This window comes from Leucopleurus acutus, assembly GCF_964270905.1.
Source record: "Leucopleurus acutus genome assembly, chromosome: 1".
In the NCBI taxonomy this organism is placed as follows: domain Eukaryota; kingdom Metazoa; phylum Chordata; class Mammalia; order Artiodactyla; family Delphinidae; genus Leucopleurus; species Leucopleurus acutus.
The window spans coordinates 43265427-43409605 of record NC_139142.1 but is presented as its reverse complement, the minus strand read 5'-3'; the positions used below and the strand labels follow the sequence as shown (position 1 = coordinate 43409605).

General features: G+C 37.0%; 2 protein-coding genes across 2 annotated transcripts; one reads left to right on the top strand and one right to left on the bottom strand.

Annotated features, from left to right (window-relative positions):
- Nucleotides 1–42987: 42987 nt before the first annotated feature.
- Nucleotides 42988–92163, bottom strand: EXOC5 (exocyst complex component 5). The gene is made up of 18 exons (XM_082852270.1): nucleotides 91887–92163; nucleotides 81532–81626; nucleotides 80759–80906; nucleotides 79600–79794; nucleotides 75920–75984; nucleotides 73628–73656; nucleotides 70144–70253; nucleotides 69591–69635; nucleotides 69346–69486; nucleotides 68273–68355; nucleotides 66741–66950; nucleotides 65300–65447; nucleotides 54947–55055; nucleotides 51323–51443; nucleotides 50040–50126; nucleotides 47721–47829; nucleotides 47309–47524; nucleotides 42988–46673 (listed from the first exon to the last, which is right to left on the bottom strand). The coding sequence occupies exons 1-18, from the start codon at nucleotides 91911–91913 to the stop codon at nucleotides 46485–46487; spliced, it is 2127 nt and encodes a 708-aa protein (XP_082708396.1). The 5' UTR covers nucleotides 91914–92163; the 3' UTR covers nucleotides 42988–46484.
- A 153-nt stretch (nucleotides 92164–92316) lies between these two features.
- Nucleotides 92317–114667, top strand: AP5M1 (adaptor related protein complex 5 subunit mu 1). Its single transcript, XM_082849524.1, has 8 exons — nucleotides 92317–92664; nucleotides 99111–99756; nucleotides 104384–104611; nucleotides 105380–105519; nucleotides 106246–106331; nucleotides 106421–106539; nucleotides 109396–109492; nucleotides 111941–114667. The coding sequence occupies exons 1-8, from the start codon at nucleotides 92591–92593 to the stop codon at nucleotides 112021–112023; spliced, it is 1473 nt and encodes a 490-aa protein (XP_082705650.1). The 5' UTR covers nucleotides 92317–92590; the 3' UTR covers nucleotides 112024–114667.
- Nucleotides 114668–144179: the final 29512 nt, after the last annotated feature.

The window sequence follows — 144179 nt, the reverse complement described above, 5'->3', positions numbered from 1 at the left end:
CACCTTTCTTGCCCCATACCCTTAAAACAGAATGCAGTGGTGTTCAGGCACCTGTGTCCAGTACCATGAGGGTGGTCGGCTGTGCAGCTGAGGCCGCCCTCCTAGAGACAGACACTGATTTGGAGCACAGGAGGGCTTCAGCAGCAGGACTGCTTAGATTCAAGAGAAGACAAAAACTTACAAAGCCTTCCTCCCAGCATGAATGCCACAGATTCTTGCATAGAGAAATATCTTTTCCTAGTAGAGTTGAGCATCCATTTTCTTGCTTCTCTTTGTGTCCCAGTTTGTGGTTTCAGAGTCCTCATAAATTAGTGTATATTGAAAACAATTGCACATGGAAGCTGACGAACATTTTGCTATATTCAACAATTCACTTACTCTTAAATTTGAGGATCTAAATACAACATCTTCGTAAAAAAGATCTTTCACTGCTGCTAATAGTTTCATTTTGACAAGCATAGTTAATGAAATTGAATTCATTTTTTAAAATTAAATTTAAAAGGTTAGCTTTATCTAAATAATTTTGCTTTAAAATATGGAAATTCATTACTATTTGTATTTTATCTTTTAAACTTTAATACATAAATTTAAATATTTTAAAAGAAAATAACTTTTTGGAAGACCTATTAAAACAATTCCGATTTTTCAAACTAACTTAAATGTTTCAATGCTTATTTTTACTTTAAGTTATATTTTTGCTGAAAACATATTCAAAGTTTGTACACTTGAATGCATTTTATTTTTCAGTCCTTTAGATCATCCCTGTTCATAGAAAACAAATTACGTGAAAATCTTCATTATAACAACATAATTGGTGATTTTGCTGAAAAGAAGACAAAAATTTTAATAAATATATACATAATAGTTTATGAAATATGTGTATCTTTATTACTCACCTAAACATTGCCAGCCCATCAACAATACACCCAGATATGTGCAATTATAATTAATGCACAAAAGCAATGTCAGTTGCTTTTGACATTTTGCCAACTTTCAGTCACAAATAAACCATAGCTTCACTCACACTTTTCTATTGTGTCGTTAGGAAGGTATTATTTGTCCAGGCAAAAGAGAACATTTTGTTCAATAGTTTGTGAGCTCAATTTTTTTATAACTTTCAAGTATTTAGACACAGGGTACATGGGCCACTATTATTTTACTCTTGCTCTGGGTCCCTCAAATGATAAGAGGTAGTCCTGGATTCCAGAGACATTGAAAAGAAAGATATGGGGGAGCTATAGGATACAGGGTACGGGGAGCAAAGGAAATAAAGACAATAAGAATAAAAAAGATTATGAGGGAGGTGGGGTGGGGGGTGGGATGAGTTGGGAGATTGGGATTGACATATATATACTACTATGTATAAAATAGATAACAACCTGCTGTGTAGCACAGGGAACTCCACTTCACTGTACAGTAGAAACTAACACAACATTGTAAAACAACTATACCTCAACTAAAAAAAAAAAAATCGAAACTCATTCTTTTGGAAACTTCTTTAGAGAGAGTAGCATTTTGAATATATGCATAGTGCCTTTGAATAGTATTATGTAGATTTCATGTAGTTTTCTCCATATCTGTAGGTTAAGAAAATGATTAGTGGGACTTCCCTGGTGGTGCAGTGGTTAAGAATCTGCCTGCCAATGCAGGGGACACGGGTTTGATCCCTGATCTGGGTAGATCCCACATGCTGCGGAGCAGTTAAGCCCGTGTGCCACAACTACTGAGCCTGCGCTCTAGAGCCTGTGAGCCACAGCTACGGAGCCCGCATGCCACAACTACTGAAGCCCGCGTGCCTAGAGCACATGCTCCACAACAACAGAAGCCACCGCAATGAGAAGCCCGCGCAACCACAACAAAGAGTAGCCCCAGCTCGCCACAATTAAAGAAAGCCCGCGCACAGCAACAAAGACCCAACACAGCCAAAAATAAAATAAATTATGTTTTAAAATGATTAGTATATTTGCCATGCCTTGCTACTGTTCAATAATATTAAAAAATTAACTAATCATGTTGACCTTAAAAAAAAAAAAGATTATGAACCTGGTGGTCCCACTGACAAGAAGAGGGAAGTTGAAGAGAATAACCTGAATCTTATCTGTCCTGTCATAAAGCCTGGTGAGTTTGGGTAGTTGCAATCAGTCATCAACTTGAAGTCATAAACTGAGGAGCTACAAAATCAGAATCAGTACCATTAGTCAGGAATAGCAGAAGGATATCCTCGGGCATCAGCCCCATCAGGACACCACTAGTATAGCAGTCCCTGATGGCCAATGACTAGGATGAACAGATGCTCTGTTGGGTGGAATTAGATTTAGGTACTTCTACTATGGATAATTCCAGAGTAGTTCTTTAATAGAAATTTCAGAAACATGGGCATTAACTCAGAATTTCTGAATCACACCAGGGGCTTTTTAGAAGCAAATTTTACTACATAAAACATCTAGATCTTTCTTGTTACTGTACTCTGAAAATCACTTCTTTTTCTCTTAAGTAGCCTATGCATCTGTGCATTGTCTTACATTATGTGGGCTCTGTTGCCCTCATCTTCATGTTTCTACATTTTATATTGAAGATACATTTTTCTCTAAGGTTGTCGAACCCTTTAGAAAAAGGAACTAAGCACCGTCTTTGGCTGTAGGTCTAGGACTTGACTGGTCACTTTTTGTTTCTCATCACATTGGCCCACCACCCAGGTGGTCACAGCCAATGGCTGGGTGGCCGCACACTGACCATTTTACTTTCACGGCCTCTGTCCTGCTGGTCTAATTGATCTCAGTCTCCTCCAGCTTTGCCCTACATGAGGCAGCTCTGGATATGGTCCCTGTAGATTTCAGCAGAGGAAAAAAGAAGATCTCAGCAAAGAACCATGAGGAAGACTACCCCCACCCAAGCATATAACTTAGCCTTTTCCTTCCTTTCACATCCATCTCTCCCCATTCCACCCCTAACTACCACCACCCAAGTCTTCAGGAATCTCCCAGGGTCAAAGCAGTGCTTTTGGCAACTCTGACCCACATCGGGCAGTCTTTCAATACTTTTAACCCTTTAATAGGCTGTCCTACTCATTTTTTGATGTTAAGATGTAGCATCCCTAACCCCTACCCATGTTCAATTTATGTTGTTTTTTAAAAAATTCAGCTCAATGAATCATTTCTGGGATAAGCCTTATTAACATGAGTATTCCCAGTCTCCACCCACACTCTCCCACCCATGCACACACACACACACACACATCACCCCTACCAGCTGAAAGAATGTAGTCCACTTCTCCCCACTCTCTCATCCTCTAAGCATATTCCGGCATTTGCCAAACCAGTATGGGCTCTTTGAGAGACAGAATTTGAGGAATGAGTAGACAGAAAAAGGACCCAAAAGAAAGAGGAAAATGGGGAAGAATCTTGCTAGTAGGGCCACCTCCATTGCTGTCCTTTGTTGTAAAAAATCTAGGGGATGGGAAAAGCAGAAAGGAATTTTTTTTTAAAAAGAAGCATGAACAGTTTAATTGGTCTACACAATAAAGAACAGAGGAAAGGAGGAGGTACACAGAGAGAAAATACCACAGTATGTAGCATCTAGAAATTATTTCTGGGGTAGGGTTGGTAAGTGAGAGTCTTTAGAACTGCTGTGGGGTATGGAAGAAGAGAGAAGGGGAGAAGGGATTTTTGTCACTGTGGGATATGAAATATACCCCCTAAAATGCTCTTTAAGTGATTTAGTTAAGAATTAGAATTCTTTTAATTTCTTGTGGTTGCTGGGCTTCCCAGAATATAACGCCTCACGGAGACTAGGTTAATTGGGCCTTAGTTAATATTTAAGTTACATAATTATAAGCCTCTGGTTAGAAAGGTATTATCAACTCCTTTTTACAGTCCACAGGGTGAAGGCTCTCCACACAAAAGGAAGAGCAGGGGCAAAGGCACAGAAATATGTTCAGGCAACAAGGAAAGTTCTAGCTGGCACAAAGATGAACTCAACATTTCCCACTGACATTCTTTCCTTTTTTTCCCCATTAGAAATCTTTCAAAAACTAGGTTCAAATGTTTCTTACTTTTCCAGGAGGAAAGATAGAATTTCAAAATGATAACCTTTTTCTACCTGAGAAAATTTACTATACGAAGGCTTGCCACATTCTATTCCTTGGCCTGGTGGTGGATCATTGGGCTAAACATTATTTATTTTTGCAGTTTTCTGATGTGTGTGTGTGTGTGTGTGTCTGTGTATTTCACAACAAAAAGGCTAAAAGTTATTAAAAGCATTTCCTACCACTGTGTTGGTCACTAATAATTGAAACAACTCAAAATGCTGGGGCAAATGAAAGGGCACTTTTATTCTCTTTGATAATCTGAGACTTGGGGGAACCACTCTTAAATTTGGAAACACCTAGATTTTCACTTTCACTGTTCCTCTCTCACACAGTTGAGAACACCAGAAAAAGACTGACTCATTTTAAAACTACTCTTTACACATGTAAAATTGAAAAGGACTTCCCCAGCAGTCCGTGGTTAAGACTCTGCGCTTCCACTGCAGGGGGGACGGGTTTGATCCCTGGTCACCCTGGTCGGGGAATTAAGATCCTGCATGCCGCATGACCAAAAAAAAAACTTTTTATTAAAATATAATAAAATTAAATTGAAGAAAATCCTGGAAATCCTTACCAAATACTACCCAGCCCCATTATTGTCACTTCTCTATTGAAATGCATGTATTTTTTTACCTTAATAAGGTGATCTAGATATTTGCTTATAACTCTCCCATGTTTATTATTTCAAGAAGTGTGGATTTCCATCTGTTAGAATTTGAAGTCAGATTCCAAAACAGGCCTAAATGAACAAGAACCCATGGAAATTGTTAAGACCCATTTTTCCATAAGGATATAATCCAGCTCTAGAAGCAGCCACAGTCTAAGTATGCCAGATTTGGGGATAAAATCCCTTTTGGTCTGTGAAGAGGGTTAAAATTTTAATCAACTATTTTCTAGCTCATAGAATCCCATATGGTGTTGGGTCGTTTTGACCTTGGGAATACTTTGACGCTGCATGTCACTTTTGTTTCTCCCCCTACAGGAAAGCCACAACACCCTCCTTTATGTGAGGAGCTGCACTGGGTGGAAGCTACTCCCAAGAGCCCGTTGTTATCTGCTGGCAAAGCCACCTGAGCAAGTCAGGCGTGAGTAGTTTCCTTGCTAATGGTTTGGCTTGTCATGGTTATGCACTGCTAAGTCTTTGTCGGGAACGGACCTGTTGACAGTGTTTGTTGTTCATGGGTGTTGTTATTAATTTTCTTTCTTCCCCTCCCCTACAGCAATCACACTCTGTTGTAAATGGAAACTAACAAGGAAGCTGAAGGTTGCTCTCCTTCCACTGGTTTGCAAGAGCAAAGAGAGATGAGATGCAGGAGAGAGGAGAGACAGGAGTGTATCAAACAACTTCAAGAAAGGAAGTTTCACTGGTACGAATTCCTAAGTCTAAAGCAGTTGTATTCTACCTTCGCTGCACATTGTAATCACTGGGGGAGATTTGAAAAGACTGATGCCTGGACCCCTTCCCCATGATTTCATGTGTCTGGGGATAGACCTAAGTATTAGAAGTTTTTTTAAAGTTCACGAGATGATGCTGATGTGAAGTCAAGATTGAGAATCACTCTTCTAGACTCGGTGAGTCATCACAATGATGATCACTCTTGAATCATTTCTATCTTCCACTCAGACTCATTGAATTGTACCCTCTCATCATCATGGGACCATGTTACATTACAGCCATACAGGACCTACAAGACCAGCTAGTGTTGCCCACTTTTGAGGCAGCTGTGATGTGACAGAAAGAGCACTGGATCTAGGTCCAGGGACTAGACCCTTCTGTTCATAGTTAAATGAACTAGACAAATCTTGAACAAGACACTGCATCTCTCTGTGTTTCCTTTTTCTAAGAAACTGGACTTCAGGAAATTCAGTGACCATTATGAATATACCTAACTCAGTTTCAGGCATATGGTAATGTACAGCTGCTCAGTAAATATTTTTGTCATTGTTTCTGTTTTTATAGAGGAGGGCACTGCACCCCAAAGGGATAAAGTAATTGCCCAGAGCTCTTTCTATTATATCTAAGGCCATCAGCAGTTTTCTTGTTTGGATGTATTTTTTAAATTGGACCAGTTGAAAACGTATCATTTAACTCTTCCCATTGGCCGCCCGTCACCCCCTCCCCCTATCAACATACAAACACATATACTCACAAATGTGGTTCAAGAGGATCTACAGTCCAGGGGCAAACAGATAATTTAAAGCTGCCTCAGGATTTCTAGGGCTTGGACTGCTCACCAAATCCCAGCTCTGAAAACATTCCACTTTGAAGTCCCAGACAATCTATCTATATCTCCTCCATCTACAAAATGGAAAAATTCTACCAGAGATTAATTCTTGCCTGCATAGCACTTTAAAGATTAAAATGCACTTCATAAAAAAGGCAAAGCATTAACCATAGGGCAGAATAGGAAAATTACCAAGGGAAGAGGTAATGGCAAGTGAACCAACCAGAAGGTAAGCCTTTGCTAAGAATGAGCTACACAATTGATATAAACTTAAATTTCCTGTCTTGATCCCTGGAGTATCTGTAGTTTGCCTGATTGAGACTTAACTAAAATCAAATTTCCAGGCAAGGCTGTTGTGTTTATATAACGGGCAAGCCCATTTTTTAAATTAGAAAAATGCAGGGTAACTTAATTCTCAGGTGAACATTAGAGCACTTTTTCTCTTTCTCTCCATCTCTCTCTCTCTCTCATGTGTTGATCTTTACATTCAAACATGTCACGGTTGATGGTGTTTTTTTTTTTTTTAACATCTTTATTGGAGTATAATTGCTTTACAATGGTATGTTAGTTTCAGCTTCACAACAAAATGAATCAGTTATATATATACATATATTCCCATATCTCTTCCCGCTTGCGTCTCCCTCCCTCCCACCCTCCCTATCCCACCCCTCCAGGCGGTCACAAAGCACCGAGCTGATATCCCTGTGCTATGCGGCTGCTTCCCACTAGCTATCTACCTTACGTTTGGTAGTGTATATATGTCCATGCCTCTTTATCGCTTTGTCACCGTTTACCCTTCCCCCTCCCCATAGCCTCAAGTCCATTCTCTAGTAAGTCTGTGTCTTTATTCCTGTTTCACCCCTAGGTTTTTCATGACATTTTTTTTTTAATTCCATATATATGTGTTAGCATACGGTATTTATCTCTCTCTTTCTGCCTTACTTCACTCTGTATGACAGACTCTAGGTCTATCCACCTCATTACAAAAAGCTCAATTTCGTCTCTTTTTATGGCTGAGTAATATTCCATTGTATATATGTGCCAATCTTCTTTATCCATTCATCCGATGATGGACACTTAGGTTGTTTCCATCTCTGGGCTATTGTAAATAGAGCTGCAATGAACATTTTGGTACATGACTCTTTTTGAATTATGGTTTTCTCAGGGTATATGCCCAGTAGTGGGATTGCTGGGTCATATGGTAGTTCTATTTGTAGCTTTTTAAGGAACCTCCATACTGTTCTCCACAGTGGCTGTATCAATTTACATTCCCACCAACAGTGTAAGAGGGTTCCCTTTTCTCCACACCCTCTCCAGCATTTATTGTTTCTAGATTTTTTGATGATGGCCATTCTGACTGGTGTGAGATGATATCTCATTGTAGTTTTGATTTGCATTTCTCTAATGATTAGTGATGTTGAGCATTCTTTCATGTGTTTGTTGGCAGTCTGTATATCTTCTTTGGAGAAATGTCTATTTAGGTCTTCTGCCCATTTTTGGATTGGGTTGTTTGTTTTTCTGTTATTAAGCTGCATGAGCTGCTTATCAATTTTGGAGATTAATCCTTTGTCAGTTGCTTCATTTGCAAATATTTTCTCCCATTCTGAGGGTTGTCTTTTGGTCTTCTTTATGGTTTCCTTTGCTGCACAAAAGCTTTTAAGTTTCATTAACTCCCATTTGTTTACTTTTGTTTTTATTTCCATTTCTCTAGGAGTTGGGTCAAAAAGGACCTTGCTGTGATTTATGTCGTAGAGTGTTCTGCCTATGTTTTCCTCTAAGAGTTTGATAGTTTCTGGCTTTACATTTAGGTCTTTAATCCATTTTGAGCTTATTTTTGTGTATGGTGTTAGGGAGTGATCTAATCTCATACTTTTACATGTAGCTGTCCAGTTTTCCCAGCACCACTTATTGAATAGGCTGTCCTTTCTCCACTGTACATTTCTGCCTCCTTAGTCAAAGATAAGGTGACCATATGTGTGTGGGTTTATCTCTGGGCTTTCTATCCTGTTCCATTGATCTATCTTTCTGTTTTTGTGCCAGTACCATACCGTCTTGATAACTGTAGCTTTGTAGTATAGTCTGAAGTCAGGGAGCCTGATTCCTCCAGTTCCTTCTTTCGTTCTCAAGATTGCTTTGGCTATTCGGGGTCTTTTGTGTTTCCATACAAATTGCAAAATTTTTTGTTCTAGTTCTGTGAAAAATGCCAGTGATAGTTTGATAGGGATTGCATTGAATCTATAGATTGCTTTGGGTAGTAGAGTCATTTTCACAATGTTGATTCTTCCAATCCAAGAACATGGTATATCTCTCCATCTATTTGTATCATCTTTAATTTCTTTCATCAGTGTCTTATAATTTTCTGCATACAGATCTTTTGTCTCCTTAGGTAGGTTTATTCCTAGATATTTTATTCTTTTTGTTGTAATGGTAAATGGGAGTGTTTTCTTGATTTCACTTTCAGATTTTTCATCATTAGTACATAGGAATGCCAGAGATTTCTGTGCATTAATTTTGTATCCTGCTACTTTACCAAATTCATTGATTAGCTCTAGTAGTTTTCTGGTAGCATCTTTAGGGTTCTCTATGTATAGGATCATGTCATCTGCAAACAGTGACAGCTTTACTTCTTCTTTTCCGATTTGGATTCCTTTTGATTCCTTTTCTTCTCTGATTGCTGTGGCTAAAACTTCCAAAACTATGTTGAATAAGAGTGGTGAGAGTGGGCAACGTTGTCTTGTTCCTGATCTTAGTGGAAATGATTTCAGTTTTTCACCATTGAGGATGATGTTTGCTGTGGGCTTGTCATATATGGCCTTTATTATGTTGAGGAAAGTTCCCTCTATGCCTACTTTCTGCAGGGTTTTTATCATAAATGGGTGTTGAATTTTGTCAAAAGCTTTCTCTGCATCTATTGAGATGATCATATGGTTTTTCTCCTTCAGTTTGTTAATATGGTTTATCACATTGATAGATTTGCGTATATTGAAGAATCCTTGCATTCCTGGAATAAACCCCACTTGATCATGGTGTATGATCCTTTTAATGTGCTGTTGGATTCTGTTTGCTAGTATTTTGTTGAGGATTTTTGCATCTATGTTCATCAGTGATATTGGCCTGTAGTTTTCTTTCTTTGTGACATCCTTGTCTGGTTTTGGTATCAAGGTGATGGTGGCCTCGTAGAAGGAGTTTGGGAGTGTTCCTCCCTCTGCTATATTTTGGAAGAGTTTGAGAAGGATAGGTGTTAGCTCTTCTCTAAATGTTTGATAGAATTCGCCTGTGAAGCCATCTGGTCCTGGGCTTTTGTTTGTTGGAAGATTTTTAATCACAGTTTCAATTTCAGTGCTTGTGATTGGTCTGTTCATATTTTCTTTTTCTTCCTGATTCAGTCTTGGCAGGTTGTGCCTTTCTAAGAATTTGTCCATATCTTCCAGATTGTCCATTTTATTGGCATAGAGTTGCTTGTAGTAATCTCTCATGATCTCTTTTATCTCTGCAGTGTCAGTTGTTACCTCTCCTTTTTCATTTCTAATTCTATTGATTTGAGTCTTCTCCCTTTTTTTCTTGATCAGTCTGGCTAGTGGTTTATCTATTTTGTTTATCTTCTCAAAGAACCAGCTTTTAGTTTTATTGATCTTTGCTATTGTTTCCTTCATTTCTTTTTCATTTATTTCTGATCTGATTTTTATGATTTCTTTCCTTCTGCTAGCTTTGGGGTTTTTTTGTTCTTCTTTCTCTAATTGCTTGAGGTGCAAGGTTAGGTTGTTTATTCGAGATGTTTCCTGCTTCTTAAGGTGGGCTTGTATTGCTATAAACTTCCCCCTTAGAACTGCTTTTGCTGCATCCCACAGGTTTTGGGTCGTTGTGTCTCCATTGTCATTTGTTTCTAGGTATTTTTTGATTTCCTCTTTGATTTCTTCAGTGATATCTTCATTATTAAGTAGTGTATTGTTTAGCCTCCATGTGTTTGTATTTTTTACAGATCTTTTCCTGTAATTGATATCTAGTCTCATGGCGTTGTGGTCAGAAAAGATACTTGATACAATTTCAATTTTCTTAAATGTACCAAGGCTTGATTTGTGACCCAAGATATGATCTATCCTGGAGAATGTTCCATGAGCACTTGAGAAAAATGTGTATTCTGTTGTTTTTGGATGGAATGTCCTATAAATATCAATTAACTCCATCTCGTTTAATGTATCATTTAAAGCTTGTGTTTCCTTATTTATTTTCATTTTGGATGATCTGTCCATTGGTGAAAGTGGGGTGTTAAAGTCCCCTACTATGAATGTGTTACTGTCGATTTCCCCTTTTATGGTTGTCAGTATTTGCCTTATGTATTGAGGTGCACCTATGTTGGGTGCATAAATATTTACAATTGTTATATCTTCCTCTTGGATCGATCCCTTGATCATTATGTAGTGTCCTTCTTTGTCTCTTCTAATAGTCTTTGTTTTAAAGTCTATTTTGTCTGATATGAGAATTGCTACTCCAGCTTTCTTTTGGTTTCCATTTGCATGAAATACCTTTTTCCATCCCCTTACTTTCAGTCTGTATGTGTCTCTAGGTCTGAAGTGGGTCTCTTGTAGACAGCAAATATATGGGTCTTGTTTTTGTATCCATTCAGCCAATCTGTGTCTTTTGGTGGGAGCATTTAGTCCACTTACATTTAAGGTAATTATCGATATGTGTGTTCCTATTCCCATTTTCTTCATTGTTTTGGGTTCGTTATTGTAGGTCCTTTCCTTCTTTTGTGTTTCTTGCCTAGAGAAGATCCTTTAGCAGTTGTTGTAGAGCTGGTTTGGTGGTGCTGAACTCTCTCAGCTTTTGCTTGTCTGTAAAGGTTTTAATTTCTCCATCAAATCTGAATGAGATCCTTGCTGGGTAGAGTAATCTTGGTTGCAGGTTTTTCTCCTTCAACACTTTCAATATGTCCTGCCACTCCCTTCTGGCTTGCAGAGTTTCTGCTGAAAGATCAGCTGTTAACCTTATGGGGATTCCCTTGTGTGTTATTTGTTGTTTTTCCCTTGCTGCTTTTAATATGTTTTCTTTGTATTTAATTTTTGACAGTTTGATTAATATGTGTCTTGGCGTATTTCTCCTTGGATTTATCCTGTATGGGACTCTCTGTGCTTCCTGGACTTGATTAACTATTTCCTTTCCCATATTAGGGAAGTTTTCAACTATAATCTCTTCAAATATTTTCTCAGTCCCTTTCTTTTTCTCTTCTTCTTCTGGAACCCCTATAATTCGAATGTTGGTGCGTTTAATGTTGTCCCAGAGGTCTCTGAGACTGTCCTCAGTTCTTTTCATTCTTTTTTCTTTATTCTGCTCTGCAGTAGTTATTTCCACTATTTTATCTTCCAGGTCACTTATCCGTTCTTCTGCCTCAGTTATTCTGCTATTGATCCCATCTAGAGTACTTTTAATTTCATTTATTGTGTTGTTCATCGTTGCTTGTTTCATCTTTAGTTCTTCTAGGTCCTTGTTAACTGATTCTTGCAATTTGTCCATTCTATTGTCCATTCTATCTCCAAGATTTCGGATCAACCTTACTATCATTATTCTGAATTCTTTTTCAGGTAGACTGCCTATTTCCTCTTCATTTGTTAGGTCTGGTGGGTTTTTGTCTTGCTCCTTCATCTGCTGTGTGTTTTTCTGTCTTTTCATTTTGCTTATCTTACTGTGTTTGGGGTCTCCTTTTTTGCAGGCTGAAGGTTCGTAGTTCCTGTTGTTTTTTGTGTCTGTCCCCAGTGGCTAAGTTTGGTTCAGTGGGTTGTGTAGGCTTCCTGGTGGAGGGTACTAGTGCCTGTGTTCTGGTGGATGAGGCTGGATCTTGTCTTTCTGGTGGGCAGGTCCACGTCTGGTGGTGTGTTTTGGGGTGTCTGTAGACTTATTATGATTTTGGGCAGCCTCTCTGCTAATGGGTGGGGTTGTGTTCCTGTCTTGCTAGTTGTTTGGCATAGGATGTCCAGCACTGTAGCTTGCTGGTCGTTGAGTGAAGCTGGGTGCTGGCATTGAGATGGAGATCTCTCGGAGATTTTTGCTGTTTGATATTATGTGCAGCTGGGAGGCCTCTTGTGGACCAGTGTCCTGAAGTTGGCTCTCCCACCTCAGAGGCACAGCACTGACTCCTGGCTGCAGCACCAAGAGCCTTTCATCCACAGGGCTCCTCAATTTGGGATGATTCGTTGTCTATTCAGGTATTCCACAGATGCAGGGTATATCAAGTTGATTGTGGAGCTTTAATCCGCTGCTTCTGAGGCTGCTGGGAGAGATTTCCCTTTCTCTTCTTTGTTCTCACAGTTCCCAGGGGCTCAGCTTTGGATTTGGCCCCGCCTGTGCGTGTAGGTCGCTGGAGGGCGTCTGTTCTTTGCTCAGACAGGACGGGGTTAAAGGAGCTGCTGATTCGGAGGCTCCAGCTCACCCAGGCCGGGGGGTAGGGAGGGTCACGGAGTGCGGGGCGGGATTGCAGCGGCAGAGGCCGGCGTGACGTTGCAGCCTGAGGCGCGCCGTGCGTTCTCCCGGGGGAGCCGTCCCTGGATCCCGGGACCCCGGCAGTGGCGGGCTGCACAGGCTCCCCGGAAGGGCGTGTGGCTAGTGACCTGCGTTCGCACACAGGCCTCCTGGCGGCGGCAGCAGCGGCCTTAGCGTCCCATGTCCGTCTCTGGGCTCCGCACTCTTAGCTGCGGCTCGCGCCCGTCCCTGGAGCTCTCTCAAGCAGCGTTCTTAATCCCCTCTCCTCGTGCACCAGGAAACAAAGAGGGACGTAAAAGTCTCCTGCCTCTTCGGCAGGCCCAGACACCCCCCCCCCCCCCACTCTCTCCCGGCCAGCCGCGGCGCACCAACGCCCTGCAGGCTGTGTTTACGTCGCCAACCTCAGTCCTCTCCCGGCGCTCCGACAAAAGCCGGAGCCTCAGCTCCCAGCCCCGCCCGCCCCAGCGGGCGAGCAGACAAGCCTCTCGGCTGGTGAGTGCTGGTCGGCCCAATCCTCTGCGCTGGAATCTGTCCACTTTGCCCTCCGCACCCCTGTTGCTGTGCTCTCCTCCGCGGCTCCCAAGCTCCCCCACTCCGCCTCCCGAAGTCTCCACCCGCGAAGGGGCTTCCTAGTGTGTGGACACCTTTCCTCCTTCACAACTCTCTCCCGCTGGTGCAGGACCCGTCCCTATCCTTTTGTCTCTGTTTAGTTTTTTCTTTTGCCCTAACCAGGTACGTGGGGGGTTCCTTGCCTTTTGGGAGGTCTGAGGTCTTCTGCCAGCGTTCAGTAGGTGCTCCGTAGGAGTTGTTCCACGCGTAGATGTATTTCTGGTGTATCTGTGGAGAGGAAGGTGATCTCCGCGTCTTACTCTTCCGCCATCTTCCCGGCAGTCTCCGATGGTGTTTTAAGTAATGCATTAGTACAGATAAATATCTATCTGTAAAAAAGGCCTTTTTCTCTAGTGCCAAAAGTGCTTAGGGGCGGGAATTCCCTGGCAGTCCAGTGGTTAGGACTCTGTGCTTCCACTGCAGTGGACATGGGTTCAATCCCTGGTGGGGAACTAAGATCCCACAGGCTGTGCATGTGGCCAAAAAAAAAAAAAAGTGCTTAGGGGTCATCAAATATTTTGAAAACAGCAAGCACCATCAGGTACCAATACAGACTCTTGTCCCTTACCATCACCCAAAAGATCCCAAAGTTCCCAAAATGTACCTTATTTGGTCAAATACATTCTAAATCAGGTACAGGTTTTCCAGAAAACTGCAAAATCAGCTAGGAGAACATTCTTTACTTGATCTTGTAAAGTTTGTCTTTCCTAACTATATTTCACATTTCCACAAAAGGTGCAAGCCTAACGTCTTTCAAGTAACCTTTGCTGCTACAACATACACTGGAATAACTACTCTCCAAGTTTATGAAATAAAAAAATAACAAAAAATTTTTAAAGAACAATAAAAGGTAAATTTGAATATGACAAAAGTAATGATTGGCTGCTGTTGCCTGCCCAGCCCTGTTCTCAAAGATGCTGGAGGGTGGGAAGACAGGCTGCTTGGAAGGAAAAGAGGAACTATGCAGGTAACCCCATCAGGAAGCAGGGAAGCCAAGGTGGTCACCACGTCCCCAATTTCCCTGGATTGAGCTAATGAAACGGATGCCAACTTTCTGGGAGATTCCTGGAATTGCTGCCTCTTTCCTGGAAGTCCCATCAACCACAGGGCCCAGAATCATTCCAGGTATATTTAAACTGGAGTGGACAACTGCCACCAGGTGGCACCAAACTGCGGCCAGGACCAGGGCGGATTTAGATGGCAAAGACCCCTGTAACTCCCAGATGGCTAGTTGGGCAACCTCACTCTGGTCATTTCATTAATCTTGCAATATGACACCAGGTTTTAAGCAAATGAATTTGTTGGAACACGCTTCTCTCATCACGAAGAGAGTTTTACTCTACTTATTATTGTACTCAATTTTATCATCCAGTTATCTTTGAGTTTGTGTATTTGAACCCCCAGCCAAATTGCAAGCTCACTGAGAAAAGGAATCATGTTTTCTATCACTCTTATATACGCCACAAGTTCTAGTGTGGTACAGATGAGGGTTAGATATTGAACAACTGCCAGTTTTATTGCATTGCTGAAGCTTTAGTACAGTATGAACTGTCTCAATATAGATTTCTTACTTGTCTACCATAGATACTCTTCCTGCAAATACATCCTTACATACATAGGAGGCCCTGGCACTTGACTCTATCATTGGCCAGACTTTCCGGATACAAGCAGCTCATTCCTTTATCGAGAAGTAAACAAAGGAATGAAGTATCTTTATTCAAAATATCTTTGGATTCCAGTGTTCAGCTATAAACACAACTTTCTACTTTTTCTGGTTTTGCACATAGCTACTTATCAAATGGCTATTTATTTTTTCCTATTTTTGCTTAGTGATCAAGAAAAATAGAAAACACACAAACACAGACACACATAGTGTCCTTCTCGGAAGGAGTCACCAGCACAAAAGTCTGGAATGTGCTTGGCTTTGCACCCATCACAGCAAGGCATTAGAAATATTGGATTTAGTGTTGTGTATCCACAGATATAAAATTAGGCCGACAGAAGTCTGGATCTGGGCCTTACTCCACACTGCTAACTTGTAGAGCACTGGTAGCCAAAAGGGTTTGGAACGGTTGTCTCTCTACAGATGCTGCCATTCATTTCTGTGGGAACAGGACCATTTACATCTAATTACAGTTTCTGCTTAAATTAACAGGACAGATATGACAGCAAAAACTTCTTCAGACTAACTGGTAGGGAGACCTTTAGCTGACACAGCTTATGAAGTAGTTGGCTTGCAGCAAAGTAATGTCAATTTTAAAAAGTAATTTAGAATTCATATGATTCCATCCAACAATTTGCAGCAGCCTGAGAAAAATACGGGGGGGGGGGGCAGCTGAGGAAGCAGGCAGGAGCTCCCACCATTTCAGAAAGAAAAATAGATTATCTTCCAGAGTCAACAATTTTAGACAGATTAGGTTATTTTACACAGCACCATTATCAGCTAATAAGCAGTGAAGCTGATGTTGAAACCTGACAGTTGAACTTCAGAGCCCTTGTTTTTAACCTTGACTGCCTCCAAGGATATCTAAAGCCCTAACTCATGTTGAAAATGCCACTAACAATGAAAGGGGATTCTGTGTCTAATACCGGTTTGATGACAATCTTACTGGTCTTCTTTCTGACTAGTCAACTTTATGCTGTGGGATCCAAGATGAACTGACCCTTCAGAACTCTACAAATCCCTAGAATGGGTCACTAAGTAGCCTACAGAGTTCATTCACTGTTAAAATTGGCCCCCAGCCAACAAAAGGTGCCAGGCTGCCCTTGAGAAGGGACATCCCAGCAGATGCCCAGGGTTCATAGAATTTGCCTCCGAAGTGCCTTCTTGCCTGTTTTATACCATCTCTTTCAGTGCTCTAAACCTATCCTATCTACCTAACCTGCCAATTCCAACCTTTGTCTTTGCAACCTGGGCTCTGATTACCATCTCTCTTTACCTTGATCAAACAACCTGGCAAACAACGACTTTGGCACAGGGCAGCCCAAGAGCCATACACTGCCCCATGGACAGCTCTCACCTGGAACACACCAACCCTGCAATTACTAACAGACATATGGTGGATTGGGATGCTTGTTTCACTTGGAGTCTAGAGAATGACAAGGAGGGACCCAGTCTTGTTCTTTGTGAAAGTAGCTACTAAAAATAAAGTTTGGGGCTTCCCTGGTGGCGCAGTGGTTGAGAGTCCGCCTGCCGATGCAGGGGACACAGGTTCATGCCCCAGTCTGGAAAGATCCCACATGCCGCGGAGCGGCTGGGCCCGTGAGCCATGGCCGCTGAGGCTGTGCGTCCGGAGCCTGTGCTCCACAAGGGGAGACGCCACAACAGTGAGAGGCCCGCGTAAAAAATAAATAAATAAAGTTTGAAAAAGGTGTTGTAGGGTTTCACAGCATGCTAGATATAAGTATAGATATATCAGATACATAGATGCAATATATGGATATATATGCAAACATACACATATATATTTCCAAGAGGAATATACCTCATTTAAAAGTTGTATTTTAACACGAAGCAATTAAATTAAATTCTCTTAATTGCTCAGCCTAATTCCTGATGTGAGGACAGGAAGTCTCTCATTTAAAGGTATAATTCTGGAGCCTAAATCATAGGAGTCAGAATCATAAAGCTTGTCTACAACTAACTGACCTTTTTATTTTTTATCTGATATAATCTTATACAGTTCAGAATAACAAATTTATTCCAAGAAGCCTCTAGATCAGAGGTCAGCAAACCACAGCCCATGGGCCAAATTCTACCCCACTGCCTGTTTTTGTAAATAAAGTTTTATTGGAACACAGCCACACTTATTTGTTTACATACTGTCTACAGCTACGTTCACTCTACAGTGGCTGAGTTAAGTACTTGTGACAGAAATTACACGACCCGCTAAGGGAAAAACTGTTTCCCTTTTCTACTCATAACACTTCTGACACCACTTCCCCACACCAACCAGTTCTCCAACTCTCCAAACACCAACGGGGTGTACCACAATTCAGTTCTACCACTAACTACCCAGAGTTAGTGCAGACCCCTGGGTTAAGGGCTCGGTCTCAGGAGACTTCCATCTCTTCAGATATCAATCACAAGTCTCAGGTTGTTACCTATGCTTCTGACCAACAGGTTATAAATTGGGGGTTCCTGCAAACCCTTCCTCAGGTTTGACAACTTGCTATAATGGCTCATAGAACTCAGAGAAACACTTAGATCTACTAGTTTATTATATAATAAAGGATGCAGATGAACAGTTAGATAAAGAGGTATATATGGTGAGGTCTGAAAGGTCTCAAGTACAGGAGCTTCTGTCCTCATGAAGTTGAGGTGTAACACCCTCCCAGCTTGTGGGTGTGTTCACCAACACAGAAACTCTCCAAACCCTGTAGTTTAGAGATTTTTATGGAGTTTTCATCGTTTAGGCGTGATAGAGTATTAACTCCATTTCCAGCCCCAGAGGATGGAGGGTGGGGCTGAAAGTTCCAAGCTTCTAATCTTGGCTTGGTCTTTCTGGTGATCAGCCCCCATCCTGAAGCTATCTAGAGGCCCCCAGCCACTGGCCATCTCATTAGCATACAAAAAGACACTCATACCACTCCAGGGATTTCAAGGATCTTAGAAGCTCTTGTATCAGGAACTTGAGTCAAAGACCAAATATTAGAACAAAGGATGCTCCTAGCACCCCTATCATTCAGGAAATTACAAAGGTTGTAGGAGCTCTCTGCCAGGAACTGGTACAAAGACCAAATATATTTCTTATCATACCACACCCACAAGACCTGAGATATATGCTTTATGACCTTCTGACCCTTTACAGAAAGAGTTTGATGACCCCCTGGCCTAGATGAATAACACAGGACAGCTTATATGAATAGTTCTGCAACAACAAAAATGTAGCCTCTTGATAGGTCCACTCTAAGACTAACAATAACACCATATCTGATGTCTGAATTCAGGACAGACGGTTCCAAATGGCTATTTTTTTAATTCATACGCTTCACACTCAAATCATTAAAAACCCAACCTTGAACTTAAATACCAAGACATTTTTGCCAGTTACTTTCTCCAGGGGGTACTCAAGTTATAAAATAAAATCATCATTCTTTATTCACACAATCTCAGACTAGAATGAGAACATATTTGCCTGGTTGACTTAAATAATGAAGAATAACTGAAAAAAGCGCAACTCATAGGGTTAATATAAGATCTCCATTTCTTTGGAGGTAAAGAAAAAAGAGTTGGGGAAACAGTGATAAAGTTTCATTTCTCGTTAGAGGGAAAAAAATATTGCTTCCAACCAATTTAAATAATTATTTAAATAGCATTTGACTGTGTAATAATGAGATAGGTCTGTAAGTTAGTGGTTTCTAAACTCTCTTCTAAACACAAAAAATAATTGTAAAACATGCACAATGAACCAAATAAACACATTTTTACCTGTGAACTTAAGGAGGACGTAAAGGGAGCTTCCCAAGTTCACACTGTACCAGAGGTGAAGAAGCAGAGCATGGGAAGTTAATAAAATATGTGCTGGATTCATGACTATATATAAAACCATCTCCAAAACCTTGGGCACATGTATTAAAACTGTTCTCTTTTGAGGAAAAACCCCCCAAGAAACAGTTGTCCTTTTTGAGTCCGGTTCTCATTTTGTTCACTTTAGTCATTTTTCAAAAGGTGTTTGTTTTATCGATGCTAGACTATTGTTTGGATTACTCTTTTTGTTGAGGGGAAGGAGAACAAAGTTTGCAGCATCTCAGGTATATAACTGCCACACTGACACTCATTGCTTCAAGGGAGGTAGAAAAGGGTTTGGGCTGGACATCGCAAGAACTGAGTTGAGCCTCATCCCCACTTCTGTCAAAGCTGTGTGATTTTAGACCTGCCTGCTCTGTGCCTCAGGTTCCTCATCTGAAAAACGTAGATCATGAAAGAAGTCCCAACCTATCAGAATGCAAAACTGCAGGAATAAAATGAGGTAGAAGATAAAGAATAACTCTTAAAACATTAAAGATTTAATAAAGATTAACTTTTTCTCCCAGGGGTATACTACCTATATTTTCAATTCAAGTCATCAAACAGAAATTGAACATCTTCTTACCTCAAGTGTGCCGGCAATCTTAATACAGAAAGCCCCAATTAGTTTGGATGTATCAAGATTTGCAATTGACTCCTGTTTTCTCCCAGTCCTCGTTCTCAAATGGGGCTGGTTAAAGTTCTAACCTTTTGTGGGGAGAGGCTGAGGCTTCAGGGGAAAACATTGGGAAGCTGGGAAGCAGAGAGTGGGACCTCATAACCGTATATCCTCCCAGCCCAATCTCCCACCATTGGGTCAATGCAAGGAAAGGTAATTATCTGGAAAATTTTTGGAATTGTTATCATAGTCTTGTTAGTCCCAGAGAGCTACAAGACCCAGAATTATCCCCATTGATATATAAGCCAGAGTGAAATATCACCACAGGTGGTGCCAACCAAAGTTGGGAAAGGGATGGATTTGGATGTTTCATTTTTACCCAGAACCCAGCAGCTAGTTGAACAAGCTTGCCCTGGCCATTTCCTTGGAACACTGTGACTCACATCTCAGCCAGTTTATTTTTTCAGCCCTCATTTGTCACCTTATGATGAGTAATGATGACAAAAATTAGCTTAATAAAGTGGGAGTGAAAGTCAAGGTCACTGGCTCTGCCCTGAAGTATTTGGTGAGAAAACGAAAGAATCTAGCATATTGGCTTTAATGGTAAAGCTCTGGTGAAGGGCTCATTGCTACACAGTAGAATCTTGAATTTGTGACCAAATGAAGAGGGGATCTTATTTAATATGGACGTATCTCAGTGAATCCTATAGAGTTGAATAACAGAAACCACCATTAAATTTGTAGGTCCTGAATGGGCCTTTTCAATTAGAACCTTCTGAGAAACAAACTTTTAGGGCTCAAGACCAAAAATAAGATAAGGAAAATATTTTTCCCATGTCCCCCTAATGTTACTACTCAGATATTAAAACCATAGTGGTGATCATATGCAAAACAAGAAAATATATGACACTGGCTAGTGGTAAAAAATTTACTCAGATCTCCAGCACATTTTGAAAGCAGAAACTGACACAAAACGCTACTTAGAGAGTGAGTATGACCAACAGTCCCTCAGATAGCCACTCCGGTAGGTAAAGAAAAAACGATAGAAACGGAAATTTTAGCCTTCAGCTCGCTGGTACTATCCTCCTTCAGGCCACCAATATGTGTTATGATCAAAGGAAAGGCAATTTAAATTTGTTGGGCAGAATTTTTTTCCCCAGCCTATGGGCAAGGCTGTTTTATTTGCTTGACCCTCTCTAGTCCTAAAACTATTTATGGTCAGATATCACCAAATGTGTGAAGAGCCACAGAACAAAATTACATTTCTTTTAACCATGGGTAGGGGAAATAAGTTAATTTCATGCTATTTCTTGAGGTCAGATAACAAAATGCACATTTACCCAGGAAGAGAAATCATACACTTTTCTTCCCAAAATTGTTCGGCCTGAAAGTAAAGGCAGCTGAATCCAGGAAGTTGATGAAGCAAAGCTCTGAGAGAGCAGTTAGCTGGATGGAGAACCCAATGCCAGCCAGTCAGGCTGCTTTCAGAGCACAGGGCCACTGATAATGGCTCCTTCACTGGGTGACTACAATAAGGTACCTAAGAGAAGCACCTGAAGATCTTCATTTCTACTTCCAATGAAGTAGAACCCAGGAGAGAACACAGGTGGTCACAGCTTCCTAGGTAGCTGCCTTCTACATCAGTGGTTCTCAAACTTTAGTGAATCACAATCACCTGGAGGGCTTCTTATAACACAGATTGCTGGGTCTTACCCCCAGAGTTTCTAATTCAGAAGATCTGGGGTGGAGCTGATGATTTATCTGCACTTTTAACAAGTTCCCCTGGTGATGTTGCTGCTGGTGGTCTGGGGATCACACATTGAGAACCACTGTCCTAGATCAAGACAAGGACAGCCTAGAACAGGAAAGGATAAACAAGCCCCAATATTTCCTATTGAATTGTATTTGCATAGCAGATTCCACCATACGACACTGATGAACAACCACAAGTCCTATCAATAAAGTTCTAAGAGAGTGTCTTGGATTGATGTTATAGGAGATTCTCATAACCCCAAGGAATTACAGACCACAAAGGGGCCCTTTAAGGGCTTAGAGATTGGTGGACCCAAAGCTAAAATGATAATCTTCAGAGGAAACTCTGGTCCTGTACCTTCAAAGCCACGTGGCTCACTCTGATTATCACAAACTGAAGAGCCCTACCCGAGGTCAACTCTACCAACCCAACAGTCCATACAAATCTCTCTGATGTCAGATTCTGGGGCAGAGCACCCAATGAGTGATGTGCCCAGAGGCTGGTGATGATGACTCTTGAGCCGTGGCCTCAGGAAGGCCAGAGGATGATCTCAGCACATTTGTTCTGAAATGATCGATAGACCAAGAGCAGATGTCTTAAAAATATCCCCCAATAATCCATCCCCTTTCATCCTATCCTGAAGAGCTTTAACAGGCCCTCCCTGTGAGAGGGCCACGGAAGGGGAAAGAATCCTTTACACAGCATGTTATATAGTTTATAAAGCAATTTTCACATGTATTGTCACTCAATGCTCATAATTCTGCCAGTGTATTAGCATCGTTCCCATTTTACAGATGAGGAAAAGGAAATCAACAAGATGTGCCCAAGGTCAAAGACTTGAGATTCAAACCCAGGATGCACAACTTCAGTGCATGATGCCACACTGCCTCTCAGAGGCTGTGGATTAGAGGTAACGTAGCAGCCCTGGAAAATGTTCTAAACAAAAGTCAGGAGGACAACCAACAAAACTAATTAAAATTCTTCATGCCAAGTAAAGTGACAAGTGAATGGGTCAAGGGGCAAGCTGTTTGGCTGGCAAATGATGGAGAAGCAAACTAAAGCAAGATAAAATTGGATTGGTGTTTTAAAAAAGGACATTTACACAGTGATTTTACAATAACAAAATATGACTTATTTCTCTGAGGGCACACTTCAAGGTTCTTATATAAACTGTCTTGAGGGATCCTTAAGCAAACACCTCACTTACCACTACTCCCATAGATATTTTAATACTCAATTTTGTGCTAGTTTTTATTTTAGGATTTTCCAGGAAGAATCAGTACTACAGGAATTAAAAGTGCTTTGTTAGAGGTGGTCAATTTCCGAAACCCAGTGATGTTGAGAATGCTTGTTAAGACAGTTTTTAAATATGTATTCATGAAGATGCACTTTTCTCATAAACTCACTCTCCTCCTCGGTTCTTATCTCTCTTATGTCCTGGGTCAGAGCCAGCCCTAGGCAAAATTGACAAATAGAAGTTTATTTTCAGTGCCACCTCCTCATTCCTAATCTCCATTGTCCCCATCTTCCTGTAAAAACCCCAGGTACTTCTTCCTACCTCCCTTTGCCCAAGGATTCAGTTTTCTTTCCTTCCCAATCAAAATCTGCCCTCCAGAAATGATATGATCAAATTTTTCACACTCTAGACCAGTGATTGCCAACTTTTACTGCACATTAAAATTACCTTTCATTTTTAAAAAACATATACTAATGCCTAGGCCTTACCCTAGACCAACTGAATCAGAATCTCTGACTATGAAGCCCTGGCTTCAGTATTTAAAAAGCAGAACTAAAAAACCTTCCAAGTGATGCTAACATGTAGCAAGGGTTGAGAATCACTGTATAGACATTAATGGGGAGGCTTATTGCACTTTCTGGAGATAGTTGTATTTTATACCAAATAACAAAGCCTAAATTGTGAGATTTTCAGGCAGGCCACAAGACTGATGCAGGGTAGAGGGAGAATTGGAAAGAGAGAAGAGCCCTGTGTTGAAATTGCCCCCAGCCTCCTATGGTTCTCATCTCCACTAGCGAGTTTCATGGAACTGGACATTGGAGGGTCCTTCGAACATGTGTATTTGGCTTAGGATTGTTCTGTCTCATGGTCTACTTCTCGGAGACACTGCCCTTTGGTGTTCATGCCTGCACTTAGACCCTTCAGTTATCTCTATTTTGTCTCCAAGCTGTTGGATTATTTTTCTTCTTAGACCCAAGTCAACTACCTGCCCGTGATTTCCAGCACTCAGCTAAGGGAGTAAGAGGCCCCAGTGTATTCAACATGGTAAATGCTGTGGGATGTTTCCTGGGTCTTCCTGTAAAGAGACGGACTTAAAATGAAAAAGACATCTCTTTCTGCGCAAGTCTCATGGGGTGGCAATTTGGTAGGATCATCAAGAAAGCTGGGTCTGGTTCTCAGCTTGGTGGGCTCTGCACCAGTCTTATCATTGCACCTGAGAGTGATCAGGCCTTCATGAGGCGGCTCATACACAAACCATAACGCCAACATATTCATTCTTACTGAGATCTTTGATTGCCAGATGGGACTACTCCTGTCGGCTAGCTTATACCTTAGCTTAGGAAATTTAATTAAAGTCAAGAACTTTCTTACTGAGAATAAAGGTAGAGCAAAGGTACATAACAAAAAAGTGCCTCCACAATGTTTCCTGAGACCCTACCTAGAAACTCTAGAAAACCAGAGATTCCTATGTTTTAGCCATACTCACTGTCTCTCCTTCTCCTTTCCTTTGAAACAGAGACCTGCTTTCTGTGCATTAGATTTGGGGAGTGGCAGAAGGATCAATCCAAGAGAATACCCTCGTTGAGGAGATATTGCAGAGAGTCAATTACCTGACATCTGATGTAGTTTCCTCAACTAGACCAGTGGTTCTCAAACACTTCTGCACATTAGAATCACCTGCTAGCTTTAAAAAATCCTAAGACCTAGGTCAAAAACTAGATCAGTGCCTCTAGGGGTGGGAGCCCATGGCATCAATATATTAGTTCTAAAAATACCACAGAAATGTGTTGCCAGTGAACTCAGGTTATTTTTTAAAACTGCCCCGGGGTGAGTGCAAAGAAAAGTCAACTTTGCAAACCACTGAACTGTATCTGTTAATCCAATTAGCACATCCACATCAGAGCCTCTTCCTCCTCAGACCTGGCTGGAAATAAATCCTTATTCCCTTTTTGTCTGCCATCCTGCTTAGGAGGGTTCAGGGTAAGGAAAGTTTATATTTATAGTCAAAGTCTTTACATACTTTGTTTCATCAGTTCTGGACATGGGCTGCACATCCCAATCCACGGTGCTGAGCTTCCTAAAAATACATATGTCAACTACAACTCCTTGGGTCTCCTTAATCAGAAACTCTGAGATTGGGTGCTAGGAATCGGAAGGCTTCTAAAACTCTTCAAATGCGTTGATTCAAAACTAACTAGGGTTGAGAATCGCTGAGCCATGGAGATCAACCTGGAACTTGTGACATCTTTTGGCACATTTCATAATAATATCTCTCTGTATACAGAGTCAGATTATGGAGTGGACCAACCAGACCAATGTCTGTGGTACCAATATATTAGAAGTGCTAAAAATACCACAAAATGTGTTGACAGTGAACTGGGGTCTCTATACATGCCTCCTAACGTAAAGGGCAAAATGTAACATGGTCCCATTTCTACTGAAATACATAAGCTTTTAGAGGAAATTGAAAGGGGGGAAAAGGAAGCATTCTTGCCAGTGTTGACCCCTCCCCACTAAACAAATCTTGAACAAGTATATTTGACATCTACGGTGTTCACATATATCAATCCAGCCCTAATTTCAAGTCAGATTTTCACTGATGGTATTTGGGTTGTTTGCTGCTACATAGAACATATGACAAAATAAAGCCAATGGCACTGCCATTTCTTGAGCACTTACTACACACCTGATGCTAAGTCTCACTTCAACTTCTTACTTGCTTCTCACCCAAACTTCTCACATGTAAGGAGAGTACACGTTCATTGATTCATTCGACATGTATTGACTGCCTGCTGCAGAAAAAGGTAGTATTTGATATTGGTAAGTACACAGGCTTTGGAATGAGACAGCATGAATTTGAGTCCCCTCCCCATGAGATATTGGCTGTCTGCCTTTGGATAAGTGATTTATTCCTTCTAAGCCTCAGAGTTTCCTCCTCTGTAGAATAAGGATAATAATATCACCATAAAAGAGTAATTCATTAAAGGACTGAACACAAAATCTGATAACTATTCAGTAAAAGTCATAGCATCAGAAACTATTATCACTACTATGCATACTAACTGTGCTGCTAGGCTGGGTGCTAGACACCTTTATCTTATGAGTAAATTCATCCATTTGTTTATTCATCTATTTAGTAAGTCAATGCATCAACAAATCATTTTTTAATGCTGTGCTAGGCTGTGGGAGCTCACAGGTAAGGAGGAGACAGATAGTAAATAAATGGTGGAAACCGGAGGTGATGAGAGCTGCAGTGGAGGTTTGTGTGTGTGTGAAGGGCCCTGTCAGTGTGGAGGGAGGTGCCAGGCACCTTGCCAGGGGCTGGAGACAAAGGTTTCATGGCACAGGAGACATCCGAGCAGCATCTCCAAGGAAGAGTGCAGCCAGTAACGTGAGGGTGTGAGGGAGGGAGGGGAATAGCATGCTGGGGAGAGGGAAAACCATGTGACAGGATAGGTTGCTGGGATGATGGCCATCGCTGACTGGAGAGGAAGGTCCTTGACTTTTCCCTAGATTTGGCATTCTGAGGGTTTGGGATTTAATTTTTGAGCCTGTAGACTTAGGTCTACCTATTATACTTCTCAGAAAATCCTCATTAAGATTTGATGAGTTAACCTATGCAATCCTTATGAATAAATTGAGCAAAGCTGTAGGCAAGTAGTGTTTTCATTTTTGCAATCACTCAATCATTTACTGGCAAGAAACTGAAGGTCCAAAGGCAAAAAGGAAATTTGGGTTTAATAATTGTTTGCAATGGATATGCCAATATGATTTTCATACTATTTTTCTATTATTTGGATTTATTTTATTAGCCTTTAAATATCAAACACATGATTCTGCAGCAAAAATGGGCTTTTGAAATGTTAACAGAAAGAAGTATTATCAACATTCACTTATTAGGTTAGAATATATTCTAAACACAAAGGTTCTCATCACTGGGGTTTCTATAGGAAGAAAGCACTGCTAGCGCAGCTACAAAACACAGACCAAACCTGTAGTGCTCTGTGTCACTTACCCCGGATCCAGAAGCTGCAAGGGACCCTTTCTGAACACTTCTGCATGCTCCCAGCAGCCAGAATGTCTCCTGGGAGGTACATTTTATACTTAAATCTGGATTAAACCAAGATAAGGGGAAAAAACTGACTTTACAAGATAGTGATTGTCTCTGAAAATTGGAGTTGAGGGTAATATTTATTTTCTTTTTATACTTTTCTGTATTTTCCAATTTTCTGTAATGAATGTGTTTTACTTCTTAAACATTTCCCCCAAATTACATAATTTAAAACATCATAATGAGAACACAGGTCAAACACTAAATCACTTGGGCTTCACATACAGCTCTCTCTCTTCCCTTAAGCCCATTTTGCTTTGTTTAATTCAATTGTGACAGAGACATTAACATTAGTGATTAAGTGCCTCAATAAAAACCACATTTATTGTTACTGTTGTCAAATTCATCTGTTAAATTTCATTTCTGTTCATTTCCTTTTCTTAGCTGTATCATGTGTTGGAATTTATTACTTAATTATATTTTAGTAATGTGTGTTTTTAAATCAATTTATTGTCACAAATGATAAAACAGTAGGAATACAATGGCTGAACACTGATCTTTTTCTTAGGAAAGCTTCCCCAGAAACCTTGTAATAGGAGCAGTAGACTTGGAGGTAATTCACTAAAATTTCTCCCAAGAACTTATAACAAACCACACAATGCCAGAAATGACAACATTTTAATCATTTGGAAATACCAATGGCTAATATTATACTTTAAGAATCAAATCGGGATTATAATATAATCTTATAGACTGCTTCTTTTCTCAAGAAATTAAATTATAGGGAAAAAACGTCATCTCCTGGTCATAGTCTTACACAGCAAGAAACATTTTAATTGTAAATGTGTCTTTTAGAGCTTTTAAATTTCAAAAAGATGAGGAGGAGGATGGATCCTGTGTACTTACTAATCTGTAAATAGAGTATCAGGCCAGGAATCAATTCTGAAATGCAGCATCAATTGCATAGGCTTCCACTTACTTTTAGTTGAATAAAAGCCCTACTAGATACGCAAATAACATCAAACTTGCCAGATTAAAGAGAGGCCCCTCATACTCTAAATCATGATTGTCAATCATCACCCAGGATTAAGGGATATATTTTAAAAACCTAAAAGCAAGCGCTTCCTTTTAACTTCTGCCTACTGCGCATTTTGGATTATCGCCCAGAAATAGTATTACTTGAAACAAGACTGCCTCCCTCCTACCATCTATGAGAAGTGCATTGTTACCATCTGCTGTTGTCTATTTGGAATAAAACTCAGCAAGGCATGCAGCTTAATGTTCAGAGTCCTTCAGCAGAGTCTGCTTGTGTCTAGAACGCAGCTTCACATTTAAATGGAGCTGATTTTCGGTTTAGTCAGTGTTTTCTCCACATTGCTATCCTCCCCACCAGAAAGAAGCAAATTAGTCTAAGGACTAAGACGACCACAACATATTCACATTGTAAAGTGGAAACTTCCTTTAAACCCTACAGTGACCAGTGAAGCCTTACTTGTAAACTCTCCAGGTTTATTCAGGTGAATAAGTTTTCCCATTTTGTATTTTCTCATTAACATTATCTTCTCCAGACATATTACTTTCATTATTAGAAAATATTTTCTTTTAAAAGGCATGTGTTCTTAGAAAATAATACCCCAAAGATGTGATCATCAAAGGGCCTTGAATATAAATATAATAGGGAACTTTTAAAAAGAGTTATAATAGGTCTAACAAACAACAGATTTTGTGAATTTGTATGAAAGAGATGTGCAAATAATATCTCTAAAGTATACACAAGAAACTAATAACAGGTTTCTTTAGTTAGGGGTAGCAGGGAGACAGAGTCTGAAGTGGGAAAGACATTTACTTGTCTATACTATTTTGTGCTTTTTATTTTTAACATAGAAATTTATTAAATATTTTTATAAATAACCAATAATGCGGTTATTTAAAATTGTGAAAAAGAAAAAATATATACTGGTTCTTTAAATTTAAAACAAAATGACATTCCAGGACTAACCTTATCAAGAAACAACCTTTTAATAAGATTATTAAAACAAAGTGTTAATTTATGAAAAGTTCAACATTCTATTAAATTGCTAACAAAACACTGAATTACAACCCAACAGGTTGCTTCATTGAATTCATTCATCTACTCCTGGCAAAGACATTCCAAATTTGAACTTAATTAATATTCCTTCTTCTGGTTTCCATAGTTTCTTTTTAAACATGAGTACCAGTAGAAACTGGCAGTAACTTCACCCATGTTCTCAATAATAACCCCCTCTGGCTGTCAATATGTATGAAAAGGAAATTTTTTTCCATACCGAGAAGAGCCCGCATTTTCATGTCTATTGTTTAAAAATATGCTGGTAACATTTCTTTCTCCCTCTTTTTTGTGTATGCAGTTTGACATACTTAACTCTTTCCCTGCCTGTGGTTCTCACAATGCTCAGCTGAAAAATGAATGTTCAAGAGTAGTGTTGCCATACTGGATCCTAATAATAGCCTCCCATTCTGCCTTCCAGGAACCTCAAAAGAGCAGTGGTCGATGAAACTGATGCCTGACAATTAACTGTTCTGGTAGAAACCAATATCATGGATTATTGGTTTCTAAATGTAGCTGGGTGCAAAAGACTCTTGTTTCTGTTCTAACACCTAAATGAAGGTCTCTTTTGGCCACTGTAAATGGCCTTTATCCTAAGGCCAGGTATTTTCCTATAGCCCAAAGCAAACAGAAGCTGTCTCAGACCTAGTCTGGTACCTCTTCTCTCTGCCTCATTTCCTCTTGGGTCCATGCTTGTCCTTGCTGGGCTGATTGCCCTCCATGAGTCACAATGTCTCCAGCAGTACGCTGCTGGGTTCTGGCTGCATACCAAAACATCTCTGTGTCCACTTTAGTCTAGAATGTTCACCTCTTTCTGCCATGATACTGTTGCTACTTTTAAGATTTTGCTCTTATTTTTCATCTGGCTGCTCCATCTCTATGCATTTGCACATCCTACACTGCTGGTGAAAATATTTCTGCTGACTAAATGGGTCCGTTGAGGTTTACAATAACATTTACAGCCTTCTTGATCTGGGATGAGCTTCATTTTCCTTGGTTTGCACAAATCAGGCCTGGCCACACATCACATCAGCCCCTGTGGTCCCTGCTTGTGCTGCTCTTTGCATTTAGTCCTCAGTGGCCAGTGGTGTCAAAGGTACATATGTAGACCCCACCCAAGAGGCCATGGGGTCACTGACCTCTCTGTCTACTTCTCTTTGGTCTTGCTGACAGTCATGGTTATCCCAACAAGTAACCACACAGAGCAGTCTGTTCTCATGGCCAGTACAGGCTTTGTCTCATCCACTACTACTCTAACTTTAAGACTCACTGATCCCTGTATTTTCCCCCCAAAAGGATTATTTACCCAATTTCAATGGGTCTGAAGGAGAAGAATAAACTTGCAAGCAAAGGATGGCCAGAAATACAACATGCCAGGAAACAAAAAGACTATTTTGTTCCTAGTTGTGTGTTTCTCCGGAACTTTCTCCCTTCTCCTATGATTTTAAGTCAAAAGACAAAATGCTGATTTTTAATATGAAAAAAATGTGCGTTGCATCGAAACTGCTGTCTCTCCAGAAAAGGTCCAGGAATAAATTAAAATAGAATTTAAATAAAAAAGAAATGTGCTGGCCCTAAATAGAAAATATCTATATAATATCACCAGAGGACATAAAAACAGATAGAAAAGCATACCATCTTCTTGAATGGAAAGAACTTAATAATCTAAAAATGCCAAATTAATACACCAATGTAGTGCAGTTTTCAATTAGAATCTCAACAGACATGGCAGACATGCAAATTATGCATACCTCCTCTGCTTATACACATACTCCATTGTCCCATCAGACTTCACTTAAAAAACATAAGTTTAGGGGCTTTCCTGGTGACACAGTGGTTAGGAATCCGCCTGCCAATGCAGGGGACACGGGTTCGAGCCCTGGACAGGCAAGATCCCACATGCTGCGAAGAAACTAAGCCCATGCACCAGAACTACTGAGCCTGCGCTCTAGAGCCTGTGAGCCACAACTACTGAGCCCGCGTGCCACAACTACTGAAGCCCATGCGCCTAGAGCCCGTGCTCTGCAACAAAGAGAAGCCACCGCAACGAGAAGCCCGCATACCGCAACAAAGAGTAGCCACCTCTCACCGCAAATAGAGAAAGCCCAAAAGCAGCAAGGAAGATCCAATGCAGCCAAAACCAAATAAATAAATTTATTAAAAAAACCCAACACATAAGTTCAAAGACAAAATTATTAAGAATTTCAAGATGATGTCAGCAGAGCACTAAACCAAGTGCAATCCCTTCTGAGTATGGGCCTTGTGTAACTGCACAGACTGCACACATATAAAGCTGATCCTACCATACTGAAGAGAAGCTCTTCCCTGCCAACTCTTTTTCTTTATACCCTGATCTGTTTTTTTTCCCCAAAGCACTTATCGCTTTCTAATGTACTGCAGACTTTACTAATTGTATTGATTTGCTTCTGCTGCTAAAAGGTAAGCTCAACAACATCTGGGACTTTGTTCACTGATGTATCCCATGTGCCTAGACCAAAGCCCAGCACATAGGTGTTCAGTAAATATTGAATTGAGTGAATGATAAACCCCTGAGTGCTGATAGGGCCTTTATCCTAGGCTAATAAGACTCTGAGGTAGAGTTGTGCAGTGATTCATTACTGGAAACATGCCATGTTGACTTCTGAACTTTGGGCACCCTTCCATGAAGAGCAAAGGAGACACTGAGGCTTCTCCACTCACACACTTGTATTGCTGCTCTTTTGCAGGTTTGTAAATTGGATCAGAGTAATCTTAAAATGAGTTCAAGTCGTTGTTATTGCCCATCTTTGAATGTGGATCAGGCTTTGGGTCTGGCCTAGCCCAACACTTAGGCAACATTATTACTAACTGGCCTATGAATTCTCACCCACTGGCTCTAAATAACAAAGGAAAGGCTTACTCCCTAAACTCTTCATGTTGGTTCAGGTATTTTTATCCTCTGCTTGTGCTATGAAGGGTCACATCAATGTTCAACTTGCTGCATATTTAAATGTGAAAGGTATGGATTTCTTTAAGAGTTAAGAACAAGTTTGAGAAGCTACCCAAATCAAAATTCATAACATGTCTACTAACAGAGTTGAGCACTGAGCAGGATTACAGGGATTTTCCACTTTTTAAATGTACTGGTTTGTTTTGTGAAAGGATCTGGCTTTGGGGAGTTGCTGGATAGTTTGGGTTCCTGGTAGTTGATAAATCCATTATATTCTGAGATGTACCCTTTGTTTGGGGAAAATTATTCAGAATAGTCTCAGTCAATCTTGGAGAAGCATGTGAAGTCGTCAGAAGTCCAAAGCCAGATGTTATCATCTGAGCAGCTTATTTTCCAAGAAATGTAACATGGTGGTGGTTAGGAGTACAGGTACCAATTGCTGACTGCCCATGTTCAATCCTGGTTCTAACTTCCCCTACCTGGGTGAACTTGCTTTAGGTTTCTCCACACCTCCATTCTTTTAACCATAAAATAATGACAATATTAGTATCTACCTCATAGAGTTTTTGTGTAGATTGAATATAAAGTCATTAAAATAACATCTGACATAAAGTAAATGTTCCATTGAGTATTAGCTATCATCATGAGGAGTTCTGTTTAGCAACCAGATGTGGTGTTGGCTGTGCTGGGCTCTTGAAGCACTGGAAAAATGCTTTCCTATATGTATATTTAGATAGGACTCTCAGTGTTCCTCTGTGGTGTTATTAAAATGAACTAACTTGGGCTTTGAGAAATCCACTCTACTGTGACTTACCATCTAGTCCCTCTCTCAAATCATTTTAAAGCAGAAAAATGAAAGGGCCTTGGAATCAGGAGTGTGGGCATGGGGCAGACAGAGCCTCTTTGAGTCTGGATTTGGCACATGAAAGTTCTTGGAGAGTTTTGTTGATGGGCGTTAAATTAGCCTCAACATCTGGGAGCCTGATAGAAAGTCCATGGGGTCCCTGATATTGAATTCAGGGCACATGAGCCTGAGAAAAATCACTGCCAATGGCAGAGTAAATCACTTTTGCTGCTGTTCTTTGGTTATCCCCCAAGCATGCAGTAAAGTTTTATTAACCTCTACAACCTTAGGTTTGGGGGAATTCTAGGTGTTGGATTGGAATTCTTAGAATTTTAGTATTTTTAAAAAACTGACCTTTTGTAGACCAAGCCAATAAAGCAGGGGTACCCTACCTAGATATTTCTGGTTATGCTGCATTGTATATTTCTGTAATGTCTGGAGTATTTAGAGCATGTATATATTACTTTAGAATGAGGAAAGAGAAAAAATATTATATATACACACATGGGTTTTAATCCACCTACACAGGAATTACTCTAGTAGGTCTTATCCTCTGAGGTCATATGATATAAATTATTCAACAAACAGCACAAGCCAGGAGGTGTATTATATCCAGAAAGTTCTAGAAAATGTGCCTCTAGATTTTACATTATTTTTAATAGCACCATTAATGGCTATGAATGCAAAACCAAAGTAGTTCTGTTTCAATTACTTAACCGCTTAATTAGAATATAACTTAAATTCAGAAAAGTGCACAAACTGTAAATGTACTTTTCTATGAATTATTACAAAGTGAACACACTCATGTAACTGTCCCCTGATCAAGAAATAAAACAACACCCCAGGACCTAAGCTCTTGAGCCACCTCCTCAGACACTACCTTTCCTTCCCTTCAAAGGAAGGGAGTGGAGTTTCTGGGTATGCATATGCAGTAGAAAATAGCAAAGTTACCCAAATAGCAATATATCTGTTCCTACCAGAATTGTATACAAATTCCACTTGCTTCACATTTGCCAATACATGGAATTGTCAAGGCTTCTTAATTTTTGCCATTCTGTGGAATGTGTAATAGTATCTCATTGTGGTTTTAATTTGCAATTCCCTGATAACCAATGAGGCTGAGAATCTTTATATCTATTGGGTGCTGAATATCCTCTTTTGTGTACTGTGATTCAAATCTTTTGCCAATTTTTCTATTGAAATGTCCTTTTCTTAATGATTTATAGAAGTTATTCATATATTTTGGACACTAATCTTTTGTCAATTATGCATATTGCAAATATTTTCCCTACTCTCTTTGGTCTTTTCAACTTCTTAACTCCCACCAACAAATTTCTTCAAGAATCTTCATGCTTTTAAATCCAGTTCCCCAATCTCTAGCCTCCAGAGATTCAGAGGCTCTTTGTCCTGACCCTCTCACACCTGACTGCAAAGTCTATTCATTTTCTGCCTTAGCATGACTGGGAGTTCCTAATTTATATGTAATTCAAGTTAGAGTTACTTCTGTCACTTGCAAAGATAGTTTTTCCTATTCTATTACAAATATATTTGCCTGTTATTTTTCAGAAGCTTTATTGTTTTATCTTTCACATTTGGGTGCATAAACCACCAAGAATTTGTGTATGGTATTAAGCAGGGAGGAGGGATGGAGACTCATAAATATACTACTCCTCAGCACCAATTTTATCATAAATCAAGTATCCATGTATGTGTCAGTCTATTTCTGGACCCTTTATTCTGCTCTATTGGTCTATTTTTCTATCCTTTTGTCAATATCACACTGTCTTAATTACTGTAACTTTTTAATAAGTGTTGGTATCTAGTGGTGAAAGTTCTCCAAATTTTTTTTCTCTAAGAATATTTGGCTATTGTTGGACCTTTGCATTTCCATATGAATTTCAGAGTCATTCTGTCAATTTCCACAACAAATGAGCTGGGATTTTGATTAGGATTTTATTAAATCTATAGATCACTTTGTGGAGAACTGATTTATAATGTTGAGTTCTGATCAATAAACATGGCCTTTCACTCCCTTAAATTTCTCTCTATAATGTTTTAGAGTCTTATGCATAGAGGTCTTACATGTCTTTCACTAGTTTCATTCTTAGGTATTTGATGTTTTTGTAACAGATAACATTTCAAAATTATCTTCAAATTGTTTACTGGTATAAAGAATAATTTCTATAGTTAATCTGTAGTATACAGATTTTGTAACCTTGCTAAATTCACTTATAACTTATCTGTACTCTTTGACTTTCTATGTACATAATCACAGTATCGGCCAATAATGAGTTTTATTTCTTCCCTTCTGCCTTATACATACATACATATATATATATATATATATACACACATATATATATATAAAATAAGTTTTTTGCATTACTGTATTGGCTAGGATCTCCATTATGATGTTAAACAGAAGTGGTGATAGCAAGCATTTACAGATCTCAGGAAGATAGCTTTCAAAACTTTTACCATTACTAATCAAGGAAGTCATCTAAGCCTGCTTTCTTCACAGGAAAGACTTTAATTAAAGAATAGCTATTTTTAATAGATATAGAATTGTTAATATTTTCTATTTTATCTTGTATCAGTGTTTTTAAAGTTTTTTGAAGAATAACCTTAATCTATTTTTTAAAGTTTATTAGCAAAGAGTTGGTATTATTCTTTTTTTTGTTAAGTTTTTTTGGCTGCGTTGGGTCTTAGTTGCTGCACGCGGGATCTTTGTCACGGTGCGTGGGCTTCTTTCTAGTTGCGGTGTGAGGGTTTTCTCTCTCTAGTTGTGGCATGTGGGCTCCAGGGCGTGTGGGCTCTCTAGTTGTGGCGTGCAAGCTCAGTAGTTGTGGCACGCGGGCTTAGTTGCCCCGCGGCATGTGGGATATTAGTTCCCCGACCAGGGATTGAACCCGCATCCCCTGCATTGGAAGGCGGATTCTTTACCACAGGACCACAGGGGAAGTCCCGCTTCAGTTTTCTTTTTAATGTCTTCAGAATATGTACAGAAGTTTCCCTCGTCTTTCCTGAGATAATATTCGTGCTCTTTTTCTACTTGATCAGTCTTACAGAGGTTTATGTTTCATTAGTCTTTACAATAAAGCCAATTTTTGTTTTTGTTGATCCTCTGTTTTATATTTTATTTTCTGTTATTTTCCTTCCTACTTTCCTATGTGTTTAATTTGATGCTTTATTCTAACTTTTTGAAATAGATTTAAATAGTTGTTTTCTGCTTTTCTTCTTTTAAATACATTCACATTTAAGTCTTTAAGTGTTTCTCTATGCACTGCTTTGGCTGCATCTCACAAGTTTTGATAAGTTGTATTTTTACCAGTCAGTTCAAATATTTTCTAATTTCCAGTGTAATTTTTTTGACTCCTGAGTTATTTAGAAATAGTTTATTTTTCAAGTGTATGAAAATTTAGTAAACTCTTATTTCTAACTTTATTCCACTACAGTCATAAAACATACTCTGAATAATTTCAAATTTTTGAAAATTGTTAGGACATTATAGACCTAGCACATAGCCCATTTTCTAAATTTCCATGTGCACTTGAAATGAATATGTATTCTGTGGTTATGTATGACTATCATTTACTTTTTTATAATCTCCTTTACAGAAAAATCAAAATATTACAATCTATTTTAAAAACACATTTCTCTGTACTGATGAAAGTTAAATGTGTATTAAAATTAAAATATTTACTAAATATAATCACAAAATTTTAATGAAATTTGTATCCACAATTTTCTTAAACAAAAATATTCTGCAAATGATCTCTTTTGATCAAAGCCATTAGTAATCACAATGAAAATAATTTTATTTCATTGTGTTAAAAAATTGCTAAAGCAGAGTAAAAGGCATCTGATAAAAGGATGACAATGTGTGAGTTTTGGGGTTTTTTTAAATCAGATTCAGAAATAAATTACCTCTAAAGGATTTTGCTAATCCTTTGGTTAACTATTACCCTGCTTAAGACAACTCAGTTATGTCATACTTCCAAAAATTTGCCTTCAAAACATGTCTGAAATCCATCAAATACAATTAATTTGTAATTATACTTTACACATACTACTGCCAAGGAGTCATTTGTTAACCTTAATGAGATAAACATGCTTTCTTTGGGATTACAGTTAAATATGATGGCTAAGAACTGTGTTATAGATCTGCAGTGTCTTCCCATAAGAAGATACTTGACATCCTCAAGGTTAAAGGTTAAAATTCTGGTTCAGAATCGGGAAGCATTCCTAGCATATAAACAGTCCAACTATAGGAAGTCATACTTCACAGCTTAAATTTTCTAGAGGACTGGAGTCATTCCATTTGAGTCTACCCATTATATCCATACACTAAAATGCTAGAAAGCTTTCTTTTTTGCTTTAAAAACAAAAACTCAACAACTATACATTATCAAAGTATTATTAAAATTTCAAAATCATTCCTCTGTTTCAAAGCCATAAAGAAGGGATGTTTTTCTTCTCCCACCATTTCTAGTATTTCTGAAAAGATGATGATTAAAAAGTTTAAAAGTTTTACATGACCTTAACCAAGTTCTCTTGGTGAGAAAACAGATGTTCTTCCAGCACTCACTGACATTCCCCCTAAACGTACTTTTGCTAATGTATATAATGTAAGTAAGTAATGTTGGTATTCAACAAGATATGTAAGCTAAGAATCTTGGAATCATATTTGATTCCCTCTCTTCCTTGCCCTCCACATCCAATAACCAACAATAGATAAGTCCCATTGGTTTAATCTTCCAAGTGTTTCCTGAGTCCATCACTTCCTCTTCATTCCTGTGCTACTCCCCCAGTTCAGGCCCTCAGCATCCAGATTAATGCAGTAGCCTAGCTTCTGCTCTCTTCTGCCCTCTCACCCACGGCACACATTCCTATCAGCCACCTTTTTAAAGAGTTGTTCATGTCATTCACCTACTTAATCATTAATGGTTGGTTCTCTATTGTTTTTATGATAAAGCCTAAACAATTAGCATAGCATTTAAAACTCTTAATAAACTAACCCTGACCCAAATATTCCAGGCTTTACTTGCCTTTCTGACAGACCACATACCCTAAGCTCTACTCACATTCAGTGAATACACCAGTGACTCATGCACCACACCTTTGCAAGTGTGAGTCACATCTACCTGGAATGCCCCTCTACCTGTTCTATTTCCTGAAATGCTCCTTGACTTTTAAAAGTCTAGTGTGAAATCTTCTTGGAGGTAACAGAACAAAGTGGTTAAATCACCGGCTCTGGAAGCCTGTGGTTATAGTGTGAATTCTGACTCTATTATTTCTTAGATATTTAACCTCTGATAAGTTATCTAACTTCTCTGTGCCTCAGTTCCCTCATATGTAAAATGGGGATAAAAACAGTACCTACCTCCCACTGTATTAAGCACAATAACAAATGTATTATTAGCAAGGTGTCTGACACATAATAGGTGTTTAATAAAAGGTAACTTTAATAGTTTTAATTATCTACCCTCCCCACCAGCCCACAATTTAGTAACAGCTCCCTGTGGATTCTCACAGTACTTGGTTCCATGCTACTGTTATAGCACTTATAGAATACTATCATTGGTTGCATACATTAACTTTCTCACTAGGCTACACTCTTTAGGGCAGGATCTTATTACTTAATCTTAATATCCCTAACTTCTAATACAGTACCGGACAAAGGACAACATTTCAATAAATGTTGGTCAGATGAAAAATGAGCCAATGAGGTGATCCCACATAGGACTGGAAATACCTTCAAAAAGCTGATAGAAGTGGTAAGGATGAAAACCACAAATGTCTTTTCTCCCCACTTTACAACACTCGCACAAGGTCACATAATTAGCAAGTGACAAAGCCAAGATGCACATCTGCCATTTGTCTGATTCAAGAGCCTTAGCTCTTAATCAAAGTGGTATACGGTCACTGAAAGCTGGCAGCACTGGAGGAGGATCTAGCTCTCAGATACTCTCAGTGGGCTCAGATATGACTTCTTAAGCTAATCCATTTCTGACATCACTATACATTCTCAACAGAATGCCTGCATTTGGAATTACAGAATTTTAGCCTTAGCAGTGATCACAGAGCACTAACAAGGAAACTGAGGATTAAGTACTTTGCTCATATATAGACTCCTATTTCAAACGAAGTTTAAGATGTATTAAATACAGTCTAGATACAGACCCCTTTCTCATATAAAGCTGATCTTACTTAAATATATTTTTATTTGCTGGCCTACAAAACAATTTTATGATCATTTTTTCTTTGAATTTTATTAGCAATAGAGTACCAATATCCTATTGGTATTTAGTCCTTAATGGTCAGATTTCCTTTCTCAGAATCAGTTTCTCTGATGTACTCTATCATTAATTAACAACTACTCATAGTAGCAAGGCCACGTATTATAGAAAAACATATGATATGATTTCAAATTTAATTCCTTAAAATATAAGCCTCGTGTTTTTGGCATAAACACTTTACCCTTCTCAATTCAGCTTTATTAATTTGATCACTACAATAAAAGAAAATACACCAAAAAAAAAGTTGTTTCTGAATGATGAAATTATGAGTAATTTTTATTTAGATTTTTAAAATCTTTACATGTTTTCTGTAATGACTGTTTTCATTCCCCCAACCTGTCCTAAAGCCAAAGCCTCAGACGCTGAGTGGAGTGAGGAAGTCCCCCTCCTGCATGGGGGAAGAGAGAAATACAATGTGGGGTACTGGAGCTCAAATGAGGTGAAAAGGGTGTCACACAGTAAAGTGTATGTGTATGTAAATTTAAAACATTATACACGTATATACACACATAAAGCCCTAGAGCACCATCCACCGAGGAGTGTGGCACCGATATCTCAATTATAAGCACATCTCATGCACAAATTATAGTTTCTAAATACCAATTTCCACTAAAAGGCAGAGAAACAGCTGATTCCAAAGATGGGGCAGGCAAGTACAAGGTAAGTTTGGAGAAACCTGTGTGCCCAAATGTAAGAAAGTACTTAAAAAATGATGGCAACTTGTCAAAGGACAGAGGAGCCAACTTGAAAGGGCTCCCATTGACCAAATGGGGGATGATTTGAGATTCAAAATAAATAACAGATTATAATCCATTGACTAGAAAACCGTGAATTCATAGATATTAACAACCTGAAATTTTGATTAGGAGCAGGATATATACATAGCTTCAAACTACCTCCTCACAAAATACTTACAAAGGGAGGAAGTAACTTTACAGTGAAGAAGCCTGATAGGTAGTACCTTAAGCAAGTGATCAAAATGAGTATCATCAGAAATAGTGCACTGAAATTGTACACTACCTCATAGGATGCAATGAGAACACAGAATTGCTTTTGTAATACCCCTGCCAAAAAAGCAACTGGAATCTATTCATGAGGAAACAGATAAACCAAATTTAGGGACATTTTACATAATAACTGGCTTATAATCTACAAAAGTGCCAAGGGTAGTAAAAGTCAAGGAAAGACTGAGGAACCATTCCAGAGTGAAAGAAACTAGAGACACTACAACCTAAGACAACACATGATTTTGAAGTGGATCCTTATAAAACATTATTGGGACAACTGGTGAAACCTGAATGGGGTCTTAGGATTAGATGGGAGTAATATATCAATGTTAATTTCCTGATTTTGATGGTTGTATTGTGGCTATATAGGAGAATTTCTTCTCTTTGGAAATACAAAAGTATTGCAGGGTGATGGGGCATCATGACAGCAACTTACTCTCAAAGTGGAAAAATTTTATTTGTACCATATTTACAACCTTTCTGTAAGTTAGAGATTGTTTCGAAAATTTTTCTTTAAAAAGCAGAAAGCAAAAAAATGAATCAATAGATTCTTATTATTCTTAAAGAGCTGATAAAGGAATTCAATGATTAAAAAAACAATTTTAATGACGAAGTCTGTCCAGTTCCTGGGTCCACTGTGCACATATATGTTCTTCAAAACTGTTTTAGTTTTGTGTCATTAATTCACCCAGAAATTCTTCTCACACATGACTTTCAGAATCTTAAACACACACACACACTCACACACTCTTCCTGTTAGTTAGGATAGCGACATGTTCATAGGTGCTGTTCAGTAGAGAGAAGCTATGTGAGTTCTATTTTTATCAAACAAAAATCTTTGTAAGTATTACTATAAAAATAACTTCTCCCCCTTGTGGCAAAAATTGAAAATACATTCTGAAGAATCCTAATATAGAGGCACTTAGTATTATTCGTTATAAAGTATTTTCATATAATTTTATGTGAATCCTCTAGCACACAGCATTTGCAAACAATATATTTAAGAGGTAGTTTCACAGTTTGCTTTAGTTCAGCATTGTCCAGATTCTATTTGGATAATATTCTCTATAGCAAAAAGCAGCAGGTTTGATAGACTGCCACAACAAAATGCCAGAGTTCAAAGAAAACAAATTTACCCACAGTATAAAGATTAAAATGACAGGCAGGTAAAAAGGGATGGCCCCATTCCAAGGCACCTGCCTATTTAAGATTATAGGGGCATCAAGAAGGATTCCTACCTCTCAAAGTTTAATCTAAAAAATCTGAAAGTCCACCATTGGAGATTAATTCCTTGGAGTTGGTTCCATCCAATCTTCAAACTTAGTTTATTAATATGAAGATACTCTGGAAGAAAGACATTTTCCTTCATTTAAGATTGCCAATGATGAAAACAAAAGAAGTCACTCATCTGAGTATAAATTAACTCATTCCAGATTCTTATCCCTATTCTTACCCCTCCATACTTCTTCCTATTAAGTGACCAGTCACTGATAATTCTGTTTTATTGACCTTCCAGTGATTATAAAGTAATTTAAGTGGTTTTTGAAAGTAAACTTAATTCCAGTTTCAGACTTTTAAATTAAAAGTGGCTCAGTTGGATACTGTCTCTTCAACACAGTAATATAGTGTCTTGGCTAAAATGAATTATTGACAATTTTAATACATGTTGCACAGTACATATTAATATAGGAAAATACATGTTAGCAGCAGCATAATGTTGACCATGTTCTAATCCATTCCACCTGCTTAAATATTAGTAAAAATAATTACATATTTGTAATGCATCACTGCTGTCTAGTGCAAATCTATGCCTTCTGAATAAATGACTTTCCTTTGAGCTTGTTTGCTGTTTGGAGTATGACTGTTATATATTCATATTTAAATTAGCTTTGCATGGTGAGGCAGACTGCAACCTTCTAAACCACTTAGAAAATGAGCAAGTATAGTTAATTACCTGTCTCTCCACCACAAAAGTGTTATTAATCACAAGAACTGAAGTTTAGTGTTACCTCCCAGATAACAATGTTAAAGTATACAGGGCCTAGTTTAAAAATATCAGTCTTGTTAAGCCCAGGGTTATCAACCCAGCTGCTTCAAATCACCAATTAAAATTCTTACTCTCTAATGTGTCAGGTTTCTCTCCTATATACACTTGAGGATTGTTTCTCCCCTAAATTTGGAAAGAGAAAGATTGATCAGTGGTAAGAATAAAAGTTAAGAGTTAAGGCAATTTTAAAAAGATTAAATATGCAATATTTGATTACATAAAAATGACCCCTATTGCTAATACATTGAGTACATTTTTCTCCATGTTTTCACTCCAGCATTAGCCATTTAAAACTACTAAGGCACTAAATAAACAACAGAATTGGCAAACTTGTGACATTAAAATAGTCTGTTTTTGAAGGTAGAAATACTGATTTCTTCATATCTTTCAAGGTAGAGTTGTCATTCACTCCCATGTTACAAAATATGGTACAAAATACCTGAAGTCTTTCTGTTGCAAAAATTACTCAAACAGCATTATGATTATGCAAAATAACTCACTAAAGAACTTTTTGATGGAAACATTTCTAGTAGGTACACACTTAATATTCAATTAAAATTTCATGACCACTTATAAAATTTTAAAAACCAAATTTTATAAAAGTATGACCACACACCTGACACATTACGAAAAAGTCTAACAGTAAATCAGATATTAGCCCTGTATCTCAACTTCATAATCTAAACACTACAACGAGAACCAAACATTGGATGAAAAGAAAATTAGACTAAGCAAAACTAATGAGCCTATCAAACAATATTTTATGTTGCATAAGGAGAACAGTGTATAGAAGATAAAGTGTGAGAAACATTCAGGTTTCTATCTGAGTCTTTTACTTAGCTGTAGACCTTGAGCAGATCTACTTAAAACTTTCTGTGCACGGGGTCTGTCAAATGGAGATAACAGTACCCTACTCCTAGGGCTCCTTTGAAACCAAATGAGATAATATATGTAAAGGGCTTAGCACAGTGCATGGGACTAAAGTCAATAAATATAGCTATACTTTATTATGCATCAAAAATTTTTAAATGCTATTTTTACTTTATGTAGAATTATTTACAGTAACAATATGGACTGGTCTTTTCCTCCAAAGTACACAACGTATTTCAGGACAGACTTCTTCAAGCAGAGAGAAGTACTACAGGGACTGAATATAGTTAAACTAATTGGATGAAAGCTCAGAATGCTTCATATGTCAAATTCTCCACTAGAAATCACTATGCTTCTAGAAAATATGTCATACTTCTGAGTCAATGGGCAATAAACGGTAATACATAGAATATTTTTGTATTAAAAAAAAATTAAACTCCCAGATCTGAGCTTTTAAAGTCACTAACAAATTATGCACCCAGGGAACCTTACTTACTCTCACGTGCAGTTCAAGCATGCCTTAAGCACTACTTCATAAACATGACCACCTTAATGGGTTTTGTGGCATTTCAAGAACAAAAATCTCTTTATCTAGATAGATGTAAATATTTCACCATCATAGATGAGAAAAAGGCATTTTAAGGAAGCAGTAAATTCTCCACTTTGAGTCGATCTACTGGCTAATTAAATTATTTTATGGTGAGTGAGAAGGCTGATATTCAGAGTGATATATTTAAAGTGAAAGGAAAGGGATGGTCTAAAATATACCATGAATTAACTTACTTAGAAGCTCTTTTTAAAACAAGAAAGGTGCTAGGGACTTGCAAACATGGGTATATTCAAAATGAGGCTACTAATAACTGTCTTGAAATAGTCAGATAACCAACTGTCTAAAGATGCAACCAGCCATTATTTAACAATTCCTCATAAGAAGTATTCAGCTACTTTGGTTAGCTGTCATTTTCAATATCATAACTTATAGAAGTTAGACTTCCTTCTTAAACCTGTGTTCTGTATTTCACTTTCTGTGTTATGAAAACATAATACACTCAAGCTTTTTATTGAGTGTTTCTGCATTTTCTAAAAATGCAGTGTTTAAGAGTCTATTTTCAATTTCAAAACATTATCTAAACATTGCATGTTAGCTCATGTGAAACTACAGAAAATTATAAAGATTTTCCTTATTCAAATGTTGACTAAAGTTACTGATATACAAAGTTCCATTATCACTACCTAAAATTTTACCATGTGCATATGAAAAACATTTTACTTATTGACCATCTCTTTTGAGCCATATATTTTGAGAATTTTGTAGTGTCCATTAATATGAAAAATACTTTCAAAATGAAATACAATGAATGCAAAGAATGCATACTGCTTTATATAACAAATTTTTTCTTAGAGAAAGACAATCTGTTTCTAATTTTGATTATATAGTCAAGTATTTTTCTGCTTAAAAAGGAAGACCTATGCTATGAAAAATAAGAAACATCTTAAAAATTTAAATAAAAAATAATTTATAAAATTCAGTATGTATGTCCTCAAAATGTAAAAATGGAGTGAAATAAAAAAAAACAATTGCAGGGAATTTGTTTATTGAGCATTAATGTTAACACTTCTAAATTAAGTAGTCACTTATGAGTTTTCTTTGTTACTGTCCTGTCAATGGACATAATGGAAAATATTGCACAGAACTCAAACATGGAAATAATAATTAACAAAATATCTAAGCAACAAATATATGTTTTACATTTAAAAAATTAATCCAAACAAAATAATTTGAAGCACTTTTCTGATTTGGAAGTCTTAAAGTGTTCTCTCATGTTTTATTTGATATTTTTTTCCCTTTTTTATTTTTTTACAAATTGACACTGTGTACAAAGAGTTCAAGTGGCCAGTAAAACTACTGCTTTAAAATTGTTGGCTTTAAGTAACAGAGGTATAATTTGAATTCACATCAGAGCTTTCTAAAATGGCAATAGTACAAGCATATGACTTTCTCTAGTATCCAAAACCTGTTCTGGCTTTCCTTTGGCTAAGGAATAGAAAATTAGACAGCCTTCTAAAGCTGCCACAATTTCCTAAAATGCTTTGACAAAAGTTGGCATACTTCATTTCTCTTGCTTACCCTGATAACACTGGGCTAAATAGAAAATGAAGAAAATTCAGTCAATAGTAACTTAAACAGTAGCTAGCTCGCTCTGGACCTGGAAGTTTGGGTAAAGCTGATGAACATTCAGAAACATATTTTTCTTTTTTTTTTTTTTTTGCGGTACGCGGGCCTCTCACTGTTGTGGTCTCTCCCGTTGCGGAGCACAGGCTCCGGACGCGCAGGCTCAGCGGCCATGGCTCACGGGCCCAGCCGCTCCGTGGCATGTGGGATCTTCCCAGACTGGGGCACGAACCCGTGTCCCCTGCATCGGCAGGCGGACTCTCAACCACTGCGCCACCAGGGAAGCCCCAGAAACATATTCTTAAAATTAGTTTTCCAAAATTAGGCCAAAAAGCCTACATTAAAGGAAAAAGAAAAGTCAAGAATGAGTTGAACATTAAAGTTTATCTGTTCCTGAAGACTATGGAAAACACAATGAAAGCTGAAACACTACATATAGCTAAGAATGCATTCTCACAGAGCAAGTTTATAGTTTTTAGAGTAAAGATATTTCTAAATTTCTGCTTGATGTTTAAAATTTTATAAGTGATTTATTATGCCACCATATTAAGCCAATTCAATTAACTACATTCAGTAGGAATCGCTTCAGAAATGCCCTGAAAAAGGTAATGACAGAAACTATAGATTTAAAAAGCAACTAGTCCTTGCAAAGTTTATCTCGAGACTTAGAATATAATGCTAACTATCAATTCCCAATTCCTCTTAAAATAGAAGACTACCTGCATGTTTAGCCATTCCATCTTATTCCAGTTTTGCATAAAGGTAGAAATCTTAAAGGACTGCATTGTTGCTAAACACTGTCAATACTTCTCATATGCACCATTTAGACCACACCTCATTTTTTTACTTCCCTTGTAATATTAAAATAATGAATAAATATGGTCCTTTAATTAAGATCCTCCACCTTATCTTAAGCAAAATATAAAATAAGGTAATTTTATTAATTTCTTGCTAGTATTGGCTTAAAAATCTGTTTACCAAATAAGAAATTGTAAACATTTAAGTTTTTTTTTTTTACCCAGAAAGCAGATGTATTCTGATCCACTGCTAATACCTACATAAAACATTTCATCATTTTAGTTTTGTTTATAACATTTTTCTTGGAATAGTATTATTGTTGTACCTCAGAAAAATCCAATCAACCAACTACAAAAATTATGCCCAATTGTTAATTAACCTTCTGAAAGAAGCAAAAAGTTCTCTAGGAAAACCTAAAATAACCTGATTCACAATTACCAGTGCTGAAAAGGTCATTGAAAATTGATAAATAATAAATGTAGTTTTGCTGGATTTTACCCATCTTTAGTGCAAAACAGGATGGTGAAATTTCCCAATGGACTATGTTAAAGAACATGAACCAGAACACTGGTAACATCTCATTTGCCTTCTGACACTAACATTTTCCAGGATGAAAACAATGACATATAGCTTTACAGAGTTTGAAATTTATAAGTTCAAAAACGGAATTAAAATCCAACTTAAGGGAAAAGAGCAAAATATGCTTAGTAGTGTCCAAATTTCAAATAAAATCTCAAGAGTAAGTATGGCTGCTGTTTTTCTAAACAGTCATTTATCAATAAAATGTTGGCTGTGTCATAAGAAACCGCCTGTGCTTTCTATCAACCAAGGCCTGCTGAAGTACAACACACTGCCCTTGTAAATTCAACCTCAGCTGAAATGTCGAGCAAGGCGGGCAGATCTATAGTCAGCACGAAGTTGTACGAAGGAGTGAAGAATGTTCTTGTCCAGATTAGCAAGTTGTTCTCCTGAGCAGACTTGCTTTAAATTATCTGGGTTTACTACCAGAAGATTGCAAAGTGCATGCAGAGTATCAAAAAGCTGTAATACCAGAGGAATCTGAATTGAGATAAGGGAAGGAAAAAAATAACATTGAAACAAGATAATGTTTAGTTTTACAATCAGTTTGTAAATTCTCCTCACTTACGTACTGTTATTCAGTTCAATGTTAGAATTTTTTAAAGTTCCTGAAGCGTTAAAACTCAAATATTTCAGACATTATAAAACTCACTATAATCTTTTTGAAAAGATTCATATTATGCCAATTTTCTTAAATAGTAATAATCACTTATACTTTTGTAAACTAGAATTAGTTATCATTGATTTAGCAGGTTTCTTAAATAATTTAAACATTAAGGGAAACTGATTTCAGAGAGATGTACATGAAGAAAGAACATATTTTCCTGATATCTGATATATGCAGCATTAGTCATGGGCGTTATTTAATAAGGTCATTCGGACTATGGAACTGAAATATGGCCTTGTCTAAAATAAAGCTCAAAGCAAAAATGTGTTAATATTGAAAATATGACTGCAACAATACTTTTTCAGTTAGGAAATGTTAGATCTGTTTCACTACAATGTCAACAAAAGTTATAAATTTTTCACTGATGATTATAAGTCAGTACACATTTTTTATGATCTGACTTATGTTCTTGAACCTATTTACAAGTTTGATATTTGTGAATACATACCTTGAAGTCTTTGGCACACTTCCTATATTCAGCAACATCACAAATTGCTAACATGCCACCCATACAACTATAGGAATATTGTTGAAGATGCTCATAAATAAGTCGATGAAAACGTACTCCAAGTTCCATCAAAACTGTATCCACATTCTTCCCATCCATGGAATTTTTAATCTTCTCCACTTGTTTTCTTACATAAGCACAGACTTTAACACAGGCCTGTAAAAATTTTTTCTATACTTATTACATAGAAATGTGTATCAGCTTAGCTAAGGAGAAAATACATATAGTTTCTCATTAATCTCTAAGTATAAAATAAAAAAACGTGGAGCATAATAAGATACATCAATGAAATGTTAACAAAAGTACAAACAAAGCAGATATTCTTAGTAGCATACTGAATCATTTTACTCACATTAGTATACTGAATCAAAACATTGTTTTCATCTTCTGGCTTAAAATCTGTTTTCTTTTGTTCTGCAGCCAAGATATGCTTCATTTGTCCAATCATACAATTTAATGTCCTAGAGAATTGAGAACACCATGTATTTGATCCATTTAATTTACTTTATATTTACTTTTATTTATATTATTTATAATAAATTAAATTTAAATTACTTCATTTCATGTCACCATGAGACTATTTTACTATGGGTATACTTCAGATTTTAAAAAAGTAAATTCTAGGTCTTGACATCAAAGACCTCTTAGTTTTATTAGCTTCCTGCTCAAAAAACAGGGCAAAGATTCATTTGCCCATTACTCTATTTAAGGAAATCTTAAAGATCTTAGAAGACTGTCACTAATTTGTTCCTTAACAACTATATTTGGAGAATGCTTAGGAAGGCAGTATGATAGAGGGGCTTATGAGGAATGGCCGAAGTTTAGAAGAACAGGTGAGAAGAACCCGAGTTTCACAGTCTAAGGACAAGCAGGAGGCTGAACAAGTGGTACTGAAGACCCAGTTGAGAAATGAGAGTATGTGTTTGTAATGGCACAAATAATGTTTGAGTTATGTGGCACTCTCCAACAGCAATCAGCCATCCGGTTATGGGAATAAAAGAGTCTGCATTAATCCAGATTTTAGGATCTGTAAGATAATTATGGTTAAAGGAAATAAATTTTAGGGTAATTACGAGGGAGTAATTAAAGAGATGGACCAAGCAATCTAAGCACAACAATGAATAAAATAAAGCTGGGAAAGGATAATAGATAGGCAAAAGACAAAGATATTAAGGGCTAGAGTTCCTGTAACTAACTTATATTCAAATATGTTTTTTTGAATAGAAGAGAAAGGAGGAGAATTACAATAAATAAAAATATGCCCAAACCCTAGTAGCATGGGCTTTAGAATTTGAGTCCCAAATATCCAGCATTATGATCTTGAGCAAACTACCTCATTTCTTTATGCTTTCATTTCCTCACCTGTAAAATGGGAATAGTATTTCCTACTTAATAAATGAAATTATACAGGTAAAGATCCTTGTACTGTGCCCGGCACATAGCAAATTCTTTTTTTTTAAAATAAATTTATTTATTTATCTATTCATTTATTTATTTTTGGCTGCATTGGGTCTTCATTGCTGTGCATGGGCTTTCTTTAGTTGCAGTGAGCAGGGGCTACTCTTCATTGTGGTGCATGGGCTTCTCATTGCGGTGGCTTCTCTTGTTGCGGAGCACGGGATCTAGGCATGCAGGCTTCAGTAGTTGTGGCTCGCAGGCTCAGTAGTTGTGGCACACAAGCTTCATTGCTCCACGGCATGTGGGATCTTCCCGGACCAGGGCTCAAACCTGTGTCCCCTGAGTTGGCAGGCAGATTCTTAACCACTGTGCCACCAGGGAAGTTCGCAAATTCTTGATAAATATTGAGTTGGCCAAAAAGTTCGTTCGGGTTTTTCATGTTACAAAAACCCGAACAAACTTTCTGGCCAAACCAAACAGTAGCTATTATGATCATCAATAAATAAATGCCCACTATCATCTCAAAAGACAGAGATTCACTGCTCCATATTATGAACAGGTAATTAACTACAATAAACATTACAAAAATTTTTTTGAATATAGAGTCTGCATTCACTTAATGGAAGTTACTTTTAGAAAATCAGTAAATTTATTTAAAGCATTTCAGATATTAGCCTGACAGTTCTAACTGAAAATAAAATCTTCTATGTTACATACCATTTTTAAGGAGTTTGGAGAGAGGGAGAGAGAGAGGGTGTGTGTGTGTATGTGTAGGAGGGGGCATCTACAAAAAAATATATTAAATAGAATCTGCTTTAAAAGTAAGTCTAAACATACTGACTTCCATAAATAATAAACCTGGAAGGCAATAAAAACAACATTCTAATAAAGATGAAAGCAATATGTAAAAATAAAATCAAACATTATAGCAGGATGGTGGAATTAAAATAGACTTTCTTCTTCTCTGAAAATCATTTTCATGGTGTTTTTACAATTTTAAAAAAATGCAAGAGATAGCACAGGGAGATCAGCTCGGTGCTTTTTGTGACCACCTAGAGGGGTGGGATAGGGAGGGAGGGTGGAAGGGAGGTACAAGAGGGAGAGGATATTGGGATATACGTATACATGTAACTGATTTACTCTGTTATACAGTAGAAACTAACACAACATTGTAAAGCAATTATACTCGAATAAAGAGGTTAAAAATTTTTTTAAATAAAAAAATAAACACAACAACAAAAATGCAAGAGAAATAGTAAAACTAACAACTTGCCTGTCAATGCCAGTATCTAATTTCATCTCCATCTGTTCAATTATTTCTTTTTTCTTCTGAAGGCATTCAGATAACTTAGGAGAAGAGCTATTGAATGTTTAAAGGGGGAAAAAGATCACATTAGTAGCCTTACAATTCTAACAGTTTTTCATAGGCATATGTGTATAGCTATATACCTACACACACACACACACACACACACACACACACACACACACACACACATTATAATTTGCTCCCCAATCCAAGAAGCATATAAATAGTAATTATTTAGTATTCACTATGCCCAATTCATTACAATAGTCATGCTAGGAAAAATTAACCCGTTAAAAGAGAAGGAAGAGGAGGATTTAGATTTATTACTTTCATCTGTGAGGAGACAGCCCTTTAGAATATAAATATGTGATTTTGAAATTCTGAAATTATTTGGTTTCCTTTTTAATTAAATTTCTGGTATTTCAGTAAGAAAAATCACAGTCTTGAGAATATAGCAAATTATACTAATTAAAATTTGCAGACTAACACCCAATTCAATTGTATTTAGCTTTCCTATATTAAAAAAAACGAAAAACAAAACCAACTTGGTAGCCATATTTACCTTCTGAATATTACCTAAATGTCAAAAAACACCCAAAATATTAAAGAATATGCAACCCTAATAATTACGTGAATTCTTTGTTATGTGACATTAGAGCTCTTTAAAAAGTAAATTTCCTTTCAAAATGTGATTCAGGGATCACAAGTAATCTTTATCTTTGAGATCATTTCTAGACTAATTATTTCTTGGCATATCAACGCTTATACAAAATGTCTAGAATTTTATCTTCTATATGAATATTCTTCCTCTTTAATTATAGTACTACACATACAATTTAAAAAATCACGTTCACATATACACTACCTTATTTAATCCTCACATGCTTTAAAAGTTCACATAAATTGATAGGAAGATATAAACCAAACCTCATTGAATGCCTCATCAAAACCTGTCCTATTAATCTCATAAAATTGTTATTGTACATCTTTTTATTATAATAAGTGGGAACAAGCTAGAAATTGTCTTTCATATCAGATTTAGGTTTATGACACATTCAGTAAACCAAAATTAATACCACAGAAGGAAAACAGGAAGGCAAGGAAGAGGAAAAGGGCTTTTACTTATTTCACACCCTCCTGTTCCTGTTTATGTTTTAACAAACATCTATTACTTTTAAATTTTAACAAGAAGTAGAATACTATAATATTCATTGAAACACCAATGAAAATCAGACAATTTGACTAACCTTATTAGTGGCATAAGGTGATCATTAAACTGCTTGTCAAAAAGATGAAAAATAGTATTGGCCTGGTGCACAACATCCAAAAAATAGAGATTTGCATTCCTAGAATCTGAAGAAGGAATTCCTAAAGTTGGAAGGCATGTATATGTTAGAATCATATTAAAGAAATTCATGTAAGCAACAGAAAAAAGAATGTGGTTTTATATATACAACATGCATAAAAGTAACTTCTGTTTCATTAAATCAGCAATAATTTTTGTGGACAGAAGAGTAAAATTAAGCTTGTTAATAATTTAATAAAATTCATCCGAAGTTTTTACATCCAAATTTTCACTATCTACTCGTCTTCATTATTTGTGGAGATAAATAAAAAATAAATCAATCAATAAATGAATCATCTTGGACTATACCTTCTCCTTCCCTTTTCTGCCCTCTTATGCGCGATGATTCATGAGCCATGAATACACTTCTATCATTTTTCTTATAACCATTTTTCTTATAACCAGGCCTCTTTACCTCTTATAACAGTTAAAATAATTTTCTTATTAGTATTCTGGTTCAAATCTCCTTATCTTTTATGCTATATATTGTTGCCATAATAATGTATTTAACATATTTCACTCACCATGTTCTCTATTTCCTCAAAAATAATTCAAAGTCTCCTCACTGTCAAAATAATAAATTCCAGATTTTCAGCACTGTATTCAAGCCACTTCACATTCTGACCCCAAAACAGACAGCTGGTCTCTCCAGATTTGTTTCCTCTCTTGTAAGAGAGTAATAGTTAAACTCTAAGGTCCCTACTAACCACAGACATTTATGTTTCTAGCTAAAGTTCAAAGACATAAGGGGCTAGGAAAAATACTCACAGAAAATGAGAAAACAAAAGTTTAATACCTAGAGTTCTTTACAGTAGGAGGATTTTTTTTCAAAGTTTTAAAAATGGAAAATAAAGGTGTTTTATTTTCCCATAAACGACAAAATCACCAACTGATAAGAAAATTAAAGGCTCCAACACAAATTTACAAGAGAAAAAAATAAAGTCAATACACATGTAGAAAATACTAATCCTTGCTATTAATGAAAGACATGAAAAGGCATTAGTGATGTACATTTTTAACCACTAAATTATTAAAGTTTTTAAAGAATATTCAGTGGTGTGCAGAAAAGCTGGAATAATCATACATGCCAGCAGCAGTATAGATTAGTGGGAAAAAACCCCTTAGGAAAATCGTTTATACGTATAAAAATTTTTTAAATTTGCAATACACTTTGATCTGGTAATTTCACTTCCAGAATTTTATCCAAAGAAAATAATTCAAAATAAGGAAAACACTTTAAGCTCTACAATTGTTCACTGTAGCATTATTTATACTACTAAATTGCTGAAAAGAGGGGGTGGTTAACTTTATAATATATATGCATGACAGAATTTTATAAAATCATTAGAAATAACAGCAGTATGTACTAACTAAATAGCTGCATGGAAAATGTTTATGAGTATAAGGGACATTCTCATCCTACCAGGAAATTTTTTAAGCCCTTCCAAATTATGAATACTGCTATTAAAATGAATAAGCTAGGCTTCCATACTAGGTAAAGAACAACTCCTTCATACCATATAGAATCAAATTCATGTTACTTTTTTATTATCTTCTTTAATCTTCACATCTTTGAGGTGGATATTATTATCCCAATACAAATAACCACATTAGCTTATTTGTAAATGGCAAATGTTAAATACTTGATGTCAAGTTTCTGCTGTATTGGGTGGAGTAGGGGGGAAGCAGGCTAAAAATGCTTATCTATGTCCTGCAGGTTAAAAAAAAAAAAGGGTAAGAATAAACCACAAGGTTACTGAATTATGGGTAATTTTGCTTCAACCTTAGAAACTTTATGGAATGAAGTTATATACAAACATTTTTGAGCATGTGCTATGTGCTTTCTAGGTGCTAGCCTATAATGGCAATTAAGACAGATAAGATTCTTAAGACAGGTAAGATTCCCATGAAGTTCACTATTCAAGAGAACTTACATGCTGTTCTCTCTACTTAAAATACTCTTTCTCCAAATATTCAATTTACTCCTTCACTTCATTCAGCTCTCCGGTTCATGTCTCCTCAGAGAGGCCTTTTCTGACCAGCCTTTCTAAAAAAGCCCTCTGCCCCTGAATTCCCCATCCTACCTCCCATTACTATTCTCTATTCCTTTACTCAATTTTATTTTTATTCATTGCACTTACTAGTCATTTGTCTATCTTTTCCACAAGAATGTAAGCTGCATGAGTACAAGGTTAAGGACTTAATAAGCATGTGTTCAATGAATGAATTCTGGTGAGTGAGGCAGATATTAACAAGTGAAAATTTCATTGTAACAAGTGCTATGAAAAAAGTTAATTCAATGATGAAATAATGCGTAACTAGGCTGGGAAAGGGGTGTCACTTTAGCTACGTCGATCAGCAAAGGCCTCTCTAAGAAGGTAGCCCCTTAGCTAAGATCAGAAGGGAGAAAAGCCAGACATGAGAAGAGCTGAAGGAAAAGGATTGGGGGGTAGGGAGATACCAAGTGCAAAGAACCTGAGTGAGGAAAATGAATGAAGGCCAAAGGGGCTGGGGTAGTGAGGGGAAATGCAATATGAGATAAAGATGAATATATAAGAGGAGGCCAGATCAAAAGCTATACTTTCATAAAGAGTTTTTTGTTGTTTTTCCCCTAAGAGTAACAGGAAACCACTAAAGGGTCTTAAGCAAGAAATTTTAAGACCCTTGAATTTATAACATAACTGTTACATGGAGTCAGTTATTTGGAAAGGTAAGAATGTACACAAAGAGACCAGTTAGGAATGGATAGAGATGATGATCTTTAAATCAGGGTGGCATCAGCAAAAATGGAAAAAAGTAGACGAATTTGAGTTATGTTTCGCAGTATACAGACAGGATTTGCTGATAGACTGGCTATCAGGTTTGATGAAAAGAAGAATTATGATAACTCCGGGGTTTGGGCCTTGAGCAAACAGTAAATAGTAATGCCTTTTAAAGACATGGAAAAGAAGGGGAAAGGAAGTTTAGGTGGAAGATAAAGAGTTTCATTTGGGATATATTAAATTTGAGATGCACACAGAACAGGTGAGAGAGGTCAAGGAGGCAACTGAATTAATGGGACTGGAATTTAGGGAAGAAGTCATTATTATCCTATTAATACCAGTAAACCCAGAAGACCAAAAATAAAAGAAAAAATTTTATATGAATCTATTCCTCTCCAGGCTTATTTTGAAAAGGCTTACTTTCCTTTCTAAATCTTACTTTACTCAACTGTCTTAACCAGAATTGCTGTCACTTCCATTTCTGCTCCTTTGGCATTTCATAGCTTACAGCATTGTATTACATTCTTCCATTCACTGTAGTGACTCATGTAGCCCTGGTCAATGTAAGCAATATGAGAACTGTGTCTTTCTATAGCTTCTAGCATCTGACAAATCCTTGTTACAGAAGCTCAAAAAGCATTTTGTTGCACTGAACTGCTTTTGACAGATAGAGTTGAATATATATAAAACAACATTATGCATAGTTTAACCAAATAGGATCAAAGGAATTTAACACGAAGTATAACACAAATAAATATACTTACCAGCAAGTCCTGTTTCCAAGGCATAATCAATATGTTCAATACATAAAAATTCCACAAGAATGGTAAAAATTCTAAAGGCATTCCTTGGTAAATCAGAAGGATCAGAGAGCTTTAAAAACAAAAACCAAATACATCATTCCTCAAGTTTACCTTTAAAAAAAGGCAATACTTTTTTTTTTTTTTAAGCAATCAACTTTGTATAAGACATAGTCAGTATCCAGTAAAAAAATGATAACTTAAAACTCTTCCTGCCCACCCAAAATGCCTTTCTCATATACATACAGTTACAATGCTCCGTGTCTGTCTACAACTCTCCTGGCTTAGACTAGATCAATGTTTTTCTGACCTGGATTGTAACCCATTAGTGGACTGTGACAAGAAAGAAAGAGAGAAAAGAAGAGAGAACCAATAGAAAATAATGTCTAAAGTACACATTAAAACCAAATATGTTTTAATGAAATAAACACATATAAACATAACATACACACACATATAAATACATATAATAAATGTACACTCAACTGCCATGTAAAGTGCCTTTCTTATTGTGAGTCACAGTAAAAGAATTTTGAGAGCCACCAAATGAACAAATGCTATTCTAGTAAAACTCAGAACAAAAAGGATTCTTTATTTTATTGGAGGGTGGGGATGGGAAATCAATAACAGACACACTATAAAATACAACAGGCTCAAATCCCACTTTCATCACTTCCTGGTTGAGTGACCCCCTTGAGATGTTATTTAACCCCACCAAGCCTCAATTTCTTCATCTGTAAGGTAGGAATAATATTAATAGTACTTATATCCTAGCCTTGAGGTGAAAATAAAGTATGAAAATGCATGTAAGGTATTTTTAGCTCAGTGTTTGGCATATAATAGGTTCACAATAATAAATTTTCATTTTGATGTTGATGTTGCTGCTGCTGATTAACTAATTAGTAAAGGAATTATTAGTAATTATGCTGAGAAAATTAAATCCCTCTTTAAAAGTTAGAAAATTACCTCTCAACTTCTTATAACTGCTTCCTATATTATTTATCAATTGATTGTTGCCTATTTGTAGTCTCCATTTGTGATCCACTCTCAGAGTAATGGGCACTGAAGTGCATAACCCACTTTAAATTCCCTAAATCTCTACTGATTATAAATACTAATTTGGTATTACTCAATTCCCTTCCTGGTCTTCTTAATACAATCCTAACCTTTACCCTTCATCAGTCTCTCTACCACAACTCTCACCTTCCTTCTTTGGTCCCCGATGCTTAACAAATGCCCTTAGCAAGCCACAAAGAATAAATTTAATTTTTCACATTCCTCCTCTCTACATCCGTACATTCATGCATAACTCATTGAAGAGGTAGACTGAATATGTGTAAGGATATAAAAGACATAAACAACACTGTTAATCAACTGGACCTAACTGACATTCATAGAATACGCTATCCAACAACATCAGGATATACATTTTCTTTAAGTATTCATAAAACACTTACCAAGATGGATCATATTCTGGGCTAAAAAACAAGTCTTGATAAATTTAAAATGGATTCATATCACACAAAGTATGTCCTCTAACCACAACGGAATCAAATTTAAATCAATAACAGAAAGACATCTAAAAAATCCCCTAATATCTGGAAATGAAATAACACACTTCTAAGCCACTCTTGGGCCAAAAGAAATCAAAAGGGAAATTTAAAAGTATTTTGAACTGAATGAAAATAAATACAACAAATTAAAATTTGTGGTATGCAGCTAAAGCAGTACCTTAAAGGGAAATTTATAAGACTAAATGCCTATATTAGAAAATAAGAAAGGTCTCTAATCAATGTCTCACCTCCACCTTAAAAAACTAGAAAAAGAAGGGGAAATGAAACCCAAGTAAGCAGAAAGAAAAGACGTAATAAAGAGTGGAAATCAATGAAATACAAAACAGAAAACAGAAAAGTCAGTGATACCAAAAGCTGATTCTCTGGGGAAACCAATAAAACTGATAAACCTCCAGCCAGAATGATCACACACACAAAAATACCAATCAGAAAAAATGAATAAGAGACATCGCTAAAGATTCTACAAACGTTAAAAAGATAATAAGCTACTATATATAAAATAAACAACAAGGTCCTACTGTAAAGCAGAGGGAACTATATTCAATATCTTGTAATAACCTATACTGAAAAAGAATATATATATTATATATATTATGTATATATAACTGAATTACTTTGCTATACACCAGAAACTTAACACTGTAAACAAATTATACTTCAATTAAAAATCACACACACACACACACAAAATCAATTGACCATAAAAAAAAGATAATAAGGCAATACCATGAACATCTTAATCCCAATAAATTCAACAATTTGTGTGAAATATACAAATCTTAAAAGACACAAACTACCAAAACTCACTTAAAAAGAAACAGGTAACTAAAATAGCTCCATATCTACTAGAGAAGTTAATTTGTAGTTTAAAACCCTCACAAAGTTAAAAACTGCAGGCCCAAATGACTTCACTGGTGAGTTCTACCAAATATTTAAGGAAAATATAACACCAATTTTACATAAACTCTTCCAGAATATTGAAGAGGAAGGAACACTTTCCAACTTATTCTATGAGGCAAACATTACCCTGATACCAAAACTACACAAAGACATTACGAGAAAAAAATATGTACACATCAATATCCCTCTTGAAGGCAAACACAAAAATTCTTAACAAAAGTTTAGCAAACCTAATCCAACCATACATAAATAGGATAATACGTGATGACCAATGGGGTTTATCAAAGGAATTCAAGGTTAACATTTGGAAATCAATGTAATCCAACCACATTAACAGAACAACAACAAAAAAAGCATTTGACAAAGTCTAACATCTAATCCTTATAAAAACACCCAGAAAACTAGGAATAAAAGAATTTCATCAATCTGATAAACAGCATCTATGAAAAACAAATGGGACCTAATTAAACTTAAAAGATTTTGCACAGCAAAGGAAACCATAAACAAAACTAGAAGACAACCTACAGAATGGGAGAAAACATTTACAAATGATGCGACTAACATGGGATTAATTTCCAAAATATACAAACAGCTCATAAAGCTCAATAACAAAAAACCAACAACCTAATCAAAACATGGGCAGATGACCTAAATAGACTTTTCTCCAAAGAAGACATACAGATGGCCAAGAGGCACATGAAAAGATGCTCGACATCGTTAATTATTAGAGAAAGGCAAATCAAAACTACCATGAGGTATCACCTCACACCAGTCAGAATGGCCATCATCAAAAAGTCTATACATAATAAATGCTGGAGAGGGTATGGAGAAAAGGAAACCCTCCTACACTGTTGGTGGGAATGTAAATTGGTAAATGTAAATTGCAGCCACTATGGAGAACAGTATGGAGGTTCCTTAAAAAACTAAAAATAGAATTACCATATGATCCAGCAATCCCACTATTGGGCATATATCCAGATAAAACTATAATTCAAAAAGTTACATGCACCCCTATGTACATAGCAGCATTATTTACAATAGCAAGACATGGAAACAACCTAAATGTCCATTGACAGATAAATGGATAAAGATGTGGTGTGTGTATAAATTTATATATATATACACACACACACACACACACACACACACACACAATGGAATACTACTTAGCCATAAAAAAGAAGGAAATAATGCCATTTGCAACATGTATGGATCTAGAGACTATCATAGTAAGTGAAGTAAGCCAGACAGAGAAAGACAAATCTCATATGATATACCTTATATGTGGAATCTAAAAGAAAAAGAAACGACAAAAACGAACTTATTTCCAAAACAGAAAGAGACTCACAGACACAGAAAACAAGCTTATGGTTACCGAAGGGGAAAGCGGGATGCGAGAGGGATAAATTAGGAGGCTGGGATTAACATATACACACTACTATGTATAAAACAGATAACCTGGGCTTCCCTGGTGGTGCAGTGGTTGAGAGTCTGCCTGCCGATGCATGGGACATGGGTTCGTGACCCGGTTCGAGAAGATCCCACATGCTGTGGAGCAGCTAGGCCCGTGAGCCATGGCTGCTGAGCCTGTGCGTCCGGAGCCTGTGCTCCGCAATGGGAGAGGCCACAACAGTGAGAGGTCCGCATACCACACACACAAAAAAAACAACAGATAACCAACAAGGACCTACTGTATAGCACAGGGAACTATATTCAATATTAAGTAATAACCTATAAGGTTACATATTTATATGTATACATATCGCTGTGCTGTACACCTGAAAGTTACACGATATTGTAAATCAACTATATGTCAATAGGGGCTTCCATGGTGGTGCAGTGGTCAAGAATCTGCCTGCCAGTGCAAGGGACAGGGTTCAAGCCCTGGTCCGGGAAGATCCCACATGCCACGGAGCAACTAAGCCCACGCACCACAACTACTGAGCCTGGGCTCTAGAGCCCTCGAGCCACAACTACTGAAGCCCGCGCGCCTAGAGCCCATGCTCCGCAACAAGAGAAGCCACCACAATGAGAAGGCTGTGCACCTCAACGAAGAGTAGCCCCTGCTCGCCACAACTAGAGAAAGCCCGTGCACAGCAACGAAGACCCAACACAACCAAAAATAAATAAATAAATAAATAAATTAATTTAAAAAACCTATACGTCAATAAAAAAAATTTAAAAAAAGAAAAACCTACAGTTAGCACCATATTAATGATAAAGACAAGAATAATGCAGGGTATAGGGAGGGTGGGAGGGAGAAGCAAGAGGGAAGGGATATGTGGATATATGTATACGTATAGCTGATTCACTTTATTATACGGCAGAAACTAACACACCAGTGTAAAGCAGTTATACTCCAATAAAGATGTTTAAAAAAAGATTAAAAAACAAACAAAAAGAATAATGCAAGGTGTATGTTCTCGCCACTTATAGTCAGCATTGTATTGGAGGTTCTCACCAGGGCAATAAGGCAAGAGACAAAACAACAGGCATCTATATTGAAAGGAATAAGTAAAACTGACTTTATTGGCAGAAAACATGATATTCTATACAGAAAATCCTGTGGAATCTACAAAAAATGCTATTAGAATAAGCGAGTTTAGTCAGGTTGCAGGTACAAAATCAACATATAAAAATCAACTGTATTTGAGAACTCAATATTGCTAAGATGTCAATTCTCCACAAACAGTACTATAAATTCAAAGCAATTCCAGTCAAAATCCCAAACTTTTTTTTCCCCAGAAAATGAAAAATTGATTATCAGACTTATATGAAAACGCTTTAGAGGACTCACACTACCTTATTCAAGATTTATAGTTACAGTGATCAAAACAGTGTAGTATTAAACTTCCAGAAGAAAACATAGGCAGTACATAGGTCTTAGCGATATTTTTTTGGATCTGTCTCCTCAGGAAAGGGAAACAAAAGCAAAAATAAACAAACGGGACACAATCAAACTTAAAAGCTTTTGCACAACGAAGAAAACCATCAACAAAACAAAAAGGCAACATATTGAATGGGAAAAGATATTTGCAAATGATATGCAAGATAAGGGGTTAATATCCAAAATATATAAAAAAACTCATACAACTCAATATCCAAAAAAAAAACCTGATTAAAAAATGGGCAGAGAATCTGAACAGACATTTTTCCAAAGGAGACAAACAGATGGCCAACAGGCAGATGAAAAGATGCTCAACATCACTGATCATCAGAGAAATGCAAATCAAAATCACAATGAGATACCATGTCACACCTCATACAGAATGGCTATCAAGTCTACAAACAACAAATGTTGGCAAGGATGTGAAGAAAAAGAACCCTGTACAATGTTAGTAGGAATGTAAGCATTCCTACTGGCACAGCCACTATGAAAAACAGTATGGAGGTTCCTCAAAAAACTGAAAATAGAACTACCATCTGACCCAGCAATTCCATACCTGGGTATGTATCCGAAAAAAACAAAAACACTAATTCCAAAAGATACATGCACCCCAATAGTCAGAGCAGCATTATTTACAACTGCCAAGATACAGAAGCAACCTACGTGTCCATCAGCAGATGAATGAATAAAGAAGATGTGGTATATATATATACAAGGGAATACTACTCAGCCATTAAAAAAATGAAATTTTCCCATTTGCAGCAACATGGATGGACTCAGAGGGCATTATGCTAAGTGAAATAAGTCATACAGAAAAAGACAAATACTGTATGATATCACTTATATGTGGAATCTAAAAAAATGCAACGGACTAATGACACAACAAAAAAGAAGCAGACTCACAGATGCAGAGAACAAACTAGTGGTTACAGAGCAGGGGGGCAGGGGGCAATGTAAGGGTTGGGGAGTGGCAGGCAGAAACCACTGGGGTAAGATAGGCTCAAGGTATTGACAATGTGGGGAATATAGCCAATATTTTCTAATAACTGTAAACGGAAAGTAACCTTTCAAAATTGTTGAAAACTTTTAAAAATATGTATTTTTTTTAAAAAGAAAGAAAACTTAAGGAAATAAACAAAAGAAAGAAAATATAAAAGGAAATCTTTGTGACCTTAGGTTAGGCAAAGATTCCTTAAATATGATACCAAAAATACCTCCCATAACAGAAAAGTGTTAAATTGGATATCATCAAAATTAATAACTTCCATTCTTTGAAATACTCTTTAGATATGAAAAAGACAAGCCACAGACTGAAAGAAAACATTTGTAAATCATATATCGAATAAATGAATTTTAACTAGATATACAACTGTCAAAAAATAAGAAAACAGACAACCCAATTTTAAAAAACGCACGCAAAATACACCAAATAATATACATGAATGGCAAATAAACGCAAGAAAAGATGCTCATCTTTAGTCATTAGGAAAATGCCAACTAAAACCATAATAAGGTATCATTACATACCTTATTAGACTCTAAAATAAAGACTGATCATACCAAATGTTGGAAATCATGTGGAACAAATGCAACTCTCTCATATACTGCTGGTAAGAATGTCAAACGAAACAACTTTGAAAAACAGTTTGGCAGTTTCGTAAAAAGAATTACCATATCACATCATATAGCTACTCAGGAGAAATGAAAGCATATGTCTGCATAAAGACATATGCATGAATATTCACAGCAACTTCATTTGTAATAGTCAAACACTGGAGCCAATCTAAACTGCCATCAATAGGTAAATGGATAAACAAATTGTGGCATATTCATTAAATAAAATACTACTCAGCAATAGAAGAACATACTAATTAATACACACAAATGAATGAATTTCAAAATATTTATGCTGAGTTAAAGAATCCAGAAACACATGTATACACTATAATATACTATAACCCCATTTATTAAAAATTCTAGAAAATTAATCAATTTCTTGAAAAATCCTATTTAGCTTTCAAGACTCAGTACTGAAGCATCCCCTTCTTTTTGAAAACTAATCTACAGTGAAGCAGATCAGCAGTTGCCCAAGGACAGAAATAGAGGCGAAAGGGAGATTTTAAAAGGGCAGAAGGAAACTTTTGGAAGGTGATGGATCTGTTCATTATCTTGACTGTGTTACAGTTTCACAAATGTACACATAATTTACCAAAGTTATCAAATTGTACAGTTCAAATACATGCAGCTTATTGAATGTCAATTATATCTCAAAGTTACTAAGTTTTTTAAAAAGAAAGGAAAAAAACACCAATCTGCTCTTTACACTGCTCTTTTTAATATCCTTTAAAGTTTCCATCATCACCTAACAAGGTCAAGTCCAAATTTCTAAGTATGGCATACAAAGAGTTTTTGTCTACATTTTCAACCTCCTGACTTATTACTCTCCCCATATCCTTTTTTAGTTCAAGCATTTCATACTGCGTGATTGATATCTGTATGTCTCTGTGTATGTAATTTTCTCTATTCCTGAAACAGCCTGCCAGAATCATCCTCTTGAAGATATCCTATTTAGCTTTCAAGATCCAGATCTCAAATGTTTCCTCCGTTTTAAAATCTTTCCTGATACTCTTTCTCAATTCCTTAACCAGGCAGAGCTGGTTGTTTCCTCTTTGGTCCCAGCAGTGTTTACCTACCTTGCACTAATTCTTTATATGTCTACCTCTTTTCTCCACACTATTCAAAAGTAATGTAAATGTCTTGTATTTATAACCTCAATGCCTAACATGGCAGATGGTACAAAGTAAACACAAAATAATGTTTGTTGGATAAGACTGCAATGAATTAAACTAATTTTCAATCTCATGACTTTCCAGACAGAAGGTCATGATTTAGACCTAGTTGCTGTGATTCAAATAAATATGTTAAAGGCTTCATGTTTGATGATCCGATGCTTTAGAAACATTTTAATATATTTCCAGTATTCAGAAAAGTACAGATATTACTGTACCAAATATACCCATCACCTACCCAGATGTGTCGTATCTTAACATTTCTCCAAATGTACTTCAGATTTTCTTCCTTTTGGGGGGCAGGAGTTGTCCAACATTATACATATAGATAACGTCCCTTGGGTATTCCTCCCAAGGCAACCACTACTCTGAAGTTGTTTATCACACCCATGCTTATGTATGCTCCTGAATAATATAAAGTATAGTTTTACTTTTTAAAATTTTATGTTGTGGTATACTGAATATATCTTTTCCCCATTTTGCTCTTTTCACTAAACATTGCATTTTTGAGATTTATTCATGCTGATGATACATGTAACTCTAGTTTAGTCATTTAAATTGGTATATAGTTTTCTAGTATATGAACAATGTTAGTTTATCAATCCTCTTTACAGCACACTTTGTTTCTAATTTTTCACCACAACAAACAACATAGCTTATGATGTTAGACGTGTCACGTGCACCTACAAATTTCTCTAAGGAATTAACAAATTACTCTCCAAAGTATACCAATTTTTACTTCCATTGGCAGTGTATGAGAACTTCTACTGCTCCACACCCTTACCAATACTTAGTATCAACAGACTTCTTAATTTTTGCCAACCTATTGAGAATGACAGTATTTTCCCTGTTTTAAGTTTCATTTCCCCACTAGTGAGACTGAATATCTTATTGATAATTTATATTTTCTGTATTTATGTGTAGCCTTTGACTTGTTTTCTATTGATTTATATTTATATGTATAATTTATATTGATTTACTATCTATCAATATAAGTATATAGACAATATACATCAGTACAAATAAAAAATTAAGACCGCCTCAACTCTCAACTTCATACTTAAGAAGTATGTACCTCAGTTTCTTCCTCTGTAAAACAGGAATAATAACCTCACAGAAATGTTACAATGATTAAATGAGTTAATAACATACCTAAACTGCTTGGAATAGTGCCTGGAACATAGTATGTGGTATACAATTATTAACCACTAATATTTGTTTTATAAATCTTCTGCTAGTGGGCTTCCCTGGTGGTGCAGTGGTTGAGAATCTGCCTGCTAATGCAGGGTACACGGGTTCCTGCCCTGGTCTGGGAGAATCCCACTTGCCGCGGAGCAACTAGGGCCGTGAGCTACAACTACTTAGCCTGCGCGTCTGGAGCCTGTGCTCTGCAACAAGAGAGGCCACGACAGTGAGAGGCCTGCGCACAGCGATGAAGAGTGGCCCCCGCTTGCCACAACTAGAGTAAGCCCTCGCACAGAAACGAAGACCCAACACAGCCAAAAATAAAAATTAAAAATTAAAAGAAGGCTCAACATTTAAAAAAAAAAAATCTTCTGCTAGTCATATTGGTTGCAAATACCTTCTCAGAGGCTGTGACTAATTTGTTACTTTGTTAAAGTAAGTTTGTGGAAAAAATTCTAATTTTTTTGCGGTAAGTGGGCCTCTCGCTGTTGTGGCCTCTCCTGTTGCGGAGCACAGGCTCCAGACGCGCAGGCTCAGCGGCCATGGCTCACAGGCCCAGCCGCTCCGCGGCATGTGGGATCTTCCCGGACTGGGACACGAACCCGTGTCCCCTGCATCAGCAGGCGGACTCTCAACCACTGCGCCACCAGGGAAGCCCAGAAATTCTAAATTTTAATGGAGTCAACTTTTCCTTTCCTTTGATATCTGTGTTCTTAAACGTCCTTCTCTCCCTAATGCTCTATATCTTTATAAGATAGGTCTAACTTTCCCTTTCATATCTTGATTTAATATCTCACTAAAGAAAATCTGACACGCTCAACTTTAAAATTATGTTAAAATATACTTCTAAATAACTTAAAAATAATTCTGTTCCCCAAGCAAAAATCCTATTTTTTTATTACAATAAACATTTGTTCCTAACCAGAGAAAAATTAAAATACACAACTATATACAAATAAAATAAATTTACAATTACTCTTACCCTATGACATCTTTCAAAGGCTTGCTTGGTTTCTTGTAAAAGATTAACCACCACTTCTTGGGATAGGAAAGTCTCTCCATGAGTATCGATACTTGGTCCCAGTGGTAAGTTGGTACGCTGTCTAATTCTCTCTTTCAAATCTTGAATACTAGTGCATAATACCAACAAATGAAAAAAGAACACTACTATACATAGATTTCAATTTCAAATACTCTCAAACTTAGTATACATGAACTAAGAAAAAGAAAGAAGAAAGAAAAATAGACCAACAGCCAGGAAACCTAAAACTTCTAATTTCAGTAAGTAGTTCTGTAAAGTGAAGCAAGCATTAATCTCTAAACAGAAGATGTTCGTCTGAAAAATGAGTAGATTTGGAGTTATTATCTCTAAAGTCTCTTTCAACTCTACAATTCTGACTCAGTAGCCCAAAACTCCTTGTCTGGTTTCCGTGGGAAGTGGGCTTTTCCAAATAAGTTAATATTCCAGATAACTAAATGGTCCTGCTTAAAACAAACTTTAAAATTTTAAAGATTTTTAAACATATTAACCCTTTAAACATATTGTACATTTCATTATTATTAAACATAATTTAGCTTTTCTCAATGACTGAGGGTCATTAAGAACTTTTATTACATGATAGTATCTTTAGAAAATTACTTTATTTTTTGGTCCTAGAATATATAGCTCCAGACTGTGAACTAATTTTTCAAAAAATTCTTATGATTGTTTTTTAGGTTTTCTCTTTTACTTGCTACTGCCTTTGAGATGTCACTTCTTATTCCTAATTATAATCTCTCCATGATCATTATTTAATATATGACAAACTGGGAAACAAGAAAATGATTTGGGTGTGCATTATGTGAACTGTCAACTCTGATTATATGGCTCCACAGAAGTCATTCTGATTCATCCAAAAATCAACGCAATTCCAGATAGTTGAGATCTAGATAACTGAGTTGCCACCAATTCTTACAGCAAATCATTTAATTTTATTCTAGTAGGTAAGTACATTCACGTTTTAATGTATTACTTAAATAATTTTATGCCCAAGTCATGAAAAATCTCAGGGTACAAAATTGTGATCTGCATTTTTTTTTTAACCACACCTGCAATAGCAGCAATAAAACAATGTGCTTCCTAGTCAATAACCTGGAATAATTTACTCAGTCTAAAAAAAGGAAGGAAGGAAGGCAGGCAGGAAGGGCGCGAGGGAGGAACTCTTTACGGTACTAGCATTCTGCTTTACATTTTAATAATGTTATGTAGGAACATTTCAACATGTGGCTTGAAGGACAGGATTTGATGAATGGTGTAAACAAACTGAATTAAAAAAATTCTTCACAGAAAATTCTAATGACTATCAATATTTCACAAGTTTGTCCAAATATAATAGCTTTTAATATCTTTAGTTTTAACTATAACATTTAACAAAAACACTTACCCTCCTGTGCCAATCGATCTCTTTTGATGGTTTTTTGAATCATAATAGCGCTGTAGGATCATAGCACTTCTGCTTTTCAAATATCCAGTCTCCACTTCAATATAGTTCTCCAAATAGGAAATGAAAATGGACTTGATAAGCTTAGACAAGAAAGTCTGTTTATCAGTACCTAAGTTAAACTCCATCAACTTGCTGGAAAGATTTGTGGTTCTTTTCATGCAAAAGGGAGAAAAAAGATTAATGTATATTGTAGGTATAGTAACAATATTTAAGAAATACATATTTTTATAACATGACTTTTTAATAACTTATGTTACACCACCGTTTCTTAAACCCTGGGAAGTTACTCAGGATGCAGACAGCGACTGTACAGGGTTATATATATTAAGTAGAATGAATATTACAAACAACATCATGGTTTTGAAAACTACCATAAACTCCTAGAGATGACTCAGGAGAGGAAACTAAGGCAACCAACCAGACTAGAAATGGCAACAGTGGCAGAATGGCTTCAAGTATGCCACATTCATGACATGGTACCCAAGCCAAAATATTGAGAAGTCTATGCGCTGTTCATTCTCTTTAGTCTTTGTCCCTGGACTTTCCTCTAATTTTCTGTTTCTCACTGTTGAAGATAGGCTCACAATAGTGCTGTTGCTGAGATGGACTTCCTGATTATAGTTACTTTTGAAAACCCTCTTCTCAAAGCGATGACAATAAAGAAAAGCAATAGAGTTGAAAAAAAACTCCACATGAAGCTTCTACAAAGTATAACACTGCCATTTACAAAAGCACAAGACAAATTTTCACACCAGACTTAAGTCTGAAATTGTCATATAAGAGTTTGTCACTCTGGGGGCTTCCCTGCTGGCGCAGTGGTTAAGAATCCGCCTGCCAATGCAGGGGACACGCGTTTGAGCCCTGGTCCGGAAAGATCCCACATGCCGCAAAGCAAATAAGCCCATGCACCACAACTACTGAGCCTGCGCTCTAGAGCCCGTGCTCCACAACAAGAGAAGCCACTGCAACAAGAAGCCCGGGCACCACAACAAAGAACAGCCCCCGTTCGCCGCAACTAGAGAAAGCCTGCACGCAGCAACAAAGACCCAACACAGCCAAAAATAAATAAAAATAAAATAAAAAAATTTACAAGAGAGTTTGTCACTCCCTTTCTCAACTTTTAAAGTTTTAACTGCAGATAAATGTAATAATACTAGTTCTTAAAGAAAAGAATTAAACAATAATGAACTAGCTTACAATTAAAATCAGAAACAAAATTCTCAAGTCTTAAACAAGGTTTTTATATTTCATTAAAGTACATTAATATAAAGCATAATATCCAATTCCTTAAGTTAACATGCTAAGAATGCTGCTCTTGTACAATACTAGTCTATACAGACGAGTATTTAATGCTAAAAGGTATATTGCTATCTGACAAACTGTTATTCAAAAATACCTGAATATTTCCCCATTTTCTATTTGAAAAAAAGAAAATGTGAGATATTACTATTTTCTAATAATTAAAAATATACCTTGTATATAAATCGTAGAGACTTTTGAGATACTGCTCTGCATCGGACTTCCTACATTCTTCTAACTGGTCTTTCACAAAGCTCTAAAACAAAAAGTCAACATTCTGTCAATTAAGTAAATATTAAATTATATAGTCAATATTTTTTTCTCTAGAATTACTCCATATTCTTGAACTGTTCTAACTTAAAATCCAGTGGAAAAGGCAATGCATAGAAAAGAGACCAATATAAAAAAAAATAGGTTTTTAATTTTTACTGCTTCTCATATTTACTCATACATCTTATCAGTGTTGGGAATAAGCATTAAGAATCTCAAATACCTTGTCTTTTGAAATCTGCCTATCCTGCCTCATGGGTACATTGGGGAAAAAAAAAAAAAATCCCAAAAAACAAAACCTGAAGCTATATCAATATGGTCAATTCCTTAAAGCAGCTTTTCCCAAACTGTAGTCTAAGTAACACTAGTGTCCTTTGAGACACTACTGTAAAATTGGGAAATGCTGTACATTACATCTCCACTTCTAGAGAATCACAATACATATTAGTATCTTTAAAGGCTATTAAAAGTCCTGAATTGTGTTGTAAAGACAACACTTATTTAATGTTGCTCAATCCATTGGTAAACATAGTTTAGGAAATGTTGCCTTAAAGTACAGAGCTATGGAAGTCAAGGTTGTAAATGAAATTCCTGTTTTCTTTTAATCTTAGTACCATATTATAAAAAAGTCTACAGATTGAGCTTGTAATTCCTGTTCAGTTTCAAAATGCCATCTATTGGTTAAGGTAAGAAACCAATAAAAATTAAAACTGAGGCTAACCTACCACACAACCTGATACATATGTAATTTCAAACACATCCTCTGATGACACTGAGTGATTAGCACCTTTTTTCTTAGTAAACAACAAAACATTTTTTTTTTTTAAAGCATGACACTGTCATTCCTTTCTCCTACACTTAATAAGTGGATTACTATGCCTAAGGATATTATACAAACTAAATTTTAAAAACTTTTAAAACATAGAGGAAAAAAATCACATATTGCCTTAAGTACTTAGTCATTGTTTAAAATTACCTGTAGTTTGATTTCAAATACATTTTGAATAAGTTTAGCCAGTACTGTTTCTGGATTACTAAAGATATCTCCAACTTGTTTGTTCACCCGTTGACAGAGTATTGCTGCGTCTTCAAATATATCATTTCTCAAGTAAGCACCCTAAACAGCAGAGGAAATTTACATTGAATATATAATTTTAAAATGCTTTTTAAAAATACAAATTAGCATAAAATAAAATACAATAAAGTGTACTGTTATGTTACCTCCTGGCACTGCTTTATATAAACATCAACACAATGGGAATAACCCTAGGAAAAAGAAAGAAATACATATCACTCTTTTGGTTCAATTATAACAATAATAACAACAATGTCAATAAAAGAGGTATTATATGTAATAAAGCTATGTCTATGCCTCAATAAATGGCCAACAGTAATAGCTACTCTGGTTCCTATATTCCAAACTTAAGGTCAATCCTTCTTGCTTTTGAATTATTTCATCAAATGTTTGACTGAAAAAAAAAAAATACATTAAATACCCAGAAGGCAGACAATATGATTTTCTATGTCAAACTACATAAAAATTCAGTGATAAAATATTAATATTATTGAATATAAGATCCTTATTTAAATAATATTACCTAAAATTTAATATCATTTCTGGAGAAAGATACAAATGTACATTCAAATTATTCCAAATAATGAAAATTATCACTGACTCATACAACTGGGGAAAAACAGAGACTATAATATATAGAATTCATATAACCTCTGTACTCTTTAAGACTAATCTGCATTTTAAACTTTTACTATTTACCTTAAAATGGAGTAAAACAGCTGCTACTTCTCTCATTCTGGAGATTTCACCTCTTCGTTGAGCACCAGTAAACTCCTGTATCAGTTGGCATTCTAAGTCATGGTATTTACCTAAAAATAGAAAGTCATTCAGCTACAATGAGACAAAGTATCCAAGTTATTTATGAGTATATGGTTTCTTTATAAAGATAATGACTAGGAATCTAGCTTTCTTTTAAAAGAATTGCAAAAACTATATGAGATTATAAGTAGTGGATCAAAACCCGACAATATACTGTGGTATATAAATATGTATTTTAAACCAAAAAATCTTCCCAACTGGTAAAACAGGTGAGCTCCTACAGTGTGACTGCCATTTATCACTGCTATGTAAAAGAGCAGCTGGCTGGCAATATCGTTCTCAATGGTGAAAAACTGAAACCATTTCCTCTAAGATCAGGAACAAGACAAGGTTGTCCACACCCACCACTATTATTCAACAGTTTTGGAAGTTTTAGCCAGAGCAATCAGAGAAGAAAAAGAAATAAAAGGATTCCAAATCAGAAAAGAAGAAGTAAAGCTGTCACCGTTTGCAGATGACATGATACTATACATAGAGAATCCTAAAGATGTTACCAGAAAACTACTAGAGCTAATCAATGAATTTGGTAAAGTAGCAGGATACAAAATTAATGCACAGAAATCTCTCGCATTCCTATACACTAATGATGAAAAATCTAAAAGAGAAATTAAGGAAACATATCCATTTACCAATGCAACAAAAAGAATAAAATACCTAGGAATAAACCTACCTAGGGAGACAAAAGACCTGTATGCAGAAAACTATAAGACACTGATGAAAGAAATTAAAGATGATACAAACAACTGGAGAGATATACCATGTTCTTGGATTGGAAGAATCAACAATGTGAAAATGACTATACTACCCAAAGCAATCTACAGATTCAATGCAATCCCTATCAAACTACCAATGGCATTTTTCACAGAACTAGAACAAAAAATTTCACAATTTGTATGGAAACACAAAAGACCCCGAATAGCAAAAGCAATCTTGAGAAAGAAAAACAGAGCTGGAGGAATCAGGCTCCCAGTCTTCAGACTATGCTACAAAGCTACAGTAATCAAGGCGGTATGGTACTGGCACAAAAACAGAAATATAGATCAATGGAACAGGATAGACAGCCCAGAGATAAACCCACGCACATATGGTCACCTTATTTTTGATAAAGGTGGCAGGAATGTACAGTGGAGAAAGGACAGCCTCTTCAATAAGTGGTGCTGGGAAAACTGGACAGCTACATGTAAAAGTATGAGATTAGAACACTCCCTAACACCATACACAAAAATAAACTCAAACTGGACTCAACACCTAAATGTAAGGCCAGACACTATAAAACTCTTAGAGGAAAACATAGGCAGAACACTCTATGACATAAATCACAGCAAGATCCTTTTTGACCCACCTCCTAGAGAAATGGAAATAAAAACAAAAATAAACAAATGGGACCTAATGAAACTTAAAAGCTTTTGCACAACAAAGGAAACCATAAACAAGACAAAAAGACAACCCTCAGAATGGGAGAAAATATTTGCAAATGAAGCAACTGACAAAGGATTCATCTCCAAAATTTACAAGCAGCTCAATATCAAAAAAACAAACAACCCAATCCAAAAATGGGTAGAAGACCCAAATAGACATTTCTCCAAAGAGGATACACAGATTGCCAACAAACACATGAAAGGATGCTCAACATCACTAATCATTAGAGAAATGCAAATCAAAACTACAATGAGGTATCACCTCACACCAGTCAGAATGGCCAGCATCAAAAAATCTACAAACAATAAATGCTGGAGAGGGTGTGGAAAAAAGGGAATCCTCTTGCACTGCTGGTGGGAATGTGAATTGGTACAGCCACTATGGAGAACAATATGGAGGTTCCTTAAAAAACTAAAAATAGAACTACCATACTACCCAGCAATCCTACTACTGGGCATATACCCTGAGAAAACCATAATTCAAAGAGTCATGTACCACAGTGTTCATTGCAGCTCTGTTTACAATAGCCAGGACATGGAAGCAACCTAAGTGTCCATCAAGAGATGAGTGGATAAAGATGTGGCACATATATACAATGGAATATTACTCAGCCATAAAAAGAAACGAAATTGAGTTATTTGTAGTGAGGTGGATGGACCTAGAGTCAGTCATACAGAGTGAATTAAGTCTGAAAGAGAAAAACAAATACTGTATACTAACACGTATCTGTGGAATCTAAAAAAAAAAAAAAAAAATGGTTCTGATGAACCTAGGGGCAGGACAGGAATAAAGACACAGGCATAGAGAATGGACTTGAGGACATGGGGAGGGGCAAGGTTAAGCTGGGATGAAGTGAGAGAGTAACACTGACATATATACAGTACCAAATGTAAAACAGATAGCTAGTGGGAAGCAGCTGCATAGCACAGGGAGATAAGTTCAGTCCTCTGTGACCACCTAGAGGGGTGGGATAGGGAGGGTGGGAAGGAGACGCAATAGGCAAGAGATATGGGGATATGTGTATATGTATAGCTGATTCACTTTGTTATAAAGCAGAAACTTAACACACCATTGTAAAGCAATTATACTCCAATAAAGATGTTAAAAAAAAAAAGCAGCGGCCTGGGAAAAGCCTTCTGGATGTCATTTGTGATAGCAAGAGACAGGAAAAATCTTAAACCTGAATTTATGGAAAGGGTGAGCAGAATTATAAAACACTTTACTAGAGTTCAGATGCCTTTACTACAAACAATGGCAGATTTAATACCAAGGTACACCTTAAGACAACATGTGGTATTTGATTCACTACATTCTTGAGGCTATTACGGTACACTTTTGGGAAAACAGGTGGTCTCTGAACTTCAATGACTTCCCAAAACAGTGACTTAGACTACCACGGGAGCCTGTAAATATAGCAGCTTTTAAAGAAATTCAGAATGATCTGCTTAAAATACAATCCAAAGATCAAGAATCAAGCTATCATGTAAGAAGTTAAATAGGTACCGAAATGGTCATTACGAGCTAGCTTTAAAAAAAGAGAACCTACATTAGGTCTGTATGTATGAATACAAAAACAATCCCCAAGATACATTGTTAAATTAAAAACACAAGGTATGGAAGCTATTTGTATAGTATGCTAAGAACACAAGGTATGGAAGCTATTTGTATAGCATGCCACCAATTATTTTAAAATAAATGCGGACAGCAGAACTAAATTCTACACATTATATACATGATCTATGTCTTATGCTTGTATATCCATAGAATATTCTGGAAGAATACTCAAGAAATTGATAACAATTGTTTCAAGGAAGAGGAATCAAACTCAGGGATGGGGTAGGAGGATGACATTGTTCCCACTCTCTTCTTTTACTATTTTCTTTTTTTTTATACAAGTAGTTTGATTACCTATCCAAAACAGTTAAATAAATAGAACCCCACTTACTTGCAATTTTGGATTTAACTTCTGAAAATCTGAAAGATAAAAACCAATGATGAGGTTCATTATTTGTGACAAATGTACCATAGTAATTTAAGATGTTAATAAAAGGGGAAACTGGTTTTTGGGGTACATAGGAACCCTCTATACTAAATATTGTCAGAAAAAAAAGGAAGGAAGCAGGGGGAGGGAGGGAGGGGAGGGAAAGACAAAGCCAGAGGTGAGAGAGTACTGATAGTAGGAAGCATGCCATGTAACAAAACTGAATTTGGGCAATCCAGATGGGGTCTCTGGTTCTCACTGAGGAAATTCACATTGAACAACCAATTCCCCCACCCCGTTTTTTAAATTTTTTAATTTATTTTTTGATGTGGACCATTTTTTTTAAAGTCTTTATTGAACTTGCTATAATATTGCTTCTATGTTTTGGTTTTTTGGCCCAGAGCCATGTGGGATCTTTAGCTCCAACCAGGGATCAAACCTGCACCCCCCGCATTAGAAGGCGAAGTCTTAACCACTGGACTACCAGGGAAGTCCCACCAATTCCCTTTTAAAGGGAGGAATTCTGTATGAGGCATTAACAACCCAGAAAGCCCCAACAACTGGGTTACTGTCCCTACTCATATTCACTGGCATTTTAAATTCACTTGATATTTGTCTATTTTCCCCTCAGCTGGGATTTCCTCATATGACGTTCCACTATTGTTACTTAAAGAAAAACAACTAGAAAATAAGCATATACAAATGAGTTATTTTAAAACTAGAAAAATAAAATAGAAGCCATAAAAAGGACCCAGCAATGTGCCTAGCATTCAACCTCTGCAAATTCAAAAACTAAAATATCATACACTACCATACACTAGAACTTTTTTCAAATCATAAGTATCCAGGGGGAATGCACAACATGGAAAATTAATGTTGAGAGATCTTATGTGATTAGTTTGAAGAGACAGGACAGTGGCTGGCAAAAGAGATGCCAAAGACAGATGAAGAAGCTAATAATTTAAAGATCTATACAAAATTGATATCAAAGTCACAGTGGATCACAAAGTATGATAGGCCATACTGATCTTTGTGAAAAAATTAAACTTGATTAGGCTATATATTCAATTCTAAGGCCTGATAGGCTAAAACAAAACTGTAAGAGAAGCATGTAATTGAGAAGCAGGAGAAGATGAGTATGCCTCTGTGTTTGTAGGGGTGGGAGACAGATGAAGCCAACAATTATGATGCAGTTATTGTGAGCCACACATTTTACCCATTTAAGAAAATCGTTTAACTCTGAAATAAAGTTAAAGAGAGGTTTTTTGTGGGTGACATTAAAAATCATTGCTCATAATGCTGGACAAGTATGAAATTATTAATAATAGCTAAATGACAGATGATGATTACTGCTAATCCTTTATGATAATACAAAGTTCAGAGTAAAATAAGATATATTTGGGGGTAGGGAATTCACTTTCACTCTATGTTTGGGACATAATGGACAAGCTTTAAGTATAGCAATACATTTACATTCTACCTGTACCTCAGGATTTTCAAGTATTACCAAAAGAATAAAATACGTATATTATCTGTTAAAAGGGAAGACATTTTTTCCAGATATTTAAATGGGAGAACCACTGTTAACAAGATTTTATTATAGAGTCTGACATTCCATGAACTAAAGGAAATCATGAAAGAATTTCCTTCTCAGTGAAGTTCTTTTAGGATGAAACCATTAATACCTAACTTAGCAATGGCCCCAGGGCCTTGCATCTAAAACAGGACTTCTTAACCTGAAGTCCCTAGGAAGGAGCCTACAGATAGGCTAAAGGGTCTAAAACTCCATGAAATTGTATACAATGGCCTGTGTACCTGATTTTTTTAAGGAAATTTCATAGCTTTCACCAGCTTTTCAAAGGTGTCCAAGACCCCTAAAAGCTTAAGAATTCTCATGTAGACAGAAGAAAAAGGAGCTCAAGAGCCCCATGTTTAAGCTTTCTCTGTCCCCTTCTAGTCTGTTGATCAAAGTCCAAAAAAAAAAGAAAATTCAAAATCTTACTCCAATTTCAAAATTCTCCATCAATTTTTTTCAAAAGAAAAACATAAGATTGAAATTATTTCAAGATATATCATTAAATTTAGTTGTTAAGATACCACATTTTTTTCAATCAGCTATTACATACTGTACCTGTACAAAGGCAGTCCTCAATAAGTTCTTGTTGAATTAATGAGCAAAATCATACAGTAAAAAGTACAATTTTTTTCTATACACTACACCATATACCCAAATTAGCTCTTGAGAAATAAACTTGCCTATCAAAAGGTAACTCTTGGGCAATTAGGTGCAACTTCTGAATGATGTCTGCTGCCTCCTTTATCTATTAAAAAACAAAAGCAATAATTTTACAAAACCTTTATACATATCAAAAAAAATTTTATATTTAAAAATAGTAATATTCTTCTATGTATGCCCACAGACCCTCACCCAAACAATTTTCTTTAAAAAACACAACAAATAAAATCTTATGAGCAACAGGAATACATCTGGGGTATCACCAATAATGAGTCAATAAAACATAAATATTTGTCATTATTGTACTGAAATCTTGTGATTTTATAATGCCACAATCCCTTCCCAATGAAACCTGCAGTTCAAGTTTACTCCGAATAAATTCAAATCACTGATTGCTGAAAGCAAGTTTAAGTATCTTCTGAGTTTGTGAAATGATAAACAAGATTTATAAAAATTCAGATCATACTGCTGTATAAATCCCATTTTAAGTGAAGAAAATAACAACAAAATGCCTGTCATTTAATGAACATATCAAGTTATAAAACTTGTTATAAAAGCAAAGATTACGTTTAATATGAAGTTTCTAGAATGGAATATGGTAAAGAAATGTTTGTACTTATTCAAGTTGTGGAACTGAAGGATTTAGGCAAGGGGTCCAAAATTCTTAAAATGCAGACATTTGTGCTTATTCACACTAAATGTATAGGGGGGTTATATAATGTTTACTTTTTAAAACAAATTTCAAATAAGTATTGAGTTTTATTTTGGCACACCTTTAAGTAAATGATTTTATGATCATTCACTTTCTTTTACACTAAAAAAAAAAAGAAGAGAGAGACTCATACAAACGTGAAGGAAGAGCTGAGAACATTAACAAAGATCTTTCTAACCAAGTACCCGTGTGAAGTCTGGCAAGCAACTATGGAAAACAAAAGCAGGACCAAACGATATTGTTGTTTTGCGCAACAATAGTGAATACAGATAGTATTTCTGCTTCAGTTACCTCTTCTCTCCTAGTCGGCATGTCACTGTCATTTTCAGTTACCAGATGTTCACTCTATTCTACTGAACATGGGCACAGATACCACTGCATTATCTCTTTTCACCATGCCATTTGGTTGTACTAGCAATGTCCACCCTTTTCTCCTCACCGATACTCCCTTCAGAAAGGACCTACATACATGTTTTATGTTCCTATCAGGAGTTTGTTTGTTGTTTCAAGAGATGGAAGTGTTTGCAAACTTCACTTAATATAGTAAGAAGTACAGCAGAGTAAATAACACTTGATTTTATGGAATTCCCATAGGTAATTATTTTATAAAAATTGTTTCAAGCACAAGTAGCTCTTAAGGTCATCCATCAGTTGAAATATACTATAAAAGTACAGAAGCTTTCAAAACCACAATCTAATAACTTGCTTATATCTGCTACTGATGTTAGGGTAAGGTGAGAGACCACCCATGCTAACAGGTTAAAGATAATCAGGGCCATCAGGCATTATCTACATGAAGAACATTAAGTTGTGATGCTACGAAGAGAAACAACTAACATACTCTGTAATGACAGAGGTAAGAGGGAATATATACTATGGTCATAAAATGGGTTTTTTTTCCCAGAGAAGAAAATTAGAAGATTCTGAGAAGCAAAGATTTAAAAAAAGCAAAAATGACTTTGGAGCAGGAAGAAAAAGGGAAAAGATGGTTGTTATCTTTTCACATTCTAATTCCTTCCAAAATCACACACCTCCCTAACTACATGGGTGATTTTCCTTTTCTTTCCATTGGGAAGGTGGCTGGCACACAGTGCAGAAATTGAGGTACTTAGAAGTTTATCTAATAATTAGCAATCTAATACCATATATGATGCTCCTAAGTGTAGTTAACTGTGATAGTACCAGGCCAAAAGTAATGATTCAACAGTCACCCAAAACTTATGGGAGATATGAGAGAAAAACAAGACAATTGGGAAAAGAGGACTAGAGTATAAGAAAAAAGGAACAAGATGAAAGAAAATGGGATATGGTAGAGAGTGAAGCAAAGGAGAGAAAATAAGAGGAAGTAGCTTAAGCACTGTTAGCTCTACTTGCTCTTCAAAAATTACAGACAGCTAATGACCAAGTGAATGAAGTAGCAAGAATATGAAGATTTTTTCTTCTTCTTTCAATCAAAATCTTAAAAATTAAGAGACAATAGTAATACCATGAACTACACAATTACTTGATAATTAAAATGTTTAAAGAAAAGTGTAAAAAACATAATTTCATTATGCAAAACATTACAAGCAATACAAATCAGGATAAAAATGTGTGTAATCATTCAATTTTAAAATATTTATTTTTCTCTAGGTTCTAAATGGCTGCCTTGAGCTGCATCAAATAAACAGACCAACTCACACTGGGTAAAATATCGGAATTTTCTTTATAACAAAACATAAATATACTCTACAGTCCAAAAGGTATAATCCAAGGTAACCCAAGGCATAAAACTTGAATTATATACCATTATATATATATATATATATAAAAATTTTTTATATGTATAAATATGTACTTTTATAATACATTAGAAATATGTATGTTTATATTTAGGAAACATAAAATAAAAGCATTCCATAAGGTATCCTGAAAAACAGTTCAGTGTTCAAGCCGTGTGTGTGTGTGTGTGTAAACACTATTATACATAAAAATCACGTGAATATATAAAAGCTAGATATTGCCAGTATTTTACAAGTGTTTAAGTATGATAATGTTCTTGATGTTAATCTTATCAGTTCTACTTTATATTACAAATATAATTCCTGAAACTCATTATTTAAAATACTGCCTTTTCTTTAGAGGAGTTATCTCTACATATGTAACCATTCCTTTTAAAGATCTCTAAAACTTATAAATTCTATACCCCTATATAGTTCCTACTCACAAAAAAATGTGTTGCTTAATTCAAAGTGAACTTCAGTACTACTTAGTTTTTAAAATTTCACTATCTGAGATATCCCATGGAGTACACTCAGAAAAATTCTGGAAGACTGTATTCAACGTATTAGTGGACAATGTCACTATGTGCATATACCATCCATAAGAATGTCTATTTTTTCATGCATTTTGATTTTTTCCCCCGAGGGGAAGAAAGTGAGCTAAATAACCTCTTCCAAGATTGTAGAGCAGCCAACACCATGCAACCTTAGACCAGGATTAAGTGACTAGTGCTATGAAAAAGATTAACATGAACAATTAATTCAGATTTTTCTATTCTCTTTGATCCAAAGTATGCTTTAATTCTTTGTAAAAGATCTTTATTCAAGTAACAAAAACTAGAAACTCTGAATTCCTTGCATAGAAAGATACTTCAGCTTGTCAATGATTTAGGTCAGCCTACCCCCTCACCCAATGGAATGTGCCTATCAAATTCTGTTAATATTAAAAGTCAATTATGAGAAAGAAATATTTATTAAAATAGTTACCTCAACATTTCTAAACGATACAAATTTCATAAACAAAAATGCCAGGCAATCCAACTAAAAATCTGAATATATATAGTTGATCAGTAATCTGTAGATAAGTGTACATTTCAGAATAAAGACTTTTAATAAGTCACCTACTCAGTGATTTGAAGTCTGACACTGGAAAGTAATAACTGCAGTTCATAATTAGGGCATTGTTATTAATGCTATAATTTGCTTTTATCCTTCTGACAGTGCTCACCTTTTCAGAATTTGTAAAAACATCAGATTTCAATTCTCCATCTAGAAATTCATTAAAGTATTTCATCAATTTCTGAGCCTCTACTGCCCGTTGTCTGGGTGTGTTTACCCCCTCCAACTGGTCTCCAAGGTGACAGACCTTGGTTGCTACATAGCTGATGTGCTCATCTAGTTCCTGGAAATGTTGGAAGGCAACCTAGGAAAAATGTGAACAAGCATAAAATACAATCAGAGAACCCAGATTAACTACAAATACTATCATTATTACCAAGGGGAATCTGCATTAGAAGTATTTGGAATCTATCACCTTAACTACTTAAAAACACATTATCTTATGTAAATTACTGACTTTATTATTTTCTAACAGTTATACATGCTTAAGTGAAGGAATCTAAATATATGAAATCTGAGCAGAAATCAGCTTTCTAACCCCTAACACTAAAGAACAAACAGCCCCTGGGAGGCAGCAATGCTAAACATGCTCTTCTAACTACATTTACAAAGGGCAATCAAGTTCCACATCAGGTCCAGGCTGTGAAAGAGGTTCAGAGGTTCCAGACTAAGTTTAGGGCCTAAGAATGGCTAAGAAGCTTGGCCTACTTACCCCAGAGTCAGTCTAGAGATCTAGTTTTACTCCCAAATGGACTGAGGAAGAGTTCTGCACATGCTTTTCCCAGTTACACCAGCATTCTCATTAGGGTATATACCTCATGACTTTTGTGAAGCTTCCCAGACCAGGTTTCCTCTAGGGAAAAACTTCATCCAGGCAATAGTTGGTCTGGTATTATTATTTTGCTTTATGATTAAATGAGAATGCAAATAAATACCTAAATATCCAAGCTAATCATGATCCCCTAAAAATACAGGTCTACTGAATTATCGTTCTTAAAAGTTTGCACTGTTAAAGAGAAAGCAAGGACCACACTGTAATGGATACCACCCCATCCTAAGGGAGTACTGCGATCCCAAACCAACACTCAGTAGGCAAGCAAGTGCACCAAGAGTGCCTGATAACAATTCATTAACATTTTATCCCATGAGATGGGAGCAGTATAAAGAAACCTCAACAATTCTGTTGCATTAGATTTTTTTTAAAAACTGAAAGGAAATAAAGATATTAAAGCCTGTATAAACTACTCATTATTTAACTAACTGTTTACCTGATTGCTTTTCTGGAGATCTTGTACCTTCCTGGCAAATTCCTTAGCTTCTTTCTGACACTGTTGCTCTAGTTTCTCTACTTTCCTTTGAATCCTTTCATCCATTATCTGGAGTTCTTGAATATGATTTACAAATTCTTCTAATAATCTAACAAAGGAAAATTAGAATATGTATCAATCCATCTATAACTGATCACTAGGAAGTGACCAGTTCACTTATAATTGTAAATAAAGTATTAGTGAGCATTCCTTGAGGTAAGGATGAACATGTTAATTTTCTCTTCAGCATCCTGTTAGGGATTATCTCTGACATAAATGAAAACCTCATATGGAATCTCCATTAACCCCCAGAATTGAAACCAATTTTATAGAAATAGTTAAAAAGGTAAATCTTACTATATAAAAATAATACTGTGCATTCCAGGGTATGGTGAATTTTTGTTCCCCCAATTTACGATACTTAAAACAACATATTCAACATGTTTTATTTTAGAGGTATAGCCAGCCATTTCTAATTTATTACTAATTGGAGAAAATATTAAATTCTCATAATGCAATAAAATCCCTTCCCTCATATCACTTAAAGTCCTTCTCTAAAATAAAAGAAACATAAAAGGAAAAAAATAAATCTCTAACTTCTAATGCTTCTTCCTTTTATTGGCCAGTTGTTAACTCCCTTTACATGAATGTTGAAAGGAATTCCAACAGTCACCTCTATTCCAGATACAAATTTGTACTAGATTGGGTCTATGAAAAAAAATTTTTTACTTCACCTTTTAGGATCAAAAGCTTCAGGTCCCCCTCTAGAGCCTCCTCCTGGGGTTCTCCATACAAGACGTTCAATATACTCATCTGCCACAAAAGGCTCCTAGTTTACAAAATAAATGTTCCTTTAAAAAGTTTCACAGGCCATGACTTAATACTACTTACAAAAATGAAACAGTTTGTACCATGTGAGAACTTAAAATTAAATTACTAATTAAATATATCTGTATTATTAAAATGTACAGGCTTTTTCAATTTAAAAAATCTTCAATAAACAAATTACTTAATGAAAATTAGTATATTAAAATATTAAAGAGTATTATGAGCAGGAACATACCAAAGGAAAAATGAGCAAGGGACACAAACAATTTATAGAAGAAATACAAATGGCCAAGAAACATGAAATATATACAGCTCCACTAGTAATCAAATAAGGTCAAGTTATCACTTTTTTTTTCTTCTTTTTGCCTCACAAACTGACAAAGTTTTTCTTTTTCCTTAATTATAATATGCATACAAGAGAGGGTAAGCTAAAATTCACTCTCATTATTGTTAGAAATGTTAAAAGGTACAGTATTTTTGGAGGACAGTAGGTAACATTTTGGTAACATCAAAGTACTACAAATGCTCATACCCTTTAACCCCAGTAATTCTTTTTTAAAATTCTAAGGGAAAAAGCAGATATGAACACAAAATTTTTGTATTATATATAACTCTGAAAAATTATTACACAAATATTCAACAAAATCATTATTGAAAAATTATAGTAAACTTACAGGATAAAACAATTATTTCCCTATTAAAATCATGTTGTAAAAAAATTTAATGAAATGAGAAAACAATGCTCATGTATAATCTGATATTAAAAAAGCAGGATAAGACTTCCCTGGTGGCGCCGTGGTTAAGAGTCCAGCTGCCAATGCAGGGCACACAGGTTTGAGCCCTGGTCGGGGAAGATCCCATATGCCACAGAACAACTAAGCCCGTGCGCCACAACTACTGAGCCTGTGCTCTAGAGCCCGTGAGCCACAACTACTGAAGCCCGCATCTAGAGCCCGCGAGCCACAACTACTGAAGCCTGTGTGCCACAAGCAAGGCTGATCCATCTAGTGTCAAAGCCAAAGATCTAGCTTAAGAGTGACAGAGACCAACTCTGAGCTCCTAAAACAGCCCCATCCTTCAAGTAGGCTAATCAGCCATGTGGTAGCAAGTTGACTACACTGGGCTTTTTCCATGCTGGAAGAGTCATTCATTCTAACAGGAATAGAAACATTCCAAATTGAGTTTGCCTATCCTCAGAGGAAGTGTTTGTTCTCCTGGCATAGGATCTCACATATCAGACCATGGGACCCATTTAACAGCAAAGGGGGTGACCATGGAATCAACTGGTCATATCATAAACCATACCGCCCAGAAGCTGCCAGTCTGATAGAGCACTGAAAGAGCCTGCTGAAGGTATAACCGAACTACCAGTTCAGAGACAATACTCTATAAAGATGGAGCACTATCCGCCAAAATGCAGTATACATTCTGAATTGAAAACCTTTATATGATGCTGTGTCCCCAACAGAAAAAAACACATGAGCTTGGGAACAAGGAATAAAATCAGAAGTGGCCCTGCTCATCATGACTCCCAATTTGTTCTTGCTATTCCTGCAATTCTAAGGTCTACAGGGTTAGAGGTCTTAATCTCCAAAGGGGGAATACTTTTGTATGGGAACATAATTAAGAGTCCCAATAAACTATAACTGCAAGTGCTGCCTGGGCATTTGGCTGCTTTTATCCAGCAAATAAAAAACAAGAAGAGGAGTGACCATCTTTGGCAGGGCAACTGACATCATCAGAGGGAGGCAGGGTGGCTACTATACAGAGGGGGCAGGGAACAATATGTTTGACACACAGATCTCCTTGTAAGGATCTTGTGATACTCCCTTGACCAATTCTGAAAGTACATGGACATGTGCGCAGCCCCGGCCTAAGAAGAGTATGGTAACCAGTTAAGCCACCTAAAGCAGCAGACATACTAGCTGAAGGTGAGAGGGAGTTAGAATGGAGAGTAAAAAATGGAAAGTGATATCAAGTTGCAACCTGAGACCACATGCAACAGTAGGGGCCATAGTTCATCCCACTAACCACCTTCTAATTTTCCTCCAGGATAAGAACCCCAACTGGAGTCTAGAGGAGGTACCCCCCAAATGTATGTGAAGACATAGAGTCTAGTGGCACAGGGGTGGTCTGCGGTGGACACGTGTCATCCAGATCTCCCTTCAAGAAGAGTCTTGCTCTAACTGCTAGCAGTGCTGTCAGCACAGAACCTTCACCTGGCAGAATTTTCAGGGATCCACTCAGCTGCAGAGAGGCACTTCACTCAATGTCATACTTTTCTCAATGTGGTCTATATCCAATGACTAAATAAGATGGGGATATAAAGGCCTGACCACTTTGGTAAAAAGCAGGACAACTCTGATACGTAATTTTAGTTCCAGATCTTCCCACAGGGATCGTCACCGTTGTCACTGGGCCAGCATTGTACTGCTACTTCTCCTAAGGCCCAATCTTGCTTCTCTACCCTGTCCTTTCACATGTGTTTATCCCAAGCGTACTTTCTAATAAATATTCTGCACTCTAAACTCTGTCTCAAAGTCTGCTTCTCTGGGAAAACCTGCAACACTGTACTAGTCTAGTCAAGAGATGCTAATGACTCAGATGAAAGTGGCAGTAGAGGGGGTACTGTGATGTGGCCCGGTTCATGATATTTTGAAGACTGTACTCATACAAAGTGCTGATGAATTGGATGTGGGAGAAATTTTAAAAAGGAATCATGATTACTCATAGACATCTGCAGCCTGAACAACTGTATGAATGATAAATGGTGCCATTTAGTGAGACTGGGGAAAGAGATGGAAAAGGGAGTAGGGATGTAAGAGTTCTATTCTGCATATGGTATGTTGAAGATGCCAATTAGATATACAAGTGAATATGCAGAAGACAGAGTCAGAAAAATAAGTTTGTATTACAGGGAAGAAACTGGCATTAGACATAATCTTAGAGTTACTTAAAACCTCAGAACAGGATGAGATCATCTAGGAAGAAGAAGGGCATGCCAACATGTGGAGATAGGAGGAGGAAAGGGATCCAACAAAAGACAAAGTAAGGGGGACCAGTAAAGCAGGAGGAAAACTTAGGAGACAACAGCATCCTGGAAGCAAAGTTCAGGTTTCATCTGCAGAAGCAATCAAATTATCAACAAGGGTTTAAGATAAATCAACTACTGATTCCAACGGAATGGAAGTTCCAAAAAAGCAAAAAACAAAACAAAACCTTTGCTGCTTATAAAACCAAATAAATCCCAATAATTTACTTTCTAATACTTAGCATTGCTGCAAAGGCATTTACAATGAGAAAAGGATAGTCAAATTAACAAATTCTCCAAGACCTCCAAATGACCAAGTCCTCCTAAGAGGATTCTCAAAGATACCTGTAAACTATTACCCCAAAAATCTTTTAGAATTTCGTGAACCTGACAAAGGTATATCTTAATCTCTATTTTTCTGTAGTAATTAAAAGCAAACAGCCAAAACAAAAACAAAAATCTAAGTGTGTACTACAAAGATACTATCATATTAAATTCAACTTTACATAATTGATTACTGTGTTGATCTATTAAGCTGATTTCCTATTCTTTACAAATACTACCAATTGTAATAAAAACTTGGAGTTTGTGGTCATTTCTATTAAAAATTAAGACCTCAAGCCCTTGGACAGGAACATAAATCCCTAATTTAACATTGTTTCCTTGAGAAAATCCAACCGTTTATATTTTCTTATAGTAGCTTTCCCAAAAATAGATCCAATAAAATATGTTACAGCCACCCACAAACTCAAAGAACCTATAATATTTTCGCTTGCTTGGCTTAAAAAATAAGGCTCAGGGCTTCCCTGGTGGCGCAGTGGTTGACAGTCCGCCTGCTGATGCAGGGGACACGGGTTCGTGCCCCGGTCCGGGAGGATCCCACATGCCGCAGAGCGCCTGGGTCCGTGAGCCATAGCCGCTGAGCCTGCGCGTCCGGAGCCTGTGCTCCGCAACGGGAGAGGCCACAACAGTGAGAGGCCTGCGTACCGCATAAAAATAAAAATAAGGCTCAGAGGATTTCAGAGAGAAGTATTTCTGTGTCCTATTAAACCAACTAACAGGTGGGTTCAAGTACTTCCTATATAAGGTGCTTTTCTTAAATTCATTGTGCAGACCACTGCCAAACTAATCTTTAAAACACTATATTCCCTTTTAGTCAGAAGCTTCCCTATGCAATTCCTAAACTATGAAGTTTACACTCTTAAGTCTGCCCTTGAAGTTCTTATATTACACTACCTAACCAAATTTCTTTGCACCCCAAAATGAACAGGTACACTACCAGCAGCCTCCTCTAGTCTTCTTTTCAAACCCATGCTACTTCTGCTTCCTTACCTGTGACCAGGTAACTCAACCTACAAGGATACTTACGGGGAAAGGGTTCTTTCCCTAGATGATCTCCACTGATTTCTTTACTCTTAACCCCTATGAGGCTTAAAAATTCAAATGCCAACACAAAACAATATATTACTGCCATTTTGTCATTTATTGTTTTATAGTAACATTTGTAAGTTTTTCTCTTCTCCACAATTAAATTGAAAGCAAAGTCAGGATTTGTCATACACTTCTCTTGCTTTCCAGCTGTGGTCAATAGAACAATGTTGAGCACACCATAGATGCACAATAAATCAAACCACTTGTTATCGGGGCCATGGCCAAATCCCCTGCACAGGATCTTGAAAATCAAAACTTGCTTCATAGATCCAAAACCAAAAAGGCAGGACCACCAACCTCCACTCCAGAAATAAAAAAATAGGCATTCTATGGTGTTATAAATCCAAGATTCTACCAGAAACCAAATATGAACTTTATGCAATTCTGGCACTGGAACTAAATGAATTTTATCACATTTCGCTCTCCTTTTAACCACATTTGATTTGATTTTCATGAGACTATGTGTTTCATGGTGGATTTAAATGAATTACATTTATTGAACATTGATTCTTTTGAAAAGCACTACAAACGTTTCGTTTCGTTTCAGACTAGCAAAATGGGATTCATCCTACCCATGGAAAGGTAGAAAGAAAGCACACACAAGACAACTAAGGGACTAAGTGATAAGTGTACTAGGAGCATCTTTTGTTCCAGTGGTCTTCAACCCTGGCTCCTCACACAGACCTCCTAAAACTCTTGTAATTTCCGGAGTGACAAAGGTGATAGGAGTGGTTTACACAGAACTCCTAAATCCCTTGGAATCTCCTGGGTAATAGGAGCATCTTTTGTCCTACTAAAGCAACTCTTGGTGGGCTCCTGTATGGGGACTGGTCACCAGAAAGATAAGCATGATTAGAAGCCTGGAACTTTCAGCCTCACCCCTTATACTCTGGGAAGGGGAGAAGGGCTAGAGATTGAGTTAATGATTATCCCTACATGATGAGACCTCCATAAAAATCCCTAAAGTGTGGGGTTCAGAGAGCTTCCAGGTTGCTGAACACATCAAGGTGCTGGAAGGGTGGCAGCACCCAAGAGAAGGGAAGTGCTGCACTCCTTCCCCATATCTTGTCTTATGTACCTCTTCCATCTGGTTGTTCCTGAGTTTTAGCTTTTTATAATAAACCAGTAATCTAGTTAGCAAACTGTTTTCCTGAGTTCTGTGAGCCGTTCTAGCAAATTACTGAATCTCTAAGAGGGGGTCATGAGATCCTCCAATTTATAGCTGTCAGTCAGAAACACAGGTGACAACCTGGACTGCAACTGGTATCTGAACTGGGGGCATTTTTGTGGGACTGAGCCCTTAACTTGTGGGATCTGATGCTAACTCCAGGTAAACAGTATCAGAATTAGAGTGAATTGTAGGACACCCAGTCAGTGTCTATTGGAAAACTGAACTGAATTGTTGTGGAAGAAAATCCCCACACATCTGGTGTCAGAAATGAAGTAATACTGAGAGTAGTGGTAGAATGTTGAGAGAAGAAAGAGTTCTTTTTTTTTTCTTTGACTCTCCCAACTAGATTTTTAACTTAAACCATCTTTAACTCCAGTACCTGGAAGGATTTCTGGCCTAGGATAGGTAAGGTAAGGTAAGCTAAATGTTTACTGAATGAATACATTTTCTCATATACATGATACTGTAATTGGTGGCGAGGTTCCACAAACACTTGTTTAATAGCTAATATGTCTAAAACAAGTAGCATTTCAGCACCCTGAAGGTAAAGGAGTGGTCCTTACTTGTATATCTCATGTTCATTAAACATATTTAAATAGTTAATTGAACAAGAGAATAAGTCTTTTTCAATAAGTCTGTTTAAATAGCTTTGTTACTTAGTTTGTAAATCTAAGAGACATAAATATGTTTTTACACAAACGTGTTCTTAGCTATTCAAATTCTAATCTGGAAGTCAAATAGCCATTGTCACCACAGTCAAATTACATGACCTCAAACACTATTATCAAGGCATCTACGTTTACAAGAAAGAAAAAAAAAAATCAAATTCCTAATCCTGGCATTTAGGACCTCTACAATTAAACCCCGATTACCTTACATAGCACTCTTCTTCTTCATGCATGCTATATATTTCAGCTAAAATGAACTCTTCCCTTGTCTCTGGGGTCTACAGTTACCTCCCTTTATATCTGGACTTTTATCGTCTTGTCTGCTTTATACATATATATATAGTTATATATCTATCTTCTCTTCCCTTATTTAACAGTAAGGGCGAGTTCTATATATAATTCAACATTTTCCAAAGTATGTTCCATAGAATTCACAAAACTAACAGTAGAAAGTAAAACAGGCTCATGGTCAAAGAAGTTTGGGAAATGAACTTCTTAGAATATTTAACATACTAAGGTATATTGTAAATCTCTAATGAAACAAAGCATGCCCATACCCCAAACTTCCTTGGGCTCTGAACCATTTGGGTTTTTTGCAGCACAACTCATAGGATTAATATGTATACAGCACACCCTTTGAGACATGCAGCCTCATTAACTTAGTAGGTACTCAACAAATATTTGTTGAATGAATGGGTAACGGACCCTACTTAACAAAGAACTTTCCCATAAAGGTAGCTTGCCCAAGCAGAAGAATAGTCATTGTCTCCAGAAGAATGACAGGAGAGAAAAATAGCAAGTGAGAAGGGAGTACAATGTTCTCAGTAGTGCAGTGAAAAGAGAGGAATACTTATGACAACAAAGAAAAAATTTACTATCCCTGCCACTTTTTATAAAGAGGACATAATCCAAACCACATAGGAATTCCTGTTTAGAATGTCCAACCTGAGGTGATCATTTAGAAACACTGCAGACAGAACTTTTAAACTATTTCTGTCAATTGAGGAAATATCCGGTAGTTTGATTTTGTTGTATGAAGGTGTTTATGTTAAAAAGGAAGTCTCACAGGACCAATAAGAAGATTTTAAAAGAAATAGGATTAACACTTGTGAAATTTCATGGATTCAAAACATAATTTTGTATTGATTTAACTTGTTTTTCAATGTGAAAAAATTAAAACACAACTCAGTTTATTGGTGCATTAAAGCCAGGATGCAAAAACTAAATATCCTTGACTACATCCTGACCTCTGTTTTCCACAGTTCTCCAGCTGTGACTAAGAAAGGGAAGCAAGAGAAAAAGAACTCCTGACTTTCCTACAACCTAGGTCCTAAGGCAAAAGCAACAGGAAATGGCAGTGACAAACGAAGTTTGGTTTTTGTTTTCTTTTTTTCCTTCTCCCTCTAAAGCAAGAGACCAACTTTTCACTTAAGGATGAAAACTTATTCAAGAGTAGAATCCACTGTAGGGATGAAAAGATAAATACACTTCTTAATCATGACTATTTACCTTTAATTGTAACTATTAAAGTAATATGCTTTTTAAAAAATTCTATTTATTTATTTATTTATTTTTGGCTGCCTTGGGTCTTCGTTGCTGCACGCGGGCTTTCTCTAGCTGCGGCGAGCAGGGGCTACTCTTCGTTGCAGTGCAAGGGCTTCTCACTGCGGTGGCTTCTCTTGTTGCGGAGTACAGACTCCAGACGCGCAGGCTCAGTAGTTGTGGCGCACGGGCTTAGGTGCTCCACAGCATGTGGGATCTTCCCGGACCAGGGCTTGAACCCGTGTCCCCTGCATTGGCAGGCAGATTCTCAACCACTGCACCACCAGGGAAGTCCCTAAGGTAATACGCTTTTAATTTTGATGAAACAACATACTACATATGGTCAGGAAAGAGAAAGTCACATGAGTTAAGATCCATAAGCATGTTCAAGGTCGTTCTATGAACACTGTGGACACAGGACTAGTCTGTCTCTATCATCACTGGTAAGTGAATATTACCTGCTATCATAACTGGAGTCACTGAGTTAACTTAAACCCTAATTTAGTTTAACTACTTTACTAAATGGCAAGACCCTAGAAAGCTAAATATACTACAGATATTTCTCTACCTCCTCTCCTTCCCCCATGGTGGGGGCAGGGGGAACAGAAATCAAATATATTTTCAAGGAAGTATATGTGGACTCATGGGATCAAACATTCAAAGAAAAAAAAGACAACTGGGAATGTCAAGCAGGATCCATAAGCCCAAAGGTTAATGCCTTCTGAACTGTATGACAAAATAACAGTTTTCTATTAATAGCTGGCTGGTCCGATATTTCATTATATTAAAGGCTTCAAGTTCATAAATTGTTTTCTACCTTTACAAAAATGTGAAAATAAAACAAGGAACTACAGAATTACTTAGTATCTTGCTCAGGAACACACAGTAAAAGCTTGTAGCAAAAAGAATGTCTCCCTGCTCCTGTGTCAATCAATAAACAGATGGCACAATTTTGGAGTAAGAGAAATTAATGTAAAATATATCCCTACACTTAAATCCGAGGAAATGTAATTAATATTTCCCAATTCTTTCTTACAATTATATTTCTTCACTCATAAATTACTATCTTATTACAACTTATTATAAAAATGGCATATACTATTCCTCAATAAATGCATTATCTATCCAAAAGCTGATAGAAACCCAAAATATAGTTAGCTAACAAATGAAAAGTTCCCAGTTGTTATAGAAACTGTGGCATTCAAATTTTAAGCCAAAAAAACCCAAACAAAACCTGCTGAATCTCACGCAGAAAAAAGGATCCAATTTTCACTTATGGAGAAATTATCTATTGTCAACTGCAGTCTTCTTAATTATTTCTTACACTTTTATTATTCAATATGAAACACAAGCACACATCAAAAAGGTTCTTCCTTCCCCTTCCTTCACATCTCAGTTTTCATTTCTGTCACAAAAGAAGATCCCCTACACGTTGTTAGGTGGTCTAATTAAAATTTTCCTATTCTATTATCTCAAGCATCACAGCTTCTCACACAGGATTCCCCTAAACTGAATTTTAAGTTTTAGAGACTGAAAACGGTCCAAGAAACACATTAAAATCTCACTGTCTCACGCGTAAGGATTCTTTTTATTTTTTTACATCTTTATTGGAGTGTAATTGCTTTACAACAGTGTGTTAGTTGCTGTTGTATAATAAAGTGAATCAGCTATACATAAACATACATCCCCATATCCCCTCCCTCTTGCGTCTCCCTCCCACCCTCCCTATCCCACCCCTCTAGGTGGTCACAAAGCACCGAGCTGAGGGGGGTTATAATACACTTCAATTCCTCAAGACCCGAACACAAATGTTAATTTTAGTTTTGACTTCCTTCAGTCGGAAAGGGCTTAGTAGGCCTTTATCGTCGTAAAAAATACTACAGCCTTTTCAAATGGAAGGGTAAACTGGTAGGCAAGTGAGCGCCGCTTCCAACACTGGCTAACGTAGTCATTACTCAACCACCAAAAGCGCCTAGTCGTCCCAATCTCAAGGCGGGGCGGGGGGGGGGGGGCCTAGAATATCACGCGGGGATCCAGGCGACAAGACGGGGCTTGCCAGACCTGGATCAGGCTCCTCTTTCCGCGCCCCAAGTCAGCCCTTCCCACTCTCATCCCGAGTTCATCTTCCAACGCCCAAACCCCGAGGCTCCCTGCCAGCCGTGCGGACAAAACCAATGCTCCTCCGCTGGGACTCCGGGATTGCTCCCCTGCCCACCTCCCCACCCCGGTCCCCAAGCCACCCCTCCCCCCTTTCACGCTCCGCCCGCGCCGACACGGGAGCCACCACCCCACCCCTTCCCCTTCTCACCTTCCTTCCCCAGGGCTGCTCCCGCAGCCGCGAACGCCCGCTCCTCTGCCCGCCCACCTCGCTTGTCGCACCCCGGGCCCGCCACTCCCTGAAGAGCCGCGGAGACCCACCTCGAACAGCTCGGCCGTCGTGGCCATCCCGGCCGGCTGAGAGGCTCGCCTCGTACTGGATGCCGTCTCTTCTTCACATGCTGCGCCTCAGCGGCGCCGCGCACAGGTCTCTGCTCGGCTCGCCAGCTCCGGCTCCCGGCCGCCGCGGGCCGCCCCGCTCCCCGCAGAGCCCAGGCGGGGCGGGAAAGCGGCCATGAAGCGAAGCCGCAGACGCCTGTCAGCTGCCTCCCGGCGCCGCCCGCGCCGCTCCCATTGTCACCGCCTCGTACGCCGGAAGTGGAGCTGCGCGCGCCCGGGTGGCTGTTGGGAGGGGCCGGCAAGGGGGAGAGCAGCAGGCGAACCGCGAAGAGCCTCCCCGCGCGGGCGAGTGAGGCATCATGATCCTTGCGGGCTACCGTCCCGGAAGTGGACTCGAAAGGAAGAAAGCAGGGTTGGTGGGGATAAATAGATTTCCGGAGGTTTTAAGGGCGGATTCACAGAACTTTTTGTGGCGTGTGTTGTCCAGCGCGGACTCAGAGGTTTTAGTGACTTCACCTGAAGGAGTTAGCTTCTCTGCTGAGCCCGACCTGTCTGTGGTGGGGCAGAATGTGGCTCTAGTTGCGTGAGCCTCGGGGCTTCTGGTAAAAGAAAACGCCTGAGAAAGCCGGTCTGCGCTCTTCTTCGGTGGCCACCTTAGCGAAGAGCTGATGCCTTAGTGGCTTATCATGGCCCAGCGGGCAGTGTGGCTCATAAGCCACGAACCGGGAAGTCCACTTTGTGGCACCGTCAGATTCTCCAGGTAAACGCAAATCTAAATCCTCAGGCGTGATGGATCGGACAGATGGATGGTGTAGCGTAGTTTTGTGATGCTGTGTATCCCTGGTCCGACACCTGGACAAGTTACTTAACATTTGTTTCATCTGTTAAGTGGAGATTGTAATAATACTACCTCATAGTGTTGTGAGAATTAAATGAGTTGATGCCTGGCACATTTTAAGTATTATGTATTTTCTCATATTAATGTTACTGTATCGTAACTCCACCTACGTAAGATTGATGTAGAGATGACGAAAGGAAAGGAAACTTCCTGAGCAATAAACATGTTTCACATTTTTCTACTTTAATAAAAATCATTCAAGGACATTTTAACTCATATTTATGGAAAGTTCTTGCTGAGCAGTATCAGGCCGTTACTTTCAGCTTATTATTATTTTTCATTCCCAGAAATTCTCAGATAGTTTACTTTAAAGTTCCTAATTGTTGAAGAAAATTGAAAAAGTACAAAAAATTAAACTGAATTCACTTTTTTAAAATGGTGTGAGCTGATCTGGTTCCACTTTTAGAATTTGCCACGTTTTATCAAACTAGCTCTGTGAAGAGAATATACAGTAACTCACTGTAAAATATGGGTGGCAATTGAGTGATCTGTTTCACCTTTTGTTCTCAGTGGTGGACAGTTCTTTCTTGCAAACATTCGTTCTTCCCTGAGAAAAGCTCTATAGTGAAGTAGCTAGTTCTGAATCCAGATTGAGGCTGACAAAGATGAGTGTAATTTTAAGGAAAAGTGGTAGGCAATGTGGATATGAAAAACTCCCTCTTTCCTACCTTAACAATTTTTGTTACTGAAGGCATCGAGCCTTGGAGTTTACCATTTTCTCTGGGATACCTGGCTTACATTTGTTGTTCTTGTTGTACCTCAGGAGGTTAATAATCTTCAATATGGTTCATCAGCCTTATTGGTCCATCCATCCTAGGTACTCCTGCTTTACTTATATATTCCCTTTGGTATCTTTATCCTTTTGTTTGTGTGTTTGTGTATATATTTTTCAAATTATACAATTAAGTGTGCTATAGCTGTCATTCCCTTTTCTTACGCTTGTCAGATTTCTCAGCACTATTTTTTAGGAAACATCCAGGTTACTTTGTGTTCATCTAGGGCAGCACTGTCCAGTAGAATTTTCTTCAGTGATGGAAATGGGAGATGTTCTAAATCTATACTGTCTAATATTGCAGCTACTGGCCACATGTAGCTGTTGAGTTTTTGAAATGTGGTTATTGTAACTGAGGAACTCAGTTTTTAATTGTGTTTCATTTTAAGTTTAAATAGCCATGTATGGCTAGCAGCTACTATACTGGATAGTGCAGATCTAGGCCATTGAATCTACTTGCTCTGTAGTACTCCATGGTTTACATCTGTCACATTTTACATCTCCCCTTCCCCTGGTGATGATATCCCAGATTGCCCCCGACTCAGCTATCAAAACGGTGCTGCAGTAGATAACCTCAGACAGTTACATGGGGGCATATCTATACTGATTTTGACTAAATATTACCAAATAATTAGCTCCTCAGAATTCTTTGACCAGTCTACACTCTCATCAGCAGTATCTATTCTTTCCTAACACTTACTCCACTATTTGCCAGTACTGGTGTAAAGAATACCTTACTTTCATTTGCATTTCTCTGTGTAGCAATGGCCTTTGGGTTTCCTCTTATGTGAATTGCCTGTATATATCCATTGTCTGTTTTTTTCTGCAAGAGTTGCTGGTTTTTTCCTGTTAACTTGTGGGAGTTCATTGCGTAATCTTGATATTAGTCCTATGTCATTTTTAGCTATTATAGATATTTTATCTTAACTTATTGTCATTGTCAATTAACTTTTCATTACCCTCGGTTAAACAGAAATCCCTAGTTTTGTTGCAGTCAAAGTAGTTAGCCCTTTGGGGGAATTTGAAGTCTTTTCCTACCTTTATTTCCCGAAGATATCTTACTACATTATTTCCTCTTGACTTTATCATTTTCTCTGTTATATTTAGGCCTTTAATCCATCTGTAGTCCATCTCTGGATGTGGTGTTAAGTAGTATTCTCATTTTGTTTTTCTCTATTCTGTGGGGCAGTTTTCCTGACATCATCTTCCAAACAGTATGTATTTTCTTCATTGATTTCTGGGCCTGTTGATAGTAGTTTATTATGTCTCCCATATAAACATTGGTCTGTCTCAGTTCTATTACTTTGTTCTTTGCCAGTACCATAGTGTATTTATATCTGTGGCTTTGTAGCTTATTTTAATATTTCGTAGAGGTAAGATTTTTGTACTGTGTACAATAATAAGTTTCTTGAAGAAGTTGTGCTTGTTTTCAGAGTTCTTTCCCACTGTGCTCAGAATATTTCAAAAGAAAAATTCTTTTTGTTTGGGTGGACTTTTCAACATCTCTATGAAGGCAGCAACTTGGGTTCAGATAATTCATCTGCCACTTATTTAATCCTGTATCATTGAACGAATTAGTTAGGTTTTATTTTTTTTTCTGTTTTCTGACCTCCTGGGGCCAGAGTTAGAGCTAAACAGATATGCACTGGCCTTTTATCCACATATTTGCCAAAGGATGATGGCCATCACTTAAGATTTAAGAATGCAAATGATCTTTCCTCTATCTAGCTACTTTTTCCCCACAACAGAACTTGATTTAGATTCTGGTTTAGAGATTTGCTGTCTGGATAGATAGTAACAGTACCAGCTTAAGTCTAGCTTAGGTTGGTATTGTTCCCTATAGTTGCAGGGCCAGTTAAAGTTCAAGTCCTGTTTTAGAAAAGGCCTAGAATAACTCTGAAATGACAGGTTGAGTCATCGGCAAAGTATTTATTGAATATATATTGAGACATTCTATAATAAGATCCCAGACAAACTTATTTTTACAGTTTCAATCATGAAATTCTTACACTTAAGAGAACTTGAATTATCCTCTAGAGGATAATAGTCTGGGCTAGAGTTCAGTCCAGAGTTTTTAACTATCCTTATCCAAAGACTAAGAGGAAGAAGTGGCATTCACCTGCTAGACCATTACTGGAGGGCTAGCTAATTCTTCCCTTTCCTCAATCAAGAAAATGCATCAGAATGTAAATGAGTGAGGTTCACTAATACATGGATAACTTTGAATACTTCTTATTTTTCTTTTTTAAAATTATTAGTAAACACCAATATTTTATTAGTAGTATTAGTGAATTAGTAGAAAAACATTATTTGGCTAGGTCTGTTCTTGATTCTTGATGAGAATTGCTTATATGTTCTTTAGCCACTCCCTTATTTTACAAATAAGAAGACAGACTTAGGGAAGTTAGGCAATTTACACAGAAGTTAATAGCAAATAAATGACTTTGTTGTGGACTTTGGAGTGGAGCGATAAGGAATTGGGAAAGTACTTTTTTAATTAAGAAGATGTGATCTAACATTTTTGTAAATTTCTGTTTCCCCAAAAAAAAGGATGAATTAGTAACTTACTGTTCAGGATAGAGCATGCAAACCATAAAAGATTATTCATTTTATTCTTTTTGTTACCTCATAGTATCTTCCAGGGCCATAGGGATAAACCACTATTACTAAGATGCTCTTACATGTTTTTGTAGGGGTTGGCAAGAAGACTCAGGGTACCAAGTGTACTCAGGATACTAGTGAATCCACAATGTGGAGGATTAAATTGAACCACTTTTTTCCATCATACTCTACTAAGATGGAATCAGAAAAAAAAGTCCTGTGGTGGGGTGGGAGAAATTTATGAAGAGGGTCAAAAGGTATACTCTTTCAGTTATAAAATAAATAAGTCATAGGGATGTAATATACAGCATGGTGACTATAGTTGAATTATACTGTATTGCATATTTGGAAGTTGCTAAGACAGGAAGTCTTTTTTAATTTATTTAATTTATTTATTTTTGGCTGTGTTGGGTCTTCGTTGCTGCGCGCACTTCATTGCGGCTACTCTTCATTGCGGTGCACGGGCTTCTCGTTGTGGTGGCTTCCCTTGTTGTGGAGCACGGGCTGTAATCGCGCGGGCTTCAGTAGTTGTGGTGCGTAGGCTCAGTAGTTCTGGCTCGCGGGCTCTAGAGCGCAGGCTCAGTAGTTCTGGCACACGGGCTTAGTTGCTCTGCGGCATGTGGGATCTTCCCAGACCAGGGCTCAAATCTGTGTACCCTGTATTAGCAGGCAGGTTCTTAACCACTGTACCACCAAGGAAGCCCCAACAGGAAGTCTTAAAAGTTTTCATCACACACAAAAAAAATTTTGTAACTATGTAAGGTGATAGATGTTAACTAGACGTACTGTGGTGATCATTTTGCAATGTATACAAATATCAAATCATTATGTTACATACCTGAAACTATTGGGTTGGCCAAAAAGTTCCTTAGGCTTTTAAGTAAAAATAAAAGACACATTTTTCATTTTCACCAAGAACTTTATTGAACAAAGTATTCACTGTTTTGTTCCACTACCTTCTGCCATTTTTCAAGCAGCTTCATAATTCCATCTTCCCAAAACTTTTTATCTTTTTGAGCAAAGAACTGTTCCAGGAGCCTTTTACAGTCTTCCAGGGAATTTAAATTTTTTCCATTAAGAGAATTTTGTAAAGACGGAAATAAATGGAAATCCTGGAAATGTCTGGTGAATACGGCGGATGAATCGGAACTTCCCAGCCAAGCTATAACAGTTTTTGCCTGGTCATCAAAGAGACACGCGGTCTTGCGTTATCCTGATGGAAGATTATGCGTTTTCTATTGACTAATTCTGGATGCTTTTTGTGGAGTGCTGCTTTCAGTTGGTCTAATTGGGAACAGTACTTGTTGGAATTAATTGTTTGGTTTTCCAGAAGGAGCTCATAATAGAGGACTCCCTTCCAATCCCACTATATATAACATCACCTTCTTTGCATGAAGACCGGCCTTTGGTGTGGTTGGTGGTGGTTCATTTCAGTTGCCCCACGATCTCTTCCATTCCACACTATTGTACAGTATCCACTTTTCATCACCCATCACAATTTGTTTCAAATACAGAACGTTTTTGATATGTTTCAGTAGAGAATCGCATGAGGAAATACAGTCAAGAAGGTTTTTTTCGCTTAAATTACGTGGAACCCAAATACCAAAGCGATTAACATTACCAAGCTGGTACAAATGATTTTCAACACTTGATTTGGATATTTTGAGTATGTCGGCTGTCTCCAGTGTGCTATAACATTGACTGTTCTCCGTTAATGTCTCGATTTGATTGCTATCCACTTCAACTGGTCTACCCAATGGTGGAGCATCGTCCAGCAGGAAATCTCTAGCATGAAACTTTGCAAACCATTTTTGACACGTTCTATCAGTCACAGCACCTTCTCCATACACTGCACAAATCTTGTTTTTTGCGTTTTAATTGTGTTTTTACCTTTCTTGAAATAATAAAGCATAATATGCTAAAAATGTTGCTTTTTCTTTCTTTTTCAATATTAAAATGGCCACACAGAAATTCTCCAATTTTGATTTTTTTTTTAAATGAACACTGAAGTTAAAGACAACTAAGCACTACTAGAGCCACCTTATGGAAAAAAACAAATGAACTTTTTGACCAACCTAATGATATAATGTTATATCTAAATTATACCTCAATTAGAAAGTGGGGGTGGGGGGAGAGGGAGGAAGGGAAAAGGAAAGACAAGACAAGAAAATCTTCTTTGCAGCCTTATCTGTAACAACAAAAGAAGTGATGTTTCTACCAATGGGGGTCCAGATAGATTGCAGGTCCTTAACCCAATGGAATACTGTGCAGCTGTAGCTTTACGTGACCTAACTTGGAAAGTGTAAAAAGTAAGTTTCACTGCAAAATGTATCATTCTGTTTTTTTAAAATGATAGTGTGTTTATGTTTATGCTTTAAAAGCATTGAAAACCCTCTAGAAGGATGAAACAGTAAACCCTTGGCAGTGGTTACTCCCGGAGGTAGGATTGAGTGGGGAGAAAGATGTTCCTTGTGATTAAAAAACAAAGGAAAGGAGGAAATAAAAAGTAAATTTTTTTTAAAAAGATAAGAGAGAAAAAAAAATCCTTATAGATGCCTAAAATGTATACAGGTATACACACCTTGCTTAAGTGCGAATCTGAGCGGCCAAAGACTAGGATTTTGAATTAGAACCAGGTACTCTACTCTACCTATTTAAAAAATCAACTAAATTGAATTTTTTTAGATAATAGATAATGATACTTTATCATTTGAGATATATCAAGTACACAACAGGTAGTTGTTTTAGTAAGAATTTAACATGTAATATAATATTTTTTTGGTTGTGGTTTTTGTTTGTTGCTGTGTATATTTGTTATTGTGTGTTTTGTTGTTATTAGTGTTTGCCTTATGTTTTGTGTTTGTTTTTAGGTTTTGAACTTGCAGTTTTATTTTACTTGCAGGAATTAATTATGGTTTTGTTTCCATTAATACAGACGGTATCCAACTGTTGAAAAAAGAGCCAAAGTCTTCAATGGAGCAAGTTATGTGCCTGTTCCTGAAGATGGTCCCTTCCTTAAAGCACTGCTTTTCGAACTGAGATTATTGCGTGATGATAAGGACTTTTCGGAGAGTCGTGATAGCTGTTCACACATCAATAAAACATCCATTTATGCACTCCCGATAGGAGGTGAAGAACTCTGGCCAGTTGTTGCTTTCATGAAGAATAGCATGATATACGCTTGTGTTCCACTGGTTGAACAAACTTTATCCCCTCGTCCACCATTAATTAGCATTAGTGGAATTTCACAAGGCTTTGAACTTCTTTTTGGGGTACAGGGTTTTCTTTACTCAGGTCAAAAAAATGACAGTGAGCTAAATACAAAATTGAGCCAGTTGCCTGACTTGCTTCTACAGGCTTGTCCCTTTGGCACTTTGTTAGATGCCAACTTACAGAATTCATTGGATAGTATTAATTTTGCTTCTGTTACTCATCCACAAAAACAGCCGACCTGGAAAGCTGGAACATACAAAGGAAAACCACAGGTTTCTATTTCTATCACTGAAAAGGTAAAATCCATGCAATATGATAAACAAGATATAGCAGATACATGGCAAGTCATTGGAGTTGTCACTTGCAAGGTGAGATTTTCTCTGGTACTTGTTTTATCATAGCACTTAACATTTATGGAGAAAAGTAAAATTTGCCGACCTTATTTTACATCATATTGTGACATTCTTGATTCTTATAAACAGCAGTCATTAAATGTTATGTTCACGTGAAATTTTATAATGTTATCTTTTTGCATTTCTTACTAATTATACTGGCTATATGCATTTGACCCTTGAACAATACAGATTTGAACTGCGTGGGTCTACTTCTACGTGGCTTTTTTTCACTAAATACATACTGCATTCGGTACTATAGTATCTGCAGTTGGCTGAATCTACAGTTGGCTAAATCCACAGATGCAGAACCTTGGACACAGAGTGCTGACTGTAAAGTTTATACATGGATTTTGACCAAACAGAGGGTCAGTGCCCCTAACCCTCGCATTGTTCAAGGGTCAACTGCATTGCTGTGTAATGAATTGACCTGTTACCACAACCAATAAACATTTATTATACTCGTAGTTTCTGTAGGTCAGGACTTCAAGAGCAACTTAGCTGGGAACTTCTAGTGTGGAAGTCTGTCACAGTCAAGAGTTCAGCTGGGGCTATAGTCACCTGAAGGTATGACTGGAGCTGGAAGTTCTACTTGCAAGGTGACTCAGTCACATGGCTGGCAAGTTGGTGCTGATTATTGGTAGGAGACCTCAGTTTCTTTCCATGTGGACTTCTCAACAGGCTGCTTAAGAATATTCTCACAACTTGGTGACTGCCTTCCCTTTGATCAAATGATCATACAGCCAGCCAGCCACATGAGGCACAAGTGAAAGCTATTCTTTTTATTACCTAGGCTGAAAGGTCACATAGTATCACTTCTGCCACTTTCTGTTCATCAGAAGCAGTCACTTTGTCTGATCCACGTTCAAGGGGAGTGGGATGAGGCTCCATCTTTTGAAAAGAGTAGGGTCAGAGAATTTGTGAAAATATTTTAAAGTCACCATACCTACTTTCCATTTTTCCTAGAGGGAGTGAAATTGACAAATCTCTGACTTAATATCTGAAGCCATTTTTCAAGGGCTCACGTTTTATTTAAACAAGTCACTAGGTTAATATAGGGTTCTGTGGTTTAAGGTTAGGTAATAGGAAAAAGCAATGAAAATAACAATACAGTTAGCAATGATCAGTGCCACATTCAATAATGATCAAAAATAGAGCCCCTCCAAGAGAATGTCTACAAGTACATATTAATATTCTCAGGTGTCTGTTTTTCTGTTATCTTCCTTTGTTCTCTGCACTTATTAATATAAACTTTCTATATATCATATCAGTGTTGAGTAGTTAAGTGCAAATCCAATAGATAAAAGTAGATTTCAAGAACAGAGAATGAGAAGAGTCCTGGCAGACAAACTGGGTCTTTTTTTTTCTTTTTTAACCTTAAATTGACCTAAAAATTTATGTGCCTGTTTTAAACTCACTTCTATTACGATCAAAAATACATTCCAGGGCTTCCTTGGTGACACAGTGGTTGAGAGTCCGCCTGCCGATGCAGGGGACACGGGTTCGTGCCCCGGTCCGGGAAGATCCCACATGCCGCGGAGCGGCCGGGCCCGTGAGCCATGGCCGCTGAGCCTGCGCGTCCGGAGCCTGTGCTCCGCAGCGGGAGAGGCCACAACAGTGAGAGGCCCGCATACCGAAAAAAGAAAAAAATACATTCCAGTTATTAATTTTAATAGAAATAATTATCATAAATGTCTCCAAAATTAAGGTGTTTACAGATTATGTCATTCATACCTCTTAAAGCAGTTGAATCTACGTTTCTTGTAAGTTCTGTAAAATACAAGTAGGAAAATTCACTGTCTCTGTTTTTCATTCTGTAGTAATGAACAGGAAATATGTTACATATAATTTAATACTAATTAATATTATGCTATTTAAATATCTCAGCTCATTGATATGCTGACCCTAGTTTATTGCTTCTGGGAATTTTAGATTGGCTCCTATTCTTGGTCTAATACAAATGATCATTATGGGAAACTTTCATCTTTAAAAAACTTTTTTCTAAAAATAAAAATAGTGAGGGTATACTGAAACTCATGAACTAAATGTTTCTTTAAGGTTGTATGTAAATAGTATAACTGTTAGCCAAACCATTTTTAAAGTATTTAAAGGAGTTTTATTATGAAGCCTATTGTAAATGGAAATAATTATCTTCATTTTATCTCAATCCTAGTAGGAAACCTGGTGAACCAAAAGCCAGTGGACTGAAGTTCTAATCCTCATTCCACCACTAATTTCTCTGTCTCTTTGGAAGAGTTACACAATTTTTTCAATCTTTTCTCTTTTTTTTTTTTTTTTTGCGGTACGCGGACCTCTCACTGTTGTGGCCTCTCCCGTTGCGGAGCACAGGCTCCGGACGCGCAGGCTCAGCGGCCATGGCTCATGGGCCTAGCCGCTCCACGGCATGTGGGATCTTCCCGGACCGGGGCACGAACCCCTGTCCCCTGCATCGGCAGGCGGACTCTCAACCACTGCGCCACCAGGGAAGCCATCTTTTCTCATTTTTAAAATTAGATAAGTACCTAGGTCCCTTCTGTTTGTATAATTCCTAATTAAAAGTCCAGATCTACATATGCCAGATTGGTTTAAAAGGTAGTATACAGATTTCTTCTAGAATGGATGTCCTCATCCCGTAGTGAATGGCTAGTGCTCTGGTATTTCAGATGCCTAGACAGCAGATAATTTGTTGGTTATTTCCATAATGGTTGCTGTTTCTCTGATTCCTTTAATTATGTTAGAGTGTTAGAGGATAATAAGTATAAACCGAATATTTTAAAATGTTGATACTATTTGCTACTAATATTTGTTCATATATTATCTCCATAAATATCTGCCAAAAAATAAAACTTTTTTCTTTAATTCTTGCTATCCACATATAGAGAGTGAAGTAGCAGATGATTTAAAGTTGAAAATACTAAAATGTTCTTAAGTTTCATAGTAGTTATTTGGCATTTTTATTATCAAATGGGATTGACGTTATTCTAACTATCACTGAAAGACCTTTATAAGTCACTAATTATACACGATACTGTTCATAATGCCTGCCTGCTCTCTAAATGCTTGCATTATACAGCAGATATATTCATGAATTCACACATATGTCAAGTGGTAGATAAAAATATAAAACATTTCCTATTAAAATTGCGAACCAAAGGTACGGTTCATAATTATAAAAAGATATCCATTCAGCAAACATTATTGGAGTATCTCTGGCTGCGTTGGGTCTTTGTTGCTGCACATGGGCTTTCTCTTGTTGCAGAGGGCGGGGCCTACTCTTCGTTGTGGTGCGTGGGTTTCTCGTCACGGTGGCTTCTGTTGTTGTGGAGCATGAGCTCTAGGCGTGCGGGCTTCAGTAGTTGTGGCACGCGGGCTTCAGTAGTCATGGCTTGTGGGCTTCAGTAGTTGTGTCTCACGAGCTCTAGAGCGCAGGCTCAGTAGTTGTGCCACACGGACTTAGTTGCTCCGCGGCATGTGGGACCTTCCCAGACCAGGGCTCAAACTCATGTCCCCTGCATTGGCAGGCGGATTCTTAACCACTCCGCCACCAGGGAAGTCCCTGGAGTATCTCTTATACTTAGCAATGTACTGGGCACTAGAGATACAAAGAAAAATATAATAATTCTTGCTTTCAAAAACTTAAAGCTTAAAGAAGGAAATAGGAGCACAGACATTTGATCTCACCTCTAGAGAGCGGGCAGTTAATGCATAATGCAGACTATGTATATGATAGTGGAACTAGCTGCTTGCATTTGGACCTAAGCATTATACCTACTGAGTTCCACCAACTCTTAAAATATTGTACAAGTCTAGCCAAACAAAACTTATCAGTAAGCCTTATATGCCTCAATTGGACAGTTGTAATTGGGTGCTTTAATAGAGGTAAATGTCAAGTTTGAGTTATAAAGGAAGAGCCTGACCGCCCACCGCCCCCCCCAACCCAGCACACACCCAAGTAAGGTATATCAGTCTGGCTGGGTCAGAAAAAGAGCCACTACAGATTTATGGGAGTAAAGGTGTTTAGTATAGGAATGAGGGCTTACTCACGGATAAGGGGAGCTGGGAGAATAAGTCTTTGATCCTCTGACAGTCCCCAATGTGTCTCCAGCATTACTTGCAGGGTAGAAAATGATTAAAGAGGTAGATGGGAACCAAACAGCAAAAGGCGTTAAAAGTAATACAAAACTGAGGGGGAACTATTGAGAGGTTTTGACATGGATACAATATAATTAGAATTATGTTTTATTAAGATAGCTCTAGCATTGATGAAGGATGGATTGATTAGAGGAAAGTGAGTCTAGATACACTTAGAGGGCTATGACAGAATTTGTAAGGGCCTGTACCAGTGTAACAGGAATGAAGAAAAGTTGCTTTTTAAGGGTTTTAAATGTAAGCAGAGGGCTCTAGGAAGGCTCTCCTGGTCTCTGGCTTGGGTGTCTGAGAGCATGATAGAATCATTAACCAGAACACAGAAAGCAATGAGAATAATACCTTGAGAGAAAAGTGAATTAAGTTGTGGAAAGTGACTCAGATAAATTAAGAAAGGCCTCATTCAAAAGATGTATGCTTCAAAGATCTTGGTAATATCTGTTTGTTTGTGTTGCAGTGTGATTTAGAAGGAAGTATGCCAAATGTTACCATCAGCTTGAGTCTCCCCACCAATGGATCTCCACTTCAGGATATTCTGGTTCATCCTTGTGTGACATCTCTCGACTCTGCCATTCTGACCTCTAGTAGCATTGATGCAGCAGATGATTCTGCATTTAGTGGGCCTTACAAATTTCCACTCACTCCACCTTTAGACTCATTCAACTTATGCTACTACACTTCTCAGGTAAACAACCTTGGAGAAGTTGGGACTTTGCTAATCTTCATATTTATGAATTCTGTTGTAAGCAAATCATCCATACTTTTGGTCCAAACAAGAACTTTTCATGAGTTATTTACCAGAAGATTCAGATTGTTTTGCTCCAATCAGTTATTGATGACCCATTAAGCTACTGCTGATCTGGGAGGGTTGGGGAGTCAAGATACAAGCAGGGCAGCAGAAACTGTGGGCGGGTGTCAGTGATCAGTATGTTTAGTGCACGTTCTGTGTTGCAGGTTATAGAGACCCTGGAGGAAGGGAATCTGAACAAGCAGGAGTAGGAAAAAGAATGTATCACACACCTCTGTAAGGCACCTTTCTCACCTCTGGAAATAGAAAGAGATGCAAGAATCCCTGACCTTAGAAGGAATGTAGCTTCATCATCTATTATCAAAATAACTTGGAGTAACCCATTAGTCATTAAAGTCATATCTGTATATGTATATGTATCTGTATGTATATGTATCTGTATGTATATATACATATATACATATACAGATCTGTATATGTATATATACATATATACATATACATATCTGTATATGTATATATACATATATACATATACAGATCTGTATATGTATATATCTGTATGTATGACTATATATACATATATATATATATATATCTGTATATATGACTATATTACTGCAAGGCTTTTTTCTCCATCACCACTGATATTTTGGACCCATTAACCTGAGAATTATATAAAAATGTGTTTATGTTTGATTCCAGGTCCCTGTGCCACCAATTTTGGGTTTTTATCAAGTAAAAGAGGAAGAAGTACAACTAAAAATAACAGTTAATTTAAAACTTCATGAAAGTGTGAAAAATAGTTTTGAATTCTGTGAAGCTCGTATACCTTTTTACAACAGGTAGGAATAAAATAGCATAATGCCATGATCTCTGCCTTCTTTAGTACATTCCCACTGCCCTATAATAAATTGTCTTGGTTTTTACCTTATTTTTAAGATCTAAAAATTTTATGTTATTCAAATGTATGCTGATTCTTAACCAAAACATTGTCATAAAAATAATCTCTTTATTTTTAAATATCGTCATTTTTCTGGTTAAACTACTTGCTAGTAAATTATAAACTTCAGCCAGTGTAGCTTCTTCAGGGTTTATTTTACTACTGGCTTTATTTCTAACAATTTTTCTGTACTCAACATACAGATCAAGCCCAACTAGAAAACCTGGTGAATTAATATCATAAGATTACTTCCTTATCAATTCTACTTTTAAGTTTGTCCTACAGAATAGTTCTTTTCAAAGGATACATAAATATATAGTAAAATCACAGTTTTAATGTTATGTCAATCTATGTGCCTGTATTAATACATTCTGCATGACTTTGTAGTTATCTTTAGAATTAATAATGAAATGTATAGCATCACCAAAAAAATGTTTATTGTGTTTCTGTGTTTTCTGAGATATAATATTCATTATTTATTCTACTCTATTCTGCAAACTTGAATACAGATCTGCTTTTATGTTGTCCTTGTATTAAGTAACAGTAGCAAGATTTGACTTAAATCTCTTTAAACTGTTATATCTATGATTAATTTTTTCTTTCCATTTTGTCCATTTCTTTTTTAAAGAGGTCCAGTCACACATGTGGAATACAAAGTTAGTTTTGGCCAGCTTGAAGTATTTCGAGAGAAAAGCTTATTGATCTGGAATATTGGTAAACTAGGTTTTGTTTATTTTTTTTCATTCATTTGCTGTAGAATCTATTTAATTTATAATAGTTGATTGATGTATTTCTGTTTTTAGGACAGAAGTTCCCAAAATCAATGGAAATTAGTCTTTCTGGAACTGTAACTTTTGGAGCCAAGAGCCATGAGAAGCAGCCATTTGACCAGATTTGCATTGGAGGCACAGCGTATTTAAAGGTAAGTATATTTATATGGCTCACTACATTAGAAACCTTTCCTTTTGTTCCAAATTGCATATAATTGATTTTTAATGTTTCCTAACATTTTTTTGTTTTTGGAGTTCTGTTCTTTTTGTCTAAGTCCTCTGTTAGATTTTAGTAAGATTCTTTTTGTTTAGTAATCACTTAATACTTTAAAATTTTTAAGGTGAAAGAATTATGTAAAACCTAAATACCTCAACTTAACCTGGTTCTACACAGCTCTTAGATATCACATTTGAGATTTGTATAAAAAGAATGTAAGATGTAGTCTTTGCCCTCTAGGGATTTTTCAATGATGCATGTCAGTAACTGATCAGGACTGACTGCTTTTGGTCTTTCAAAACAAAGACTGAGCACTTCCAACCAAAGTGATCAAGGAAATCTTTGTAGTAGAGATGGAGTTTAGGCAAAACTCTGAGGCTCAGGTAAGCATCGATATGAAGCCTTGAATATTAACTCTCGTTTGTATAGGTGAAGAAATGACTTAATCACAGGAATGAAGGATAACAAGGCATGTTTAGGAACCAGCGCTAGAAACAGTAGTCACACAGAAGTCTGAATAAGTGATTTAGGTCTGGATTGTAGAGAATTTGAATCTGGCTTTCATTGCTTTGTTAGAAAATGTTATACTTTTTTGAGTACGGGAGTGGTCCTCCAGAAAGCGATACTTTATGAGGATCAATCTGAAATGGATGTGAGGAAGGTGAGTGAAGAAAAAAACTAGAGACAAAGAAACTATTTTTTAGCTATATTAGTATTCCATCTGAAAGGTAGTAAGTTAATAATGCTGAACTAGTGTAGTGTCACAGAAAGAGAAAGGAAGGGAGAAAAAGGAATAGAGCTGTGATAAAGGTATAGCCTTTAATCTCACTAATTAAGTAGAAAGATAAGAAATAGTTTTAAGTCAAAGATGATGTCATTAAAAAATTGTGACTTAGACCAGACTTGAAGCTCCAGGAGGGCAAAGACCGTGTGAATCTCATTCATTCATTGTTTTATTCCCAACATCTAGTTCAGTACCTAGCGCATAAATATTTGATGAATGGATGTACATACTTAGAAGAAAGTTCTGTATCTTAGAAGAAATGTGGAGAAATTTGGGAGGGAGTGGGCTTCATATCACATATGTTGCTGGTAATAGCAATTTACCCCAGTATAGGTGTCCAGTAGGTGGCTTAAAACCCAAAGCTTGATTCTCAAGAGAAAGCTCAACTGTTCTTAGGATCTAGGAGTTATCCATGGAGAAGAAATAGTTGAGGCAGTAGAAATGAATAAGTTCAGAAAAAGATAAGAGAAAATAGGAGGAAGGTTCAAAAGAATCAGTGAGGGAAAGTGAAAATGCGATCAGAAAGGTAGCAGGAAAACCTAAATAGAGTAGTATCAAAGAAATCAAAGAGAGATTGAAATCTATATGTAAAAGCAACTAGGGGAAATGGTAGTGAAGTCAGAAGTACACTAGTGATATTCATTTCTTCTGTATTGGCTTCAACTATGTCCATGAGCTTTGTTTCAATGATTATTATAGAAATTCCCTCTTCCAGATGTTTTTCAGAAAAAAATGTGAGATGTTACTATACTATATGTTTTTCAAAGGTAGGGATTATGACTCTTCTATTCATTTTCATCACCTAACCAGTTATAGCCGCATCAAAAGCGTGTAGTACGTATTTGTGTTCAATGAATAGATTTATTTTTATAATATCTAGTTGTGTGGAAATCAACCTTGTCATAACTTCCAGCATCCAGAATTATACCAAACAAGCAAGCAAAAGCCCTTTACTATTAGATAATTTGAGTTGCAATAGGGAAGAAATTGCTGAGAAGATCTGAAAATTATATCTATGCCTGTGATCAGTTAGTTTGGCAATCAAAAGGAGAAAGATAGGAAAAGAGAGAAATTTGCAGGGAAGGAAGAAGGAAGAAAAAAAGTATAGAAAAGCTATCAGGATATTGCCATATCAAAAGCTTTTAGCAGCAAAGATGAGAATCACAGCAAAAGGAGGCAGGAGTTCTGTAAGAATAGACCTTTCATGGTTCATGTGAATATCATTGTGGCTCAGAGACAGCCCAGCACTATGCCTTCAGAGAAGGTACTGATGGCCCTCTCTATTATAGCCCAATATATTAATTGGCATTTATACTGATATCACCACATTATCATTTAAATCCAGGAACTTACATTCATTCATTACATTCATTACATTTTAGAAAGGTTAGTTATGTAAAAGTTAAATTTTAGTTTTCTGAAAAATTAAGTAGAGCGTTTCATTCCCTCCAAACACCAGATAAACTGGTGTTTCTGTTTTAGTAATTATTTTATTGTGTTCTGCTAAAAGGTGTATAAAAGAATTATGATCTGAAATCTATCACAGCCACATAGCCTTAGAGATAGGAGAGAACATACAGAACACCAAACACCATAGGGGAAGGAGCACCAGCTTTTGTAGTCAGGCAGGTCTGAGTTCAAATGCCAGCTCTACTACTTACCTACTGGGACGCTAAGTGTTTCCATCTCTGAACCTCAGTTCCCTCATGTGTAAAATAGGGATACCTTGCAGTGCAGATTAGAGTTTATATTAGTGAAGGGCCTGGTATGTGTTAAGCACTTCATAATGGCAGCCTTACAAAGAAACGACCCTAATGCAGAAGGGAAAGGTGAGTATATATGTGTGAATATGTGCACTCACACGCAAACACACACAGTATTATTTGTGATTTTTATTTTGTGAACTCTGTGAAATAAATTCCTAAACTTGTGTCAAGGGAAAAAAATGTGACCATCATTTTTACCAAATAATCACCTTAATTTGGTACATTTCTCTTCTTGTTCTAGCTTCATTTTAGGATCTTAGATTACACACTCACTGGGTGTTATGCGGATCAGCATTCAGTTCAAGTTTTTGCATCAGGAAAACCAAAAATAAGTACATGTAAGTTGTACAGATTCAAACTAACTTAAGGTAACTAAAGTGGTGTTATGTTATTATTAACTAAGATAAAATTAAAATATGACAGAAAAAGATCAGAGAATAATACCGATTTATAAAAATTCTGGCCTAATCCATCCTGTGTAACAGTTTATGTACATTGCCCTCTGCCTTCTCCTCTTTGTAAAGTGGTCTGGATGAGCAAGGATTGACATAGAGGTGGGCTCTAGTCTAAAGTTGGATTTGCTTTGCTCTGCTTATAATTTACTCTTTTACTCTTGGGCAAGTTAGTGAACTTCTTATTTAGTTTCCTCATATATAAAATGGAATTAGTAGTAGTATTTACCTCAGGGTTGTTAGGAGGTTTAAATAAAATCATATCAACCATGCACTTAGCATTAATGCTTAGCATGTGGGATGGATTCAATAAATGTTAAGTATGATTATTACTTAAAATTTTAAATATTTTTAGCAAATGTTGTAGTCAATGAGCATTATTTAGTACTCTGTTTTACTAAAAGGAGGGTAAGAGAAATGTGTGTGTGTGTGTGTGTGTGTGTGTGTGTGTATACACACACACATATAGTACAAATGGAAATATAGGGAGGGGAAACAGAGCAATTTGTAGATGAATTCAAAAAATATAGATATGTGGCATAGAACAAAAAAGTAGCTAGAATGAGGTAGAGTTAGATAAACGTAAGCAGCAACATTTTTGCCTCATATATTAAGGGGAATAAAGCTATTTAGGTAAGTATTTCTTAAACTAAGGGTTAGGGTTCCTAGGAAGGATAAGACAAGACTTTGTACTTGAAAGTTCCTAAAGGATTACAGAACTCAGAACTACTGAATTCTAAGGAATTACCTGTGAATGGCAATAATATATTCTATGTAATATAACCAGAATAAGCCATATTCTTTACCTCCATACATCCCTGTGCTTTCTCCTACATCATTTTTTCGTTGCTTTTTAGAGAAATTCATGTATATGGAAGAGTCTTCATAATGCTTTTTTTTTTTTTTTTTTTAAATGAAGGCACAATACAGTTGTTAGTTTGGACAAACCAGCAGTTTTGTCTAAATGCAAACAGACCAGTATAGACCAGTATTTTAGGTTGTCTATGGGAAATATGTTGTCTCTTTAGATAATGTTTAAAATATTGTATCTTATTAATATTAACTAAACATATTGTAGTAATTTTCAGAGATTATAATACAGAATGGGATGTTTCAGTAATTCACCTGCTTCTTAATATATGAATGAAAGAGGTCACTTTAAATGCATAATTATGACCAATCTTTTATTTCCTTCTTCTATTAGTTTCAGAGCATAACTATCACTTCGTGCAACTATGTAAAAACCTTTATTTTGCCGTCATCTTGACAATAAAATCTATATTCATAATATACAACTTAGTTCTGAAAATAGTTTAATAATGCTAATAATCTTAATTTAAATAATAATAGCTGATGTTTATTGCTTACTATGTGCCAGGCACAGTTCTGAGTATGTAATGTGTGCTAACTCATTAATCCTTACAGCACCCTACGTAAGTGTTGTTATCTCCATTTTACAGATGAGGATGTTGACGGAACAGAGAGAATAGGGTCACATAGCTAGTAAATGGCAGAACTGGACTCAAAGCCAAGCAGTCTGTCTCTAGACCCTGACCACTTAACCAGTATGCTATGTTGCCTCTCAATGTCTTAACCAATATGCTATGTTGCCTCTCAGTGTTACTAGGTTCTCAAACTGAACAAACAACAACAAAAAGGCAATGAAGTAATACATCCTACCTCTATCCTTTTCATTATGAAGAAGGTATAAAAGGCAGAATTGGATACATAGAGATGTATGGAATAAGAACTTACACATGTCTAGCTCCAAATGAGCATTATCATCTCAGTTTTACATATCAGAAAACTTTAAAGAGGTTTTCATTTGTCCAAAGCTCTTAAAACAGAAACCTTAAATTTGATCAGAACAATAAGAAACCACTGAAGCAACCTTTTTAAAACATTACTAGAAAGTTGGGTGTGTATTTCCATCTCTGAAACTTTGAATGCATAAAGAATAGCAAGATCAGAATCAGAACTGTGGTGAAGAGGTTACAGAAGGGTAACAATAAAACTATTTTTAATGTTTTTGTAGCTGAAGTAATGGTCTATAATAAAAAGAATTTAGGGAAGATGTGAGAAAAAAATTAGCAGATTTGGCATGAGGGATTTTGGCATGTATAAGCTAAAAGGTGGATTATTCATGTATTTAATGAAGCCATATTTTTAAAGTGGTGAAAGTTATAATAATGCCTTGATAAAAATTGAATTGAAATGGATATCTCAGAGTATTGCCTTCCTTGAAATAATTGTGTTCCACAATTTTAAATATCATGACTTTGCTTTCTCATTGAATTTTTAAGATAATATAATCTTATCATTTTTTTTTTTTAGACCGGAAACTAATTTCTTCTGACTATTACATCTGGAATTCTAAAGCTCCTGCTCCAGTAACATATGGATCATTATTACTGTAATTGTCTTATGTTTAAATGGGATTTATACAATAGTAACATAAATTAAATCACAGTCTTTTATTTTTAAGGTGTATGCATATAACCTATGAGTGAAAATCATTGATTTAATTACAAAATGCTCTTGTTCAGTGTTTTTAGTCTGATCTAGTTTGAAAGAACATTTTAAAGACTAATGTATCCAATTTCATTACCCTTTGATTTTACTCAAGTATGATTTCAGAGCATAAAATGTAGTGATTCACTTTCAGCTTATTGTAGACTAGTCTTGGGTTACCCTGCCATACATGTTTCTTCCTGCCCCTGTGGCAGACATGGCTAATCAGTCACAGTCCTCTTTCTCCACTGAGCCTTCCTGGATTTGGGCTTAGGCTCCTCAGTGCAGAGCTGCAGGCAGCTACTCCCAATAGATTGTAGATGACGTGCAAGATAAAAAATTATTTGCTCTTCCAAACCTAAGTGCTAAGTGCTAGTACGATGTGTTGTTACAGAATACCAGAGACCACATTAGGAACAACTTTGTAAATCTCTTGAGAAAACAGCTGATGAAAATGAAAGAAAATTGTTTAAATAGTAACCTGTTTTTAATCAGAACTATCCTACTGACTAATAAAGAATCTGCATAATTCTATTTTGTTTTTCTCTGTTCTGGAGTTACTTTTCAGGCAAGCTTATTAATCTGCCACAATAACATTTTGTTTAGTAAGCATATTAAGAGGAGTGGGATACCTTCAGAAGATGAGCATAGTGTTTTGTGATTACTGAATATCTGCAGCCAAATTTTTAAATATAAATTTAGATATAATATCGGTCTTTTCCTGTTTTATTATAATTCATTAATGAATGAATTCAGGTAAAAATCAAAAGCTATTTTATGGGTAGAGAGTATCACTTAAATCTTATTTCAGTTTCATGTAGCACATTTTCTTTAAATTTGTCACCCTTGCTTCCTTATTGACATGCTCTGGATTTCTTCAGGAACCATCCAGTCATACATACTCTTTATTCTCTACCTGTCTTTACAATTCTTTGTCACGTTCTGTTTTCAAAGTAGTTCATTGTCAAGTTGGACTTTAAATGACCATTCAAGAAAAGATGAAATCTCAAGAACCTCAAAACCTATTCCATGTCAAGTTTCTTTTTACAGAACAGAATTAGAAGAGTTATATAAAAAAAATACGCATTACAGATTAATATTCAATTAAATTATATCTTGGTTTCTTTTTTTTATGAGTCTCTTAAGGAAAAGCTTAGAAAAAGCTGCTAACTTCTTGAAAGAGAGCTATGGTAGTTTGAAAGGAGATTGCATAGAAATTTAGGATTTGAAATGTAATTTTTTAAAATTAAGGTCAATCCTACTCATAAACTCATTTTCTGCAAGACATTATCATGGCATAATGTTCTATGTTCAAAATTATCCCAAGTAATGAAGAAAACAGAGTAACTTCCAGACCAGGACTTTAGCTTGTTATTCTAGGTTAATCATAGATAATCAGTAGTAAAAACGTTCCTTTTGAAAAAAGAAAAAAATCATTCCCTTTAAGTTTTTTGATCTCTCTTAAACTCAAGGAAAGCTTAACATTTCACTTATATTAACGGAGCCATTTGTACATCTTGATTGTATAAGTGTTTAGCAAAGTATACTAAAATAGGGAAGAGGCATTTATCTAGTGAGTAGGCTGAGATTCAGTGTAATAATCCCCTAGGCAAAACTTTATAAGCAATCGTAAAAACCAATGAATCTTTGATCTGACATTTCTAGAAACCTGAGGAAAATCTAAGGAGTACTGGAAAAGTGTAGGGACAATGGGGAACCTGATGCCATCTGTTGCCATTGCATTCTAACATAACGCTACAGAACTAAAACTAACTCATGTTTTCATCCTGTTGAGATCAGCTGGGCACACTGTGATGCTTTGATATTGTCTAGAAACCTGTCACTTCAGGATAATTTCTGAAGACAAAGTCTGTTTCCCGTTTGGTAGGTGACCTGTTTAATGTTTTCTCTGTGTCTGGGAACTCCTTAGTGTAATTAGCGACCTTTGAACTCCACAACTAATCCTGAGCTATTTTGTATTCCTTACTCATCTTTAAGGCTGGACCTTTCTTTTCTTCAGAGTCCGCTGCCACAATTAAAGAAGAAACAGCTGCATTTCAAAGGGATTCCGATTCCAGAAGCTTAATCGTGATTGACATGTTCTTATTCTAAGCTATAAGACACTCTAAGAGTCCTTTCTTGGGTTAAAACTTCAATCATTTTCTAAAATATTATCTCGCTATGGATTTTATTCATTTTCTTTGATAACTATTCTTTGCATTTTTTAACTTGAAAGATGCTGTGTGTTTGCACTGAATATGAGCACCTACTTCCAGTTAAAGGTTTGGATGGTGTCAGACCGCTGGATGCAAAATTGCTAAATTCCCTTTAGTGCCAAAATATGATTATGAAATCTGATGTCTATCATATGGGTAATTATTCTTCAGTAGATCCAAAATGTACAAAAAGTGTTACATTTCTGAAAATGTACTCAAACTTTTTAAAGTCAGCAGTACCCTTAACAGTGTAAGACAATCCCCTTACAGTGGTGGGCATTTTTTACCTTTTACTTTTTAAATAATTGATTCAAATATCAGGTTTGAAGTAAATAGCCTTATCAGGAATTCTTAATTTTTTTTTAATTTTTAATTAAGCATTAGTCTTACAAAATTAATTTTTTTCACACCAACTCAGTATTTTCAGTGAGTTAAAATTGTGGTTTTATATATACATTGTATGATTTAAGATATTTCAAAGCACAATTTAATACATAGAACAACTACTAGTATTTTTCTTCTAGTTTTTATTATAGTATTTCAGAATCCTTTATAGATATTCATGGACTCCTGCACCACCCCTGGGAGGAAGGTAGGTCGAGTTATCATCCAGAGTCTCTGCAGGGACCGCTGCCACAGCAGAATGGTTGTTTCTAAGACAAAGGTCAGAAAAGGGATGTTAATAAACAGTTCTCAGGTTTAAGGGACTTTTTTAGGATTACATCTTAAATTCCAACAAATCAGATTTAGGAGTTACTGAAAGTGAAATTGATCCATCCCTCATCCAAACTTTGCAATACTTTCCTGTTCTGACATCATTTAGATAGTTAGCTGTATTATCAGATTAGAAACCATTGTACCAGGCTGCTGAAAGGAAAAGGAGGCAAAAAGCTAAACATGGGATGAATTCTGAACCTTTTAACCTGGCTGAAGTACGTAGGTCCCTGTTATGCAAATACCTTCAATCCTCTGCTAAGTTCAGTGGAAATAATTTTCTTGAATGACAGGTTTATTCAGCAAGGATTCAGTTGGTGATTAATCCCCCTTTGATCTAGGGTATTTCACTTAACTACCAGTTACCTCGTTCTGACAAAGTGCAACTGAGATTAGGGAGATCACTAGAACACTACCAGGGTGTGCGTTTATTCTCTATAACCTTTTAAAGCAAGGGCCAAGAATGCAATTTATTTTCAGTATTTGAAGATGTAAAAGTCCTGTCTGCTAAGTTAGAAAGTCAATTGAATACCAAATGAAGTTTAGTTCTTATGTAATAGAACAAACATTTCTTTTTACTTTGCCTAACAATGATTTTAGAAAACTTAGACTTTGAAGAAACAAAGACTACAGTTTAAGTATATCTTCTAGTTTTGTTTCATATACTAGAGTGTATATTTATTGGCCTTGAGATAACCCAAAAATCAAAGCTACAACTTACGCTGAGAAAATGCTTCTATTTTATTCAACTGCACAGTTTCTCCCCATCCGCCTCCATTAAAAAATGTCATGGTATGTGGTAAAGAAATCCAATTTGGGAAAACATGTCGCAGTACACAATTATTCATCTTAAGACTTGTGATTTCAAAGCTTTATTTAACTTTGTCCTTTCTTGAAAAAGAGCTTGTTTTGTTCCCATGATGAATCAAGATTTTTTTCATAAAAGTACCATTACAAAAATACTTCAAACTGATTATTTTAAGTTATCAAAATAACCATTTCGACAGTACTGTTTACTATTTTTTTCTGCCTTTTTCTCATTTAACTGGGTACCCTTCCTCCATAACTCTAAAGTTTGAAACATTCTATGAAATTTTGCACAATATTTGAAGAATAAAATTGTAAGATGTGTTTCTTGACTAGTTTTATTATTATAGACAGCATTTTTTAATGCTTTGTAATTGTTCATTATTCTAGTATCAGTTTGCAAGTTATGTATTTGGATAATTTTCTTATACCTTTTTTTGGCTCAAACTTTTTGTGATCCAATTTCTAAATTGAAACAGTGACTCAAATAAATGCATATCTAACTTATGTTTATGCCAAATGAACATCTCTAGTTTGAATTTAGTAACCAAAATGTTTCTAAATATCTTTTGATAGCAAGTTACTTAACCATGGTAAAATTGAGGATCAGAAAAAATATAAGATGGAAGGCAGGATCCCCTGGCCATGTTGCTAAGAAACTAGTATTTTTAATAATTAACTTACTCTGTGCAGTAAATTTTTAGTTAATAAAATGTTGCAATATATTTTGAAATATGCTATCAGAGAAAATATATTTATGTAAAGCATAGATGTATGTGTGTGGGTATTTATATAATGTTTTATGTTAGTGTGTACAACTTGGTGGGTTTCCCTATGAAATATTTCATTATGTCAGAGGAAGAAGAATATTTAAAGTTAAATATTCAAATGTCTTCCCTGCAAACACAATGTTAGTCAGTAGTAATGAGGAGGTGCATAAAATGAATATTACCAAAGAACTCTTGAGGTTACTCTTATAAAATGGTTAAAACTCTTACGAGTTGAAAGCTTTTCAGCTAGCTTCTAGGTTTTTTTTCAACAACTGTTTTATGGATATGATAACATTATTGTCTATATATAGCCTGGAGCAATGCAATGCCTTATCTGTATTACTAATTTACTGCTTTGTAAGCAGGTTACTTTGAGGTCCAGGTTGACTTTTCTCAGGCCCTGGCCAATCTGTGTAATTGATGGTAGTGTGGTGTTAATATATGATGCACAGCATTTACATATTGACGGATGCCCTGGGGTGGAAACCACCTGCTGAATTGTTTTTCCAGTAGGACGTGAAAATTTGTATATCTTAATACTCCATTAAACATTTAAAATCAAACTATGTTTCCTTTAAATGTCTTCTCTTTAAATGATAGTTTCTCTGAAAAAAAAAGGTTATTTAGTTAACATACTACTAATAAATAAAAATGAAAAATTATTGTTATCCCTCTTAAATTTTTTACTTTTTCTTTCAAGGGACTTTAGTGCCCTCTGCAGGTTATATAAAGAGATAACTAATGACTATATTTTTAAACCCTGTGATTTTTCCCTTTTAGAAGCAAAGCCTGGTAAGTGTGATCCATTTTATTTATATTGTTAACTTTGTTAATTTGCCAGTGATTGAAGTAAGAGTTTCTTTTCTTTGCCAGTTTTATAGTTTTGTTTAGTGTGAAGAATGTAATACCATTGAATTTTCCAAATCACTTAGCTGGCACTCTTTAAATGTTAGAACTATAGTAATACACATTCCCTCACAGAAAGCAGATTGGGAAAACATTCAGCGATTTTGAAATTTATTGAAAATGTGGAGAATAACTTGATTATTTCCCATTACATTATTAGAATATTATACATTGAAATAAAATAAGCCTTTTCCAGTATGCATCATGTAAATTTTAAAAATTACATGAGTTTTATTTCTTAATCTTGTTGATGAGTGATGATTGTGTTCAAGCTCAAAACACGAGGCTACTTAGAATTTCTTTAAACAAAGTTAAGGTTGAACAGATAATGCTTTGGTATTATTGTTGCATAGGTCCACTAACCAGAAAGAGTATTTCTATTTGAAGAACAAAAGGCAAAGGTTTCATATCTGAGTCACTCATTTCAAAGAACCCATACTTTCTCAATGAGTATGACAGATTTGTTTCTAAAGGATATAGGAATTCATTTTGTATATGAAACTATAGAACTGGAGCACCAGTGGCACTTCTGATTCACTTAAAGCTGCCAGGGAAACTAAATATGATGAGAACAAGAGGAATGACTGGATCAAGTTAATAGAAATAGTTCTTCAAGCCACATAATGATCCTGATCATCAACCTTGAAAAGTAAATTAGAACAAGCAAATTGCTGTTGAAAAATTCTTTCAGCGCTCTGCTGTTGCTACTCAGCTAGTCATGACTCAACCAGAGACAAGGAAAAAATGCACTCAGTTTTGCATTAACAAAGGAAACATTATTAAAGTGAATGTTTACATTCTGTTTATTGAAGTGTTCAAAGAATATTTGTTACATCTTCAAGCAACCTGCTGTTCTCCCAGCTATTACAGTGCATGAGTGATAATAAAAATGAGTCATTTGTACATTTTAGAAAAGTAAATAAATAGCATTTAACTTGTGTTTCTGAGCTATCTTACTTCAAAATATTGAGGTATTAATACTTTCTCTTTTAAAGATTATTGTCACTAGGAAAAGTATCCTATTAAAAAAAAAACCTCATTCACTTGAATACACCTTTGAATTATTTTCAAATGCTTTATGTAACTTTCCTCCCAGAATCTACAATGCATAAGAAATAATCAACTGAAAATAATTTTTAAAATGAAAACAATTGTGAAATTACTTGACTGTGTAATTGAATATATAATATGCACATTGGAAAAATAGCTTGATAATTATGAGAGCTTTTTTGAGCTACATTTATCTTGAGCTACTTCATAAGAAAAAGTTGAGAATTAAACAAGACAGCAATTGGAAGCAGGCATACCAATCTGACATTTAAAAATTTAGTAAGTATTATATGTACTGCTAAAATTGGGGGAAGTCAATAATTAAAAATTCAGAATTTTAGCTTTCATCTGTGAAAAATGAACAATCTAAATCACTTTTATATTTTAGAAGTGTAGTGTTTAATAGGGGTTTAAATACCATATTTTACTTGGTCCCTTGCAGGTGTTACTGAATACAATTCAGTATTCTGTAATCTCTTATGGATTAAGTAATTTTTGAAGAATTGTCTTCTTAGATTCACCAAGATGACCAGTTGTCAGTCTTCTGTATTTCAGCCTAAAAATCTTTCTATCACACTTAGCAAAGATTATTAGCCTATGCTACAGGCTCTTGAGAACCTCTTTGCCAGATATTTTATTATTTACCATTTCTATAGTATTTACAGAGCATCATATAAAGTATAGAAATAATTGATAAAAAATATTTCATTTGCGTTAACCTGGATATTTTATATTTAAAATGAATATCTTATTTAACATTTTTCTAAGGAACTTCAGTCTTTGTTCATAATCTTAAAAAAGTTTTTTTGAATCTAAAATAAAGCAAATGCCAAGCTTCTAACTCCACTTTTGCTAAGAAAATCACCGGGAGAAGTGGTTAATAATGCTTACAGCTTGTTAACTGGTAGCAGCAAGAGGACTTTTTAACTAAGGTGAATATAAGTGGCTTCAGGCCCATAATTAAAGTATTTCCCTCATACTAAAATAGTAAGTCATTTAATTTAATGTTAAAGGCCTAAACAAAGTTGAACATAACATATGATTTGGGTTTAAAAACTGCTGAGTAATCCAGTTGAAATTGAGAACTTAGTTTAGTCAATAAAAACTCATAATTAATATTAAACTTTTACTGTGCTCCTATTATATACCATTCCAGAACTAGACAAAAAATAGTACCTGATTTTGAATGGTACATTATAACTCCTGCAATGTGTTAGCACTGTAATATGGAAGACTACTTCTATATATTGTTTGTACAGAAATTGTCCAATGAGGTGTGATGGTTGAAGTTCACCAGGCAGACAAAGGAAAGAAGGGCATCCCAGGGACAATGTCATATCCCTGGAGGTCTGTCTCTCCAAAAAGAGAATCCCAGAAACCCAGAAACATCTAATATAGTAAGTATATACATTGCAAGGGAATATTTTTTGCTTCCAGATGTTTGATATTTAGATAAATATAAACTTCTAAAGGAATTACTATATTTAATTTCCACCTTAATATACAGACATACTAACGCATTCCTAAAGACTCAAATATACACTCACACACTCTGTCTCCCCTCTCTGCCTCCCTTCCTTGCTAATTTTGAATGAATGTTCACATGTGCTCGTATGAGACTTACCTCTGCATTATCAATGAAGAAAATGTAATGATGTATAAATAGGATTATACAGAAAATATATAAGTGAAGAGCTGTTATATAATTTGTTGATATGCTAATATACGTTGTACTCAGTCAGTTGATAAACTAAATTTTTTTAGTACACCCAGATATTTATTTATAATATAACTTCTGTATTTTTGTCATTACCCACTGCAAGTGGATAATGCAAGAAGTCATGAAGCAGAGTTAATGCCAATCTAAAATGCCATGGTCTAAAAAGTCATAGCTTTTTAGCATTTTTATTTTTTTAATAGATCTTTATTGGAGTATACTTGCTTCACAATACTGTGTTAGTTTCTGTTGTACAACAAAGTGAATCAGCCATATGCATACAATTATCCCCATATCCCCTCCCTCTTGAGCCTCCCTTCCACCCTCCTTATTCCACCCCTCTAGGTGGTCACAAAGCACCGAGCTGAGCTCCCTGTGCTATGCAGCTGCTTCCCATTAGCTATCTTTTTTACATTTGGTAGTGTATATATTTTGATGCTACTCTCACTTCGCCCCAGCTTCCCCCTCCCGCCGTGTCCTCAAGTCCATCTGTGTCTTCGTCTTTATTCCTGCCCTGCCACTAGGTTCATCAGTACCATTGTTTTTTTGTTTTTCGTTTTAGATTCCATGTGTGTGTGTTAGCATACAGAATTTGTTTTTCTCTTTCTGACTAACTTCACCCTGTATGACAGACTCTAGGTCCATCCACCTCACTACAAATAACTCAATTTTATTTCTTTTTATGGCTGAGTAATATTCCATTGTATATATGTGCCACATCTTTTTTTTTTTTTTTTTTTTTTTGTGGTACGCGGGCCTCTCACTGCTGTGACTGTGGCCTCTCCCATTGCGGAGCACAGGCTCCGGACACGCAGGCTCAGCGGCCACAGCCCACGGGCCCAGCTGCTCTAAGGCATGTGGGATCTTCCTGGACTGGGGCACGAATCCATGTACCCTGCATCGGCAGGCGGACTCTCAACCACTGCGCCACCAGGGAAGCCCATGTGCCACATCTTCTTTATCCATTCATCTGTCAATGGACAGATAAATTAAAAAACTAAATTTTTTAGTTCACATCCAGTAGAACTGTGGAACACATTCTTAACCTTGTTTCATTTGAGTATATATATACATACATATATACACGACTGTGCATATGTGTGTAAGTAAAACAAAAATGCAAGCTCTAGAGCACTGCTCTTACGTATTAGTTTGCAAACTTTACCCCACCTTCCTCACCAATATTTTGAACTCCTTGAGGACAATGACATTCATCTTTGCATCTTTGTATTCCCAGTGCCACTAGAAACAGTTAGTGTGCTTCACTAACACAATGAAATGTTAAATGTGAAATAAAGCAGATTGTCCTCCCACCTGAGACAAATCAATGATGTCGAGTGATTATGGTTTTGCATGTGTGTATAAAAAGTCCATTGGGCAAACAGTAGTTCCATTCACATTCAGCACAGGTGGTTTCTACCCTGTGATTGCCATCTCTAACACTATTTGGAGGGTTTGTCACCATCTGTGATACTGCTCTTCAGACACAGTGTGCAGCATTTTGGCTCAACCTGTTAGACTAGCAACAGTGGAGGCCTGCAGTTGTTACCCATCATAGGACACATTCTTTGCAGTTATGCTTCCGTAAACCCTAAAGCATTTGGCACTCTCATCTTAGAAATTCCCTTCTGGAACTCACTCTACAGTGGCTTTGTGAGCTCCCCACTATTCACCAGAGTCAGTCCTCGTTTTGTTCAATATAATATGACCTGGTATGCTATGACTCCCCTCACCTCATAAAGTCACAGCTTTCGGTGAGTCCCATATACTGATGAAGTAGAGTTGCCAGTATCCAAGAATTCCAAGTGATTATTTTGAAAATTTCCATTTATTATAAAGGCAGAATGATGTAGAGCAAATATATAATCTTTGAAGTCATACAGGCCTGATTTCAAATCCCAGCTCTGCCATTTACAAGCTGGGTGGTCTTGGATAAATTACTTAATGTCTGTGGTCTTCACTTTCCTCCAAGCTTCATAGGGTATTGTGAGCATTGAATGATACAAAGTTCTAAGTACATAGGTATTTGATTAGTGTTCATTCCCTTCTACATCAAAGATTAAAAATGGCCTTTTCATGCAACTAGTTATTAGACAGTTATGCCTTCAGACTATCAAAATTATATGAATTGTCCATTTGGCCTTGGTTTTGAATGTTCGGCTGTATATTGTATTGCAGGAATGCCTACTCCATTGCTTGAATGGGTCTTTGGGAGTTAATAAAATGGCCGTAGAACTGCGTGGGTTTAAGTGTTTATATAAAGTTTGCTACAGCTTAACAATTCATCATTATTCGTGGAAAGACATTTACGCAAAACTCACATACCATAAGGTGACCTAACAGTCATATTCTGCCAAAAGTGGGATTGAGCGAAAATAAAATTCATCCACAGGAACATTGAACAAATGCAGTAATAACCCACGAACTATTAACAGAGCTCAATTAACTTCTGGAAGGCTTTTCTTTATAATGTCCAAGATTAAGTCTGTACCATTCATAACTAATTGCTACGTGTGGGAATCATTTCTTCATAAGATGAACAACTGATTAAACCTGGTAAGGAAATAAATACATTCAGAATATTCCGACACATTATTTATTATGTAATATATGGTACTAGACTCTAGGGAAAAAAATGTAAAGATTAAAGGTAAAGATTAAACAAAGTGCTTGCTTTCCCAGGATTTACAATCTGAAAGAAAGAAATGCTTTAAGTACCAACTCTTATCTCCTGAATTTTCTTGAAATTTTTTTCTTAAAAATAATAGAAAAAAGTGATTTAATTGACAACATAATTTTTTTAAATGGCAGATTGCTTGGGCTTCCCTGGTGGCGCAGTGGTTGAGAGTCCACCTGGCGATGCAGGGGACACGGGTTCGTGCCCCGGTCAGGGAAGATCCCACATGCTGTGGAGCGGCTGGGCCCGTGAGCCATGGCCGCTGAGCCTGCGCGTTCGGAGCCTGTGCTCCGCAACGGGAGAGGCCACAGCAGTGAGAGGCCCGCGAACCCCGCCCCCCGCAAAAAAAAAAAAGGCAGATTGCTTGATTTATTAATTTAATGAAACATTTGAATCGTCAAATTTAGCTTCCTAGAAATCTGAAGTTTTGGATCAGGGCACTTAAATCTTAGTAATGCTAAAAAGAGTTGAAAATAATTTGTTCTCTTTTAACAGAATAGGAACATTTTGTTTTTTTATTCTACCAGCACTTTTGCCCAAATTAGCTCTATTGAATAAAGTACTCTGAGCTGCAGCTACAGATTTCTAATAGCAGTGGACATATTCCTTCATCTTCTCTAGGCCTGAGTCCCTACCACAACGCGAAGACTGTCTGATATCTGAAAGTGGAAAAGTGAATGGCATGATAAAACCATCGAGGCCTGTGTGTGACCCTCAGGAAACTCGTGTTGAGGACCACTCCCCACACCCAGGGAGGGAGGAGCTTCCTAACTTCCCAGTCCTGCACCAGAGGCTTCCCTTGGGATGCCCAGTTGATGGTGCCTGAGAGCTTCCTAGAGGCCACATAAACTCACAGCTATTAATAGTTATTTCTCTTTATGTTTCTATTTCTAGCAAACATGCTGGTTGTACATTTTTAATAGTATAAATTTTCCTCTATTTATAAATTTTAAATGAATACATATAAAGCAAAATATAGAGTAAATAATAGTTCAGGTAGTATTTGGCAACAGAAAAGTTGAAGCTCAAATGGGTACACAAAAGTTACCTTGAGCCTTTTTGAAAATGAAAGATTGACGCTCAGGGAATCTGAAATCAGGATGAGTCTTCATTGTGCTACTTAACATAGTTTTCCAGTAAAGCCCTTGGAGGGGTTAGTAAGCAGTGTGGTCAGTGGAGAATATAGTGTGACTTTCAGGTTAGGCAGACACAGTTCAAATGCCATCTCTGTTTAAGGAAACCTTGGACCCAGCGTCCTCATTTGTAAAATAGGAATCTTCATAAGATTGGTGTACGAATGAAATGACACAGCACATATAAAGTGAATGGTACATGGGTGATGGCACACATTCCCCTTGACTCGCCCTCAAATAATGATAGCTGTCTCTATTAATGACTTATGAACTGGAAGTAGGTCACTATTATTTACATCCCAAGTATTTTCTTTTTGTAATGTGCTAGCAAAATAGGGAAAAGCAAAATATTAAATCCCCACATTTACTGCAGGACAGACAAATTTAAAGTTTGTATTAATGGCAAAGTTAGGTTTAGATTTCCATCTAGTTAAGCTAACCAGCCCCACTGCTTTTCCTTAAACACGCACACACACCACACGGGGTTGGGGACAGGGTGGGGAGAGAGAAGAGAAAGAGAATGAACTCATTCACACACATATATATTCTTGTAACAGATCATTTTCTCCTCTGGTCACAAGGAAGCTGAGAGCTGAAATTTTGACCTTTATTAAAGATGTGCAGAGTTTTTCATATATATTTTTTGTCATCTTTGTATTGAATCATTTTACTATTCTAACTTTACTTTCCTTTGCCTCAATTTCTCTATCTTTTTATCTTACTGTATCCTATTGTACTACTCTATCCTATTACATTGAACTTTATTTATATTATACTATTATATCCTTTATTTTTAATTTCCTCAAATCATTTTTGGAATGAGGTTGAGAATAATTACATATGCAAAAGGGTGTCATTGATCCACCACTGATAATGTTCTAGGCAAAATTTAAGAGAAAAAGATCAGAGAAAATTTAATATGATTCTGAAACTGATTATGTCAGTTTCCTGGTGACTTCTAACTTGAAATATTTCACTCTTGTTCAAACACAGCTAACTTAGTTATGCCACCATCACTGCTTTACATCAAAAACCATTAGAATCCATTTGCCTCTCTTTTAAAAATGGGACTCACATCATCAACAACCCCACCAGTTCCAGGTATTCAAATACATGTTGTCTTTCAGATTAATCTCTAGAGGTGATTCTAGTGAAGCTATCATAGCAAGAAAGATATTTCGGGGACTCTTTGCAAAACCCTTCAAAGCTAATTTAGAAGCTGCAGAAAGAAAATGAATCTTATGATTGCCTCATTGTATTAAATAAAAAACCATTTTATCTAGCTTAATCAACCATCTTATAGTCATGGGGCTTAAATTTAAGAAATCAAATATTTGGAAGAATATGCCACATGGTTTAAAGGCTATTCACAAAGAAAAAGGAATTCCCAGAAAGATTTGGTACAAAGACAGAATCATGGAATAAGTGTGTAGTTAACCAAAGACTACTTTGAAGCTCAGTTGCAAATTCTGGTGTGTTTGTTTTTAAATGAATCTCAATAATAAGCACACCCCGTATAGCATAATCCTACATGTTTCTAGCAAGCCAAAATATTTTCAATATCAAGATTTATTTGGGTTCTGTTTGTATAAAGCATAAAGATAAATTTTTAAAATAATCATTTGGGGGTCTTTTATAGCAAAGATCTATTTTGACAGGAAAATTATAGCAATTGTACCTGTAGTATATAGGAGTGGGACTGCTTAAAATGAAGGGGAAATAAAAGAGTATTTGTGCATGTGTTTTCATATTCTAATGTGGGTACTCTCTCAAGAGAAACTAAAAATTGTGTTTTATAGGTCATTCTCATTTTTATGACAATCTTATGATTCCTTGTATTTAATGTTAAATATTTCCTGACATTTTTACTTCAATTATTTTTAGTTATTCACCCACAAATGCAGTAAGGCTGACATAATTACCCCCTTTAATTCACAAAAGACGTGTATTTACCTATTTGTTATAAGGCTTTTCAAGCTAGCATGCTGTTACTGTGACAAGACTACTTTGAACAAACAGTAGGTAAAATCATATCGTATGTTGCACAGCAACCCCAAGAGCTGAATGTTAATTTAACCGGTAAAGACAAAGTAATTACAATAGTAAGAATCCTTATCTTTTGATGGGGTTAAAAATGGAACTCAAATTGTTATACAAACCATTGGCTTAGTAATCACTAGAAAAAACAACCAACATGCAAAGTATTATTTGCAAAGTTACAACTAGCTACTAGAGATGCTGGTAGAAGATCTCAGTGTAGTGTCAGTGTGGATATTGGTGGCATACCTGCAGTATTTGACATATGGAGTGGATTATTTTTTAACACCTATCACCTCCATATGACAAAATTATTTTCAGCATACGAAAGGAACAAGAATGATGGCCAGAAAAGGGGTGCAGATAATAAAAATGGTCTTTTATTGAATATATATGTACATATGTGTGTATCTCATATATGTATATATATGCCATATATATAATAATCATGCCAGTAAAAAATACAAATAAAATATCACAGAACAAACTAAAATGTACTTACTTTTAAATTACATTGATGTATTTTTAAAGGGGGATGAATTTATACCTACATAACAGTTTGTTACAGTAACAAAAAATAACATTGCAGTAACTGATAAGTGAGTTTTAATAAAACCAAAACATATGCAAAATGTACAATTTACACAACTAAAACATACCACTGATGTAACATTCTATTTTCTTGTTATTTTTTAGTTTAAAACAAATGATTAACGATGAAGGTATTATTCTAATTGAGTAAAAGATTAGATGTTTGAAACAAAATTTACACTTCCCAAACAGAAACATTATACCTCAGAGTTAGTATACTGTTTCACTATTATAATAAAAACTGCCCAGAAAGACCGAATTGAAGCAACCCAAGTTCTATTTCTTCATCTTTCCAATCACTGTGCTAAATTGTTAATTTCAAAAAAAAAAAAGCTGTTTAAACACAGGACTATGTAGTGCCCCAAAGTTTAGAGAGAGAAACTGCTTTCAAAGCAAGCTTTAACAATCTTCAATTGTTATTACTCTGGAAAGGAATGGGTGTAGCCGGGTCCATGTGTGGGGCAAACAGTATAATTGGGAATTCTCCAAATCAATCTACATGTAGGATACAGTGTTTATTAAAGGATAAGTTATCAAAATGTGCTCATTTTATATATTTTAACTCAACAATAACGACAGCAATTGTTCAGAATTTAGACTAAAAGAGTTTGGGGGAGGATTATTTCATCACTAACATTATTTAGAATTGTTGGCACATGGCAATAAAAAGCAGACCAACTTTTGATCAGTTTTGTTATTGTGTTTAGCTTCTCCACAGACAATGCATCCCCTTCTTGCGTACATGCGAAGAGGACCACCCTGCCCTCGATACATCACTGCCTACTCCTCTCTACCCACAAAACATGCTCTGTTTTGTGCCACGTACACCAACTGCAGAAAACATCCAGAGATGTACGGTACCCCTGAAGTATTAGGAACCTGTGTGTTCCACCATTCAGAAGATTTGCTTTTCAAATAGGACTGCAGAGTGAGTAAAGCTTGGCACAAAGGCCAATGGTGCAATTTCTGACCTTGGGGGTGTTCTGTATTTGGAGTTATAGGGCCTCCATCCTACCTCTCAAATTACACCACGTCAACCATTCCCTACTCATCCTGTTCACGTGGTCCACCCTGATAAATCATTACCTCCAGATTCCAAACAGGGAATTAGGGCTTGCGAGTTTAACGGGGGATCTTCTATTCTGATGAGGACAGGTTTTCAAATCCCTTTGTAAAGTCACATGACTTTTCTATCCTAAAACTAAAACAAAAGCCCCCAGATCCAGGCAGTGCTGGTAGCTATGCAATCATGACTACATCATTTACTGTCTGTTTCCTCATCTGAAAAATGTGGGAGCAAGGCAAGATGACTGGGTGATCTCTAAGTCTCTGTCACCTGCTATGCTTCTATTATGCATATAAGACACATTTTATGTAAACCAAATATTATCGTTTGTAGCCACATAATTTGGGGAAAATAATTTGGATGACACAAATTATTAGCAATAGGAAAGAGTGATGGTGATGAAAATGATGGTAGGGCTCATAGTTAGGAAGGCAAGTTGTGAAGTTATAAAAATCTTTCCCTTACAGAATTTTCTTGGTTGGGTCGCAAACACACACACATATACAAAGACTTTGGTAAATTCTGCCTACAGTTTTTTCTTTAATTCAACAACTATTTATTGAGCATCTACTATGTTCAGGCATATTAGGCACTGGGAATTCAGCAATGAATAAAACAAACCCCTGCCCTCATGGAGCTTATACCATATTAAGGAGAGATAGGAAATAAAGACATAAATAAGTGTTGAGAGTTTAGACGACCCTATAACACATATTCCTGCCTTGGCATTCATTTTATGTGGCCACACTGCCTGCAGGGTCCTTGAACTGACACCATACCCGCAGAATCACAAGATCCTGATATGACTCCCCCAATTGTGATAAGCACTCTCCCCCATCTCCCAGGGCCTCTCCTTGTGCACTCCTTAGATTACACCAAAACTGTACTCTTTTGGGTTTGAATTGACCAATTCAGCCTTCAGCTGGGAATCTCAAAGCATTCCACCCGAGGACCCTATTAAGGCATGTGCCCTGGGTCCTGCCACACTCTCTCTGCCTGCACCCTGACTCGACCTCTCCTCATGGCCCCTCTTACTGTGTCATGTACCTCCTCCAGGACCTATGAGTAATAAGTTTCTCTATTTCACTTTCCCTGGTGGTTTTCGTTGAACACCTCGTGGCTCACCATCCAACACCCCAGGGCTCTACTTAATAAATGTTAACAAAGTCACAACGATAAGTAAAATATGGAGTATGTCAGTAGTGACAAATTCTCTGGAGTTAAAAAAGGAGGGCGGGGGGAGGAAGAAAGATGCAGAGGTCCAGAGGGTGGTGTAATTTCTACAACATAATGCACAATGGCCACAGAACCTGAGGGTGGAGGTGGCAGGGGGCAAGAGTGAACCTTCTGGTAATCAGGAAGAGAGCAGCAAGTGCTGTGAAAAGTAGCTACCACACGATTCAGGAAAGGGAGGTGACCGCGCTTGTCACAAGGACTGGTGACGGTGTAATTGGGAAGTACTCTACTTCTCCAACTCAGTATCTTGTTATGAATTAATGATTTTAAAACAACTGGTTATTTCACCAAACACCTAAAGACTAACTGTAGTCGCAGACTATCTCCTGAAACACGGGCAAACCCCACAGACATGAAGGATAATCATGCTTGAAAGACTGTCTCCTAGGCAATACTGTTTCTCAATAAGACATAGTCTGCTATTCAACTTAACATTTTTCTTTTCAGCTTTCTCTCAGTCACTATTATTGGAAGTCAAAGGTTGGAAATTTGTAATCCAGGAAACCCCTCTGAGGGTATTTCAAGGGTTTAAACTGAGAAGTTGCCCAATTCCTGGAGGTGTCAAATTCAGGGAAGGGTGGGGAGAGAGGGCTCTAGGTTGAATCAGTCCTGATCCAGAGTTACTGAGGCTGACCAGGACGTGGGGTATAAAACAGAAAAAGGCATACTCCGGTCAAAGCTAGCTCCTAGGAAGAGGAGTTAGCCTTCATCTAAGATCGGTTTTGTCCTGCTGAGAGAGGCCTCCTTGCAACATGGATGGGGGCTGTTGGACATTCTTCAGCAGCGACCCTGTGGGGCAATAAGAAGCAATAGCATTAGTGGACCGGTGTGATCGAGGTCAGTGTTCTGCTTCGTTGAGTGGAGCAGTTTTTTCCCCTCCTGTGGTCATCTTCTTAGCAGAGGTACAAGGAAGCTGCATTACTCACATTGAACAAATCCATATTTTCTCTAATTAGGTTAGTGTAAACATTTCTTGGCTTTAAGCTCTCTTAACCTTCCCTTTTACACACCACGCCATTCAGCTGATGTGTGTTCTCCAGCAAGCCTGCCAACAATACTTTGTAGTCAACTCTGAAATAAACTTTCATCCTGACTCCCTCTGTTTCCACAAGCAAATGACTCACTCAAATTTCATAGATAAGAGGTGAGAAAAATGGAAATGTGATTCTTTAAATGTCTCCTTTGGGTTCAGGGAACACACTTTGTAGGGGCTAATTGTCAGAAAGTTTAATTGTTACCCTGCATCTCCAGCTTCCCTCATGTAGCGCCATAGGTGCTAATAGTGAGAAAATTTGTGCCCCTGCTGTGCTCTCTTCATTAAGCTAATGGAACATTTTCTTCTCATTTTCTCCCTAGGGTGGCTGTAGGAGTACAACCTTATAATTGTTGCTCTAACTGTAATTGGAAGTAGTAGGAGTATATATAATCATACTGTCTTTCCTATGGGGTAGTCGTTTATTTATGACCTATTGATAATAGGTCCCAGCCAGCAGCAGAAGACTGTGAGGATTACATTAGCATTTCCTCATAGGAGAGTGACTACTAAACAAAGACTATTGTTAACCAGAAAGAACACATACTAGGGATGGCCCATCATACCAAATACTGCAAATACTTGCATACCAAATACTTGCATCATTACTGCAAAGATTGGCCCCTCTGGGTATCATGGGTGGTTTTTCACTAAAATTAGTGGAGACTTCATCTTGCCTTTCTTTAGATATGTGAACTAAGCTTCATGAGTCTTTTGGGGAGCCTCTCGAAGGCCATTGCATACCTTCTTCAAAGTGATGGGGAGTTTTGTTTGGCCACTTAAGTCTTTGGAGTATAATGGGCCTAGAGAAAAACTCACAATTTAGCATCCACCAACCTGATTCAGGGCCACTGGGCTGCACTGAGTACAGTTTGCAGCCAGCAGGACCCTCCCCCAAAAAGGGAGGCTGAGATGCCCTGGGAACCTGTTAACCCAAATACAAATTAGGAGATCTGCTGAAGCACCAATATCTGTATTGTTACATCTTGACCTCTTACAACATACTTTGATGAAATAACCCTTTTACTATCTTTTACAAGATGTAACATTCTTCAGGACATTGAGTATTCTCTGAAAATTCTCCACAGTTTGTGTGCGGCATTTGGTCTTCGGTTAAAGAGTAACTGAAGAGAACTTGCATGTTTACCATTTACTATTTAAAATAGTTCTATTCAAGGACTGCCCTTTACTTTTGGACAGAAAGTATCTTCTAAGGTCAGTACACAGAGCTCATAAATGTATAAAATTAGGTTGGCATCCATGAGAACATAGCATTGTGTATTCTGCCCCCACAAAGATACTGAACATCTAAGAATTTAATGCTGGACAGGATGCACAGTCAAATATCTGAATTGCTAAAACTTACAAACTGCAAAGAGGTATTGGTCAAATGTCTGCTATGTGGCAAGCACAATGCTAAGAATAGTCACAGATATTGTTTCATTTTATACTCCTATAGCAGGCAGAATAATGACCTCCAAAGATGTCTGTGTTCTAATCCCTGAATCCTATAAGTATGTTATCCTATATGGCAAAAAGGACCTTACAGATATGACTGAGCTAAGGATCATGATATGGGAAGATTACCCTGGATTATCTGGGTGGGCCAGTGTAATCACAAGGATCGTTGTAAGAGGGAGGCAGGAGGGTCAGCATTGGAAAAGAAGATATGACCAGAGAAGCAGAAGTTGGAGTGATGTGGCCATGAGCTAAGGAATGTGGGTAGCCTCTAGAACCTAGAAAAGGAAAAAAAAAAAGGATTATCCCTCTAGAGACTCCAGAAAGAATACAACCCTGCTGACCCATTTCGGACTCTGACTGCCAGAACTATAGATAAGTTTGTGTTGTTTGAAGCCACTAAGTTTGTAGTTATTTGTTATAGCAGCAATAGGGCACAAATACAACTCCCAACAGCTTTGCAAAACAAATTTATCTCCATTTTGCAGATGAGGAAACTGACGTTTAAAGGGATTTGAGAGGCTTAGTTCACCCTGCTTCCTCTCACAACGCATAGTATGTAGATTTTTTTTTTTTTTTTTTTTTTTATGTGTAGATATTTTTGAGTGTAGCAGCTTTCTCTCTTGAAGCAGGTGGGTTCTCCCAAGGTTCTGAAAAAGCTGCAAGATGCATGAGCTGGGTAACTCACTAACTGAATATCCACCCTTTTGTCTTCAATCATCATGTTAGATGATTTCTTAATGAGCTTAGCTGAGTTTTTTACTTTCTAAAAATTTGGCAGCGTTATGAAGATTAATTCAGCATTTCTGAAATCAGAGCTTCTTGCATTACTCTTTCTTTTGGCAAACATCTTCCTTTGTCTCATCATTTAAGTTTAGACTCTAAAACTATTTATATCAGGAGTGAATAAACAGTGTGTGAGGGGAAGGGGCTTGATGTGTTTTCCAGTTTGTTATAGCAACTTTAATCAGGTAGGGTCTTAGAGAAGGACGTCAACTTCACGCCCACATAAATGGAGAGCAAACTTTTATATGATGAATGGTCATTTTCCAGGTCCCTAGCATCTTGTGGATCCCTGAGTTCTGCAGTAAGTCTAGATATAAATGCCTAGGGATTTGGATTTGTTCTGGTTTTAAGTACATTTGGCTCTATAGTAGATATGTGTTCACTGCCCATCATGCCAGCCTTGGGGGAATATTCCTCCTCTTTCTGTGTGGTACAAGTGAGGGCATCCTCACCATTCCCGTATGCCCTAGGCCTGGCCAATCAGAGTATTCTACCTCCTGACCACAATGATTGGTTCAGGGGTCAAGAAGGATATGTGACCCAAGATAGTCTAGACTTAACTGTCAGAGAAGGAAAGATGTTTTCTCTTCCTCTTTGGCAAGGTCTCAGGATAATATAAGCTGATGACTCATGCATCTTGTGGCCATTTTTCCTGAACCTTGAGGGTCAGCCATCTGCTGCAAGAGAGAACACAGCCAACACCCAGGAGCTGAGAGTTGAGAGTTAGAGAACAAAAACAAGAAAGTTCTGATTTATCCAGCCATCTCTTACACTGCCCCTGGACTCTTCCAGTACATAAACCAACAAAACACATTTTTCAAACTTAAGTTAGTTGAATATGGATTTGTGATTAAAATGGAATATATTTTTAAATTTAAATTTTCAGAAAGGTGATAGCATAACTAAAGAAAAGGTATATAACAAAAGCCTCCTCTTCAGATTGTCCCATCTGCCCAGTTCCCACCCCATAGGTTCACAGTGGTTATGAAATTTTTACATAACCTATGGATTTATTTCATGTTTATACAAGCAACTATAAAAATATATCTCTATTTTCCTCTACTTTACCACAAAAAGTGTTTTATTAGACATATTGTTCCCCACCTTGGCTTTTCACCTAACGATGTATCTTATCAATCTTTTCCTATCAATGGTGAGGGAGCTTCTCCACTCCTTTATGAGGCTAGATAATATTACAGGATCCATTTTGATCAGAAGGACCTTGGAAAAGCAGGTTGGTTTTGAGGAGTTGGGTCAACTCTATATGAGAAAACTGTGTAGCTCCTTGGCAAGGATTTCTAGACCCATTTTTTCACATTTCCTTTTTCATATCTTAACAAGCTTACTATTCCCCAAAGATCAACATCAAACTTTAGGGTTACATTTGCTGTGAAAATTATGAATGACCCTATATAATCTTGAAAAATGAACCCAGGGCAAATAGAAGACTGTGGCTTAGATTGTAAATTGGAGACCTGCTACTCAATTTGGTTCACAAATATGTTTTCTTTGAACAGTATTTTAAAAAGAGTTTTAACTACTTGCTAATGTTTAAAACTTTTAAATTGGGCTATTTCATATTAATATTTTAGTATTTCATTTTTTATATTTCATTTTTTGTTCAATTATGGATTCATGGCTATTTATTTTATACTATGGGTCATACATCCAATACTACCTTCTTTATTTTGTTGCCCACATTGTTCCAGGTTTGTCTGTTCGTAGTTTTTTCAGGTTGCTTTTTATTTCCCTTTGACATGCCTCATTTTGTTTGTTTGTTTGTTTCCTTTTGTTTTTTGAACACTTCCTCACTCTCTGGCACTACAGAGATTCATGCTGCATATTCTCTGCCTCAGTCCTATAATCAGCCATTTTTCCAAGGAGCCTGGTTCCTTTTATTAGAGAATGTCACATACCCCTAGTTTACTGCTGTGATTCTTCTGTTTTTTTTAATGACTCCACCCCCCTGTCAACTTAAGAGCTATTTGAAATATCAGGGAAAGAGAAAGATACTGTGAATTTTCCTCAGGATTAATGTAAACTTTATTCTAACATCTGACTCCAGCTTCCTGCAAGACAAAGACTGTATTAGTTGTCCCTTATCTTGGAAAAACAGTACTAGAAATTGGAATTTTCAGTCTTCACCTTGTACCCTTAGAAATATTATTTAACTAACATTTTACAATCCATCTGAAGAATGCTAAACAGGTATTCCAAGAATTAGATTAAGTGATATTAAGTATTTTAAGAGCAGGAGCCTCACAAATATATAAGATCGTTAGCATTCTTAGTCTTTGCATTTTTATTAGGAATAGCTAACAGATTTTATAAATCCCATACCCTGAGTTATTCAGTATGTGCATAGCTAGTGTCATTTTTTTTAACTTATCTTAACGTGGAAAAAAATATGTTTTTACTCTACACATAAAGTGAATAACCAACACTACAACTAAAAAATTACTTCAGAAAGGGGCAGTTAACTTAGTCGGAAATCTATGCTATATAAATGTGAATGCAAAGTTAACTGTATTTTTTTCCAAAAAACTACATTTGTATTTACAGATACAAGGCTCAACTCAACTGTCTGTGTCAAATGACATAATCTGGTTATTAGACTTATGATGGGATTTAAACATTTTAATGAAAGGGAAAAAATAAAGTATTCTTTTGTGTAAGTAAGTTTTGCAATTCAAAGGATTTGTTCATTTGGGTCTCCAAGTTCTTTTCAACGTTTGAGAGTCTTGAAGGTAGTATCTTGGCTTCAAAGCCTTTTGCTTTGAATCTAACTTTTACTTTGAAACTAACCAAAAAGAAACTAAGTATATCAGAACCATACCTAATCCCGTAGGAGTCAGCATTGCATCAAGTTTATTAAAATTAAAGACTTCTTTTTTTTTTTCTCCTCCCCAAATAGGCATCTGGTAATAAAAGGCAAATCAGCTGGGTTAGAATAAAACAGGCAATGTTTTTCCTTCACTAGTTCATTTAGAAAAGTCGGCTTGCTAACTGAGAAAAATTAATGAATTTTACTTGTATTAAACTAAAGGTGATTGCTTCATGGCAACAGTGTGCTCATTTGAGAAAGTCATTACATTTACATATTGTGTTTTCATGTAAATACTTTTACCAAAGTGTATTAGCAAGGAATATAATATTATGGTTCATGGTTCATGTAGTATCTGAAAAGAATAATTGTATAACTAATCAGTGAAAACAAAGTAAATGTTCCTCTTGGGTTTGTATAATAAAAATGGAATTAAAATTATTCAGGCTCAAAAATGCAAATATAATGCATCTCTACCAGCAGGAAAATAAAATTTTAAAGGCAAAACTTGTATGTGAAGACGAGTGTTTCAATTCTTCTGAAAGTCTTAGTTTGATTCTAGAACCAATCTCATCAAAATTTACTTCATGCATTTTATAAAGTAATCAAATATTTCACTGTTTTAAAAATAATAAAATTATCATTCCTTCTCCTGAACAAGTTCACTGATATTCAGAACACATTCTGGGGAAAATTAATGCTAATCAGTGTAGTGGTAGCAACCAGAGTAGCACTTTAATGTACTAAACAGTAATATAAGATTAAATTCACAGTAAACTCAAGAGCAAATAACCAATATTAATTTAAACAGATTAAATCCTGGGAAAGGGCAAAGGTTAGCAATGATTTGAAGCGATAACCAAATTCTATTGAGAACAATAGGCCTTGTATTAGACAACAGCAACCCCTACCGGAAGCTTGAGGCTGCCTGGGCAGGCATTCTTGGAGGCTGCAAGGAAGGATGGGTAGGGAGAATGGATTTGTGAAGATGCTCAGACCTCCACCTGGCAGGTGGAGCCGCCATGGAATTCATGTGCATCAATCCCCAAATCATTTCTTCTCCAGTACTGCGTAATCACAGTCCTCATGTTCATCACCTAGAATTTTTAAAGAGGAAGAAATTGATTCAGAATGTTTTATTAGTAAATATTTAGAGTGCCCTTTTCTAAAAGAAAGCTAAAATTCTGTGATAAATACCTGACATGAAAAAGCAGTATCTGCTCTGGCAAGGATTTTAATTAGGCTTCCTTGGAATTTCCCCCACAGTGCTCAAAATTGTTCCTGTCCTTAGTAGAGAATGTTTTGGAGGGTGCTTTGATCTGACACCCCAACAAGTATGCATGGTGGCTAAATTTATACATCTGTATACATAAACATACATACACACACCCATATATACAAACAGCGTGTTATCTAAGGTTCAAAGTGGAAGCGAGAGAAGCCTGGGTAAGATGGAAGGTCTTCACCATCCGCTTGCCCCTTCCTGTTCAGGTTTATGGCTTTTTTTTTTTTTCCCATTATTCTTTGGGTGAGTAACCATCCTTAACAAACACTTACAAGAAGAAATATGAAAACTTTTAAGAAACGGTAAAAGGCAATAATTTGACAAACAGACTAGTCATCTATAAAGCATCTTCTTAAAATTAATGTGAAATGCCCAACAGTATTTTGAATTCAGCAATTCAAATAAATCAAATATTTAAACTGGCTTATGTTACATAACTAAAGGAAACCTCTGTCAAGCTGACTTGCTAAAACATGTTTAAATGTCACAAGCAATAAGTATAGTGATCAGAGAAATAAGCTGAAGAAAAATCGGGAGTGATCATTTTAACAGATGGGGGCAGAGTCATAGAATGGAAGAAAGAAGGAAACAGAACCAAGTACTCAAACTAGGCTTGGCTTGAATAGAAGCCTAAATTACTGTGGGAAGCGATCATAGAAACAACTCACAGCTTTGCTTTACTTTCTGAACACCCATCCCACCACCTCCAGCACCACATACTTTAGTTTCATGACTAACTTGTAAATGGTTTTTATAGAAACCTACCAGGGGGCGCATTACACAACCAAGTGGATCCTGTCTCAGAGACCATGTTCACGTTTCCAGTCAGAGAGAAGCAGCAGACTTTCCTTAGAATTTTTGAAGTGCTTGGAGGAGGCCAGGGGCAGCTGAATTGGAAACACTTTGTTTAACCCTCCTACCTGAAATACAGAGTAACATCATTTCAGAAAGGAGTCAGGTATCTCCTGGGAGCTGTCTGCAGGTGGGAGCGTTTATTTCCTGAGGCTAGAAGCACTCACATTCCTCAAAGAAACAAGATCAAAAGTATTTGAAATTACAAGTGCTTGAGGGAGGCAGCTTAGTAGCTGGGAAAAAAAACAGAGTCAGGACAGAGGAGCCCAGGATCCTACCCTAGCTGTGTGCCCTTGAGTGTCATTGAACCTCTCTGTGCCTTAGTTTCCTCATCTGTAAAGACAAAGACATTTGACTATTTTTCCAGCTTTGATGGCAAAAGAAATTTTAATGAGGATATAGGGTTCAGACGAGACACGATCTAGCAATGTTTCATAAAACCATCATTGTTCAAGAAGAGAATGGGTCCACAGAATCAAAGAACTAGAATTAGTGAGCATCTTCCCTGCATTCACGCATTTATCTATTCTTCAATAGGTGTTTATTAAGAATAAATTTATTATGTGTCAGAATCCAAACAGGAAATGGAATACAAGTTTGCCTAAGACTCAATCTCTTCCCTCAGAGAACTTGCAGCTTAGTGGGGAAGAAAGACAAATTTGTTTTCACAACACAGGGCAGCGAATCCTCTGCTCGCATATGCCACAGTGGCGTAAGAGCATGTCTGGAAGATCTCAACCAAGGAGCCAAGGTTGAAAACTGTCACCAAAGGATGCTTGGAGCAGCAACACCCAAGTCCCCCCTTAAATCATGAACAGGAGTTAGCCACGAAGAAAAGGAAAAAGGGACATTTTTGGCAAAGTGAGCAGCCTTTGAGCTAAATCCTGGAGCAGGGAGAGAAAGTGGCAGGTTCAGGGAACTGCAAGCTGTTCAGTGTGGCTGCAGAGCAGGGGTGTGGCCAGAGAAGGGGCTGCAGAGAGAGCAGGAGTGAGCTGCTGAAGGACAAAGCACATTCTAGCCAGGGTGAGAGTAGGGGTGGGAATAGGACAGAATAGACAGGGGTTTGTTAAAACTGGTGGCCAGAAGACTAGTTAAGAGCCTGTAATAAAGATATGTACTAAGGTCACAGCAGTAGAAAGACAGAGAAGGGAAGAAATTTGCAAATCTTTATAAAGTAGAATTAGCAGGGTTTGGGGATTGCTTGCGTTTGGGCGTGAAGAAGAGGAAGATGTTGAGGATGACTTCCAGATGTCTGGCTTGGATGGCTGGTGCCACTGACAGCAATGCAGGATGGAGATCAGTTTGGGTGGGGGGAAATGAAGAATTCTGTCGGGGCCCTGGGTTAATGAGGAATTCAGATGGAGATGTTTTTAGGGATTCTAGAGGACAAAGGAGAGATTAGAGCCAGAGATATCGATTTGGGAGTCACCTGGAGCACTGTTCCAGAATCATATCCTCACAGCTCAGTGCCCAGAGAGGAACTCTCTTCTCCTGTCTTCCACCCACTTCCCCAACCAAGTACTGAAAAGTCCTGTGGAAGAATTCTGCTGGGCTTTCATGATACACCCAACCCTGTGGTCAAGAGAGTAGGTTGTCATGATTGGCAGCCTCTACTAGGACCATTTACTTGGATGGATTATTTCCCAAAGAATATGAGTGCTGTGCAAAGCAGCAAATGTCCCCAACACCCCTCTTTCCATCATTCATTATCTTCTGGTAAGAACTCATTCTCATGACCACATCCTGAAAATTTATAATTCTGGAACTCGTCCACACCAGAAATTCCATTCTCCCATCACTGCCTTTTCTCATCTCACATGTCTCCATCAGCCTCAGTCTCATACTCACACTTAACCTAATCTTGAAGTTCATCAAGGACTCCAGTGTGCAGTCCCTGCCCATCTCCCCATTATACCATCCTCCTCCCAGCTTTACTTCCTTCCCTATCCAGTCTGGACCACACAGGTCATCATTTTTGGTCTGATTGTAGGTTCATACAGGATCACAAGAAACTCATAGAAGACACTGACCAGCTTGAGGATGGACCACGACCATCCTGAATTGTCTTTTGGACTCAGACCTGAATGTTCACATACTCCGTGATATGTCCTCCCCCAAACCCCTAGTTCAGATGATGCTCAGCTTATTGGCCCATAACTACCTCTGCATAGCCCCAAACCAAGTTGTTTTAAAGTGAGGTTGAGTTCTTGGCCAAATCCTCTCCTCCTAGGAAATTTGGAAGTGCCAGTGAAAGTTACCACAATTATAAAATGGCAGCTTCACTGTGTCATTAGAGAAATCCACAGTTCCTGGACTTGAGGAGTTACTCCATTTATTTTCTTTTTCATTAAGTAATCAGCAAATATCTGTCAAGCAAATATTTCAAGATATATCCATAGGCTTCAAATTTTTTATTCTGTAAGCATTTTAATAAATAGACTAAAACCTTTTTATTCTCTCTGCCAAAGTGCCCAACCAACAGGGACCATTGATGAATATGGTGATAAAGAAAAATAAGGTTACCCAGTTACCTAGAGTTAACTAGTGATATCCACATAAAATGAACAGCCATCTGAAGAAGTAAACCAAAACTTTCTCTATAAGTGTGTGACTTAAACCCCCACAATTAGAAATCCCCACAATTCCAATCAAGGTGATCTGGAAATTGTGTTTAGAAAGGGTAAACTTATATAGTGAATTATATGGTACTAAAACTGGAGATAGGCTGTATGAAATGTCCAGGAAAGAGAGTGACCTCTCTGAATAACAAGGCTACATACATCTCATCTGATTCTGTTTGTTAGTAAACTTGTGATTTTCGGTGGGCAGTTGTTGTTTGACTATAAAAGGAGAAAATAGTGGTTGTGCAGATGGAAATGCACCATCTCCCTAGCAGTTATATTTCTCATTGCCAATTAAAATTTTGGTATTAATTTAGCCATCTCTACCGTGAGTTTAGTTATGTGAGTTGGCATGTCCAGATGCTGACTGCATAGGTTGTTGCAGATTCTGCAAAGCATCAGGTTTGAAAGTCATGGAGAAGTAAATGCCACCTTTTGGGACCCTCCGGCAGAAGGCTTGCTAATCCCTCCAGTCATACACTTGAACAGGATCCCTACAGGGCACCTTCTGTAGTATTCGAAGAGGAACCCCAGTTGATAAGTCAACAAATAATTATTGACCACACTAAACTTAGATGTGGTTGTTAGTGAAAACGATAATTCCTATTTGTTGAATGTCTACAATATGCCACAAGTAGCTGTAGGTAATTTATGGAGGCACACAAAAAAGTATGTAAAATTTTTCCCTTGAAACATTATTTATAACAGTGTGCTATGGACTGAATATCTGTACTCCTCCAAACTTCAAATGTTGAAGCCCTAACCCCCGGCATTTGGAAGTGGGGCCTTTGGGAGGTGATTAGGTCAGGAGAGTGGGGCTCTCATGAATGGGAGTAGTGCCCTTATAAGAAGAGGCAGGAGAGCTTGCCCTCTCTTTCTCTCTACTCTGTGCCACGTAAGGATACAATCAGAAGGTGGCTGTCTGCAAACCAAGGAGACACTGCCCGCTCTCACCAGACACTGAATTTGCTGACACTTTGATCTTGGACTTCCTAACCTCCAGAACTGTGAGAAATAATAAATATTTGTCATATAAGCCACCCACCCTATGGTAATTTGTTATAGAAGCCCAAGCTAAGACAGTGAAAAACTAGAATTAACCTAAATATTCAACATACAAAAATAAAGTACATTCCCAATTGGTAAAAACATATAAATGAAAAGACTGAAGAGCTACACATGAAAACATTAACAGCCAGGATCAGGTGCCCTTTTTTCTTTATCATCTGCTATTTTTGTTTATTTATTTAAATTTTTTCTGCAGCAAACATGTATTTTATAATTGAGAAGTTTTCATTCACTGTTAAATCACAAAAAGAAACTTTAATATGACTGTGTAAGTCTTCAGAATCTTTTTAGATTTTATTATTTCAAAGGAACGTAGGAGTTCTTATAAAGTTTATATTGAAATTTTAGATGAAATACAGTTAGACTGTCTTTTAGGCTTACTGAAGACTTCATTTGTCGTTCTGCTTGGTCAGAGTTGGTCTCTCATTCAAAACAAAACCAGTAGAGCAGCATCAGCCCAATTTTGCTTCATTACCATAGCAACATAATAGTGACAAAAGCACACAGTTCCTTCCCTCCCTCTCACATATGTGCACTGTTACTGTCTCTCTTCCACCTTTCATTCATTGCCATTTTCTTCCATCCAGTTTTCTTCATCTTTTTTCGTATGTTGGCTTCCTTCCTCACCCCAAAATTTATGTGTGGCAAAGAGTCTATGTGGTTCATCAAAATGCCCTAAATTCTAAATGCCAATTTGTTTGCTCTGTTTTTACTCTTCAGGGATCCTGCTGGTCAACCATGAGTAAGGAATAGTTATAGTTTCCCTGGGAAGCCCGTCTAATTCATACTTCTGAACACTAGTAATTTCAATACTCAGACTTAATTCAAATGAGCCCTTAGGCAGAGGAGAGAACGCATATTGGGGGAGCTACTAGCAGTAACTGAGTTTAATTGGACTTTGTTCCATTCCCCTGCTCTCACCTCCCCCCACAGAAATACACAATAAATTCACTATTGATTTTGGTAGTTGAGAAGAGATGGGACTATATAACAGGAGCCATCACAGACAAACATTTCAGTTGCACTTAAAATATAATCAAGGACATGGACACTGTTATACTCTATGCATAGGGTGTACGGGTGACCTTGCCTACCAACTTTACTCTGGACCCCCCTTTTCCTACACCCTTTCTTCCTCGTATGAATTCTGACTTCTTTCAGGTGTCTGCCCTCTTCCGGGAAGCCATGTCCTTCAGGAGGGGCTAGCACCAGCTCCAAGCCTAGATGGTGAGTCTTGATTGATATAAGTTAATTATCGTGGCACCATCCTTTTGTCAGGTTTGGCCTAGGCATGGGCAAGCAATGCTCTTTTTTTTTTTTTTTTTTTTTTTTTTTTTGCGGTACGCGGGCCTCTCACCGTTGTGGCCTCTCCCGTTGCGGAGCACAGGCTCCGAACGCGCAGGCTCAGCGGCCATGGCTCACGGGCCCAGCCGCTCCGCGGCATGTGGGATCCTCCTGGACTGGGGCACGAACCCATGTCCCCCGCATCGGCAGGTGGACTCTCAACCACTGCGCCACCAGGGAAGCCCAAGCAATGCTCTTTTGGCCAATAAAACATAAGGTGAAGTCTAGGACTTCCCTGGCGGTCCTGTAGTTAAGACTCCGAGCTTCCACTGCAGGGGGGGCGCAGGTTGGATCCCTGGTCAGGGAATCCTGCATACGGCGCAGTGTGATCAAAAGAAAAAAAAAAAGACATAAGGGGAAGTGTGCTGGTGGCTCTGAGAAAGGTTGCTGAAAGGTACAAGAACGTGGCAGTGAATGTTCCACTCAGTCCATAGGCAAAACATTTTGTAGACACTAAGTACAGGTTTTTTTTAATGTAATTGTTTTTGAAGATATCTCTCTGAACAATTCTTAAACTGGGTATGCATAATATAGCAATGTGTATTCATATATCTGAACTATTTATAAACTTCAAGCATAGTAAACTGAAAATTATCGAAGTTTAAAAAAATTTATCTTTGGCCTGACACAGTTTGCAAGGTGATAGCTTTTTGTCTAACGTAAATGTAATGGAAAGACCAGAAGCTGTTCACGAATAATAATAAAGGAGAATTTCAGGCACAAACAAAAATTGAAAGAGAATGGAATTGTTAAAAACCTTTACCAACGCATTCATGCTGACAGCACCATCATAAAGTGGTTGAAATATTTGTTGTCATCAAGAAATTGTGAATCAGTGAAAAGCCAGGTAGGCACATAGAAAGAGCTTAGCTGCACTGCACTAAGAAGATAGTCTAGGGTCCTGTGGGGAGAGGCAGCGTGCTGTGCAGAAGGTCAGGGAGCCCAGGGGAGTCTGCTCTCAGGAACGACAGGTTGTCACCTAGAGAAACAGCATCTCCCTTATTACCCCACCGTGCTTTTCTGCCACACATCAAACACCAGATGGACAGCCAGCTGTCAGAAAACACTGTAACGCTGTCCGCTTGCCTCCTAAATGGGAGTATAGTGTGTGGAAGGTACCATTTTAAAGTCTTGTACTTTCATGTGAGAAGTGCTTGTAAGGCAGCAGGAGCTCGGGGTAGGGGTTATGTGTTGCAAAAATGTCCAGAAACATCAAACGTTACGCTCTCTGCAGAAAGGTAGGCTCCAGCTTTAGCTGCTGATTCTTTGGCTCAAGCTGAGTCAAGCAGTACACAAAGAATAGACAAAAGCCGACAAACGACGGGCAGTCACCATGGGGTATGACAAACCAGTGTCGGCTAACTCCGGACATTGTTCCTTCTCCGTGGAAGAGTGGCTGCACCTGCGTCCAGCTGAAGCTTGGCCACATCTCCTCCTCTGGACACCTGGAAAACTCTCCACAGCAAGAAGACAGGACCCTGGTCACTGAAGGTCCTTGTTTCTCGACAAGAAACATATTTGAATGTTTATTCATATGGAGATTTTATTCCTCAGGCTTCACCGATTTTAAGCTATGCTTTTTTTTAATTTTAATGAACTACAAAATGAGGCATGACACAACTGTTTAAAATAATTTCGTCTTCAGTAAGCAAACCCAAGTGCAGTCTCCTTTTTCTGGAGGCATATGGAATTAGCCATGTGCCTCTAATATTAGCACTTACATCTCTCACAAAACCCTTTGACAACCCAAACAAGTCACTCTTTCAATTACCCATTTACTGTTTACTGTAATGCTAATCCTCACAGACCACACTTTTGAGTGTCTTCTGCCAGCTGTCATGGTATATCAACTTTTTAAAAATATAATTGTT

Excerpts from the sequence above, each read along its gene's own strand:
- EXOC5 (XM_082852270.1), bottom strand. The coding sequence starts at position 91,913 with ATGGCCACGACGGCCGAGCTGTTCGAG. Across the intron at positions 75,985-79,599 it reads TTTTTACAAATTCTGAAAAG|ATAAAGGAGGCAGCAGACAT; the intron begins GTGAGCACTGTC and ends GTTTTTTAATAG. Across the intron at positions 66,951-68,272 it reads CTCTACGATTTATATACAAG|AACCACAAATCTTTCCAGCA; the intron begins GTATATTTTTAA and ends TTGCATGAAAAG.
- AP5M1 (XM_082849524.1), top strand. The coding sequence starts at position 92,591 with ATGGCCCAGCGGGCAGTGTGGCTCATAAGCCACGAACCGGGAAGTCCA. Across the intron at positions 92,665-99,110 it reads GGCACCGTCAGATTCTCCAG|ACGGTATCCAACTGTTGAAA; the intron begins GTAAACGCAAAT and ends CCATTAATACAG. Across the intron at positions 106,332-106,420 it reads CTTATTGATCTGGAATATTG|GACAGAAGTTCCCAAAATCA; the intron begins GTAAACTAGGTT and ends TTCTGTTTTTAG.